This window comes from Periophthalmus magnuspinnatus, chromosome 3 (genome assembly GCF_009829125.3).
Source record: "Periophthalmus magnuspinnatus isolate fPerMag1 chromosome 3, fPerMag1.2.pri, whole genome shotgun sequence".
NCBI classification, from domain to species: domain Eukaryota; kingdom Metazoa; phylum Chordata; class Actinopteri; order Gobiiformes; family Gobiidae; genus Periophthalmus; species Periophthalmus magnuspinnatus.
Genome location: NC_047128.1, coordinates 8,707,243 through 8,851,421, shown reverse-complemented (window position 1 = coordinate 8,851,421; position 144,179 = coordinate 8,707,243). Strand labels below are relative to the sequence as shown.

The window sequence follows — 144,179 nt, the reverse complement described above, 5'->3', positions numbered from 1 at the left end:
CAGTGCTAAAAGTGTCCACAAAAGCATTGTAGTAGTACTCCATGTTGTCATACACAACTTGGATGGTGGTGCAAAGAACAGTAGCAATGCTGGTGGTCAGATCCTTCGGAACAACAGGCAGGATGGTCATCTCCTCAGAGACAGGAAGACGGAACTGGGTCTCCCTGAGCACTTTGATGGCAGCATCCAGAAAAGCTTGGACATTTTTCTGGAACTCAACAATGAAGTTGCGGAAAAAGATGGAGAGCTGGCTGAGCTGGATGTCGTAGTTGATGGCAGCGTTGGAGGCAGCGTTGTAGGCCTCATTGATTCTGGCCACAATAGTGTCTCTCCACTCCAGCACGTTGCTTATCAGTAGGTTGTTATTAGTGAAGCTTTACAGAGAGGACAGGACAGCGGGGGACTTGAACTCAAACAGCATAGCTTTGGGGCCTCCATGTTGTAGGCCACCTGAAGAGTCATCCTATCACTGTCTGGGAGTGGAACGCAGTACCAGGATGTCAACATCAGCATCTGTGTTGTCTTTATTCCAGCTTCGTGACCTTTGCTTTTCTTTGATGTTTTACTGCTAGTTATTTCTTCAAGAGTTGGATATATTCCCACAGCAGGTTCTCTCAGAAGTTCTTCCTTTAAGATCACCCCCTTCTCCTTGTAGTAGTAATCACTTCTTGATTATGCCTTGAATGATGGTCTGGTTTTCTCGAGGCTTCTTTGGATCTGTTTCTTCGTGAAGTGCCTTATTTTTCCAGAACTCTATTAATTGGTTTAATGTGATTTAATTGGGACATTATGATATTTTATTATTTTGTTAAATTACCTTCTCAGCTGCTGTATAACAATTTGGATATTGCTTTGATTGTATTCAAGACGTAGAGTCTATAATTTTTATAGAATAAGTCACTATTTAATAAACAGTTTACTTAGATAGCGTGCGAAATCTATCTAGGAGCCAGCATTGCCTTATTATAGTTCTTAATTGAGATTATTTATTTTATTTGTTTAATTTTTTTTTATTAACAATCTTAACATTTTCTTAATTTTATTTATTCATTATTATTTATTTTATAAATTTAACAAGCTTAGTATTTTCTTAATAACAGTTTTATTTCACATTTATTAAACATTTATCTATATCTTCTAATAACATCTAATGATATCAACTGTTTTCTAAATTCTTATTTATTTAGTCAATTTATTTAGATGAATAACACTTTATAAGAACTACACCCCATCTGGCCACAACAAGATACAGTCACTAATAAATGCCATCCAATTTTATCCTAATTTAATCATTTCAACTGTCTTCTCTATTTTGTGTTTCAACATCCCAACTTGAGCTAGAAGCTGAAACAGGAGGATTTAAGGTCATGACCTTAGCGTTCCCTGTCAAACGCAAACACAACAATATAGCCATGACCAATATGGATCCTAAAGTTTAAAAGATAGCAATAAATGTAGCCAAAGTGTAAATAACACTTCTCTTCTTCTTTTAGATCTTTTAATATTTTTAGTGATATTTGCTAAATTTGACGGAAACTGTTTTTTTCTTATATTTCTGGCTTTTTCAATCATTTCTCTCACCATTTCATTTTTTAGTTTTTTAATTATAGCCTCTAATTTTGTTTCTTGTGTGTATTTTGTTTCAGAAACTGCTCCAATAAGCGTAACTTTTTCCATAAGAGTGCCAATTTTGTTTTTTTTATCAATTGGACGTCAAACAGACTATTTTCACTAGTATTAATTCATGTCATACCGAGGTAAATAGGCTGCAGTTTAGTTAAATCTGTTAAGCCAATTCCATCTATTAATGCTTCTGTGTTACAGGGCTTGTATATAATGCCAATCTGAATTATTGACCCTTGATCAATTTTACAATGGTAAGATAATTCATGTCCATTCTGGGTGTAACTCATTTGGACAGGTTCGTTTCCTTGAGATCTTATCATGTTGATAAAAATTGCTGCTAGCGTTGCATATAGTTTTTTGGGTACCACATTTTTATGTAAACTTGATTAAAAGTTTTTTTTAATTTTTAGTGTAAAGTTTAACCACTAAGTATATTTGATATAAAACTTGCTTTTTTTCTCTCTTCGTGCTAAGTCATAAACACGGAAATGATTAACTTTTTTTCGAATCACACTTTACCCGATCAAAGTCTAAACTTGCTACTTATTATTAATTCCAGTGCTTTTTTTCTCTCTTCGTGCTAAGCCATAAACATGGAAATAATTACTAATTTTATATAGTATAAAATTATAACGTAATTAATTTCACACAATGTCCCAAGAACACATCACATTAATTTAGCATTAAACCAATTGACAGAAACTCTACGAAAAAGGCTTCTGCGTACCAACTTTTTCTGAAACACGTGTTTGTTTTGCGATGTCTTTCTTCGGCGTTCTGCGGAGGAGATGATTCGCCTGTGCCTCCAGGATTCACAGTATCACGTCGGGGGTCACCAAACTGTCAGCTTTTCCCGGAGGCACACTGCAAACCAAGTCCAGTAGGCTCAAGTAGATCCATAAACCAGGTTCTTTATTCTGGCACAGGCATCATTCAAACTGATTCGACACAATCTCCTCATTTTACATCTCCAGAGTGGGCTCTATATACCAGTAGCACATGTCACATTCTCTTAAAAATTAGCTTGGAATATACAGACATGAACATGTTATCTGGGTTCACTGAAGACAAAGTCAGCATGCTGATCTGGTCTTTCTTAAGAAACACACGTCTTGGTACAAAAATGCACATAGCACTTCCACGTCCATGTATGTTCCAAGTACATTATGACATCATCGTGCCACACTGGCACCCACAAAAACATACAGGTCAAAGTATAATGTATCATATATATTAATCTCACAAGTCCCAGCTAAAAGTCCATTACAATAATCCAACCTTGAGGAGATAAAGGCACGGACAAGTTTCTCTGCATCTGGGAGGTTTAAAAGGGGGTGGAGTTTGGAGATTTGGGAGATTCTTTTGTAGATGGTGAAATGATGTCTTACTTACACACAGTATTTTATGTGGTTACTGAAAGTCAACTGTGGATCCAACCAAACCCTCAGGTTAGTGACGGAGGAGGAGAGAGTGATGGTCAGGTGACCATCAAAGGTGAACCGTGATATAAGAAAGGAGCGGATCTGATGGGGGCGCCAACAAGGAGTGCCTCGGTTTTACTACTGTTTAGCTGAAGGAAGCTGTGCAGTGAGTCGTGACAGAGCTTCAGAGGGGCTTGGGGCAGTTCTAATGTACAGCTGCATGTCATCAGCGTAACAGTGGAAGGACAGTCCATGTTTGCTGATGATATGACCAAGGGGTAGTATGTAGATGGTAAAAATGATGGGGCCGAGAACCGACCCCTGTAGAACACCACATGTGACAAGGAGAAGCCTGGACTAACTTCCACCCAACAAAAAATATTCAGTCTGGTCAGAGAGGTAGGACTGGAACCACTGTAATACAGTTCCCAACAATGGTGTTGTGGAGGCGATCCAGGAGAACGGTGTGATCCAAAGTGTCAAACACTGCTGTCACGTCGAGGAGAATGAGCAGATGGGGAACCTGCATCAGCTGTCATCAGTAGGTCATTCGTCACCCTGAGCAGAGCTGTTTCCGTGCTGTGGGCTGAAAGAAAGCCTGACTGGAACCTCTCAAACAAGCTGTTACGTTTGAGATAGTTGGAAGGCTGCTACCTTCTCTAGGGCCTTTGACAGAAAGGTGAACTTTAAGGGAAGATGGGACGTGTCCAGTTTGTAGTGAGAGGTTCATAACCTGCTCAATGATTGAGCTGACCATGGGAATGAGTGATTTGAGCAGAGCTGTTAGAATGGGGTCCAGTAGGCAGGTGGACGATCTCATTCCTCTCAGAGTTTCTTCAATGTGGCTCTTTGAAACCACAGTGAAGTATGGGAGAGATGACAAACTTCCAGACGAGTAGCTGAGGATAGAGGGAGGTTATGAGGAAAGGCCAGGCATTGATGAGCGGAATTGTTGACTTTAGATCTAAAAAAATCAATGAAGCTGTTGCATTGCTCCTCAGTGGCTTCTGTGGAGAAAGACTGTTGTGGTTCCAGGAGATAATTTATGGTAGCAACAAGCTGCGTCGAGTTGCCAATGTTTTATATTGATTTGATTTGAGTAGAACTGACACCGTCCATCCTTCTGGGGCCTATAGTCGGCACTTTGATGGTCTTGAAAGGCAAGCTTGAAAAGTAAGTAAGTCCAGACTTTCTAAAATGGTGTTCCAGCCTTTTTCATTTGCCGTAGTTCCGGTGTGTACCAAGGAGCAGAGCATTCTTGACTTCATGTGTCCCAATAGAGGCATGGAGGTCAAACATACTGCTCAAGGATGCATTGTAGTGTTCTACCAGTTCATCGTCTGTTGTGATGACAGGGCGGGTGATTTTCTGGAGGTCTGCAGCTGGTGGTTACGTCAATGCATTTCTTGTTCCGGAAAGATATTTGACGCCTAAGTCTATTAGCCAGTTGGAACGTGATTGCCATAGAGACCACCTTGTGGTCAGATACACCCAGATCATAGACCTCTAAGCTTTTAATGGGTGCTGAGTCAGTTATGACGAGGTCTAAAGTGTGCCCCCTAGTGTGTGTGGGGGCCTTCACATGCTACTGGAGGCCAAGACTGTCTAGTAGACCCAGAAACTCTATTGCAACATTACAGGATGGATTGTCAACATGGATATTTACATCACCAACCAAAACAGTGTTGGTTGACATACCACCACAATTCCAATGAAGTTGGGCCGCTGTGTAAAACTTAAAAAAATACAGAATACAATGATTTCCAAATCCTATTCAACCTATATTGAACTGAATAAACTACAAAGACATGGTATTTAATGTTCAAACAGATAAACTTTCTTGTTTTTTATGCAAATATTCACTCATTTTCAATTTGATATCTGCAACACATTCCAATAAAGCTGGGACAGGGGCAACAAAAGAATGGGAAAGTTGAGGAATGCTTAAAATACACCTGTTTGGAACACTCCACAGGTGAACAGGTTAATTGGAAACAGGTGAGTGTCATGATTAGGTACAAAGGAGCATCCCGAAGGGCTCAGTCATTCACAAGCAAGGATGGGGTGAGGTTCACCACTTTGTGAACAACCGTGTGAGCAAATAGTCCAGCAGTCTGAGAACAACGTTTTTTGAATTTAGGGATTTTATTATCTACGGTCCATAATATCATCAAAAGAGAATCTGGAGAAATCTCTGCACGTAAGCGGCAAGGCCGAAAACCAACATTGAATGCCCGTGACCTTTGATCCCTCAGGCGGTACTGTATTAAAAACAGACATGAATGTGTAAAGGATATTACCATATGGTGTCAGGAACTCTTCAGGAAACCATTGTCAGTTAACACAGTTTGTTGCTACATCTCCAAGTGCAAGTTAAAACTGAGAAAAAAAAAGATAAACCCATATATCAATAACACCCAGAAACACCACCGGCTTTTCTGAGCCCGAGCTCATGTGAGATGGACTGAGGCAAAGTGAAAAAGTGTGCTGTGGTCTGACGAGTCCACATTTTAAATTGTTTTTGGAAATCATGGACATCATGCCCTCCGAGCCAAAGAGGAAAAGGTCCATCCGAATTGTTAGGATAGGATTGGATAATTTCAGCCCTGGAATTTCCAGTTTCAACTGAAGTAAAAGTAAAAGGAGCTATTAACTTGAAAACTACCACATGACATTATAAGGTGAAACAGAGCATTTTGAGCTTATAGATGTACACAGACTGGTAATAAAGGGTTACTCAAGCATGAATGAAAAAAAAGACAATGCCAGGTATGTTTTTGAGGTAACAATGTTCTACCATGGCTTACAGCTCATAAAAATCAATTTTGTGCAATATAGGATCTAGGAAAATAGCTACACACAAACATAAGAAAAAAATAATCTTTTCACTTTTCACAATCTCATGATGCTTGGATAAAAAAAAAAAAAAAAAAAAAAGACTTATTCCACTGGGAGGTCATTTTAATTGTCAAGTCAAATCTTCTCTGATGAAATGTTTTTTGTTTGAGTAATTTGAACCTAGATAGAAATGGTTGGTCCAGGAAGCAATTAATTACATTGAACCTGAATCTGAGGGAAAGTGCTGGTTGGCACTTCACCCACATAGCTTACCACCACAGAGTGTGGTGTGAATGAGTACTGCACTGTAAAGTGTTTTAGGTCTCTGTTACACAAAGAATTTTCATCTTAAACATTGCTAAACATGCGTAAATCACTTCCCCTCTTCCCCTCTCTCCATCCCTCCACCTTTTCTCAGTTTTGAGCAAAGGAAGCACATGTCATTGAATCAATTCAAAAACAGATCTGTTTAATGTCATAATGTGGAATATCTCCATGGAGGCAAGATGGTAGCTACCTTCCACTACAAAAGTTACATAGTGCACCTTTAAATGTCAGCTTGTTTGTAAGGACAGCATAATAAAAGAAAACAGAAACATACTTTATGTGGTATATATTGTTGACTATGATACTTGAGTACAGTTTACTGATCCATTTGTTATGTAACAGGAAACAGCACATCTTTCACGCAGAGCTTGCCTAGTCAGACCAGGGGTCAAAGGTCAGGCCTTTAAAAGGAAATTACTTCATGTAGACAATAAGAGCGACAGTGTGTTTGACATCCGGCACCACCTCACTCTCTGCACACTCCTTGCTCTTCTCTGCAGCCTTCGCTGTACTAACTGCTCCCAGAGGACTGGCCCATCCGGGCTCACCCAGCTGTTTACACTGGTCGCATGTCCCTGTCTAACCACATCAGTATGACACATTGTAATAGAGTTTTTATAGCCACAGTTTAACTTCTGTGGGGTATTACCAGCTAACACATAACATATTGATGACCATGTTAACTTTTATTGTTTTGAAAATGCTATACTCACCGAAAACAACCTATTTTTCCTTATTTTATTTATTTATAAGTTTTACTTTCATTTTTGGTGCTCTGAGACACCCCTCCTCTCTCATTAAGTCACTCCCCCCTCAGAGCGCTATCACAACACAATCAGTGTTATTCCCACTAATGAAACTGCTGCACATCGCCTTAGGTTTGTCATGGTGTGTACAGTTTTGTATCACGTTTTTGTATTTTTATGAAGAATTGTTGTGTGGGAGCATGGTGGAGTGGGCTTGTGGGTGGAGCATTGGACAGAATGTTATAGGAGGGCTTGAATAGGGCCAGAGAGAATTCGAGAAAATACTCAAATATGCATTCTAAAACTTCTTCAGGCATGTATTTGGTGAGGGCATAGCAGTATAATCTGGTAGAAAAAAAAAATAAATAAAATAAAATTACATTACATAATACCCCCTTTTTAATGATTATACAACTAAATAATATCAGATGGACACTGACCTGTATCTATGGAGCATGTGAAGACTTGTGTTATGATTTTATAATTCTTGAGTGGCTAATAATTTCATCTCTATTCATGTTAGGTGAGTATCTGACCACTGAGATAATCATGTTGCCATTATTACAATGGTTAAAGTTGGGGAATTATGCACTTGTTTTTCTTGAGCTTTCCGTCATGTTATAATGTTGTTCCCTCACCAAAAACATGCCTGGAGAGGTTTTAGATTACCTCAAAAAATTTTTGAGTATTTTAGCGATTCCCCAGGGCCCTATTCAAACCCTCCTTATGGTTAGCTGTAAGATTCTGTGTAAGCCTACATCACCCATGCTCCCTCGTGACAATTCTCCATAAATATACAAAAGCATGATATAAAACTGTTCACAGCAACTTGACAAACCTGATGTGATGTGTAGTAGTTTCATTAGTGGGATGCACGCTAATTGTGTCATGATAGCGCTGTGAAAAGAGGAGTGACTTAGCAGAGCAGAGCAACGGGAGGGGAGGCATCAAAAACAAAAATGAAAACTTATTAAACATGTTAATTATTTTGGGTGAATATAGCATTTTCAAACAAAAAAAACATAACTTCTATATTACCTTCTATAAAGGTAATAGGTAATATAGAAGTAAAATGCCCCCTTTTAAATACCCCACAGAAGTAAAATATCTCTTCTTTAATCACAAATTTTTAACCCATTATTATAGGTTTTACATGGAGCTGGAAGTTCTCAGAAGAAGACAAGTTTTCATTCAATGTAAAAGTATGCAAACGTAATATAGCCCTGTCCTCCCGGTGTATGCGCTCTGGTGAAAGTGCCGTGATACACAGGTGCGGCCCTGTCCTCCCCAGTGTATGAGCTCTGGTATAACTGCCCTGATAGACAGGTGCGGTCCTGTCCTCCCTGTGTATGAGCTCTGGTGACAGAATGGTAGAACGGTGTGGCCCTGTCCTCGCCGTGGCCTTGCAGCCATCTTTCGAGTCATTATGAGAGTGTCACATGATGCTGGGCACAGCCCTGTCACTGTAGAGCCCAGCCAATCAATCCCTGGATCTCTGGATCAATCCTAGTGCAGCTGGCAATCCTCGGCAGTCAATAGCACCTTGTGGCCCAATGTGCGTGCCACTTAATGAAGTTGTTAATTGCTGTGTTAAGCTTTCCCAGGTAGCCTCCCCAGACACTAATTGAGAGTGGCTGGACAATTGGGCTATTGGCAGCACAGCAGCAAATTTAATCACAAATCCAGGTAACGACACAGGCCAGGGCAGGAGCAGAGCAGCACTGACAATATCTGTGCACACACCTCATGCACAAGTACTCTCATTAAAGGACTACGTATGTGTACAGAATACATCACATGAAGCCTATTTATTCAATACTAGCTGCACAGGCTGGATCTAACTGTGGGCTTGCCTGGAACATGCCTTCAACCAGTTTAAATGACAGGTTAGACTACACATTTCACTAAAGCATGTATAACAATATTAGACATGTTACTAAAAATATATTTTTCTTTTTATATATTAAAAAAATGTTTTAGTTCGTGGAGATATGCCATACGTAGAGGTAGAGGTAATGTCACATAGAGGGATTCTAGAGGGAAGTAGCTCTGATTTTTACAACTCAGAGCCACTTCCTGTATTTTTGGACTTTTCCTCTCAACGTTTTTCCACAAACTGCCACTAAACTGGTGCCGTAGTTCAGTTTAGTGGCAGTTTGCAAACTGAAAACTCAGATAAATATTTATCACAGGAAGTATCCACCAAACCAAGTCAGAATAAAAACAAAAAACAAAAAAAAAAGCATGAAACTATTTTCTCGTGTGGACTTTAAGTTACATAATGCATTTTAAGGGTTTTCAGAGTTATTACATGGACTTTACTGTCTAAACTTGGCCACTCATCTGAGAAGTATCTCTTAAAAACCTTTATAGTACCGGCAGGTTTTTCTATCAAGTACACAGTATAAATACTGAGGAGATAATGGAGTTGTGTGTTGATATTCGAGGAGGGCGGCTGCAACTGGGCAAAGCAAATAAAGCAGGAGCACTTTGAATGTAAGAGCTCATTTCAATCAAAAGCCACACAGGAGCTGAGAGGCAGAGTGCAGCCTGTGAAGACGGCCCCATGCTGGGTGCATAGGCCTCTAATCCCACGTTTCCCAGGGTGCATCTCTGTGAGGGCCATTATCCGCTCCGGCTCCCAGCAGGCTCGGCCCTCCACGCTGCTACTGCATCTTTTATGCTTTTATTAGCTGAGTAGTGGGATTTGGGTGTTAACAGTTAAGCAGTTTAATCCCATTATGTTGAGAGCTCAAAGAGAAATCAGATGGAATGTGTCCTCCATTTTAGGAAACACGGCCGGGATCAGCGGGAGGCCACCTTCTCTGCAGAGATAACATGGCTTCATAAATGAGACTATAGGTGTACAGTAAACCATACCACAGACATTATTTCAATGAGCAATGAGTCTTTAATGTTTTTTTTCCTGTTATCTATGGCATACAATTCACAAAAAGGTTGATAATCCAAAAATGTTCATTTTGTCTCCTTCTTCTTCTTTTGTATTTTGAATACAAATAATTGTTTAATATTCTAAAAACATATATAATACAAACAAATCAAAACAAATAATCATCATAAAATTAATGTTACAAGAGAAGAGAGCAGAATAAAAACCTATCAGCCATATGCACAGATAAATAGAACCGTTTTGAGCCTGGATTTAACATTGTCAAAGTAGAGGCCTGTGTCACATCTTCAGGAAGACTGTTCCAGGTTTTAGCTGCAGAAAACTGAAACACTGATTCCCCATGTTTAGTCCTGACTTTGGGCACCAGCACTAAACCAAGTCTAAACCAGGACTAAACAAGGACTAAACCAGGACTAAAGCAAGATTACAGCAGGAAGCGGGTCCCTGAGGTCCTCAGAGTGTGAGATGGTTCATATGGCTCTAACATGTAGGAGATGTACTTTGGTGCTAGGCCATGGAGAGACTTATGCATGGGTAGAGCTGCTTTAAAGAACACATGTGAATTCTTGTGGCTTTAGTGCTTTTGTAAACATGTTTTGGTCATCTTGGGATAAGTATTTGAAATGTTCTAACTTAAAAAACATTTTATAAACCACATGTTTCCAATCAAGTATTTAGGCGTTGGAGCTCTCTCTGCTGTCAGTAACAAGGATGAACAGTGAGAAAGTAAACAAGTGAAGTCCTTAGCCCTGTGAATCCTGTGCTAATAGAGCTATGTGTTTGTTGTGAACACACCCTGACCACAAAACCATCTTCTGATGGTTTAGGAACTTAATAACTGTGTAGGAGAAGTTTACCTGTAACATGACAATCCAGGCAAAATGGGAGCAAAGCATTTTTGAGAGCTCAGAGACTTCGGATTAATGAAACAAGCCTGAATGAAGCAAAATACAAATAGAACTCCTGGTTGGCTTGATGAGGGAACAACAAAATAAAATGATTAAAAGCTCAGAAAAGTCAATTTTGTGTAATAATCACGATTGTCAGTATGTCACGTCCCGTTCACGTTCACAATGCTTCAGTCTCAGATAAATCTCTTTCTAGTGGAGCTTCAGGCTGTTCACCAGTGCAGCCAGTCATTTGAAATCAGTGTTAGCAATCGGAAATTTGAAGTGTGTGTGGACAATGAGAAGCACTCTGCTCTAGGCCCTGTGCTCAGGCTTGCCATTGATTAAAACAGCAAGGTGTGCAATAAAATGCCCGCCGCAGCCTGCTTCCATATGGACCCGGGCACCCTTAGGGCCCACGCACGGTGGGGCTCGGGTTTGTGTGGCTGCCCTGTTCTCCGCTCTCTTCCAGGGTCCCCAGATGGTCAAACCCATTTTGATGCTGTGATGCTGCCCAACACTCTAAAGCCACAAAGGGCCAAGCTGCAATTCAAGCGTTTACTCCAATAATTAACAGCAGCGAGCAGGCTGGGTACAGGCTGGTTACAGGCCAGTTACAATTGGGTGAGTCGACCATAACGGAGCTGTGGTTTAGCTTATAAATCACTATGGAACAGTCCTAACTTTTTATCATTTTGAAAATTGGCTCTTGCCCTCCATCTGAGATGATGACATTATCACATTGTAGAATCAAAAAATGTATATGCATATCATCAAAAAAAAAAAAAAAAAAGTTCTAGGAGTAAAATAAATCGTTTTGTTGGGAAAACAAAAAGAATAGGAAAAAGGAAACATATTTAATATCATTTGGACAAGCACTCTACCAAGTCAGTGGAGAGGTGACCTCACACACCTGGAGTCGTATTTTGTTTCATTCACACATGTTTGAGTAACCCTTTATTATTAGTCTGTCTACATCTCCAAAGTGCAAAATGCTCTGTTCCACCTTGTGATGTCATGAGGCAGTAGTTTTTCAAGTTTCAGCTTTAACTTAGAACTTAGAATCAAAAAGATATTGTCCAACTTTCCTAGTAACGTCTACAGCAGTATTTTATGTATTTTTTGTGAAATAGTTTGTTTTAGAATAGAACACTTTTTAAAATGTCTTTGCTATTCACAGACTGCCACTTACTTCACGTATTTGGACATGATTTAGACTCATTTGTTTGCTGATAATAGTGCTAATTGGTGAATAATAACACATAGACCAACAAGTATATGCCCCATTGTAGATGAGTGTCTATTTAGTCTAACCTTCACCTACTTTTGCGTCAACTTCTAAAATGTATGTATGAGAGTGTAATGAGAGAATATTAGCCCCGAACAGCAAACCCAAAGTGCACAAAGTGAGGACAAAATGAGGACAAAAGGCTGAACGAGGCGCTGACACTCAAGCCATGATGATCTCATAATGAGAGCACACAAAGCTCTTCTATCTAGTGGCCGAACACTTGTAATTACTGCGTGACAGAAAATCAAAGGCTACTTTGTAAGCAGCAGCAAAAATTAACATGTGAGGCCCTCAAGCTGTACGTCCTGATTAGACACATATTGAATCAATGCGGCGCTAACTGTGAAGCATAAATAGTCTCCTCCTGAAGAGGGCGTAATTGTGAGAGGGAGAAATGGCTCTGTATTTCACTGGAGTGGGTCATTAGGAGGGCTTTTGTATGAGCTGGTCTGCTGCAGTTTCAATTTAAAGGGTCTATTTTTGAGGTATGTTATAATGTTGTTTCCTCATCATAAACTTACCTGGAGTTGTGTTTTGCTTCATTAAAACATGTTTAATAAACAAAACCTGCGTATTTATCCTGCGTTCTCTCTCTCACTGAAGACACTCATTTCACCTCAATGAATGGTAACACAGGAAATGCTCCACAGTGTTTTTAAACTCTATACACCTTTTATTAGCATAGGGCTGGGAACAGACTGGCTACAGGCCGGTTTCTATTGGGAGAGTCGGTCATAACAACACTATGGTTTAGCTTATAAATCACTATGGCAACGGTCCTAATTTTTCAACATTTTGAAAACTGGCTCTTACCCCCAATATGAGACTATGACAGTATCATATTTTAAAATCTAAAAAAAAAAATAAAAATACATATCCTTAGTAGAGGAAGCATTATCATAGACAAAAACATAAACTTATGGGAATAAGATGAATACACTAACTGGCCAAAAAAAAAAAAAAAAAACTTGCTACCTGGATTTAACTAAGCAAATAAGTATGAGCCCAGTTGGTCAGGTCTAGGTTCAGCAACAGTATGTGCTCAAAGAATGAGCTCAGCTAACTACCTAAATATGATTAGGTTATTCCATCAATGGAATTTTTCTTCCCTGGTGGGACGGGCATATTCCAAGATGACAATGCCAGGATTCATCGGGCTCAAATTGTGAAAGAGTGGTCCAGGGAGCATGAGACATCATTTTCACACATGGATTGGCCACCACAGAGTCCAGACATTAACCCCATTGAGAATCTTGCTGGAGAAGGCTTTGCGCAGCGGCCAGACTCTACCATCATCAATGCAAGATCTTGGTGAAAAATTTATGCAACACCTGATGGAAATAAATCTTGTGATATTGCAGAAGCTTATCAAAAACAATGCCACAGCGAATGCGTGCCGTAATCAAAGCTAAACGTGATCCAACAAGATATTATTGTGTGAACTTTTTTTTTTTTTTGACCAAGCAGTGTAGTTTTCTTGGGAAAACAAAAAGAATGGGAAAAAGGAAACATATTTAATACCACTGAGACAAGCACCCTCCCAAGTTACAAGTCAGATCTGTGGAGAGGTGATCTGAAATTGAATTATTTGCAGTCCTGGATTTGTTAACTTTGAAGTTACAGATATTGTTTAAGCCTCATTGAAACTGTTTCACTCCTCAGTGCACCAGCAGATTACTCAATGAAACAATAACACACTCCAAGTGTGTTTTTGAGGAGTTAACAGCATTATAACATGGCTAAAAGTTCACTAGTCAATTTTGTGTAATATAAGACCTTGAATTGCATCTTTGGATCAGACACAGCAAATCAGGGCACACTGTTAGATATGTGCCTTTGGTTACCAACAGGAGGCGCTCTGCATTTTAAGTCACAATATTCATCTAAAACTACTTAATAAAAGAAACAAGTCCACTGACTTTGGTGTTGGAAAACTGCAGTGCCCAATGGGAGCTGACGTTGCCATAAAAATCATCACAACAAAGCGCCACATGCTGTTCGTGTCCCGTATGGTAGTTCTACACCACACTAGCAAGCAGCTGACTTTTTTTTTTCTTCATTTGCACCAAAGTGACTACACAACCCTGCCAAATTCTACATGAATCACTGATTAAGAAAATTAAATTGGAAAACAAAATAAGTACAGAGCAATGGGATATGACAATGACAGTGAAACAGTGAGTTGATTGGCAAATGGCATCTTGAAAATAAGAGATTAAAGATTGCTCAAACATGCACGAATCACTTCCAAAACAACTTCAGGTGAGTAAATAGTGAAAAACAGATATAACATGGTTAAAAGCTCAGATTTTTTGGCAGAATATGTCTGATTTAGAGTGCATAATTAAGTACATTTTGTGCTTTCCCCTCAAGAGTATATTGCAAAAGCAAACAAAATGAGACCACTGTGTGCTGTCTGCAGTCAATAAAGTTGCTTTATTTCTCTTCAACCCGAAAGTAAGCACCAAAAGTGGAAATGAATGTATTTGGATATCAATACTGTGCTTAAGTGTTTGTGAGAACTAAAGACAAGTTAGACTGAAATACATACTTTCTCCTTCTGTGGTGTGAAAATCAGGCACCCCAGCTTAAATATAAAATATTTTATTGAAACTCTGCATTGTTCTGCAATGCATGAGATTCTTGTATTAGTTTATCAGTTCATATTTTAGTCTTCTCTCAAATCTTAATGTACATGGAGTTGTTTACAATGTGTGCTCTGAACAGATGTATAGATATATAGACAGATGAAATGTAGAGTTTGGCAGAAGCAACAAGATATTTAAAGTTAAAAGAATTCAGTTATAGGGATGACTGAACTGCAGAACAAATGGTTTCCAGAGTCTTTCCGTGGAGCAGGAAAGAGACAACAGCCTGTCCCCAAAGGTGTTCTCCTATTCAAGGATGGATGGATGTGGGTGCTGGGAGTTATCCATGATGGACAGGGAGCTCTCTTCTCAACTTCTTCAGTTGCAAGACATCCTTCTATCTGAGGCTTCGCCCCCAGCAGACAACAGAGCTGAAGAGGACACTGGAGATGACTGTCTGCTAGAACATCAGCAGGATCTTTGGGTAGATGTTAAAGGATTTCAGCCTCCTGAGAAAATATAGCTCCGTCCCTTTCTGTGAGTGGGTCCATATTCTCAGACCAGTCCAATCTGCGGTCGAGCTGCAGGCCAAAGTACTTATAGGTCTCCACACCTTTCACAGTGCTCCACCTGAAGTCCACCACCATCTACTTGGTCTTGGCAGTGTTTGGTTTAAAGTTTTTAGCCCTGCACTACACCACAAAGTCCTTAATGAGCTGCCTGTACCTGAAGTCCAAACTGTACAGGGTAAACACGGCTGGTCGGGTGAGGAGAGTAAAAAGTGTCCCTTCTCTGTGTCCGGCAGCATCACAGTAGCCTCCAAGGAGTGCAAGGTGAGCTCTGGACACACAACAGGAAAACCTCCTCTAAGCCTCACTCTCACTCTGATCTGGACAGTGTTTTCGGGAGCATTGTTTGCTATATTTGGTGTAAAAAGTCTGTAGGCTCATGCCTGAGGAAAGTGTGAAAGAAAGCCCATGAAATAATGCAATATTATCAGAGTAAAAAAAAAAAATCATTGTATTTGTGATTTATTTACATTTCATTAAAACTGGTATAAAAACTGTTGTCTTATTTTATTCCAAAATTTGTTTATTGAACATTTTAAACACATAGTAATACTAATAACGATACATTAATAACAATAATAATCATTCAATAATCAAGAAATGCAAAAGGAGGAAAAGAGCTCATAGAGATGAAAAGTTACAAAGAGTTATAAAAAAAACAACAACTGTACAGTCTTTACTGTGTCCGTGACCTGGCAGTGATCACATGACCCGGCAGCCCCCTCACAGACAGATAAGAGCAGTGTGGGGCAAACCTGATCCCAAGAAGATTTAGCATCACTGGCTCGTCGGGGGTATCACTAATTAGCCCACATCTGTATTTATCTGCTCCATGTGGAATGAGCTGTGTGTCTGCTGTCCTGAGCTGTGCCAGATTGGACATAGAGTGCTTTACCTCCATGACACTCTGGTACACTCTGGCACACTGTCTGGCACACTGTCTGGCACACTCACTTCTGAGCCTCTGCCCAAATCAATAAAGTAAACATAGATACCCGAGAATTTTTCATATCAGCAAAAGTGTCCTGTGTGAGATCCAATGGACACAGGCTGGAGCCTGGAGCTGGAGCTGCAGGCTGGAGCTGAAGGCTGGAGCTGATCTCACACAGGACACTTTTGCTGATATGAAAAATTCTAGGGTATCTATGTTTACTTTACATATTGTGCTTCTGTCTGCTGTTTAGTTATAATCTAAGACCCCCGTGGATTATAATTTGGACGTTTTAAACCACAATATTCATCTAAAGCGACTTAATAAAAGAAGAAAAACTGCAGTGCCCAATGGGGCAGAAGCCACAGTAAACGTCATCACGACAAAGTGTTGTATCCTGTTGGCCCCTCCTATGGACAGCTGCACATTACGCTAGCAGTAGCAGATTGTTTTTTATTTGTACTAAAATGACAACGTGGTGTTGCCGAATCCTACACATATCATCGATTAAGAAAATTAAATTGGAGAAGAAAGTGCGTACGTCAGTATGACAGTGGGTCGGTGGAGGTGAAAATGTGGGTAGATCAGGAAAATAAGTTCTTGAAAATAAGCAATTAAACATTACCTAAACATGTATGAATCACTCCAAATACAACTTTGAGTGAGTAAATGGTGAGAAACCACCATTTACTCAAGACAACAAAAGACAAAAAAAAAAAAAAATACATTCATAATTTCTTATTATCAATAAGTTAAGCATTATACAAGTGACATATGATAAAAACATCACAGATGTGTGTTTTTTCTAGTGTTAAAAGGGTGATTGTTTTTTATTTATTTATTTATTTATTTATTTATTTATTTATTTGTGAATAGCAGTATTATTATGTGGCGTCCCCTCCCTCCTCACAGACTGGAGCTGCACACTCTTTACATGCTAGTTCACAGACTTCACTGCAGCACCACAGACAGAAGAGGCTGCTGACATCTGTGGACCGCTAAGGGTACTACAAACAGAGTCAGGGACAACCAGAACTGTTAAGTGTTGATTTGGCTTGTCCTGATACATACTATATATACCGACTTATTGTTAAGTACATTATAGCTAGAACAATATGGTGGAACAATATGGGGTGTGTTAAAGTGTTTATTTTTTCTATTTATTTATTTGTTGCAGGTTTTGTCCATATAGAAAAGGGCTTTTTTGGGGATTATCAGGCTCTAGGATCATTAGATCAGGGTAAGTAGTTTCACTATTATCATGTATTGTGATATTTTTCTTTGGTAATATATCACACATCAAAATTTGTTATCACGACAGGCCTAGAGTTCATTCTTTTCAACAATGAAATGTATTTTTACTCAAATGTGATACAGTTTGGAACAAGGTTTGGTGAAATCATTATATTAAGGTTCAAACAAAATTCTCTAATAGCTTTTATAATATTTAGCTATGACAATACCTTTGTGCATACTGTAGACCATGCACTAAGTCACTAAGTACAATAAAAGCTAATATGGATGTGCTTATGTCATGTTTACCATTCAGTCACAATAGTTTTATAGGTGCTTATGAATAAGATAAACACAAGATTTAGCACAATTATGACATATCAATGAGAAGCAAAAACATGTGTTCATACATAAGTGGAATTAACATTTCAATGCAATGTCTATATTAATCTTTTCTGATCTCTGTCATAATGTTGTTTCCTCACCAAAAACATACCTGGAGTTGTGTTTTGCTTTATTCACACACATTTAACACAATAATCATGCATATTCTCTCAGACAAAAAACAGTGTGTTCCACCTTGTGTCCTATGTCATGAATACAGAAATACAGGAGGTGCACCACTGTGTTTTTAAAGGCCCTGGGACCAGCTCGCTGTTTATCGATGCATGCTACTCACGTCAAGATCAAAAATATTACATTTGCAGTGTATAATGCACTAGCAAACCCCAATGCATTACATAAATACACACGAAGCCCTGTATACATGCTCAGATAAAAGAATAAATGCAAAAATATCAATGATAAACAAGAAGTGTCTTGTGTTTACGCTAGCTTTAGCTTTAGAATTACTAAACGTCTTTTTGTGATTCACTGAGATCGGCTTTATGGTTAACAGTATAACTCAGGTCCAATTTCGACTTTATTAAGTTAATATTAGTTATGCTGCTCAGTGTGTCACGGAGCAGAGCTCTGGACCTGGAGACATACCTGGAGCATGGAAACACAATCGGCTCCAAACATCCTAAATATTCACCGCAAGTTTAGAAGTGCTCTCAGAGAACAGAGCAGAGTTAGCAACAATAATCATACTAACCACATACTTTCTAATTCTCTGGACAGTAAAAGGCTTTATAATTAGATGTACACAGAACACAGTGGACTTATTTGACCTTAAAAGCTGCTTATAAAATGTAACTGGAGCAAGATGAGTTTTGTTCATGTACATGGAAAATTCAAATCTGCCCTTATCTATGGAACAGTGTGGAGCACTTTGAGAGGCGAGGGGTTCATTGATTTATGTTTTTTATTGTAGAGGGGCAGCAAAAGACAATTTAATTCTGTCAATTGGACAAAATTGGACTTTTAAGTTCAGCCCTAAGGGGCTTTAACAATTATGCAGAATATGACTCAGTGACAGTTCACATTTAGTGTAGTTCAGCACACTTCAATAATAACAAATAGTACTGTAAACAGCTAGATGTGTTAGTTTCAGTGTAGCTCCTCCAGTCAGACAGATATAAGGCAGTGTCTACCAGTATCCAGTCAGAACTGAAGAAACAGCCAGATGTCATTACTCTAAAACTTTTGTCCTGTTGGCAGAATATTATTTAGTTTTGCTGTAAAACCTCGAGCTCAAACACAGTTCATCATTTTGAACCAAATGAAATTTCTCTCATCTCCGATTAACAGAGTTTAGATTTGTTTTCTGTTTGTTTTTCCTCATGAGCAGACATACATGTTTTGATACAAACAGACCTGCATGTTTTTCATGGGCCCCACAAGTGGCTTGTGGTAGCCAGTGCATATGCTGCTTCTTCCACAAGAGAGCAGACAGATGACTGCAGCAGTGATGGAACTCAGAGATTTGCATAAACTATATTCACACACATTGCACTATTCCACATGTGTACTGTAGGCTGCACCAAAGCGCTCCGTGGACTCTGCACTGTTTAATCGTATGTGCAGTCAAAAGCACTCTCCTCTGCACGCACATTATGGAGTTGTAATTACCAGCAGATGGAGCTTTATTTGCACTTAAGGCGAGTGTGTGCCGGGGAACGCACTGTGAACGCCAATCATTAACAAGTTCAACTCCAGCGTTTTGGGGATTCAGTTGCTAATGCTGTGATGTAAATTTGTTTTAAATTAAGTATACAGCTATATGAGTGTTACCTTTGGGCAGTGGTGAGGGAGGCGACTGAGCTTACTGTAAATGAGGGTGGAGCGGCCTAAGATAGGAGAGAACAGACCAGGTGTTTTTTGTTTATCAATGAGTCATTATTTACACCAAAAAGTCACTCAGGCAAATCTATATTATACTGTCTAATATCCAGTAAAATGCAGTCCAACATAGTCAAAGCAGTTATACTGTCTCTTAGGCAAGGACACAGGTATATTACACAAAATGGTTTCATATGAGCTTTAAGAATGTTCTTACCATCTCAAAAACATACCTGAAATTGTGTTTAGTTTCTGGGTAATCCTTTATCATTAGTCCGTCTACATCTCTAAAGCTCAAAATGCTCTGTTCCAATTTGTGATGTCCAGCAGTGGTAGTGTTCATGTTAATAGCTACCTTTTATCTTTTGTTCTATAGATATTCCAATTCCAGGACTAAAACTGTCCAAATGATAGTGAAGCTTTTGTACTGTAATAATCAGGAGAGTAAAGCATGGGTCCAAATGACATTATAAAATACAAGTGAACAGGTTGGTGGTGTGTTTCCAGCTCCAGCAGATAAATACTGTCATTGTGACCTTGGGCAAGACACTTAAACCACCTCTCTCCCAGTGTCTGGTATGTGAATGTGTAAGTGGTTAAGTGCTCTGAGTGCCTTGAAAGTAGAAAAGCTCTATATAAAATGTAGCAAATGACCATTGAGTGAAGTTGTTTTAGTGTGAACTGATTAGCCCTCTCACTTACACACATGGACAAAATTGTTGGTACCCTTCAGTTAATGAAAGAAAAACACACAATGCTCACAGAAATAACTTGAATCTGACAAAAGCAATAATAAATAAAAATTCTATGAAATTTAACCAATGAAAGTCAGACATTGCTTTTCAACCATGCTTCAACAGAATATTTTTTAAAATAAACTCATGAAACAGGCCTGGACAAAAATGATGGTACCCCTAGAAAAGACTGAAAATAATGTGACCAAAGTGATATGTTAATTAGCATCACAGGTGTCTACAGTCTTGTAATCAGTCAGTAGGCCTATATATAGGGCTACAGGTAGTCATTGTGCTGTTTGGTAACATGGTGTATGCCACACTCAACATAGACCAGAGGAAGCAAAGGAAAGAGTTGTCTCAGGAGATTAGAAAGAAAATTATAGGCAAGCATGTTAAAAGTAAAGGCTATAAGACCATCTCCAAGCTTGATGTTCCTGTGACTATATCAAGAAAAGAATACTGTCCCTACTGTCAAACATGGAGGAGGCTCTGTTAGGTTTTGGGGCTGCTTTGCTGCATCTGGCACAGGGTGTCTTGAATCTGTGCAGGGTACAATGAAATCTCAAGACTATCAAGGGATTCTAGAGAGAAATGTGCTGGCCAGTGTCAGAAAGCTTGGTCTCAGTCGCAGGTCATGGGTCTTGCAACAGGACAATGACCCAAAACACACAGCTAAAAACACCCAAGAATGGCTAAGAGGCAAACATTGGACTAGTCTAAAGTGGTCTTCTATGAGCTTTTTTGGGAGGAGCTGAAATATACCGTCTGGAAAGGCACCCTTCAAACCTGAGCCAACTGGAGCAGTTTGCTCATGAGGAGTGGGCCAAAATACCTGCTGAGAGGTGCAGAAGTCTCATTGGCAGTTACAGGAATGATTTGATTGCAGTGATTTCCTCAAAAGGTTGTGCAACAAAATATTAAGTTAAGGGTACCATTCTTTTTGTCCAGGCCTGTTTCATGAGTATATATATATATATATATATATATATATATATATATATATATATTCTATTGAAGCATGGTTGAAAAGCAATGTCTGACTTTATTTGGTTAAATTTCATAGAATTTTTATTTATTATTATTTTTGTCAGATTTAAGTTATTTCTGTGACCATTGTTTTTTTGTTTTTTTTCTCCATTAACTGACGGGAACAACAATTTTGTCCACATGTGTAAGTCATTGGTGGTAGCTTCTATATGGATCTCATCCAATAAAAAGTATAGCTGATATAGTTTTGTAATTTATTTTTATTTATTCATTTGCAAATAGCTGTTAAAGAAATAAAGTCAGGTACAGCCACCTTTTAAAGCACTACATTATTATTTTTTATTTTTTTTATATGCTTGTTGCACTGACACATAGCGTAATGTCCTTGTTGTGAGTGGGCTTGCATTTCCACAAACTTGACTCTTGTTTGGTGTGGAGGAGGGCTTCTTCCTGCTTGTTTTCATGGAACTGCTGTTCCTTTGGCTATAGACCTTCCACTGTATGACATAAAATTGATCTATCTCCATGAGGAATGTTCCTGAGTACGGTTTTAGCTTTGCATTTCCATGGAATCATGCAAACAATGTGCCAGCTTCAGAAAGTTACATGGTGTTGCTTTAAGTTAGATATCTGATAAACAGAAATGCATTAACCCTGCTCACCTGAGTGTGAGTCCAGCGTGCTGCATGGAACCGTGGCACTGTCCCGTTTGGCAGCAGCGTGAAGAGGGAACAGGCAACAGCTGTTAGAGGCAGACAGGAGCTGGCACTGCACCACTCCCAAACAAGTGCCTGAGAGCTTCATTATGTCCCAGCTGTTAGGAGGCTCTGGCTCTCAGCGAAACAACACAGCTAGCATCATGTCCGCGCACAGCTAACGGGTTAACGTCATGTCCTGGCACACACTTCCTTAGCATCATGTCCTGGCACAGCTAACGGGTTAGCATCATGTCCTGCCACACGTTGCCTTAGCATGATGTCCTGGCACATGCTGTCTTAGCATCATGTCCTGGCACACACTGCCTTAGCATCGTATTCTGGCACACGCTGCCTTAACATCATAACCTGGCACAGCTAATGGGTTGGCATCATGTGCTGACACACACTGCCTAAGCATCATATCCTGACACACACTGCCTTAGCATCAAGTCCCAACACACGTTGCCTTAGCGTCATGTCCTGACACAGCTAACGGTGATCATCATATCCTGACACACTCTGTCTTATCATCATGTCCTGACACACGCTGCCTTAGCATCATGTCCTGACACAGCTAATGCGTTAGCATTATGTCCTGGTAGACACTGCCTTAGCATCACGTACTGGCACATGCTGCCTTAGCATCAAGTCCCAACACACGTTGCCTTAGCATCATGTCTTGACACACGCTGCCTTAGCATAATGTGCTAGCACATGCTGCCTTAGCATCATGTCCTGACACACGCTGCCTTATCATCATGTCCTGACACACGCTGCCTTAGCATCATGTTCTGACACATGCTGCCCTGTCCCGGGCTCCTGCAAACAATACATAACTGCCCCAGGAATCGCTTGTGCTGATGGCAATTGCTCAAATAGCCTACAACAACCAATGCATGCCTTCTATGTATTTTGATTAGGATACCCTCCCTACGCTTGTGTCAAGTGTACAGAACGTCAGTGTGTCAGTGTTTGCTAAGATTTTAGCAAAAACAAAGAAATGGTTTGGTTATTATGTCATTACAGGAGTCCAAAAGATAACTCAATCTGCTCCACTGTTCATGTGCGTTGTAACAGTAAGGCAAATAAAAAAAAATTTGATTTTTTTTTCCCAATTGAAATGATTTTATAATATGACATTATAATAGTTCACAGGATAAACCACAATCATCTGATGAGCAATCTAATGGTGTCTGAATATTGCACCCTACACTCATACGACACTGTCTGACTGTATGGTGGGTGGGTGGGGTCACTACTGTGACTACTACTAGCTGTGGGTGGATGTCACTGACATGTAAAACACTACACAAATAAAATGAATACTTCACCAGGACAGTGTTGTGTTTATAAAAGAGATGTTTGTGTCTCAATGCTAGCACTAATGCAAATTTTGAGGCGCAAACTGAAGTATTCTACAAATAAAAATAATTGGGTTGTCTTTATTTTAATTAATTTGAATTTTAGGTTGTTCATTTTATGTTTTCCGATGCCAATAAAAGTGAGTGTTAGCTTTATGCTGAGCTAGTATGCTGTTGTGCACAGAAGCTAATTACATTCTGTCCACATAGAGCTACACTTGAGCCTGTGAAATCCCCTTCTTGTCTCCATGGAGACAAATTAGAACAAGTTTAATTCCATACTGTGGAACTTTCCATACAAAGCAATAATATCTCCAGCGAGACAATAGCCTAGCTGGCAGACAGGCCCAGTCTATAAGCAGACTAAGCAGATGCTTAGGGCCCCGAGGCCACCAGAGGGCCCCCAAGAGCCCATACAGTTATGTTGAAAATGATGATTGGCAAGTTTTTTTCTGAAAAATAAATAGCGCTCGGGTGTTTATACTAGTCTAAATATCCAACTAAAACGATTTGATGTGTTTTATTTCCAGTAGCTAAATATGTCCTGCCTACATTTTTCAGTCAGGCACTGGTGTGAATAACTATGTGTTTACACGGGTGTGAAGGACCCCTTTACCCGTAGTGCGCTCTGGGTAAGCTGAGGCAGCAGAGGTACATTTAAATGGGTGTTTTACAAACTAAAAGACTAAGTTGGTGAAGTTAAGTTTATCAAAAGTATGGAACAATGTATGAAAATCTCCAAAGGAAGATTGTTTAGGAGAAAGAGGGACTTCTCATAGCAGATTCGAAATCATTAATCGACCTGCAGATAAAACAGTGAAACTAGACGTGCATAATTGTGCAAACAGGACATACATCAGAGCCTCAGAGGACAGAGGTTGAGTCACTTTATTACTTATTAATTATTATTTATTTGCTGTTTTTTGTTTGTGGCTGATTCTTTGTGATCTAAACTGTGATTGATGCGAGTGTAGGCTAAAGCAGGTCACTGCTCCTGTTGTCAGATTAATAACATTGATTATGGCAGAAACCTCTGTTACATTTGCTGGACGAAAGAACCACCTGTGAACGACTCCTGACTGTACTGGGAATGCTCATATAAGGATGCATTGATACCACTTTTTGCAAAACGAGTACAAGTTTTGCATACTCGCCAATACTGAGTAAAAATACTGTTTCCAGACAGTATTTTTACTCAGTATTTGATTATATATAGTGGTAAATCTAATTACTTTCATAGGATTTTTATAATATAACCTTCTTTTTCATCTTGGAATTATACCTAACTACAATGATTTCAGTAGATAATGATTTCAGTATTCCAATATAATTTAGATAAGCACCTGGCAGACTGCGCTCTGCACTAACGTGCTAACTGTTAACGAGCCACTGTTAGCATAACAGGGACCGTTGTGTTACTTTTACCAGGGCCACATTTTCATCAATATAAGCATGCCATACCTCTTTTAAAAGCTCGCAGATGTCAATTATAATAAGTTATCTTGCATGCACAAGCAAATAATTGCCAGTGCCACTTAGCAATGTTATCATGCTACTATTGTAAACACAAGCACTGTGCTGATATCCTCTGTGATCTCTACAACCTTTAGAGTTCTGTTCCTCAGTATCGAGTATGAAATTTTAGTATTGTGACAACTACTTTCTTGACAAAGTTATTAAAGGTTATGAAACAGAAAGATTATCAATACAGTATAATTACAATGTTGTTTCAGCATGCTACTGACCAATCATTGTATTATGTTGTTGTTTTTTATGTATGATTTGTATGTAGTTTAATTTAGCCATAACTTTGGAAACAAGCGTCTGAATTTGAGCTGTGTTTGTAAAGGAATGTTTTATGTTCTACAGAACACACCACGCAATTTTCTGCAGCATTTCCTTGTCAATAAGTGTCACTTCCTCTTCATAGATTCACACACACACACGCATGTGGCTTTTCAACAATTCACTGTTGAATTTCTGATAATAATAGAGAAGAGTGCATGAAGCAGAACCGAACAAACCCGCGGAGGATTGGAGAAAGCGCAATGTCCACGCAGTGCCTGAGCAGAGGGAGGAAGTAAAGTGCTGGAGAAAAAGGCAGACATATTTACTGACATCCATGGTCTGTCAGCACTCTGATTAATGGAGCCTGCGTCCCTGCCTGGTGAGGGGCTGTTGTTGGGCTGGAGAGAGAGTCCACGCACTGACCCAAAACTAATAGCATTTGACTTGTACAAGCTGTCCAAGCTGGTGCGCTCCCCACCTCTGCAGCAGTCTGAGGGTGCAACGGCAGCAGGAAAACTTCAGAGAGTTCTACGTGTGTGCACAAGCCTTTCTACATATACTCAGGTAGTCCTCTGGTGCTTAATGGTGAACGGCTGTGTTTAAATTAATGTTAAAACCTACTTTTTGAATAATACTCTTTCTGGTGAGATTGTGCTAAAATAAAACTCAGATTAAAGTCTAACTTGAGTAACAGAGCTTCAGAGCAGTGCCTACAGCAGGTTTCACTTCCCCCCAAGCGAATGTTGATGACATTAGTAACAATATTAATTGTGTTTCTTTTTGAATCTGCATAGACTGAAGTCACATAATCCCAGTTTATATCATCATACTGCATTCATGTCCTGTTTAGAAAAAGTGTCCATGTCCATCTCACTCAGTCTGCCCCCTGTACCCCAGTCTGATCTGTGACAGCTCCTTTCAGCAGCTACAGGAGATGTGTATTTGAGGCAAAGACAGAGGTGTAGTGGGTTGAGCATGTGACCAATAACAATAAGCTTATCAGTTCTAACCTCACTGGAATGCATACTGTTGTTGAATCCCTCTAGTAGTACTGTTGCTGGTTGTGACCATAAACTGTGTATATAAATGTACATAGCTGACTGCCGCGGTCCAAATAGGAACAAATAGGAAATGTACACTTTCTATTGAAAAAAAGTTGCCCTTCTCTCTGTAACTGCTCAGGCTTGTCTTTTTGGTCCTAAAATGTTCATTTTAACCCACTATACATGATCTTGGTGTTTTAAATTTTGCTATTTTGTCAATGAACATTCATAAGAGACCAATCAGCTGCCTTCTTTCCCGAGGTTGCTTCCGTTACCACTAGGAACAGGTTTGATTGATAGCTATCGCACTCCGTAGCTAACTAGTCATTCCCTGCCAAACCAGCGGTGGTATAACTGCTCGCTTCATTTGGCCAGAGCCGAAAGTTATGGCTGACGTCACACTCACACACACACTTTATGACCTATACAGTGTATGGTCCTTTCTGTATGCGACAGAAAGGGCATACAGAATTAAAGGTGCATTACATAACTTTCTAATGGTAAGCCATAATACGGGCCCTAAGCCTTTACGGGGCCCTAAGCTGAATTTGTCCTCTGGGGCCCTTACCACTTTAGTGCCACATATTCATATTTGAAAGCATTAAGACATTATCACAACTAGTTCTTAAAAGACTGAACAGTATGAAAACATGTAAGGAAGGGGGTTCTGCCAAAGACTTTTTTTTTAATTCTGGTGCATTTTAATGTGTTCCAGTTGACTAATGTGGGCTTACTTTTATCAATTCTTTGTGTGATAAAATGCAGTTTGGATAGAGTGGCAAAATGATATACTTAACCCTTTAAGGACTGAGCACATTATAGACAAGTATAGGCTGTCTAGACTAGACCATCCTTTTTAGCCATGAAAATCATGTTGAAGGAAGCATCAGCATGTAACGCATTTTTTTTCACACAACTACTTGTATTTTACGTATCCTTCCGTATTTTTCCTTTGACTCATCAAATAACTGACTGGGAAAATCCCCGCGGCACCTGCGCTCTGATTCGTCATCTTCCAGGGACAATGTAAGCAGATTACAGTAATGACAGTAACATTTTTAAAGAGCCCCATGCCTCTGTTTTGAGATGCCATACAAATTTACATGATAACACAATTGGTTGCAGAGTTATGGTAATGGAAAGTCCACAACCACGCTCTATTGGTGACGACAGCATCTGTCACAATAGTAGGTTAAGCAAGGCTACACTTACTTCAAAATCATATCATTCAAGAAGTACAAAGTAGTGATCCAAGTTAAGAGTTGTATAAGAGAAACAGCCTGGACATAACATCAGATTTATAATCATCACATCATTTGGAAGGACTGAACATTAAATAAGAGAGCATTTTAGGATCACATTATTTTTATGTTTATTGTCAGGATTTGGATGCTGTGATTTTGCGTAAATGCGCATATAAATGAGTAGGGATGCACAAATACCAATACCAGTATCAGGTGCCAGTACTCGTACTCATCAATGGGCTGCCGATACCACTGTAACTGTGCTGCCTCTTGTTAAGGTGACAATAAAGATGCACATTAACTGTTCTGCACATTAAGCACAGCTGTAATCATATGTGACTGTGCATGTATTGTAACTTATTATCATTGACAAACAATTTAGCAACTGAATGGAGCAGGTTTAGAGATTTTAAAAGAGGTATAGCATGCCTATATTGGTGAAAGTGTGGCCCTGGTAAAAGTAACACAACAGTCACTGTTATGCTAACAGTGGCTCGTTACCAGTTTGCACGTTAGCATAGAGCACAGTCTGCAAAGAGGAAGAGGTCAATATTAAAGCCAGGTGCTTGTCTAAATAAATTAGATTGGAATTATACCTAACTACAATGATTTCAGTAGATAAGATAAGAATTCTAAGATAAAAAGTAGGCTATATTAGAAAAATCTTATGAAAGTACTTAGATTTATCACTATAATCAAACACCGATATTGACTAAAAATACTATCTGGAAACAGTATTTTTACTCAGTATCGGCAAGTACTCAAAATGAAGTACTTGTACTTGTACAAAAAGTGGTATCAGTGCATCTTAATATGAGCATTCACAGCACATTCAGGACTCGTTCACAGGTCGTTCTTTCATCCAGCAGATGTAACAGAGGTTTCTGCCATAATCAACGTTGTTAATCTGACAACAGGAGCAGTAACCTGCTTTAGCCTACAGTTGCATCATTGACAGCTTAAATCATAAAGGATCAGCCGCAACCAAAAAACAGCAATTGTAACAAACAGACTCACCAGCTGTCCTCTGCCGCTCTGATGTATGTCCTGTCTGCACAATTATGCACATCCAGTTTCACTGTTTTATCTGCAGGTCCAATGATGTAAAGTGGTGACATATTTCAAGTCCGCTGAGTAGTCCCTCTTTCTCCTAAACAATCTTCCTTTGGGGCCTTTCGTGCATTGTTCCGTACCTTAGATAAACTAACTTTTAGTCTTAGTTTTAGTTTGTAAAACACCCATTCAAATGCACTTCAATTCAATTCATTTTATTTTTGTAACACCCAAAATCACAACAACAGTTGTCTCGAAGGGCGTTCATGTTTTGGTTGATGGGGGAAACGGGAGTATCCGGAGGAAACCCATCCAGACACGGGGAGAAACATGCAAAACTCCACACAGAAAGGCCTGGGCGACCCGGGGATCAAACCAAACCTTCTTGCTGTGAGGCATGAGTGTTGCCACTCAGCCACCGTGCTGCCTACACACAAAACAAACAGGAAAATCAAACAACAGGAAAAATCAGACAAAACAAGAAAAATCGGCCGGGCGAGGAGGAGGGAGGGGGCGGAGGAGGGCCAGGCGAGGAGGACGAAGACCAGGCGAGGAGGAGGAAGACCAGGCGAGGAGGAGGAGAGCTGGGCGAGGAGGATGAGAGCCAGACGAGGAGGAGGGGGAGGCGGGTGGAGGAGGGCCAGGCGGGGAGGAGGAGAGGGTCCAGGTGTCATCGGGGCATCTGAAAGAGTTACACTCCACCAGGGGGGAGTGGGACAGGGGACAACATGTGAATAGCATTGCTGATGAGAAAATAGGAGGAGGCAGAGGATAGTGCTCAGGTTGCCATACTTCCCCCAGCTAGTTATCTCCTACTGCAGCCTATCTTATCCCGGGTTTTAATGTCACTCCCTAACTCCCTCACTAAGTAACCTGGTCATAAGCTATACCGAAGAGGAAGGTTTTAAGCCTGGTCTTAAATACAGAGACTGTGGGGGCCTGTTTAACATCAGCAGGGAGTTGATTCCATAGCACAGGAGCTTGGTAACTGAATGCTCTCCCTCCCACTGTACTTTTGGACACTCTAGGAACCACTAATAGTCTTGCATTCTGAGAGCGGAGTGCTCTGTTTGGCTGGTACGGGACAATAGCATCTTGCAGATGGGATGGGGCCATACCGTTTAGGGTTTTGTATGTCAGGAGGTGGACTTTGATTTTGATTCTAAGCTCGACAGGAAGCCAGTGCAGATATTTTAGTACAGGACCGATGTGGTCTCTTCTTTTAGTTCCTGTTAGGACTCTGGCCACTGCATTTTGGACCAACTGGAGGCTCGTTATAGTACTTTTGGGGCAGGCGGCGAGAAGAGAATTACAGTAATCAAGTCTGGAAGTAACAAACGCATGGATGAGTTTTTCAGCATCGTTTTTAGGTAAAATATTTCTAATTTTAGTTATATTTTGCAGGTGAAAGTATGCGGTTTTACAAGCTAGGTTTATATGGGCTGTGAATGAGAGATTTTGATCAAATAGGACTCCAAGATTTTTTACAGTAGGGCTAGAAGCTATACTCACATTGTCGAGTGAGATTATCTGGTCCGACAGAGAATCTCTTTGATCTTTGGGACCAACGACAATGACCTCTGTTTTTTCAGGATTTAAGAGCAGGTAATTCAAGGTCATCCAGGTTTTGATGTCCTTCACACAGGCACTGAGTTTATCTATTTGATCAGTCTGATTTGGTTTCATTGATAAGTACAGCTGAGTGTCATCAGCATAGCAGTGAAAATTAATGCCATGTTTTCTGATAATGTTACCCAATGGCAACATATACAGAGTAAATAGGATTGGACCAAGCACAGATCCTTGTGGAACACCACAGGCTACTTTAGATCAGGGAGAGGTGCTCTGGTTTATACTAACAAACTGGTACCTATCTGATAGATAGGATTTAAACCATTTGAGGGCGGTCCCTCTGATTCCAATGTCACATTCTAACCTCTGCAGTAGAATGTTGTGATCAATGGTGTCAAACGCTGCACTGAGGTCCAGTAGGACCAGGACTGAAGCCAGCCCGTTATCAGCAGCTAGTAGTAAGTCATTTGTTACTTTAAGCAGTGCAGTCTCTGTGCTGTGGTGAGCTCTGAATCCAGATTGAAATTTTTCAAATATATTATTGTCCTGCAGGTGGCAGCAGAGCTGTTTCACCACTACTCGTTCTAGAATTTTTGAGAGGAATGGAAGATTAGAGATAGGTCTATAGTTGGCTAGTTCATCAGGATTTAGGTTAGATTTTTTCAAAAGGTTTAATCACAGCATACTTAAAGGACTGAGGAACGTAGCCATTTTCTAACGACGTATTTATTATGTTATGGATGGAATCTATTATTAGGGGGAGGGCTTCTTTGAGGAGTCTGATTGGAATAGGGTCGAGCATACATACATACACTTCTACTGCTTCAGCTCATCTAGAGTGCACCGCAGGGGAAAGGGTCCTTCACACCGGTGTAAATACATAGTTATCCACACCAATGCCTGACTCAAAAATGTAGGCAGCACATATTTAGCTACTAAACACCCGAGCACCATTTCGTTTTCAGAAAAAACCTTGCCAATCATTATTTTCAACATAAATGTATGGGCTCTTGGGGGCCTTCTCGTGGCCTTGGCACCCTAAGCAGCTGCTTAGTCTGCTTATAGGCTGGGCTGGCCCTGCTGAAGAATAGACTCAATACTCCATATCGGTTACAATACCACGATGATTGTAAAAAACACTTTTTCATTCGGGAATAGAGTGTGATTTTCACATTAAATGGTAGTACTTTCTTGTTATCATGTGACTTATACCTGTGTAATCCCTCAGTCATCGAGGTAGGTTGCACAGTGGTCTTTGGTCCATATACTAGTCTATGTGTATTATACTTTTTCTGATACAGCTCAAGATCTTCCTAAAGCTATTCAGGAAAGCTTCTGTCCTGTGAATGTGACTTATGTAGTATCAATTCCTGTGAAAAATGGGTTCTGAAATTGAATCTAATTTCAATATGAGTTTTAATATCTATTAGTATCAGATTTTTTATGCTTTTGTCAACCTGTTTACAGAACAGTTTTCGTGGTTAGCCCAAAATTGCAGTAACTAAGCAGTAGCTCAGTTGGTAAAACGGCGGTTCAATCTCTGCTCTCTCTAGTGCGTACTGTTGTTGTGCCCTTGGGCAAGACACTTAACCCACCTTGTTGCCACGTACACTGGTGTGTGAATGTGTGTATGAATGGGTGGGTGATTTCCTGATGTAAAGCACCTTGAGAGCCCTGTGGAAGTAGAAAATATAAATGTGACTATTACATATATGATTGGCCTAAAATGGAACAGTGCACAAAGGTAAGCATGAGAATGACAGTCATAAGGCTCCAAACTGGAAAAGACAAACATTATGAAACCAGTGACAGACCACTGGGATGACTGCCACTGTTTCCCATCGTAAAAATTGACTATTTTATTTAGTAAGAATAACTTTACTTCAATTCAAGCAAGAGTACTTGTGGAAAGTACATTCAAGTAAGAGTGCTTAAGAGTACCTGGATGTGATATCTGATTTGGCCTATTATTTAAGGACTATATATATCACTATATATACAGTGAGGCAAATAAGTATTTGAACACCCTGTGATTTTGCAAGTTTTCCCACTTAGAAATCATGGAGAGGTCTGAAATTTTCGTCTTAGGTGCATGTCCACTGTGAGAGACATAATCTAAAAAAAAAAAAAAAAATCACATTTTTTGTATGTTACTGCTGCAAATATATATTTGAACACCTGTCTATCAGCTAGAAATCTGACCCTCAAAGACCTGTTAGTCCACCTTTAAAAAGTCCACCTCCACTCCACTTATTATCCTAAATTAGAAGCACCTGTTAGCTGCATAAAGACACCTGTCCACCCCATACAATCAGTAAGACTCCAACTACGAACATGGCACAGACCAAAGAACTGTCAAAATGCACAGAAACAAAATTGTAGCCCTCCACAAGGCTGGAAAGGGCTACGGGGCAATTGCCAAGCTGCTTGGTGAAAAAAGATCCACTCTTGGAGCAATTATTTGAAAATGGAAGAAGCTAAACATGACTGTCAATCTCCCTTGGACTGGGATTTGTGGGATTAATGTTTCATGTAACATGATATTATTATACTTGATATATTATACTTTGACCTGTATGTTTTTGTGGGTGCCAGTGTGGCACGATTATGTCATAATGTACTTGGAACATGCATAGACGTGGAAGTGTTATGCTATGTGCATTTTGTACCAAGACGTGCAAGACATGTGTTTCTTAAGAAAGACCAGATCAGCATGCTGACTTTGTCTTCAGTGAACCCAGATAACATGTACATGTCTGTATATTCCAAGCTAATTATTAAGAGAATGTGACGTGTGCTACTGGCATATAGAGCCCACTCTGGACATATAAAATTTGGAGATTGTGTAGAATCAGTTCGAATGATGCCTGTGCCGAAATAAAGAACCTGGTTTATGGATCTACTTGAGCCTATCCATCCATCCATCAATTTTCTTCCGCTTATCCGGGGCCGGGTCGTGGGGGCAGCAGTCTAAACAGGGACTCCCAGACTTCCCTCACCCTGGACACGTCCTTCAGCTCCTCCGGTGGGACCCCAAGGCGTTCCCAGGCCAGCTGAGAGACATAGTCCCTCCAGCGTGTCCTGGGTCCACCTCCTCCCGGTGGGACATGCCCAGAACACCTCCCTAGGGAGGCGTCCAGGAGGCATCCTAAGCAGATGCCCGAGCCACCTCAACTGGTTCCTCTTGACGTGTAGGAGCAGCGGCTCTACTCCGAGCTCCTCCCGTGTGACCGAGCTCCTCACCCTATCCCTAAGGGTGCGCCCGGCCACTCTGCGGAGGAAACCCATTTCGGCCGCTTGTATCCGCGACCTTGTCCTTTCGGTCATTACCAAGAGCTCATGACCATAGGTGAGGGTAGGAACGTAGATTGACTGGTAAATCGAGAGCTTTACCTTTGGGCTCAGCTCCTTCTTCACCACAATGGACCGATACAGCGACCGCATCACTGCAGATGCTGCACCGATCTGCCTGTCAATCTGACGCTCCATCCTTCCCTCACTCGTGAACAAGACCCCGAGATACTTGAACTCCTCCACTTGAGGCAGAGACTCACCACGCACCCGGAGAGGGCAAACCACCTTTTTCCGGTCGAGAACCATGGCCTCGGATTTGGAGGAGCTGATTCTCATCCCAGCCGCTTCACACTCGGCTGCAAACTGCCCCAGTGCCTGCTGCAAGTCCTGGCTCGAAGAAGCCATCAGGACAACATCATCTGCAAACAGCTGAGATGAAATCCTGTGGTTCCCAAACCAGACCCCCTCCGGCCCCTGGCTGCGCCTAGAAATTCTGTCCATAAATATAATGAACAGAACCGGTGACAAAGGGCAGCTCTGGCGGAGTCCAACATGCACCGGGAACAGGTCTGACTTACTGCCGGCAATGTGAACACAGCTCCTGCTCCTGTCATACAGGGAGCGGACAGCCCTTAGCAAAGAGCCCCGGACCCCATACACCCAGAGCACCCCCCAAAGGACACCACGAGGGACACGGTCGAATGCCTTCTCCAGATCCACAAAACACATGTGGACTGGTTGGGCAAACTCCCATGAACCCTCAAGGACCCGATGGAGAGTATAGAGCTGGTCCAGTGTTCCGCGACCAGGACAAAAACCACACTGCTCCTCCTGAATCCGAGGTTCGACTATCGGTCGGATTCTCCTCTCCAGTACCCTGGAATAGACCTTACCGGGAAGGCTGAGGAGTGTGATTCCCCTGTAATTGGAACACACCCTCCGGTCCCCCTTCTTATACAGAGGGACCACCACCCCGGTCTGCCATTCCACAGGTACTGTCCCCGATTGCCACGCGATGTTGCAGAGACGTGTCAGCCAAGACAGTCCCACAACATCCAGAGACTTGAGGTACTCAGGACGGATCTCATCCACCCCCGGAGCCTTGCCACCGAGGAGCTTGCCAACCACCTCAGTGACTTCAGCCAGGGTGATGGACGAGTCCGCCTCCGGGTCCCCAGTTTCTGCTTCCTCCTCGGAAGACGTGACAGTGGGATTGAGGAGATCCTCAAAGTATTCTTTCCACCACCCGACAACATCCCCAGTCGAGGTCAGCAGCTCTCCACCTGCACTGTAAACAGTGTTGGTGAAGCACTGCTTCCCCTTCCTGAGGCGTCGGACGGTTTGCCAGAATCTCTTTGAGGACGTCCGAGAGTCCTCCTCCATGGCCTCCCCGAACTCCTCCCAACCCCGAGTTTTTGCCTCTGTGACTGTCCGAGCCGCGGCACGCTTGGCCCGCCTGTACTCATCAGCTGCTTCAGGAGTCCCACGAGCCAACAAGGCTCAATAGGACTCCTTCAGCTTGACGGCACCCCTTACTTCTGGTGTCCACCACCGGGTTCGGGGATTGCCATCGCAACAAGCACTGCAGACCTTACGACCACAACTACGAGCAGCCGCATCGACAATAGAGGTGGAGAACATGGCCCACTCGGAGTCCATGTCTTCAACCTCCCCCGGGATCAGGGAGAAGCTCTCCCGGAGGTGGGAGTTGAAGACCCCTCTGACAGAGGGCTTCGCCAGATGTTCCCAGCAGACCCTCACGATGCGCTTGGGCCTGCCAGGTCTGTCCGGCTTCCTCCTCTGCCAGCGGATCCAACTCACCACCAGGTGGTGATCAGTTGACAGCTCAGCCCCTCTCTTCACCCGAGTGTCCAAGACACGCAGTCGGAGATCAGATGATACGACAACAAAGCCCAGATCTCTCAGCACCCGCCCCTCATAGCTCCTCTCGCAGGTGGTGGGTCCACGGGAGGACGGCCCCACGTCGTTCCTTCGGGCTAGGCCCGGCCGGGCCCCGTGGGGAAAGGCCCGGCCACCGGGCGCTCGCTGCCGAGCATCCACCCCAGGCCTGGCTCCAGGGTGGGGCCCCGGTAACGCCAGTCCGGGCGACGTAACTGGCCTTGTTGTAATACTCTTCATGGGGGCTTCTGAACTGCTCTTAGTCAGACCCGTCTCCAAGGACCTGTTTGCCATGGGTGACCCTACAGGGGCATGAAGCCCCCGACAACATAGCTCCCAAGATCATTCGGGTGCTCAAACCCCTCCACCATGTTAAGGTGGCGGTTCGGGGAGGGGTACTTGAGCCTACTGGATTTTTATTTGCGGTGTGCCTCTGGGAAAAGCTGACAGTCTGGTGACCCCGACGTGATACTGTGAATGCTGGAGGCACAGGCGAATCATCTCCTCCGCAGAACGCCGAAGAAAAGAAAAGAAAAGTCGGTAAAACAGAAGCCTTTTTTCTTAGAATTTCTGTCAATTGGTTTAATGCTAAATTAATGTGATGTTCTTGGGACATTGTGTGAAATTAATTATGTTATAATTTTATACTATATAAAATTAGTAATTATTTCCGTGTTTATGGCTTAGCACGAAGAGAGAAAAAAAGCAATGAAAATAATAAGGTAATCAGGTAAAGTGTGATTAGAAACAAAGTTAATCATTTCCGTGTTTATGACTTAGCACGAAGAGAGAAAAAAAGCAAGTTTTATAAAAAATACACTTAGGTGTTAAACTTTACACTAAAAATAAAACAAAACTTTTAATCAAGTTTACATAAAAATGTGGTACCCAAAAAACTATATGTAATGCTAGCAGCAATTTTTATCAACATGATAAGATCTCAAGGAAACAAACCTGTCCAAATGAGTTACACCCAAAATGGACATGAATTATCTTGCCATTGTAAAATTGATCAAGGGTCAATAATTCAGATTGGCATTATATACAAGCCCTGTAACACAGAAGCATTAATAGATGGAATTGGCTTAACAGATTTAACTAAACCGCAACTTATTTACCTCGGTATGACATGAATTAATACTAGTGAAAATAGTCTGTTTGACGTCCAATTGATAAAAAACCAAAATTGGCACTCTTATGGAAAAAGTTATGCTTACTATTGGAGCAGTTTCCGAAACACAATACACACAAGAAACAAAATTAGGATAAAATTGGATGGCATTTATTAGTGACTGTATCTTGTTGTGGCCAGATGGGGTATAGTGCTTATAAATTGTTATTCATATAAATAAATTAGAATTTAGAAAACAGTTGATATCATTAGATGTTATTAGAAGATATAGATAATTGCTTAATAAATGTCAAATAAAACTGTTATTAAGAAAATATTAAGATTGTTAAAAAAAAAAAAAGTAAACAAATAAAATAAATAATCTCAATTAAGAACTATAATAAGGCAATGCTGGCTCCTAGATAGATTTCGCATGCTATCTAAGTAAACTGTTTATTAAATAGTGACTCATTCTATAAAAAATCATAGACTTGACGACTTGAATACAATCAAAGCAATATCCAAATTGTTATACAGCAGCTGAGAAGGTAATTTAACAAAATAATAAAATATCACAGTGTCCCAATTTTATCACATTAAACCAATTAACAGAGGTTCTGGGATAACAAGGCACTTCAAGAAGAAGCAATTCCAAAGAAGGCTTGAGAAAACCAGTTCATCATTCAAGACATAATCAAGAAATGATTACTACTACAAGGAGAAGGGGGTGATCTTAAAGGAAGAACTTCTGAGAGAACCTGCTGAGGGAATATATCCAACTCTTGAAGAAATAACTAGCAGTAAAACATCAAAGAAAAGCAAAGCTGGAATAAAGACAACACAGATGCTGATGTTGACATCCTGGTACTGCGTTCCACTCCCAAAGACAGTGATAGGATGACTCTTCAGGTGGCCTACAACATGGAGGCCCCAAAACTATGCTATTTGAGTTCAAGTCCTCCGCTGTCCTGTCCTCTCTGTAAAGCTTCACTGATAACAACCTACTGATAAGCAATGTGCTAGAGTGGAGAGACACTATTATGTCCAGAATCAATGAGGCCTACAATGCTGCCATCAACTACGACGTCCAGCTCAGCCAGCTCTCCATCTTTTTCCGCAACTTCATTGTTGAGTTCCAGAAAAATGTCCAAGCTTTCCTGGATGCTGCCATCAAAGTGCTCAGGGAGACCCAGTTCCGTCTTCCTGTCTCTGAGGTGATGACCTCCCTGCCTGTTGTTCTGAAGGATCTGACCACCAGCGTTGCTAAAATTCTTCACACCACCATCCAAGTTGTCTATGACAGCATGGAGTACTACTACAATGCTTTTGTGGACACCTTTAGCACCGTGGAGCTTGCAACATACTATTTGATGATATGATGTTATGTGAAGTGCTAGATTGTATGCGAGATGTGCCCACTATAGATCATGCCTTAAATGTACAAATTGTCTGTAAGGACACATGTCTGACCAAAAATAATGTTTACGATGATAAAGTTATAGAGATCGCCAGAGTTATAACCAGCACCAATGGACAATATAATAAAAAGAAAGATACTTTTGAAATTATGCTTCTTATCAAGCAAACCTTAAACATTGTAGAGGGTGTAAATCAATTACTCAATGATGTAATCCTTTAATATTATCTATTAAAAATCCAACATTTTATGACTCTGGAATATTCTGTAGGTTTCCAGTGTTCAGAAATAGTTTCTGTACCATCCAATAGAAAATAAAGTTAAATTTTGAAGGCTACATGTAAACAACACTTTTGAAACCTATAAACCTGCTCCAGAAAATGATTTAATCAAACCAATAAAAATTGAAACAAATTGAAACAAACAAAATTAAAACATGAAATGAATGAAAACACTTGGCTAAAATGGGTACAGTATACTGCTCATACCTTAACTACAGAAGATTGCATTGTATGTTCTGCAGCTAGACTACAATTAAATACTACATCAATACAATATTCTAATGAAAAAGACTTGATCTGTATACTTACCAGTAGTAGCTTTAAAAGATGTACCATCTTGGACTATGGGAATGGCTACTTGTTTCCTTAAAGATGCAGTTATACATATAGACACAAGAAGTAATGATAAAAATGAAATAGAAAGTTTTACTAATGATTTCTGTTATTAGAGTTTATCTTCTGATAATTATGAAGAATTTGCTTTTAACTGAACACACTACCACTCGTGCAGATATTTGGTGGTTGCAATGTGCAAATTTACATTTGTATGCCATTCTATCAAAAACATGGTCAGGTGTTTGTACAATAATTATGTTAATTATTCTATTCACTATAAGGTATAGCAAATTCACTAAATTTAAAACAAATTAAATTGTCCCACAGAGTTAACTCAAGAAATAATCATGCATTTAAGAGGTCATTGTCTTATCAATCTAAACCCAAACCCAAAGGATTGCCCTAGATATGTTCCTCGCAAAAAAAATCATCAATATGTATCAAGTTTGAAGCAGAATGCTGTACTTATATACTAAATAATACCTCCCCTGATGGGAGTATTACTAAGGCTCTGAACCACCTTAAGTCTTTGTCCATGGAATTTGCTAAAAATTCTGGCGCATTTGAAAACACTTGGACAAATTGGCTCTACAAAATGTTTGTTATCTTAGTCATAATTGGATGTTGCATCATGCCATGTCTTAGATTGCTGGTAGAGATCGAAGACATGTGCAGGGCCACTGCCCTAATGAAGAAGCTCCCTCATCACAAATTTCGTTTTTCTCCGTAAGGTCTCAAATCTCATGTCCCGAACCAATTGACTAAGTTTGGTCAAAACTATGTAGATTGATCATTTGTTTTAAAAGATATAAAATCCAAATTCTGAGTCCCAATAAGTGCTCCTTGTTTCTTATTTGCTGTCCGAGAGTCATGTGTTAATTTATGTGTTATATTAGCCTAAGGGCTGGGATGTGTTATAATGCAGTGATTAAAGCTAAAGCTAATATTTTACTCATTAGGGGAACTTTAAGTTGAATGCATTATTATGTGTAAGTAGTGTTTTGTTTTTAATTTAGGTTTTGTGATCACATGTGAGATGTGATCAAAAGGGGGAATTGTGGGATTAATGTTTCATGTAACATGATATTATTATACTTGATATATTATACTTTGACCTGTATGTTTTTATGGGTGCCAGTGTGGCACGATTATGTCATAATGTACTTGGAACATACATGGACGTGGAAGTGTTATGCTATATGCATTTTGTACCAAGACGTGTGTTTCTTAAGAAAGACCAGATCAGCATGCTGACTTTGTCTTCAGTGAACCCAAATAACATGTACATGTCTGTATATTCCAAGCTAATTTTTAAGAGAATGTGACATGTGCTACTGGTATATAGAGCCCACTCTGGACATGTAAAATTAGGAGATTGTGTCGAATCAGTTTGAATGATGCCTGTGCCAGAATAAAGAACCTGGTTTATGGATCTACTTGAGCCTACTGGATTTTTATTTGCGGTGTGCCTCCGGGAAAAGCTGACAGGCTCCATGCAAGATCTTACCTCGTGGGGTCTCAATGATCCTAAGAAAGGTGAGGAATCAACCCAGAACTACACGGGAGGAGCTGGTCAATGACCTGAAAAGAGCTGGGACCACCGTTTTCAAGGTTACTGTTAGTAATACGCTAACACGTCATGGTTTAAAATCATGCATGACACGGAAGGTTCCCCTGCTTAAACCAGCACATTTCCAGGCCCGTCATAAGTTTGCCAATGACCTTTTGTATGATCCAGAGGAGTCATGGGACAAAGTCATGTGGTCAGATGAGACCAAAATAGAACCTTTTGGTCTTAATTCCACTTGCCGTGTTTGGAGGAAGAAGAATGATGAGTACCATCCAAAGAACACCATCCCCACTGAGAAGCATGGGGGTGGAAACATCATGCTTTGGGGGTGTTTTTCTGCACATGGGACAGGACAACTGCACTGTATTAAGGAGAGGATGACCGGTGCCGTGTATTGTGAGATTTTGGGGAACAACCTCCTTCCCTCAGTTAGAGCATTGAAGATGGGTCGTGGCTGGGTCTTCCAACATGACAATGACCCGAAGCACACAGCCAGGATAACCAAGGAGCGGCTCTGTAAGAAGCATATCAAGGTTCTGGAGTGGCCTAGCCAGTTTCCAGACCTAAACCCAATAGAAAATCTTTGGAGGGAGCTCAAACTTCATGCTTCTCAGTGACAGCCCAGAAACCTGACTGATCTAGAGAAGATCTATGTGGAGGAGTGGGCCAAAATCCCTCCTGTAGTGTGTGCAAACCTGGTGAAAAACTACAGAAAACGTTTGACCTCTGAAATTGCAAACAAAGGCTACTGTTTTTAACATTGATTTTCTCAGGTGTTCAAATACTTATTTGCAGCAGTAACATACAAATAAATTATTTTTAAAAATCATCCAATGTGATTTCCAGATTTTTTTTAAAATTAAGTCTCTCACAGTGGACATGCACCTAAGATGAAAATTTCAGACCCCTCTATGACTTCTAAGTGCAAGAACTTGCAAAATCACAGGGTGTTCAAATACTTATTTGCCTCACTATATACATGTGGGTGAGTGCCTCCTTGATGCAGGTGCTTTGAGTGCCTTGAAGGTTGAAAATCGTTGTATAAAAATGAGACCATTTACCAAACTTTAGTTCTGTTACACTGTTAAATGTATGACTCAAGTAGGACGGTTATGTCTGAAAACTATACTGAGAAAGACAATTTTATTAAAGTGATAGTATGTAACTTTCTGGAGGTGTGTGAGTGTGCGACCACATGGGACTAGAACATGCCAATGAACCACTATGGAACCTTTCTGGAAGACTGAGGGATTACACAGATATAAGGCCACATGGTAATATAAAAGAAAGTACTGCCATTTAATGTTAAAAATCAAACTGTATCATCTAAATAGTGTTTTTATTATGATTGTGGTATCACTGTGGTACCGGAATCTGTATTGAGTATCGAGTCTATTCCTTAGTAGTGAAATCGAGTTTGAAATGTTAGTATCGTGACAACACACTCTCCGTGTGCTTGTGCTGGGGGGTAAGACACTGGCAGACTGGGCACTGGTCCAGGCTCCGGCAGCAGGAGGAGAGCTTGTGCCCATCAGGTGGGCAGCTGTAGTGCACCCACCCAAAGCCGTGAGCAGTCTGCTTCACCCGCTGCTGATGCGGCTTTATCGGGGCTTGACACCAGAGATGATGCCCACCGCTGACAGCTCTCTCTCCCTGCCCATTTGGAGATGTAAACAGGGGCACACAGACAAGACAGAACACAAGCTCAGAGACACCTTTGTAAACATGGATCTATTTTCTTCTGCCTGACTTTTCTTCATGTGACAGTGCTCATCTGTCCTACTCTGAGCTCACACCTCTCTCTGCTGTCAGCGGTTAAGACTCTATCTCACTGGGGCTGTCATTGCACAGGACCTTTTGCGGTATTATTGTCACAGTGGTTAAAGGTCCACTATTACACAAAACTGAGCTTTTTAGTTGCAATACTGTTACCTCCTCAAAAACATACCTGGAGTTGTCTTTTGTTTCATTCACATGTTTGAGTAATAGTCTGTCTACTGTTGAGGAATTTAGCCTTTTCCTCTCGTGTTTGTTAGTTTCTGCTAAGACACCAAATAACTTGAAACAGAGATAAAGTTCAGAAAGGAACTTACTCAATCACCCAGTAAAGAGCAATACTTGGACACGGAGTCTGTGCAACAGACATTCCCAGGCAGAGACTAAATGTTTACGCCCATACAATGAGTTTTTATATATGCATACTATAGTGGGAGGCAACCATGGTTTAGACTTAGTGCCTCTTTGTTGGTGCACAGGCCAGGCAGGCCTCTTGGCACGTTGCACAGTCTTATCAGGCTGTGACGAGCATCCTTGTTGTCTCTTGCTCCGACTTTGACACAGTGAGTACATGCCTATCAATAAGTCATTGCCCTGCTTAGTTATTTGATTAGATTTATAGATAGATGTAGAATATGTTGTACATGTCCTGAACATATATCTGCGTCACACAGCTGTAATCAAGTCCCCGTCTTCTCATGAGCACTGGTACAATAATGAACTAAAGCAATACAATAATAAACTATGGCAATGGTTATGCAGAATAGCTAAGCACAGTTATTTTTCCTAACAATTCCCTCCTTTGACACTTTTTTAGGTGTCAACCAAAGCTGTAATGAAGGACAATGATTAGACATGTATGAATTTTGCAAATAATAGGAAAACTCTTACCTCACCCAGTGAAGACCACAGCACCAAACCCTTTTTTCCACCATTACCGCAGTTGCCCTCTACATTTCACTAAACCCTGCCAAACCTTCCTGGCCATCCCCTGTCCTGTTGGGCTTGGAACTGAAGAAGGGCTCGTCTTCCTCCTCTGAGTTAGAATCAAAATATTCGTACTGTCCCTCCTTTGACCTGCACAAACACAAGACTCTTACCACAACCTAACTCTCCTTTCTTGTCAGAGTCCTCTAGCGCTGCTCCCAAAGCCTTTAGTGGAACCAGGGGCGCCATACCAGCAGGACGTCCTACAGCTCTCTCTATCATGTTCTCCATGAGTCTGCATAAACATGGAATACATCAACATCCAACAAAAGTTGGTACACTTAACACAATAAAGGCAGAGAACATCAATCCAGTCCGCCAACCGAACTTGCAGTGCAGCCATGTAAATCAGGATGTATCTGATAAATTTTCAATCATTTCATGCATCTACACTGTAAGTGGAATGTGCCCAAAAAAGGACCCGTATTAGTAATAACATGGAACCATTTATGACAGTATGAGTGACTGATATGCTTATGCACGTACTTCTTGTCTCTATGCCTCTCTATGCCTGCACTTGGTCATGACTACGTAAGATTACCAAACACATATCAAATGGCATAATACAGGTCTGCCCTAGAAAGCACACAAATTCAAGACTCAGGGAATGCCTTATCCTAAATGGGGAGTTCTTTGTTCTGCTGGTGAGCCATTTAATTTCTGAGTTGGTTTACCTGCCCTGTGGTGTTAGTGGTGTGGATTCCATCTTGGTGGTAAGTAGTGTTGTGATTAGAATTTGGTTCTATAAGGAGAGAGAATGCTAGTGCATATATAATAAATCAAAGGATACATGAAAATATGATTAGCACAATCAACCAGTGACTCTTAGGGAGTCCATAAGTCATTTTAGAGAGCTCATTAGTCATGACTGCCCCTAACTAGTCCTGTGCTATGTCCAGTGAAAAGTTGTCAAGTCTGTTCTGAGTATTCAATCTCTGCGGTTTTGGGGGAAATTGGGGTCAGATTGGTTTGTTTAGACTTAGAAATAGTCACCAAATCTGCTCTAGTTTCGCTTAAGGTGTGAGATGGTGGCCTTACAGGTACACAGTGAGTGCGATGATACCAGTTATCTCCCATGTTCTTTACATGCAATACTAATGGGGAGCTCACTGTTACCTGGTATAGTCCTACCCACCAGGGTTGTATCCACTTTGTTTTGTGAACTTTAACCCTCACCCAGTCACCACAACAAACAGCTTCAATCAGTGGTGCACTGGCGTCTCCTCCATGTTGTGGACATGCCTGGACAGAGCTTTAACAAGAGAGGTTAGTTTATGTAAATATTCATTTTGCTCAATCTACATAATGTCAAGTGCTGGAAGATAACTTGCATCTCGTGGTGGACCAGGCATTGGCTTCCCTGTTAACAGCTCAAGTGGGGTCAGATGAGTTTGTTAATTCCATGTGTTTCTTATCTGACATCAGTGCAAGAGGCAATGCTTCAACCCACGTTAGCTTGGTCTCTGCACAAATTTTGCCTATTTTCCTTTTCAGTGTTTGATTAGCTCTTTCAACTAACCCTTGGGAGGCGGGGTGATAAGTTGACCCAGACTTGTGTGTGATGCCTAGCGCAGCTACCATTTCCCCTACATGCCTGTTACTGAAATGTCTCCCGTTGTCAGACTGGATGATCCTAGGTAATCCATATCTGGGGATTAACTTAACTTTTCAGCCATTTGACAACATTTGCTGTTGACTCATTCTTTGTTGGAATTGCTTCTATCCACTAGGTGAATCTATCTACCATTACTAACATGTACCAAAACCCTCCAACCCTCAAGTCTTGTCCCATGTCTGTGTAATCTATTGTGATGTCTTTGGATGGTGCTTCTGGAACTGGAAATTTTTCGAGTGGCAGTTTGCACGTTGGCTTGGGATTGTGTGCCTGACATGTGTCACACTCCTGGATAAAACTGTCCACCATTGCCACCAAGTTTGGGTGCCACCATAGGTTGGGTATGTTCTTCAATGCGGTCTTCTTGCTCTCATGTGCTGGGCCATGAGCTTGTTTCAATAAGAATGAACAGAGTCCTGCTGGGGCTACTAGTCTTCCATCATGCGATCTCCACAGTCCATCGTGCATATGAGCTCTTTTCTTAACCCATTCATTCTGCTCATAGACTCCAACTTTCTTTTGCATGTCCTTAATGTCTTGTTCTGTTACTTCTGGTAGTGGCTCTGATGGTTTGCTACTCATTTGAAGCATAATTCCTTTGGCCAGATATCCTCCTGCTATTTTTGCTGCCTCATCTGCTTCCTTGTTTCCCCTTGCTTCGTGTCCACTTTCTGATGACCTCTGGTCTTAACCACAGTGACCTCTTTTGGCAGCATTAGAGCTTTAAGTAGGTCTTTTAATTGAGTTTCATGCCTTACTGTTTGGTTTGCACATGTCTTAAAATCTCTTCTGAGCCACTGTGGTCCCTCTAAATGCACCGCTCCATGAGCGTAGGCAGAATCAGTAAAAATGTTAACTCTCTTGTCTTTGGCTACTTTCAGTGCTTGAGTTAATAATTTTAATAGTTAATAATTTCCACCAATTGGGCTGGGAATTAATGAACTTTCTTCAACATGAAATCCACCATGTGGATCCGCTCGGACTACTGCATACAATTCTACATTTCCTTCTGGGCCACGATAGCCACAGCCATCAGTGAACAGGACCAGGTCCAGCTTTGGTAGTGATGTTGTTTGTAGCCCTTCTCTCACCTTGAATTCTTGCGCTGCCACTGTTTCACAATCGTGGGGCTGGCCAGCACTTGTGTCCATTCTTGAGGCTAGATTAATGGTCTTGGTAGAATAAGTGACGTGTGATTCTTGTTAGTGTGAATGTGAATGACGCTGAATTGATGAATGCCACTACTCCATGACAGGTATTGATTCTCAACGGGTGGCACATTACAATGTGAGCAGTTTTTTTCAATCGCCTTGGCTAGTGCTGCCATGTACCGTGCACATCCTCCTTGTCCTAGTTCCACTGGGTCAAGTTTGGAGCTATAATACATTAATACTCTTCGCTCACCCTTCTTCTTCTGAAAGAGCACTGCATTGGCAAGTCCTGCTTTTCGGAGACATCCAGATGAAACGGAAGGTTGTAGTCAGGCACTGCTAATGTCGCCGCTATGGCCAGTGCATGCTTGGTGGCCACAAATGCATCTTCCCCCTCCTGTGTCCAGTAGAGAGGGGCCTTCAAGTTTCTATTCCCTACAGTGTTGAGCATATCTCTGAGGGGCTGGGTAAGGGAGGCATAGCCTGGGACATGATTCTGCTGTAACCAGTCAGGCCAAGGAACGTGAGCATCTCTTAGACTGTCACTGGTTTTCCGTGTTGTAGAATGGCTTGACTCTGTGTGTCTGTAAGTCCTGTGCCTTGGGGCGAAAAAGTTCGTCCAAGGAAAATGACACATCTTCTGCAGATCTGGAGTTTCTCCTTTTGTACTTTGTAGCCCGCCTGAGCAAGTCTGTTGAGGATGTGAGTAGTAGTTTCAAGACAGGAAACTGGATCTGGTGCAGCCAGCAGAAGGTTGTCTACATATTCAATAAACAAACACCCAACAGGTAGCTCCAGGGAGGAAAGATCCTTTTTTAGTGCCGAGTTGAAATACCAAGGTGAGTGTTTCCACCCTTGTGGCATTCTGGTGTATGAGTACTGGTGACCCTTATAAGTAAATGCAAAATATTTGTAGGAGTGTGGATTTAAGGCAGGCAGAAGAAAGCATTGGCCAGATCGATGACTGTGAAATACTTGTGAGTAGGTTGCAAGTTTTGTAGAGAGGTGAAAGGGTCTGGTACACTGATATCCTCTGGGGCTGTTATGTCATTAATTGCACGGAAATCTTGTACCATGCGCCACGTGCCACCTTTAGCTTTTGCAACTGGAAAAAGAGGGGTGTTATATTGGGAGCAAAATTCCGTCAAGACCCCAGCACGAAGAAGTCCATAGATTGTCTTTGCAATGCCATCTTCTTGTTCTGGGTGGAGCCTGTATTGGGGTGTCCATACTGATACTGTTTTTAGTGGCCACCCCAATACAGGCTGTGATTGTGTGATGAGTCACGCATCCAACATCGTAGGGATTCCTTGTCCATAGCTGAGGGAGCACTTGTGCTAAAGCTTCTTTGGCTTCCGGATGATCTGCTCTGTCTGGATCAGGGGTCGGCAACCTTTAACACGCAAAGAGCCATTTGGACCCAGTTTCCACGGAAAATAAAACACTGGGAGCTGCAAATATTTTTTGACATCTAAAATTAAGATAACACTGTATATATTGTTTTGTTATGGCTTTTTTTTTTTTTTTTTTTTACCTTTAAGCTTAGTGTGAACAACTATAGTGTGCTTATGACAGGGCTCCCCTACCTTTTTTGCACAATGGACCGGAATAATGTAGGTTTTATTTTCACAGACCAGCCTTCTACGTGTGGCAGATAAATATGGCAAAAATAAGTTAAGTGCATAAAAAATACAACTCACCATACCTCTGCATCAGTGGGAGCCCTGCACTTGTTTCTTTGCATGAGATGGTCCCATCGAGGAGTGATGAGAGACTGACACCCGCTGTCATAGTTCTACCTGTTTGCTTGTTTTTTTTCCTCAATCCGGCTCCATTTTTCAGCCTATTCCGGCCCTTCTTTTGTTACCTCCCTGGTTTCCCAGCAGCTGCCTCTCATTGTGCTAATCAGCTCAGGGTAGCCTATATATACTGCTTCTGTTCAGTTAGTTCTTGCTAGATTGTTGACTAGACAAGAGCAACTTTCAAGCTCTTCTGATATACTCTGTTGTTTGCATTTCTGCAATTCTGTACCTGCATTTATATCTGTTGGAGTTACCTGTTCCTGAGTTTATTGGTCCAGCCTGTTTCCCCATTTGCATCCCCAGTGTGGAAGAGCTTTTTGTTGACATTAAATAAGACTTTATTCCTCAGTTGTTTAGTCCCTGATTTAGCATATTCTGAATTACCTGCTTAAAGGACACTTTCTGTTGTAGTTTGAGATATTGACGGTTCACTTCGTGTTGCATTTGAGTCCAGTTTACCGCTGTGACACCTGCAGTGTGATTGTGTCTAGTCTGCTCCAAAGTTTCTTTCAAAAAACTCTAAATCTTATCTTTTTATCCCAGGTGCTTAGTCTCCATGTGCCGAAGCAGTTTTGAAGGTTTCATTGCCTCGTTCGCTTTTCCTCTGCATATTACGCAGAGCGGACTCTGCGCGTGAGACTCACCTGTAGCGACAAACCCATATTTTAAGTTGGACTCCTGATATTGTCTGTTAAATTTAGCTTTCTTTTGCTCGGAGTTCGTAGTCTCTTCTGGCTCCTCAGTTGGCCTTTTCCTCTTTGCAAAAAAGCTCTCTTTGTTTTGGCTCATTTTCACTCTTGTGGCTCTACTTTTGGGCGACGTGTCTGATGTGTTATACGTGATACGTCATCGCGGAGGACAAGAGCAGATCTATCACAGATATAATAAACTTGCCACTACATCATATAGATTTCTGTGGCGATTTCCTCTCAATATTTTCATTATATATCTACAGACAAGTTTATTAGTGTGTCATGAGGGACAGGCGAAAGTTACGTTGGGGAAGATCCTCCTGCTCCTGACCCCTCTGCGCACAGCGTCTGAAAATCAGGGCTGTGTCTTTACACAAGCTGTGTCTGTGAGGCATGAATGGTGTTGTTTTTAACATTGTTCCGCGAGTGTGACGCTTATTTTGAGCAATGAAAAATAAGACAATATAATTTTATTTTAATATTTCAAGATCACAATAATCTTCCAATTTAAACAACAATAAAAAAGAACTAACACAAATAAAATACACTTCAATTAAATATTTAAAATTTATTTTCCCAAGCCATGCAAAGCCGCAGTATAAGGATGAAAGAGCCTCTGGAGCCGCAGGTTGCCGACCCCGGTCTGGATGATAAATGCGATTGAGTTGTTGTTTCTCGTAGATGCACTGATTTGGTTGACATGCCTTTGTGATTTTCCACATTTCGTGTTCGTCGTTGTAGAACACTTCTGGAATGTTGGTTGGCTTCCACTGTAATGTATCTGCCATTTCGAGCATAGGGCCAAGAGAGGCTACGCCTTGCGGTCCCACATACATTGGGCCATAAATAAGTTTTCCTTACAGATGTTCCATCTCTTCTTGCCATGCTTCTTCATAATTTTCCTCTGGAGTGTACAGGAAGTTGAGCATGCAGTGTAGCAGGTCATTCGGAGCTTGCAATGGTAAAAGTGTTTGATGCCAGGGTCTCCATTGCTGGTACATCAATGCACAGGTTGGTGTTGCTTTTCCCCACTGTAGAAGGCGTACCCAGAATACTGTTTTTTCTTACGTATCTTGTTTCACGTCTGGTGCCATGTACATGACCTGATGTAGAGGGTGTTTGGTGGTCAAATATCCCTTCAGTTGGGCTTGCGTCAAAATTTGAGTTCCTCTAGGGGTAAAGATAAGACTCATGCCGAGCTTTTCCAGCAGGTCTCTGCCCAATAAGTTGACAGGGCAATTTGGAGCATAGAGGAAACAGTTTCAGAATAACATTGTCATGCTGCACGTCCAATGGTTCCGTGTAGGTTCTGGTTGTCCCGAACAGCCAACGATGGTAAGAGAATGAGAAGAAAGTGGATGACTTTCATTTAGGCAAAACACTGTTGCACCAGAGTCAGCCATCAAGCAATGTTTTTGTCCTTCAATCAAGCAGGTCACCATTAGTTCTAACAGTAGTGATGTTAATTGACCTGCAGGGCTTCTTGGGCCCTGTCAGTAGATGTTATCTTCATTGTTGTCATAGTGGGACCATTGTGGCATGGTGTTGACTGGCCATTGGGGTGGTTGTGCACTAGGTGGTCCTATCTGGGGTTTTGCTTGCTGGAGTGGACCGTTCCGTGGTGGGCCCTGCCACTGCTGTGGCATCTGGGGGGTTGTTCGTCATATGGGCAGTTTCTCACACAATGGTCATCTCCTCCATAGCCAAAACAGGAGTTGGCTCTCAGTGTACGACCTCTTCCACGACCTCATCCTCCTCATCCCCATCCTTGATATGCCCCAGCTCCTTGTTGAGTTATTTGGACAATGATTTGTGGTAGAAATTGAATTGGAGCGGCTGGATTCTGTTGCGTTGCTGGTGGGACTTTCTGTAATGCTGAGTAAAGCTTAAGTAAAGTCAGAGAGAAAGGGGCTGAGTCCAGGATTTCTTCAGCCTTGCGCTTACTCACACTTCTGGAGAGAACAACACCCAAGTCTGCTTTGCAGAATTTTTTTTCTCCAGCTGTTGTTTGCCTTCCTTTCAATCAGTGGAAGATACTTTGTTAGGTCTGTTAGGTCTCTCCATCCCCATAGTGAATATACTGCTTCTCCTCCAGTTGTTAGACTTAGAGGCATTTGCGTCATGAATGCTTTGGATGTTCTCATTCTGTGCTCGTGTACTGCTGGCTTTTTTTCCCCACAATTATTCCTGTATCGGAGAGCCAACTCTTGGTAAGAGCAGATAAGGTAGAATGGAAATTTTTTTGTTTGAGCAACTTTTTAATCTGGAGAGGTAGTGATGCACCAGCAGCTGGAGGAATCAGAGAAGATGTTTGCGGTGTTCCTGTTAAGATGATTTTGTTGATGTTCTTTCAATTGTCTATTACTGTGAGAACTATTGGTCATACTTGTCCCTCTTGAGATGACTGAATTTTCTTCTAGAGCCTGGATTACTTGAGTTTGTTTCTTGATAGCCATTGAGATGGTCGCTGGTTTCTGCTTGTCATTTTACTGTAGATCTGCAGTTCCTCAAGATCAGGAAAAGTTCTCAAGTCCAGTAGGCCACCCTTGATTTTCAGTGTTGGTGCGTGTATCACTGGCTGACCACTGGGTGGTGTTGTGGCTGTGGTGAGGAAAGGATTGGTGGCCACATGTGATAAAAGTGAAGTCTGAAGACCCAGTGGTTCTTGGGTGGGATAAGGTGGTGTAGATGCTGGGGTGGGAGAAGCCTTTGTGGAGTTTGGCGGATGTTGTTCTGGAGGTGGCAGTGGGAAGGTCTTTGGTGTGGTTACAGTAAATATTCCACTGGACTTCTTCATAGACGATAGCATGTCCTTGATCCAGGTAACAATGGTACTTGCTGCAAGAGCTTCCTCTTCAGCTTTCTTCACTTAACCTCTTGAGAACCTTGGTTTGAATTTAGCCTCTCATTTTGATCTTGCCGTTTCATGTGTGCTTTTCGTAGAATGACTTAATTTCTCTCAAGTCTGCATTAGTTGGCAGAGGACTGAGTTAACCTGTGTCTATCCATCCTGCAATTTGCCATGCTTTCCAAAAAACAAGAAAGTTGTTTCAGTGATGTTTTTTCAGAATTTCCCTTTCCTGCTCTATCTTTAATCTTTCCTCAAGGCAGGTGAAGAGTTGGCCCAGGTTGGCAGGGGTTGCAGTAGTTAGCACAGAGTTGGATTTCCTTGGCTTGACCATAAGCACAGTGCGTGGTGTATGTTTGGTGTAGTGGTCTACTTCTATTATTGACTAGATTGCATGTTCTTGGAATAAATTATTGGCTTACTTGTGTATGCTGTCTTGCACTGATGAGATTGTTACTAGACAACAGGAAGCAGACATGTTAGGTTCAATTGTATTATTTTTTTTTATTTTATATATATATAATATTTTGTGAATGAAATTATGCTTTTATTTTTATCATTAATGAATTGTGTGTTTATATTGTGTTACAGACTAACCAGGTGTGATTGAGAAACTATAAGTCTGTTTAAACAAGTTGTAAAGTAATCAAGTCCTAAAGTGTTTGAACTGAGTGAATAATTGAAAAAGGTCAACAGATGAGTAACCTAAGATAACAGAAAGGCTGCGTGAATGTGGGGAGGGGTCTGGGATGTTGCTCTACTGACAGATAAGGAAATTGTTGGAATGTCAAACTGTTAATAAAAAGGCTGGTCTGAGAAGGAACGATGGAGAAGGCAGAGCAGACTTCATGGAAGCAAGTCCTTGCAGTTTCTTCTGTGCTCCTTCCCTCTGATCCTCTCTGGTCAGAGTAAATAAGTCTAAACCTGTTTTGAGTCTTTATTGGTAAAACAGCGTGTCGAGAAGAGAGTTGTCTTGACATTAAAATTGGTCCTTCGAGCCAGATGTCAACATACCTGTGTTCCTGAGGACGGGTCGTCGTGAACTGAAGACTGTACAGCCCGCGGTCCGGGACCGTGGAAAGAAAGACCGCCGTAGTGAATTCTACGTCGGCCAGTTGACTGTGATCTGCCCTTTGGACCAGATTGACGACATCCAACAAACTACCACGACTAAAACAGGAGTAAGTAGTCTGGGGACTATGACTTAAAGAAAGAAAAGGCCTAAAATTTAAAAAGAGTCAGGGACTCTACAACTAATCTGGGATTAGTGTTTGGTCAGGGATCAAATTAAAAGGTTAACCTGAGTCTGGGACTCAAATGACCGTATGAGTGTGATTGTATGAATGAAAAAGCCACTTGATTTAAGATTCATGGTAATTGGGACTGGAAACCTAACGGTGTTAACATAAGGTCTCATATTCCCGTTGAATTCAAGAATTACAGTGGATTTTTATTAAAGCAATAGTGAGAATAAACTGGTGGTTTAAAACGTCTCGGTATCCTTGTGAGTAATCCCAAAGATCCGTTACGGCTCAGAGAAGTACTCCACTTAAGTGAATTCTCAATTGTTGTAGTGACTGTGACACTGACAGGACTAATATCATAATGGGGTCATCTCACCCAAAACTAGAACATGAAGGAGATTGTAGATATATGGAAAAGAAACATAGAGGGTCTATAATCTATATTAAAAGATGGGTAATGAAACATGGGTTTAGTGGAAAACTCATAGTGAAAGATTGTGAAGTACTAAATAAGAAAATACTTTTACACAATAAAACCAAGAAAAAGCTTAAAGCCAAACATGAAGAAGAACAAATTTTGGTAGGGATATGGTTAACAGAGGCTAAAATAAGACATGATCAGATTAAGAAAAAGAGAGAAAAAGATATATCTGAAGGGACAGTTGCTTATGTGAGAGAAGAAGATAATATAACTGTAGGAGGTCGTAGGAGAAACCAAGGAATTCAAATGTTACAGCAACAACAGCCAAAACCACAACAACAAGGGGACAGATTAGTTATAGTCCAAAACCCACTTGCAAATCCTGCAGCCCCACCTCAGAATAAAAATATATTAGTTAACCCTCCCAAATATACTTTAATAACAGCTTCTCCACAACCAATAAAAAATCTTTATCCACATGAAGATATAGCTAGAGCTATGACTCCTCCATTTGAAACTACACCCATAGCAGACAGAACCCGATCTAAAACGTCAGGTTGGTACAATTGGAATAAAAATATGGATGGATCTTCGTTGCAATTTTCTCCCACTCGGAGATCTGCCGGACAAAATTTAGACATAGTAGCGGAACCTGAGGCTGATGGTTACCAACAGGTTCAATTATTTCCAATGATTGAAGTCCCAAATCCAGCATTTGATCCTGCAAACGCTGTGGCAGGAAACAACAGGCCAACAATGCATGTCTATAGAACTTAGACAAAAGAAGACATTTTAAAAGCTGTAGATGGTGTTCCAGGCCATAAAGAAAGACTGGATGAATTTTGTGAACAAATGAAAAGGCTAGTACAATTATATCATCTGAATGTTCTTGAAGTTGAAAATATGTTCAGATGCAAAATGGGAGTTGACTATGGTAGAGTAAGACAACACTTTAACCCTATGAATAATGACAACCCACCTAGGCCATTAGCGGCTGATACTGCAGATCTAGCACAGAGATTAGATAATCTGCTTGAACAGATAAGAGAGACATTCAAAAGTCCACCAAATTATAGTAAGATATCAACAATTAAACAAAAAGACAATGAAGATGTGTATGAGTTTAGAGAAAGGTTTGAAGCTGTGTTCAGGAAGTACAGCGGGTTGAAAGATGATACAAATGAAAACAGAACAATATTTAATCAACAGTTGAAACAAGCCCTGTTGCAGGCATTTACACCTGAAGTTAAATGGTGGTTAGAAAAGAATTATGTTTCCCTTCCAACCTGTGAACTCCCTGACTTCATGACACATGCAGAGAACGTAGCACAAAATAAAAAGAAGTACAGAGAGAAAGTTGAAGCAAAGGATACATTGGACATGTTTGTGCAGGCCATAGAAGGAACTTATCAGGCTGAAGTAAGAGGCAGAGGTCGAGGTAGATTTAGAGGAAGAGGTCTAGGGAGAGCAAGAGGTCGAGGAAGAGGTAGAGGCAGGCCAGGATTAGATAAGAATGACAGATGTTACTATTGTGAAGAAGGTCATTGGGCAAGGGATTGTCCATATAAAATTGATGATGAAAGGGATGATAAATTAAAAAGGTGACAGCCAGTTAAAAGAAGGGGATTAGATAAACACTATGAACCAACTACTCCATCACCCCCTGATAAATCAAAATTATTACTAGTAAAACAAGCTCAAAATATCCAGTCTGTAGATGATGATCCAGAGGAACTAATGTGTGATGAATTCTGACTGAGGTTTTCCTCAGTGAGAAACCTGAAATCATTTTATTGGTAAATAATAAACCTACTTTATTCTTATGTGATTCAGGCGCATGTAGAACAGTTCTAAAAGATGTAGATGATTTGGTTGAATCAACAAATATAATCTGTGTGAGATCAGCAAATGGGGATACTAAAAAACTATATCTAAGTAAACCTGTAAACATTTACAATCCAGAAACTGAGGACGAAGTGACAGTTTCAATGGTAATGTCTCCAGAATGCCCATACAATTTGTTAGGAAGAGATATAATGACCAAAATGAAATTGGCAATTTTCCCAAATCAACAAGGAGGTATGGAAGCATGTAAATGTTTAGATGTAGACATTCATGTTACCGAAGGCATAGGAGCTCCATTTTATAATTGAGTACTGGAGTTTCCACAAAAAGATCCATCTCAAACTTCCAAATACATTATGCAAAAAGCTCGAGACAGAGTTTCACCAGGTGCACAATTCCAAAGAATAAATAATCTGCATGTAACACTTAGATTTAAATCAAACCCTGGTCCTGATATAAAATATGAAAAACTAGTACATAAATTGGGACCACAAAGAGTATATTTATCCTATCTTTACTGGAAAAATAAAAGTAGTTTTTTGTTCAGTAACAGTGACACAGGAAGCCCTTAGATTAATGGGTTGGGATCAGAATCCCCATGTGTCCACTTCAAAAGATCCAAAAAGTGATTGGAAAATAAACAATGCTTATGAGGCAGATGTGAAAAAAATTACAGACTGGAAAGTTGATGGAGATGCAGGTGATCAAATTAGCCCATCAGCTGGTTGGAGAAGAATACCATTGAATTGTGTGGTAAATTGTACACCAGTAACTAAAATGACTGATTATAGAGGGACATGACAAGTCCTATTGACAGAGGAGGAAGAAAATGCTTTGCATAATATTTCTGACAACCTCTGGGCAAAACATGCAACAGATGTAGGAAGAATGAAAGAGGCAAATCCAGTAGTCATCAAAAGAAAAACTGACTACTACCCACAACAGAGACAATATCCATTAAACCCTGATGCAATTGAAGGAATCAAACCAGTAATAGTGGAATTACTGAAGGCAGGAATAATAAGGAGATGTTCAGACTCACCATGCAACACACCAATCTTCCCAGTGAAGAAGGATCCACCCTCCACAGGATGGAGGATGGTGCAAGATCTCAGGGCAGTAAATGAAGCAGTAGTTGCTAGAGCACCAAATGTTCCATACCCACACACATTATTAAATCAGTTAGATCCAGAAGCAAAATATTTTTCAGTTATTGACCTTAGCAATGCTTTTTGGTCAATTCCAGTACATGAGGATAGCCAATTCTGGTTTGCATTTACTTTTGAAGGTCAAAGATATACCTTCACCAGAATGACACAAGGATATTGTGAGTCACTATCAATATTTTCAGAAGCAATAAAAAAATTGCTTAGCTGAGTTTGATCCTCCAAATAAAAGCCAAATAATTTCTTATGTAGATGATTTGCTTGTTGCATCTACCTCACAACAAAATTGTAAGGAAGACACCCTAGCATTACTCAAATATTTAGCTCAAACAGGAAATAAAGTGAGTAAAAATTAATTGCAGTTGTGGAAACAGGAAATTAAATATTTAGGTCATACTTTGACTGCAAGACGGATGGTCCATACAGAAAGAAAAGCAGCCATTTTAGCTGCACCAAAATCTAAAACTAAGAAGCAGATGATGTCATTTTTGGGATTATGTAATTATTGCAGACAATGGATCCCACATTATGCAGAAATAGTGAGACCATTACAGGATGCCATATTTTCACAGCCTATGGCACCTCATGACTGTCACATGGACAGAAAAAACAATTGCAGCTTTTTGTGAAATAAAAAAAGGAAATGGTTTAGAATAGTCTGGTAGAGCCAATACTGCTGAATCAACTATTTATCCAAACAGTAGATGCAAGAAATGGCTTTATGACATCGGTCTTGTTACAACCATGGGGAAGTAAAATGAGACCTGTGGCTTTCTATTCATCACAATTGGATCCAGTAGCTAGAGCCACTCCAGTCTGCGTGCAAGCAGTTCTTGCAGCTGCACTGGCAATCCAAGCATCAGCAGATGTTGTATTGTTCCACCAACTTACTGTGAAAGTTCCACATTTGCATTGACAGTAGCAAAAGCTTTATGTATCTATGCTCTTGCTGCAAACAAATATGACATTTTTGTCTCCAGCAAGACATTTGTCATGTATGACATTACTTTTATCACAGCCACATATTACAATTGAAAGATGTAATATGTTAAACCCATCAACTTTAGTGCCTATTGCAATAGATGGAACTCCACATGATTGTACAATAGAAACACAACAAAATCTAAAACCAAGACCAGATGTACAAGACACACCACTAAAAGAAGGTCATGCTATTTTTGTTGATGGCTCAGCAGGAAAAGATAAATATGGAAAGAATCATGTAGCTTATGCAATAACAACAGTAGACGAAGTTTTAGAGACAGGAAAATTACCGTCTAACATGTCTGCTCAAGCAGCTGAAATTGTTGCATTAACAAAAGCATGTCAACTGTATAAAGGAAAATGTGTAACAATATATACTGATAGTCAATATGCATTTGCAGCATCGCACATTTTTTGTGCTCACTGGAAACGGGGAGGAAATAAATCCTCCACAGGGAAAGAAGGAAAGCATAAAGTCTTACTTCAGGAACTATTGCAATCCATACAATTGCCAAAACAAATTGCAATATGTAAGTGTGAAGCCCACACTAATCAAACAGACCCAATTTCTTTAGGAAATGCATTAGCAGGCAAACATGCAAAACAGACAGCTAGTCTGCTCCTTCAAACAGAAACAACTGATGATTTCCTTATACAAATGCAACAACAAGCAAAGGAATCAGAAAAACAACTATGGAAAAAACATGGTGCAATAGTACAAAATGGACTGTATATTAGCACAGACAATAAACCAATTCTACCAAGATCAATGTTTAAATTGGCAGCAATATTGAGTCATGGGCCAAGCCATGTCTCAACAGGAGGGATGTGTAGCATTATAAATCAATACTATACTACTTATGGATTCTCAAATTACTCAAAAAAAATTTTGTTTGCAATGTGATATTTGCATAAGACACAATTCTTAAGGAAATTTGAGACCAAAGAGAGGAAAATTTCCAGAACCAGAATATCCATTCCAGATTATACATATGGATTTCATTCATCTCAGTAAAGCTAGAAATTTAGAATATTGTCTAGTAATTATTGATGCCTATTCCAAATGGGTAGAACTATTCCCTTGTCACTCTCCAGATGCATTGACAGTAGCAAAAGCTTTATGTAAAAGAATAATACCTACATTTGGTATTCCACAAGTACTGAGGAGTGATAATGGTACACATTTTGTAAATGAAGTCATTGATAAAGTAGGACAAAATCTGAAAATTGACTTAAAACTACATTGTAGTTACCACCCTCATAGTGCAGGACTAGTAGAGAGGACAAATGGGACTATAGAAAAACTATGGCAGAAACAGGAAGACCATGGCCTGACTGTGTAGATTTAGTACAACTAAGTATGCACATCACGCCTAATCAAACTAAATCACTTACACCATTTGAGATACTATTTGGACGACCATATATGATACCAGACTTAACACCCAACCTAAGACATTCTCCAGACGACGTAAAAGACTTGTCTGACTACATGATGAGAACTTTGATGACAAGAGAATGCTTAGAACCGAATACTGTTCCCTCCGATGTTTTGTCTCCTCAGGACTCAAGTTCGAGTCGGAGACTGGGTGTTTGTCAAAGTGATCAAACGAAAGTGCTGGTCTGACGCACGCTGTGAGGGTCCGTACAAAGTGCTGCTAACAACACCTACAGCTGTGAAGATAGCTGAAAGGACTACATGGATTGAAAGAGCAGAGCCAGCTGAAAGGTGAAATTTGACTGTAAAGGGGACTGTTCTCATCTAAGACTGAGAAGATGGAAGAACTGAAGAACTCTCCACGAACTGAGAAAAGGACTTTCACAGCACTAGGACTCATCCTGGGTATTGTATTGATTACATTTTTTGTTTTATGGACAATTCAACTGCAGAAAGAAAAAATTGTAGAAGTACATGTGGACAGAAGATGGGTGACTCTACAAGAACATGGAAAAATTAATAATGATAGCATTACTCACATCTATCAAACAAACTTATGGTACAGATATGCAAAAATGATGGCTGCCACCCAAAATAAAACCGGTTATGTTTGTTCCTTCATACCAGTATCGTCATCACATCCAGTATTAGATATAATACCACTGGATTATGTTGAAAATGACTGTGCAGCTGAGTATAGTTCTAAGGGACATGCAAGGTTAAAGAATGTAACCGACCAAGACGGCAATGTTGTTAGAGCAAGTTGTGCGACTTTGTTTAAATTTACAAAGCTGAATGTTCGTTCCCCAGTAACTCCGCATGCTTATGTAAAATTAGGAACGAGGTTCCCAATATGTTATACTAACAATTGCTCTGTGGAATTGGGCCGCATACCCAAGGAAATGGGTGAACAGGTTCATGTGCCAACAGAAATTTGCCCATATGCGGACTGCATGTATACGGACAAGGCTTTTGTACCTCGAAATAATGGTACATATGTAATTGATAGACTATACTAGTTGTGTGACAGTGCAGTTTATTTACAGTTACCCGTTAACTGGAATGGGGTATGTGCTCCTATTCGACTGACCGACCACACTTTTATTATCTCTAAAAGTGAGGTGTTGTCTCCACGGAAGAGGAGAGCCCTGATAGAAATGAAGCCACACGATCCAGTATGGGGTTCAGACGTATCTGAAGATCATAAGCATTGGAGCACTGGCCAGAAAGTAGTCCTAGCACTATTCCCTTGGGTAGGAGTAGCTAAGAATATGTTGAGGCTGGAAACTGTTGAATATTGTTTGGGAATATTCATGAATGCCAGCATCAAAGCATGGAAGGGGAGCAATGATGAATTATCACAGATGCGTTTAATGGTTTTGCAGAACAGGCTTGTGCTTGACTTACTTACTGCGGCTCAGGGAGGTGTTTGTGTACTCTTGAATGATACTTGTTGTACATATATACCTGATCACACCTCTGATGGTCACAGTGTAGCTGAAGCCTTAGAGCAAATGAAACAAACACGTGATGCACAGGAAAAGGATAACACATATCAAAATTGGGATTTATTCTCATGGTTGTCCTTAGGAAACTGGTGGCAAATTATATTGAAATTTTTAACTCCATTTATTTTTATTTTATTATCTTTTTGTATCTTTTCTATGTGTATTATTCCATGTATTCGAAGCCTCATTCACAAAGCTGTTAATGGAGCAGTGCAGAATGTAATGCTTAGTGATGAATTCTGTATTCTACTCCAGAAGGAAGATCAACTGTGAATCATTTTATAACATCAAGCTAATGAAGTTATCACAGAAAACTGAATTCAGAGATGTGATGATAGATATAATATAGATAGATAGATATAAAATTTGGTGTTTATTAATGATAAACAGGAGGGAAATGTGAATGAAATGATGCTTTTATTTTTATCATTAATGAATTGTGTGTTTATATTGTGTTACAGACTAACCAGGTGTGATTGAGAAACTATAAGTCTGTTTAAACAAGTTGTAAAGTAATCAAGTCCTAAAGTGTTTGAACTGAGTGAATAATTGAAAAAGGTCAACAGATGAGTAACCTAAGATAACAGAAAGACTGCGTGAATGTGGGGAGGGGTCTGGGATGTTGTTCTACTGACAGATAAGGAAATTGTTGGAATGTCAAACTGTTAATAAAAAGGCTGGTCTGAGAAGGAACGATGGAGAAGGCAGAGCAGACTTCATGGAAGCAAGTCCTTGCAGTTTCTTCTGTGCTCCTTCCCTCTGATCCTCTCTGGTCAGAGTAAATAAGTCTAAACCTGTTTTGAGTCTTTATTGGTAAAACAGCGCGTCGAGAAGAGAGTTTTCTTCATATATATATATATATATATATATATATCTTCTAAGCGTACCATACGCTACGCTAGGCGTACCAAACACCTTTAATATTAAGTGTACCAAACACTATTTAAGCGTACCAAACGCGGGTGAACAACATGCCACTTTTAGCCTACCACAGACATTGAGAATTGTATTGAATTGTATTCTATCCCAATCAGAAGCCCTGGATGACCCGGGAGGTCCAGCGGCTGCTTAGGGATAGGAACAGCATAGCTCGAGCAAACCTAAAGAGAGGCATCAGAGAGGCCAAGTCAGACTACAGGAAGAGGATTGAAGACCATCTAGACAGTAATAACAGCAGGCTGGTGTGGCGGGGTGTCCAGGACCTCACCAATTTTAAGACCAATCAGGGAGCGGCTGATGGTGACGCCACACTAGCACAGGAGCTTAACATCTTCCTTGCATGTTTTGAAGTGGAGCCACCAGAGACAGCCAGGCAACGACCCCCGGCACACAGTATCCCAACTCTCACTTTTGAGGGGAGTGAGATCAGGCGAACGCTGAAGTCCATCAACCCGAGGAAGGCTGCTGGACCTGACTGTATCCCTGGGCGGGTACTGAAAGAGTGCGCGGATCAGCTGGCTGGAATTTTTACCAAGATTTTCAACCTGTCCCTGGCCCTGGCCCTGTCCACTGTACCTTCGTGTCTGAAATCTTCCACCATAGTCCCCATCCCAAAGAAACCCCACATCTCCAGCTTGAGTGACTATCGACCCGTTGCACTTACACCAGTGGTGATGAAGTGTTTTGAAAAACTTGTACGGGGCCACATAACATCACTTCTGCCACCAAGTTTTGACCCCCACCAGTTTGCTTTCAGGGAAAATAGATCCACTGAGGATGCTGTGGCCATAGCCCTCCATGCCGCACTGTCCCACCTGGAGCAGGGGGGGAGCTACGCCCGAATGCTCTTTGTGGATTTCAGCTCGACATTCAACACCATCCTTCCCTATAAACTGGTGGAGAAACTGGAGCTTTTGGGGTTTCCGCATTTCATCTGCATGTGGATTAACAGCTTCCTGTCAGACTATTTTGCCAGAGGGTCAAAATAGGCCAACACACATCCAGGGCCCTTAGTCTCAGCACCGGCACCCCACAGGGCTGTGTGCTGAGCCCTCTACTCTATACCCTATATACGCATGACTGTGTCCCTGCCCATGACAGTAACACCATTGTTAAGTATGCGGACAACACCACACTGGTGGGACTCATCACTGAGGGGGATGAATCAGCGTACAGGGACGAGGTGCAGCGGCTGTTGGGGTGGTGTAAGGAGAATAAGGTGTTAAGGAGAATGCTCCTTAACACCAACAAAAGAGCTGATCATAGACTATAGGAGGAAGAAAACTGACTTTTCCCCACTCTCCATCAATGGGGAATTGGGAGGAGAGGATCACTGATTTCAGGTTCCTGGGAGTCCAGATCGAGGAAGGTTTGACCTGGAGCAAAAACACCTCTGAGCTGCTGAAGAAGGCCCAGCAGAGACTTTTTCCTCAGGGTGCTGAGGAAAAATATCATCACACAGAGACTTCTGCTGTCCTACTACCGCTGCTGTATAGAGAGTATCTTGACCTATTGCATCGGCGTGTGGTATACGAGCTGCACGGCGGCTCAGAGGAAAGCTGTCCAGAGGGTCATAAACGCAGCTCAGAAGATCATTGGCTGCCCTCTCAGGACACTGGCCGACTTTCACATTTCCCACTGTCTCAAAAAGGGCCAACACATCCTTGGGGACACCTCACACCCCGGGCACTCTCTCTTGGAACTGTTACCGTCGGGTCGGAGATACAGATCGATCAGAGCAAGGACAAATAGGTTGAAGGACAATTTTTATCCTACCATTATAATCCATCCATCCATCCATTTTCTCCTGCTTATCCGGGGCCGGGTCGCGGGGGCAGCAGTCTAAGCAGGGACTCCCAAACTTCCCTCACCCCGGACACGTCCCTCCAGCATGTCCTGGGTCTTCCCCGGGGCCTCCTCCTGGTGGGACATGCCCAGAACACCTCCCTAGGGAGGCGTCCAGGAGGCATCCTGAGCAGATGCCCGAGCCACCTCAATTGGTTCCTCTCAACGTGTAGGAGCAGCGGCTCTACTCCGAGCTCCTCCCGAGTGACCGAGCTCCTCACCCTATCCCTAAGGGTGCGCCCAGCCACTCTGCGGAGGAAACCCATTTCGGCCGCTTGTATCCGCGACCTTGTCCTTTCGGTCATTACCCAGAGCTCATGACCATAGGTGAGGGTAGGAACGTAGATTGACCGGTAAATCGAGAGCTTTGCCTTTGGGCTCAGCTCCTTCTTTACCACAAGGGACCAATACAGCGACCGCATCACTGCCGATGCTGCACCATTATAACCACACTTAATAAACATACCTGCACTTACTAAATATATGTATATATTTATTATTTGTATGAGATTGTGTAATAGGTGGGATGTATGTATGATGTATGTGTGAGGGGGTCTGTTTTTTCCTAGCACCTTAAGCTGCTCGACACTTTTTTTTTTATTTCGTTGTACATGTGGCATGTTGCAATGACAAGATATATACAATATACACAGGCACTGTGTACCAAACACACTAAACAACACCTTTAATACTAAGTTGTTGTTTTTTCTAAATGTATCTGGAACGTGCACAAATATTACTCTAAATTTGTCCCATAACTTTTACTCCTTGACTTTACCTTCTCCCACTCACATAAATTTGGTAACGGAAAAAGGAAAAAGAACATACATACATAGGATGGTAATTTTGAACTTCATAAGTATATTCTTGATTCATCCTTCGATCCAAGGGGAACATTCAACTTAAATATGGCTTTTACTGATTACAATGGATGTAATGTCCCTTATATTTATGTTATAATTTGGTATTGTGGTTATCCAATCTAGATACAGATACAGAATGAGCTCCAAAATTAGCCTCTTTGGTACTGTTACATTGTAGTAGTACCACTTTTGAAACACTAAGTGTCCAGGCTACATACAGTTCCTTTTCAATGTCTAATGTGCAGATGTTTGAGGTCTCTGCTTACCTTTTTACTTTAGCGTGGTGAGTGTGGAGAAGGGTCCAGCCTCAAAGAGAACCAGGGGCTCCGGTGGCAAAGTCTAGTCCCAGGCCATGCTGTGGCCTGATGCCAATGGTCCAGTAGAAATCACGTCAGGGTCACCAAATTGTTGAGGAATTTAGCCTTTTCCTCTCGTATTCGTTAGTTTCTGCTAAGACAAAGAATAACCTTAAACCAGAGATAAAGTTCAGAAAGGAATTTACTCAATCACCCAGTAAAGAGCAATACTTGGACACGGAGTCTGTGCAACTGACATTCCCAGGCAGGGACTAAATGTTTACGCATATACAATGAATTTTCATACGCATACTATAGTGGGAAGCCACCATGGTTTAGACTTAGCGCCTCTTCGTTGGTGCACAGGCCAGGCAGACCTCTTGGCACATTGCACAGTCTTATCAGGCTGTGACGAGCATCCTTGTTGTCTATTGCTCCGATTGCTGACACATATTTTGTTGGTTTAACCAGGGTGACAAGTCATGAGTCAGTACATGCCTATCAATAAGTCATTGCCCTGTTATACATGTCCTGAACATATATCTGCGTCACACAGCTGTAATCAAGTCCTCGTCTTCTCATGAGCACTGGTACAACTATAATGAACTATAGCAATAAACTATGGCAATGGCTATGCAGAATAGCTAAGCACAGTTATTTTTCCTAACACTACATCTCTAAAGCTCAAAATGCTCTGTTCCACCTTGTGACGTCAAGTAGTGTGGTTTTCAAGTTTTGTTCAGTAGAGTTTGGTGATAAAATTATGCAAATGGTTCTATTGAAGGTATATGGAGTTTAAAAGTACAGTTGAGCACTCCCTGTATTACCACATGACATCACAAGGTAGAACAGAGAGTTTTCCATTTGAGAAAAGAAATATGCAGGATTTGTGTTAAACATGTGTGAATGAAACAAAACTAAACTCCTGATAAGATTTTGATAAGGAAACAACATTAGAACATCGGTCAGAAAATAGCAAAATATGGGCTGTTTAATATATATTAGCCATAGGCTGTAAATAAAAATGGACATAGCTAACTCTGCGTCTCAGCCCTGGTACTGTCTTGGTTTTTCCCTGCACTCACGTTCCTGGATCCTGGCCCGCACCTGGCTTCCTGCTCACCATCAGATCAACCCTCAGTTTTGTATCTTGTCTAAATCTGTACAATAAACACTGTAAATATTCCCCGAGTCTGCACTCTTTGGTCCGCCACACCCACCGTTATGACAGAACGACCTCGCCAACCAATGACCAAGCAGACTCGGGGTTCATCGGACAACACGACCTGCCCACCCTGCTTACCTGTTTGTCTCCTGTTCATGGGCCTGTTCCCCGCTTGCTGTCCTGTCCCAACCGGTCCACTCCCAACCTGTCCTCCCCTCGCCTGGACCGTTGTAGCTCCGCTGGACACCGTTTCCCATCCAGGGACCTCCTCGTGTCATCTGCCCCTCGCCTGGACCGCTGTGGCTCCGCTGGACACTGTTTCCTGTCCAGGGAACTCCTCGTGTCATCTGCCCCTCGCCTGGACCGTTGTAGCTCCGCTGGACACCGTTTTCCGTCCAGGGACCTCCTCGTGTCATTTGCCCCTCTTCTGGACCGTTGCAGCTCCGCTGGACACTGTTCTCCGTCCAGGGACCTCCTCATGTTCTCTGCCCCCTCGGTGGGACCCTCGCAGCTCCGCTGGACAAAGCTTTCCGTCCAGGGACCTCGTTGTGTCGTCCGCCCTTTGCCCGGACCGTTGTTGCCCCACTGGACAGTCCCCCTTCTTCCCCAAATTCAACCGGCCCGCACCAGTGATATTTTGCCCTCCGTCCGGCTCCCCTCCTCCCACCCTTATCGGTCCGTTGGGCCACCAGGAGGTGGCCCTTAGGAGGGGTACTGTCATGATGTGTGTATTTCTGTTCCTGTTTTGTCTCCCTGTGTGCTCTTCCCCCTCCCTCACCTGCCTGAACATGGAGCTGGGCGGAGCTCTCTGCTCCTCCCACGCACACCTGCCTTCCATTAGCGCAATCACCACCACCTGCTGGAGTGGATAAGAGGGACTTGCACCAGACACTCAGGGCGAGGTCGTTGTCGTGTCTGTGTTGCTCTGTGTTGCTCTGTGTTGCTCTGTGTTGCTCTGTGTTGCTCTGTGTTGCTCTGTGTTGCTCTGTGTTGCTCTGTGTTGCTCTGTGTTGCTCTGTGTTGCTCTGTGTTGCTCTGTGTTGCTCTGTGTTGCTCTGTGTTGCTCTGTGTTGCTCTGTGTTGCTCTGTGTTGCTCTGTGTTGCTCTGTGTTGCTCTGTGTTGCTCTGTGTTGCTTCACCCTGTTCCGTACTGGATTATCTGCGTTTGGTGCCGGATCCTATGTGTGCCTTCAGCCCTGCTTCGACCCTGCTTCGACCCTGCTTTGACCCTGCTTTGACCCTGCTCCGACCCTGCTTCTACCCTGCTTCTCAGCCCTGGTACTGTCTTGGTTTTTCCCTGCACTCACGTTCCTGGATCCTGGCCCGCACCTGGCTTCCTGCTCACCATCAGATCAACCCTCAGTTTTGTATCTTGTCTCAATCTGTACAATAAACACTGTAAATATTCCCCGAGTCTGCACTCTTTGGTCCGCCACACCCATGAGGGTGGTAAGACAGGTATGGAGGGGCCAGGTTGTGGAGAGCTTTGTATGTGAGGAGTATGATTTTGTAGTGTATGCGGTGCATTATGGGGAGCCAGTGGAGCTGTTGCAGGACAGGTGTGATGTGGTGATGGGAGGGTGTGTGTGTGATAATGCGGGCAGCTGAGTTTTGGACCAGTTGGAGTTTATGGAGTGATTTTTGTGGGAGTCCGAACAGAAGAGAATTGCAATAGTCTATACGGGAAGTGACCAGGCTATGGATGAGGATGGCGGTGGGGTGAGTGAGGGACGGAGGCGGTGGACACATACTATATAGCTCTTGATCACAGAATGACTATGCAGACCTCTGAAACTAGGGAGGGGCCAAAATTAGAGAAGCGCCCCAAGAGGGCAACCGGTCCTCTCGGGGGGTATTAGGCAAAACCAACTTTTTTTTTTAGGTTTCTACTATTTTATAATGTTCCTTGCATGTTTGAGTAATTTAGCAATCTCTCCCAGGTCCTATTCAAACCCTCCTCACGGTTAGCCATTAGATTCTGTGCAATGCTCCACCCACAAGCCTATGTCACTAATCGTCCCACACAGCAATTCTGCATAAATATACAAACCATGATACAAAACTGTACATAGCAACTTGACAAACCTGATATGATATGCAGTAGTTTCATCAGTGGGATGTACACACTGATTGTGTTGTGATAGCGCTCTGAAGGGGGAGTGACTTAACGCGGGGAGCAAAGGGAGGCAAAACAAAAGTGAAACTCAACTTAATACCTTGTTTATGGTGAATATAGTATTTTCAAAATGTTCAAAAGGTAACATGGTGATCTAAATATGTTATGGTTTAGCAGTTAATACCCCACAGATACTAATATGGATATAAGTAAAATACCCTCTTTTTAAACTTGGTTTTAGCTCCTCCTTTGACTCATGGCTAGTATCGATATTTGACCACTAGCACAGTTTTAAAACCGTTTTTTCAGACACAAAAGTGGAACAGGATAGACCATCCCTGCATGACCAAACGCAAATGCAAACTTGTAAGAAAGAGCCACGTGTCACCATGAAAATATGGTGACACATGTTTGTACTTTCTTTCAAGTATGCAGTTGCAACAAGTTTGTTTAGAATGTGGAATCTGAAGTGTAGCAGACCTAGGCCCAGTGAGGGCAGAGCTGTGGTGCTCCGGCAGAAGTGCGACCTCTACTGGTGCGCCACTTACAGTTTTGTTCAATTGCCTTGGCTCATTTTCTGAAACTTTTTTGTAAATTTGGCAAATTGCACAATTTGCAAAACTATTCCTGTAAGCCCCAAAACAATGTAGACTGTCTGAAAAGGTAAACTTTGTGAACAAAACGTCAAACACTCTTCAAACAGTTCACTTTATGGTTCAAATATGAACACAGTCATCAGATTTATAAACTTATCGAACTATCATCTAGACACTCACTGGCTGAAGAATGCTCTTTTATATGTGTAGTGTAGTCTCAGTGGGCCACGTCCCCTAAACATGTGCAATATTAAAATATTACATTACAATATTACGAAAAAGTATAGTTTACAAATCTGTGTTGTTATCAGTTTGTATTTGAAATCTGTAGGGCCAGTCCTAGCCTTTAGGGGGCCCTAAGCTGAATTTGTCATTCTGGCCCTCGTCACTTAAGTGTCACGTAGTCAAATTTGACAAAATTAACCACAACCAATTGTATAAAGACTGAAAATTGTAGAGGCTCACAACAGCAATAGCCACAGGTATAACAGTAGAAAAAAAGGTAAGTAATGGAGGTCTGCTAGAGAATTTTTTTTTCTTGGTTTTTGTTGCATTCCAGCTGACTAAAGTGGGCTTACATTTATCAATTCTTTACATCATAAAATGCAGAACTGGATAGAGTAGCCAAAACATGTACAAGGTTACACTCACTTAAAAATTATATTACTCAAGAAGTACCACGTAGTGAGTTAGGAGACATAAATTTGCATATAAAATTAGCAGAGATTTCACTTAATTGCGCATATAAATGAGTAGGAATGCACAGATACAGATGCCAGTACTCTTACTCATTAATGGGCTGCCGTAATCATAATCGTAATCAAAGCTGTAAACATATGTGACAGTAGTAGTTCACAGAAGATATCAGCGCAGCGCTTGTGTTTACGATAGTCACATGCTAACATTTTAACTTCCTGTAATCAAGAAACACATATAGCGGCTGAATAGAGGGAGTTCAGAGCTTTTAAAAGGTATAGCATATGTGGCCGCGGTAAAGTAAGACAACACTCACTGTTATGCTAATGGTGGCTCGTTAGCAGTTAGCGCAGCTGCAAAGACAAAGTGATAAATATTAAAGCCAGCTTAAAGCTTATCTAAATAAATTATATTTGAATTATATTTGACTAACTAGCTTTAGCTACACTCACATCATCTGATGGTTTAGACCACAAACAGTTCTGTCTGTCTTTCTTTCATTTATTTGTCAGGGATAATTTACAAATACATTAATCTTACAAAAGAAAAGATGATTTGTACCAGATTTAGCTACTGCTACTTTCCATCTGCAGTCCCTGGGCAGGACACATTAAAAATACACATTTCCGTAGAATGACATTATAAGACTTACAGTTCATCATTTAAGATTGGCAGTAAAATAGAATAAATGTCCCAATGTTCAATATATTTCCTACAGTCCATACAAATATTTAAAAAATGTTATGTGCAAGTTTTTACAGTGAAAACAGAATGATACAAATGAATTAGAATGGATGATTAAGATCCAGAGACAACTTCAAACTGAAGCAGATTACTCTGTCTGATTGTTTGAAAAGAAAACACCTGAGCAAAGGCCCAGAATCTTTTTGGAACTGTGTGATTTTACAGAGGATGGAGTGGAGTCCCTGAATCAAAAACCTGTTTCACACAGGTTTTATGACAGCAGTCATTTACTCTGTGGATTCTAGTGGTACTGTGTGTCTATATTGTGCCTTCATACTGTGCCTATGGACTTTGTTAAGACTGTGCAGTATTAAAGTAGACAGATTATAGTATGTGCAGAGAGGGTGTGCTGTAATCAGGTACACAGACTACAGTACGTGCAGAGAGAGGGTCCAATGTTCGGGTGCACAGACTATAATACATGCAGAGAGAGTGTGCAGTATTCCGGTACACAAAATACAGTACATGTAGAGAGAGTGTGCAGTATTTTGGTACACAGACCATATTATAATGTACGTATAATGACTTTCCTGGTAGAGGGTCTGTCACCTGCACTTCTTCATAGGATGTAATTGCTGTGTCTGGAATTTATTTATTTACAGCATTATCGCATTAAACGTATCTATCTCTATCTCTGAGGTGAGGGAAGTCTGGGAGTCCCTGCTTAGACTGCTGCCCCCGCGACCCGGCCCCGGATAAGCGGAAGAAAATGGATGGATGGATGGATGGATCTCTATCTCTATATTCTAGTCAGAATGCTGGTGTACAACCCACCTTTGTCTGACACTGAGAAACCCTGAAGGTGAAACAAAATATCCAGCAGGGGTCAGTATTGAGCTACTAATGCTTGACCTACAGGCTTCCAACATGACACATTTTACAGTCATAATATAAGCAATCTAAAGGTATACTCATGATATTGATATGGTTCGTTTTCTTACTACTACTACTACTACTACTACTACTACTACTACTACTACTGCTACTACTAGGCTACTTCCAGAAGTGGATAGTACTTGGTTACATTTACTTGGGTAACTTTTTTATTACTGCTGCTGCTGCATTTACTAAAATAACTTTACACTTTTCAGAGTACTTTTCTTGCAGCATACGTCTACTCCTACTTGAGTAATATTTTTTATTGAACAGTACTCTTACTCAAGTAAAAGTTGTGGTTATTTTTCCCATTGTGAGCAAGTCTACAAGTGACTTGAGCTTTATGTTGACAGCATGAAATTTGTGCTTCTTGCAGCGCCCATATTATTTAGTTTGTCTCATTTTTGTGTCTGTTTGAAGGACAAAACATGAAATAATGCACAAAAGCTGGTATTTTCAAAGTACATTCACTTCAAATTAGATCTTACGTCCTTACAGTTACTCTTTAAGTTACTCTTTGTGTGCTAGTTTTCCAAAATACTTTTTTTTACTCTTGAGTACTTTCTTGGGCCACTACTTTGTACTCCTACTTAAGTAATATTGTTTTGAAGTAGTGTTACTTTTACTTGAGTGTCATTTTTGGTTACTCCAAGAACCTCTGCCAGTAAGTGGCAATGCTGCTCTCTCTCTTTGGTTGACAGGCCCATAGCAGACAGACCTGCAGCAGCAGGCGTAGCAGGCATAGCAGAAGAAGCTAGCAGATGTAACAGTGGTAGCAGGAGTAGCAAAAGTAGCAGGCTTAGCAGACAGCCTGGTGACACTCTGACAGCTATAATTGCTGTGTCTGTCTGTTCAGACGAAACCTGAGCCGCGTATTTGTTCAATGATAAATCTGTCTCCCAGCTGCGCACAATGAACCAGGAAGCGTGGGCAGACTGCACAGCCAGGAAACAGGGACTAGGGACCAAGAACCATGGACCAGGGCCCATGGACCAGGGCTCAGGAACCAAGGACCAGGAACCAAGGACCAGGAACCAAGGACCAGGGATCAGGGATGAGATGCATAAGGTTGTATACAAGATTGTTGATTTTCTAACTTTCTGTTGGTTAAATTAATTTTCACATCCAGCGCTAAGAGGCAACTGCTGTTGTGATATTGGCTTTACAAAAATTAATTCAATTTAATTATATACTTCTATAGTTAGAAATCGAAATGACCTCTTGTTTTTTTTCTACCATAACTAACAAGATATGATATAAACAACTACTACTACGAGCTACACTGCCTTTAAATGCACCACTGATCAGAATAATAAGTTAAGCACATGATTGCCACAAGATATATATTTATTTATGAACCCACCATAACAAACAAAAAAAAGCACAAAACACATTTTTCAAAAGGTGGCAAAATGTAAGAATATTATTTATACAAATGTCTATTTCAGAAAAGAGAAGCACAAATGACAACTACGGCAAGTGGACATGGACAAAACAAGAGCTATAAAGAGAAAAATGTGCATGGACATGGACATGTTCCCTACAGGGTGAGTACAGGGCACTGGCTCCTCAGAGCAGTGGTCTCAGAGGGGTAGATGCTACTCTTTCTGAAACAGACACTAGTTTTCAGCATTGTAGAACCAGCTGTGAGTGTACACTGTAAAAATAGCACCACTGGGCTAATACTAATATGAGGCTGCTGTCACTAGGCACACTGTAAAAACATGCTCATGTGATGCACCTGCAGAGAAGGAGGAACCAGGTAACCTCCACAATGGCTAATCCCCTTGTGTCAAATGCACTGGTGCTACAGCCATCTGTCATATCAAAGTCACATTATAAACGTATGTACACAAACAAGCATGCGTCAGCCTCTGGAGCCAAATATATTTACATTTGGTACAATTATGTCATAATTCCCTTTGTAAAAAGCTGTGCTTAGTTTAACTGCCACATTCAGGCAGATACAAAAATACAACTTCAAATTCTCCATGAATGCAGCACTGTTCAGTCAACAACATCCACCAAAGGACAAGTCCAGCACACAGAACATGCACCAAAGGATAGGTCCAGCACACAGGACTACATCCGCCAAAGGATAAGTCCAGCACACAGAACGTCCACCAAAGGGTAAGTCCATTACACAGGTGTACATCCACCAAAGGACGAGTCCAGCACACAGAGCATCCACCAAAGGATAAGTCCAGGGCAGGAGTACATCCACCAAAGGATAAGTCCAACATACAGGACTACATCCACCAAAGGATAGGTCCAGCACACAGGACTACATTCACTAAACGATACGTCCAGCACACAGAACATACACCAAAGGATAAGTCCAGCACAAAGGACTACATCCACCAAAGGAGACCCTGGGTCTCACGTTTGAGGAACTGTATGTGTCCATGTTGGTGTTGAATTAAAGGGATCTGAGAAAGGTGTATTTATCTAATAATGATCTGAGAATACTGATGCTATACTGGCAGGCATTCTGACAGGGACCAAAACTGAGGTCACCTGTCTGACAGGGACCAAAGCTAAGCTCACCTGTCTGACAGGAGCTCTGTTGTACTGTGACATAGCCTGTGCTGGAGTCAGTCAGGAGATGATACTGGTTTTAAATGACTATGGCATTATCATTCATAATCTAATGTAGACTGATCCAGTTTAAGATATCAGGGTTACCTGAACACAACAGGGTTACCTGAACACAATAGGATTACCATAACATCAAAAATGTGACTAAAATGTAGCTGTACATAGAATGAGCCAGTACTAGTGGTCTGCTGGTGCAAGTCAGGACACACAGCGTGACTGTGACATGACTGATGTCCAGACTCTTTGAATGCCCTAGACAGTTTAGTGAAATGAATACAACATAAAGCTGACTTGATGTACAAAAGGCAAAAGCAAATGCAGAGTCCTATGTGGCAGTAGCAGAGTATGAGTTCTGTCCGAGCACAGAGGAGACAGAGGGGACAGATGAGACGTCTGCTGGTGAGAGGACAGTTTGTCCAAGAGTCAAAGTGCTGAGGACACAGCACAAGGTTGGCTCAAGTGTATGTGGAGGGACACCAGGCTCCCTAGGACACACTGGAGCACCGAATACTGGGGGATCCCATCTGAGTGAGCACTTTGTCCAGCCACTGCAGAGGCCCGTTCAGGTGCAGCTCGATCCAGCAGGGGGTGCTAGTCACTGTCTGCCGCCTGGGGACCAAACACATACAAAATACATTAAAATAGGAACTGTGTACATAATCATTACTAATATTTGCTTCAGACAAAAAATGTTTTCTTGCTGTTTTTAAACATAATATTAGTAATATAATAATAGTGTGAATCTTTACCAGGGCTTGAGGCATGACAGCATTTTTTGCTCATAGGCCATTGTCGCTAGTCGCATTTAGTGTTTCAGTGTATCATTTTTTAAGTGACCCTAAACTCTTAAACTCCACCTAGAAACAGTGTGATTGAGCCGCTTGCGGCTCTTTCATCCTCTGGCTCTGCGTGGCTTGGGAAAATAAATTTTAAGTATTTAATTGAAGTGTATTTTATTTGTGGTTTTTTTTTATTGTAGTTTAAATTGGAAGATTATTGTGATCTTGAAATATTAAAATAAAATTATATTTTTCTTATCTTTCGTTGCTCAAAATCACGGAACAATATTAAAAACAACACTGCTCACGCCTCACAGACGACAGCAGTCCTGCGTAAAGACACAGCCCTGATTTTCAGACACTATGCAGAGGGATCTTCTTCGACGTAACGCCCGTCCCTCATGATGCGCTAATAAGCTTGTCCATAGATATATCATGAAAATCCTGATAGGAAATCGCCACAGAAATCTATTTGATGTAGTGGCAAGTTTATTATCTGCTCTTGTCTCCGCGATGACGTATCACGTATAACACATCAGACACGTCGCCCAAAAGTAGAGCCACAAGCGAGTGAAAATGAGCAAAAACAAAAGTCTGGAGAGCTTTTTAACAAAGGGGAAAAGCCCAGCTGAGGAGCCAGAAGAGGAGACTACGACCTCCAAGAAAAAGAAAGCTAAATTTAACAGACAATACCAGGAGTCCAACTTAAAATATGGGTTTGTCGCTACAGGTGAGTCTCACGCGCAGAGTCCGCTCTGCGTAATAAGCGGGAAAAGCAAATGAGGCAATGAAACCTTCAAAACTACTTTGGCACATGGACTCTAAGCACCCTGGATTATACAAGAAAGAAACTGTGGCACAGACTAGACATAATCACACTGCGGGTGTCATTGTCTCTCATCACTCCTCGATGGGACCACCTCATCGCAAAGAAACAAGTGCAGGGCTCCCACTGATGCAACGGTATAGTGAGTTGTATTTTTTATGCACTTAACGTACTTTTGCCATATTTATCTGCCACGTGTAGAAGGCCGGTCCGTGAAAATAAAACCTACATTATTCCGTTACATTATTATTATTATTATATACAGTGTTATCTTCATTTTAGATGTCAAAAAGTATTTGTGGCTCCCAGTGTTTTATTTTCTGTGGAAAATGGGTCCAAATGGCTCTTTGCGTGTTAAAGGTTGCCGACCCCTGGTCCCTGGTGTTTGTAATTAGAAACACCTTCCTGTAATTAGGGCAGTTCTGTGCGATGTCACCAATTACTTAAAACTGCAGTGGCCACAGCACAAACGTACATTTTTTTTTTTTTTTACCATAATTTGATCGTCAATTCCAAGGCTGAAATTATCCTAATGATTCTAGAAAAGGTGTATGGAGATAAAAAAAAACAGAGCAGCACTTTTGGTATTAGCACATGACATCACACGAGTGTTTTCCATTTGAGAGAAGAACTACTGCCTAAATATGCAGGATTTGTGTGTTAAAAATGTGTGAATGAAACTAAACATAACTCCAGGTACGTTTGTGACAAGGAAAGAACATTATAACATAACAACAGAGTCATATTAAGGTCCTTTAAGCCAGAATTCCCAGGCAAACCTTATTTTTCCACAGTTCCTAGAAGTCTAACACATCTGTCTAGTTTCCAGTGCACACCGGAGGATGCATAGAGAGGGAAAGTGTGGGGGAGGGTCCTTGACAGTAACTCTAATCCTCTTAAGTATTTCCACATGTGCTTCTGACCATGCTATGGGCACACTACCCACCCTGGCCTGTGTCACTGCCAGTTCTCTCCTCTTTACTATCAGTGAGTCAGAGCCACAGAGTAAACGAGCCGACGACACTGTTTAAGGAAAGTTTGTTTAGAAATAGTCCAGAGGTTGGCTGATAAACACACACCATATATACAGTTTAGTAGTGAAAAGTGGATTTAGTGTTTAGTGTTATAAATTCTGCTGGATTATTACTTTTTTAATTGCAAGCACGAATAAATAAAAATAAATAAATAAAAAAAAGGCGTAGAGAGTAGGGAGAGTGTGGGCAGGCCTAAGAGGCAGAGGCTGAGAGGGAGACTGTGGATGGAACTAAAGGGGCGGGATTTGAGGTGAGAGGGAGAGTTGGTGGGTATAAAGGGGCGGCACCTAAGAGGAATGAGATTGTGGGCATGGCAAAAGGGGCAGGACCAGTGAGAGTTGAGGGAAGGACAAGCGCGGGCGGGGTTGCGTGCTCTGAGTCACTCTCTGTTTCTGTCTGTGTTTACATAAGCAGGGATGGCTTAAAATGTGAACTTCACAAATGGTTGCACTTCTGACACCGTCTCGTTTTCCTTCTTTATTTAGGTCGTATAAAGTGTATTGCAGAGAACTGAATGTCCCTGTGTCTCCACATTATTCTATATAAAACCTGCTATCCCTGTAGTTTACACATCGAAAATACATGTGGTTTGTGTAGTGTTTTAGCAGCATATGGCAAATTCAGAGGTTGTTTGGGATATAGGAGGCTGCAGAACAATTTTAGTTGTTCTAAACTCAGGACACTGGAAAAATACCATACTTTTATCTCAGCTATGAATCTACCCCTATTCCTGCCTCAGTACAGATATTCTATAAGCAGCTCTTGAGGTCAAAATAGTCAGCTGTGTACTGTCTGCATCTAATTAATATAATAATAATAATACATTTTATTTGTTAGGCGCCTTTCAAGGCTCTCAAGGTTGCCGTACATACATACATACACAATACAAATTGAACAATGTAAAATATGTTTCTTATAGTCCGAGAATCAGGAAGTGCATGGTTAGCATGCAAGTTGTTGGCTTTACTGTGACGGCAAAACTCTGCTATGATCTCTTGTGAACGTTCTGAAAAGCCCTTATAAACTCATCGTGGTGAATAATTAAGATGCCTTGAATGCATGAGGTAAGTGAGGAATAACTCTGAACCACTGCAAACTGTTTAAAATGAACAATAAGGTACAGCGTCTTTAATGTTGTGGTTAAGTGAACATTTCCATTACAGGTTTTCTCAATGCTGACATTAAACTGGTAAGAAATCTCTTTTATGGTTCAAGGAAGGAACAAAATAATAAAGTCCAGATTAACTATATAACTCAATTTTGTGATTTAATTTGTGTCTTGTAACTAAATCAATTGAAAATGCTTCCGATCAAATCAAAATTGCTATGTGAATGTGCTCATTTAATAACTTGCTGAAATGATTGTATTAATATACTGACAAGCAAAAAAACAAATTCAATTGTGTAACTGGACAAACGTTTTAGAGTGAAGATGTTTGGCTGCTCATCCTAGTGGCTTCTTGAATTCTGGTCCAATTGCTGGTGGACACTGCCTTATATCTTATATCTGAAGGGAGGAGCTAAATACAATGAAACTAACAGACTTGTTTACAGTTTCTGTTTGTTGGCTAGGTCTAATGAGCTACACTAAGTGTGAACTGTAATATTTGCATAATTGTTCAGGCCCCTAATGGCTGCTCTCACATCTATTAGAGTAGTGGCTAAACAAAACACAGTATGTCTCTAATGAGGAAACAAGGTTAGAACAGATTTAAAAAAAAAGTGAAATAATTTAAATACGTTAAATAATTCATAAAACCTTTTACATATTTTGCCGTTGAGCTATCTGACCTGTACTCAGCTCCCCAGCCCTTGACGAAGCTCATGCGGATGGTGCACATTCGGGTGAGCTGGTACACAGCCTCAAAGCCCTGGTTGACCGACTGAGCCAACAATGCTGCAAACTCCTGGTTATTAAAGATCTTCAGGTTGCAGCCTGGAGGAAGCAAAGAAAAGGTCTAGTAAAACACACAAGGACAGTCAACTACAGAAGCAGTGTATACGTACAGTAATGTGAGTGCAAATGATGGTACTGGATATGTATTTGTGCAGAGCAGCTGCACCTTAAAGGGCCTATGTTACTGATTTGTGTGGTAATACAGGAAGTGCTCCACTTTGTTTAAAACTTCATACACCTTCACTCGAATCATTTGGATAATTTCAACTCTGGAATTGCAAATCTCTACTGAGCTAAAGGTAAAAGGAGCTATTAACTTCAAAACTGAAATGAAGGGGTCTTCATAACATCACAAGGTGGAACAGAGCATTTTGAGCTTTGGAGATGTAGACAGACTAATACTAAAGGGTTATTCAAACATGTGAATGAAACAAACAACTCCAGGTGTGTTTTTGATGAGATAACATTCTACCATGGCTTAAAACAAAAAATTCAATGTTGCGTAATATAGGACCTATAAACAAACTGGAGTGTGGTGATTTAAGGTGGCATGCAGGATTTTTCATAGGCATAACCTGTCTGCACCAGATATAGTGAGGCAAATAAGTACTTGAACACCCTGTGATTTTACAAATTCTCCCACTTAGAAATCATGGAGGGGTCTGAAATTTTCATCTTAGGTGCATGTCCACTGTGAGAGACATAATCTAAAAATAAAATCTGGAAATCACATTGGATGATTTTTAAAATAATTTATTTGTATGTTACTGCTGCAAATAAGTGAACATATTTGAACACTTGAGAAAATCAATGTTAATATTTGGTACAGTAGCCTTTGTTTGCAATTACAGAGGTCAAACGTTTCCTGTAGTTTTTCACCACGTTTTCACACACTACAGGAGGGATTTTGGCCCACTCCTCCACACAGATCTTCTCTAGATCAGTCAGGTTTCTGGGCTGTCGCTGAGAAACGGAGTTTGAGCTCCCTCCAAAGATTTTCTATTGGGTTTAGGTCTGGAGACTGGCTAGGCCACTCCAGAACCTTGATATGCTTATATATGTTATCCTGGCTGTGTGCTTCGGATCATTGTCATGTTGGAAGACCCAGCCACGACCCATCTTCAATGCTCTAACTGAGAGAAGGAGGTCGTTCCCCAAAATCTCGCAATACATGGCCCCGATCATGCTCTCCTTAACAGTGCAGTCGTCCTGTCCCATGGGTCAGAATTCTAGCTTATAGACAGGTGTTGAAATACTTATTTGCAGCAGTAACATACAAATAAATTATTTTCAAAATTCATACAATGTGATTTCCAGATTTTTTTAATTATGTATCTCACAGTGGACATGCACCTAAGATGAAAATTTCAGACCTCTCCATGATTTCTAAGTGGGAGAACTTGCTAAAATCACAGGGTGTTCAAATACTTAGTTGCCTCACTGTATGAGGTAAACATGTTCAAATGTTGATTGTACTGATAATAATTGAAAAGTGCATTAAATCTGTTACAAAAACATACGTGATGTAAACTTGGTTTGTTAGATTTTGCCTTTTCAGTCACCAATCAGAATGGGCTCCTCTCTTAGAGAACCCTTTTGGATTTATAGGGAACTGATTTTAGTCATAGGATCTGGCAACCCTAAGATGACAGGTAATGGCATCCCAGGTTCAGTTATGGCTGTATTGAATTGGTGTTTCTATGCTAATGAATGTATGTATGTTACAGTTATGATAAGTCAAACAAACAAACAAACTCATCTCAAAGAAACGGGGTAATGAATGTTTTGAAATAAACTGCATTTGTGGGTATTTACAATTAAAAAATTATCAACTTAATCGAGCAATATGAAGCAATTAATTACAATACAATATATATTTGGTACATAAGCACCACCTTAATGTCGTCAGCTGTTCAGTGCCACTGACCTCTCTAATTGCCATGTGGTTGAGATCTGGGCACTCACCTGGGGGTATTTTGCAGACCGTGGCTGGGTGCCATCCGTAGCGCTGGTTGCAGTTTGGGCTTTGAACAAAAATGGCACTGTCACTGAGGCACTCTGCGAACACTTCTCCGCCGATGTAGTAGAGTCTGACCCCTCGGCCTGCACACAGCACAGAATACAGCACAGGACAGGACACATAAATTAACTGTCAGAAAGCATGTAACACACACAAACCCATCAAATAGTCATCATAATATTAACAACACATGGGATTCATAAAAACATACAAAGCACTTTACAGAGTTACTTATTCACTCCAAACTACTACAATTGTAGCCACACCTGCCATGGGGTAAACTGTCCCTCCGAATACCACCAACACTCACAGACCTTGCTCATAATAGGCAAGATGGGGAAGTGTATTGCATGGGGACACAGCAATAGAGCCACTGCTGCGCCACTGTGGCATGTGGTATTCCCAGCATTCTACTATCTATATACTAACCAGGCCTGGCCTTGCTTTGCAGTTGAGATCTGACGATATCAGGCTTTGACAAGCAGATATGGCCACTGACAATGCTAATGTACAAGTTAATGACAGTTAATATGCAAAATGTGGCATGATAAGGTTTTAAAATATAAATATAAGCTAAACAAGGAAAGGAGTGGCAAGAAATACCCAAGCTGAAAATCCACAAATGCTGAACCCTCTTTGTTGGATATTGGTTTCACAAATTTGCATACATTTTGTGCTTGTTGTGCTTGTTGTGCCCGTGTTGTTGTGCTTGTTGTGCCCGTGTATTTGATTATCATCACTATGTTTTAATACTGCAATACTTAATCTTAATCTTGAAGTAAAGTCTACACTTGGGTGTAGTGGATACCCATACCGATGTGCCTGCGAGTGAGCTCCACAGCAGCGTTGCGGTTGACATTGGAAAGCAGCCCCAGACAAAAGCGCTCTGAGTTGGAGGGGTCAGTGAAGCCGTCCACAGTGAGGGACGGCTGGGATGCGTGGAAGGTCTCGCCCACGCGCTGGTTCAGCTCATAGTATGAGATGGAGCACCAGAAGGCAGGCTCACAGTACGTCACCGGCTGGAGGTCTGGAACACACATAGTTTGACTCATACAACAACTGCACAACATGTAGAAATTATTAGGGAAAGGGATTTTTTTTGTCATTACCCATATCCGATAGTTTGCATGCTGCTGTGTTGACTCATTACACTCTTCAAAAACACAGAGGAAGCATAAAAAAATAATGGTATCATATATCGGCTAATACCAATATTGACAAATCAATACCATCTGATACAGATATTGGAACCAATATGACCCATCCCCAAAAATTAGGATGAAATATGATTTTTTTTTTAAGTGTAACAATTTCATAGCAAGATGCTTCATGTTTAATTTTGTGACCCATCAACAAATATCCACTTTTGAGATGCACTTTTGCTATAGAGCTGGCGTTGTCACATCTCCACTGTCAGCATTCTATTACATGTTAATCTAATAATAGTAAGATGTACTACTAGCACTGGACTTAGCCTTCACTCAAATGTATTCTGACACTACAGAGACTTATGTAATTCACCAGCAGTACTCCAGCATTTAAAGGATTTGATCGAATGTTAACTCATTTAATTTACTTTATTTTGAGCAGATTCTTGAATACAAGAAGTCAGCATACATGTATTCAGTACACTTAATGCACATTTCATATTTTTTCTTATTTACACATGGTGCCCGTCCATTGATGAAAGAAAAACTCAATGGTCACAGAAATAACTTGAATCTGACAAAAGTAATAATGAATACAAATTCTCGGACTTTTTTTTTTTTTAAGTAATTCTGTTGAAGCATGGTTGAAAAGCAAACTCATGAAACAGGCCTTGACAAAAATAATGGTACCCCTAGAAAAGACTGAAAATAATGTGACCAAAGGGACATGTTAATCCAAGGTGTGTCCACTAATTAGCATCACAGGTGTCTACAATCTTGTAATCAGTCAGTGGGGATATATATAGGGCTACAGGTAGTCCCTGTGCTGTTTGGTGGACCAGAGGAAGCAAAGGAAAGAGTTGTCTCAGGAGATTAGACAATTATGGACAAGCATAGCAAAAGACTAAGTTCAAATCGGTCAAATGGACAAATCATTGTAGGAGTGAAGACGTTTCGTTGCTCACCCAAGCCGCTTCTTCAGTTCTGGTCAGAATGCTGGTGGCCACTGCCTTATATCTCTGGGGAGGGGCTAACCACCATTGAAACTATAAACAGCTCTTGTTTCTAGTTTCAGCTGAGACTACGCTATTCAGCCCTTAACAACCCTGCTATTGTTCTCATTGTTCTCTGTCTGATGATGGAGTTATAGCACTGCAGTGGATGGTGTGAATCCAACTGCAGGTATTGGTCAGTGTGTGGGCTTCCTGAAGACTTCTACCCGGAGTTGCCAATCCTCTCCTAATGTTACTGCACAATCTAAGAAGGACAGTTTGTTCTCCTTGGCCTCTTCCCGTGTGAACTTGATGTTAGGATCCACAGCATTAATATGTGCAGTAAAAGGCTCCAGATCCTGAATTTTGATTTTAGTCCAGTTGTCATCCCCATATCGATACCAGTATGTGAGTGGAGTGCCTGGAAATGAGGCCAAAGCCTCCTGTTTGAATTGTTCCATGTATAAGTTAGCCTCATGTTTCTTTTCTTTCACCAGTAGTTTATGACAAATCTGTTTCTTATTGATTGCATAACTGTTGCTTATTTCTTCCAGTAACCATGACAACATTGTTTAAAGAGGGGGTATTTTACATCTACATGGTATTAACTGCTAACACATAACATATTTAGATCATCATGTTACCTTTAAATGTTTTGAAAATGCTATATTCGCCAAAAATAAATTAACATGTTTTATAATTCTCACTTGCTTTTGACACTCTTGAGCCCCGGCTCCCTTTGCTCTCTGTGCTAAATCACTCTTCCCTCAGAGCGCTATCACAATCAGCATGCATCCCACTAATCAAACTATGTGTACAGTTTTGGATCATGTTTATGTATATTTATGGAGAATTGTCATTTGGGAGCATGGGTGACATAGGATTGTGGGCTGAGCACCGGACAGAATAGTACTGCTAACCGTAAAGAGGGCTCGAATAGGGCCTGGCAGATATCGTTAAAACAAACAGGCATGGATGACATATAAAACCACTTCAGGCATGTTTTTGATGAAGGGACAACATTATAACAAGGTAGAATCCAGGTCAACAATAGTGAGTTTAAAGTCTCATTAGAGGGAATGATTTATCTAAATGTGAATCAATACCCTGGAACCCATAACCTGGATCACAACCTTGACCCAATAACGTATAGGTGCATCCCTGATAGATTCCTTATTGCTAATGTACAGCATGTGGTTTAGATTACAAAATATAGTCAACCAATACTATGAAAAGCCTTAGAATGGGAGCAGTGAAAATACTTCCACAGAAAATGGTCCAAACACACACGATTCCCAGAAACAGCCAACCAAATGTGGAAACTCAAATGACAGGCTCCACAGACCAGTTTCAGGAATCTGCCTCATTGGGCTCATTTTCCCTCCCTCTCGATGATCCCACTCTGGACTCTGAAGCTTGGCTGGGGCAGTTAAATAATACTGTGTATTTTTTTCCTATCAGGGGAGGCTGCATTTGGCTGCTCCCTGCAGCTTTCTGCCCTGACACAGTAAACAGAGGATATCTGCATATATCTCTGTTATTGCTGGATCAGCTCCTTCAGCTACAATCCGATGTGTTTATATATTTATCTAGTGTCATGTGTGTTCACATGCACTGTCCCAAATAAATAAATGGACTTATCTCCAAAAGTGTGAGTATTTTCTATGTAGGTCAATCAGTATTGTCCTGAAATGCCACCGCAAACATTATATATATATATATATATATATATATATATATATATATATATATATATATATATATATATATATATATATATATACACACACCCTCCTCACTACCTTAACGTGGTGGAGCATGATCCTGCAAATGATTCTGGGAGCTATGTTGTCAGGGTCACCCATAGCAAACAGGTATTGGGGGAAGGGTCAGACTAAGAGATTCAAAAGCCTTTCATGATGAGTAGAAGAGCAAGTTATGTTGCCTGGACTGGCTTTACCGGGGGCCCACCCTGGAGCCAGGCCTGGGGCCTGGCCTTTTCCTATGGGGCCCAGCCGGGCTAAGCCCAAATGAGCGATGTGGACCCACCACCTGCGGATCCCTGAGGAGCCAGTGCAGAGAGATCTGGGCGGCAGTCGAAGACGGGGGCCTCGACAACCAGATCTCCAGACATGGAAAGTCACCTTACTGGGGTGAGGGCCTGAGCTTGTGTGGGAGGTTGAGCGTTACCAGCTAGATATAGTTGGCCTCACCTCCACGCACAGCTTGGGCTCTGGAAAACATCTCACTGAGAGGGGTTGGACTCTCCATTTTTCTGCCATTGCCCTTAGGAAGAGGCGGTGAGCTTGTGTCGGCTTGCTTATTTCCCCACAGCTCAGCCGCCACGTGTTGGAGTTCACCCCAGTGAACAAGAGCGTTGCGTCCTTCCCGTCAGAGACAGGTCTCTCACTATTGTGCCGGCCTATGGGCCAAACAGCAGTGCACAGTACCTGGGAGCGGTACTAGACAGTGCACAGACCGGGGACTCTGTGCTTCAACGCCCACATGGGAAATGACAGTGACATCTGGAGGAGGGTGATCGGGAAGAATGGGCTCCCTGAACCCGAGCTGACCTCCAGTGATGTTCTGTTATTGGACTTCTGTGCTAGCCACAGTTTGTTCATTACAAACACCTTGTTCGAGCAAGGGTGTCCACCAGTGCATGTGGCACCAGGACACCCTAGGCCGGAGGTCAATGATCGTCTTATGCAGCCGGAGGTCAGATAACATGACAGCAGTCTTCGACACTCAGGTGAAGAAGGGGGCAGAGCTGTCAACCGATCATCACCTAGTGGTAAGTTGGATGCACTGGCGGAGGAGGAAGCTGGACAGACCTGGCAAGCTCCAGCGTACTGTGAGTGTCTGTTGAGAACATCTAGCGGAGCCCTCTGTCAGAGGGGCTTTCAACTCACACCTCTGGAAGACTTTCTTCCAGATTCCGGGGAAGGCTGGGGACAGATTCCGAGTGGGCCATGTCCGCCTCTATCTCCATTTCGTCGATGCGGCCGCTCGTAGCTGTGGTCATAAGGTCTGCGGTGCTTGTCGCAGTGGCAACCCCCGAATCCGGTGGTGAACACCGGAAGTAAGGGATGCCGTCAGGCTGAAGAAGGAGTCCTATCAAGCCTATTGTTGGCTTGTGAGATTAATCTGTGAGGCTGGGTCAAGCATACTGTGGCTCGTGCGGTCGCACAGGCAAAAACTCTGGATACACAGGAGTTGGCGGAGGCCATGGAGGAGGTCTATCAATCGGCCTCAAAGAGACTCTGGCAAACCGTCCAACCCCTCAGGAGGGGGCTTCACCAACACCGTTTACAGTACAAGCATGGAGCTGCAGACCTCAACTAGGGATGTTGTCAGATGGTGGAAGGAATACTTTCAGGATGTCCTCAATCCCACCGTCACATCTTCCAAGGAGGAAGCAGAGACTGGGGACCTGGAGGTGGACTCATCAATCACCCTGACTGAAGTCACTGAGGTTGTTGGCAATCTCCTAGGTGAGAAGGCTCTGGGGGTGGACAAGATCTGTTCCGAGTACCTTGAATCTCTGGATATTGTGTCTTGGCTGATATGCCTCTGCAGCATCACAGGGCGGTCGGGGACAGTACAGCTGGACTGGCAGGCCAGGGTGGTGATCCCTCAGTTGAAGATGGGGGACCCGAGGGTATGTTCCAATTACAGGGGAATCCCACTCCTCAACCTTCCCGGTAAGGTCTATTCCAGGGTACTGAAGAGGAAAATCCAACCGGTAGTCGAACCTCAGATTCAGGAGGAACAGTGTGGTTTTCGTCGCCAACATTGGAACAGCTCCTTCAAATCCAAGGTCATGGTTCTCGACCGAGAAAAGGTGGTTTGCCCTCTCTGGGTATGTGGTATGTGAGTCTTTGCCTCAAGTGTAGGAGTTCAAGTATCTTGGGGTCTTGTTGGTGAGGGAAGGATGGAGCGTGAGATTGACAGCTGGATCGGTGCATAGTGATGCGGTTGCTGTATCGGACTGTTGTGGTGAAAGAGGAGGTTAGTCGAAAGGCAAAGCTCTCGATTTACCAGTCTACCAATCTACATTCCTACCCTCACCTACGGTCATGAGCTTTGGGTAATGACTGAAAGGACAAGATCATAGATACAAGCGGCCAAATTGAGTTATCTCCGCAGGGTGGCTGGGAGTTCCCTTAGAGACAGGGTGAGGAGCTCTGTCACACGGGAGAACACAGTAGAGCCGCTGCTCCTCCACGTCGAGTGGAGCCAGATGAGGTGGCTCGGGCATCTGTTCAGGATGCCTCCTGGATGCCTCCCTCGGGAGGTGTTCCAGGCAAGTCCCACTGGAAAGAGGCCCCGGGGAAGACCCAGGGCCTCTTTCCAGTGGCCCTGGGTCATGTTTCTTGGCTGGCCTGGAAATGCCTCGGGGTCCCACCAGAGATGCTGGAGGATGTGTCTGCGGTGAGGGAAGTATATATACAAAGGTTTTGCTTCTTGGCCATCTCCAAGTTATAGTGTTGTTTCCAGTGTTGTGATTTATTTTAAGGAAAGAAATGTCTATTTTCAGTCTCTAAACCCAGCGTGTCAGTACTGAAAAAGCTGCATCACTGGATTTTACTCTACCTCATTGTTGTGGTTATTTACAAACACATTATTATTAATCATGGCTTAAGTTTAATTTATGACATGATTTGGACAGACAGTTCCTCTGAGCAAGTGACACTAGGTTGGGTGCCTGACCTAGGTTGCTGTGAGGGTTAAGGTACAGACCTAGGTTGCTGTGAGTGGGTGACACAGGGTTAGGTGATAGGTTGGGGGAGCTGGTGTCCATGCTGTGGGTCATCTGATGGTCACTGGTCTCCCCATCCTCGCTCAGGTATCCGGGTGGCGGTGTTTCTGAAACCAAGTGCACAAATAATTAGACATCTCAAAACACAGCAATATAAACAAAAAGATGTGTTTTTTCTTGTGTCACTATGAGGGCAAAGTGTGCTGGTTCAAATATCATATAATAGGCAATTGTAGGCTTAAGCCTGTAAAATACTGCAGGATTTTTCAGTCTTTAAGGATTTTTAAATGTGCGACAAAAAGTACAGACCAGTGGAGAGCTGAATGAGATTTTAAATCTTGGAGCGAAGAGACTGCACACTACAAGCTGTTTCCTGTCTACAGTAAAACGACTTGCTTTGAGACACTGAAGTGTTCAAAATATCAGAGCATTGCATTTCCAGTTTAGACACAAGTCAAAACTGTGTTATCATTTATGAAATGTGGTACAATAGTTCAGGTAAATATTTTTAATACATACAAGGTAGCACTGTGTGGATGACACACGTGAGGATCTACTCTTTTTACCTTAAAAGAATGCTTAAAACTGCATAAATAGCACTGTTTTGTGAACTGGGTGTCATGTGTATGGGTGAGAATACAAGAGGTGAGTAATAAAGTCACTCTGTCTGCACCGGTGCTCCATTTTATTGGCTGTTGCTGTTGTGATGTTTTGTGGCTGCAATATGACAGAGAAGCTCAGAGTTACATTGACACCACACATGAGAAGCACAGAGGATTCAAAATTGCACACGAGGAGCTAAAGTTACGCCACACCTCTATGAAGCTGGGGAGAAGCAAATCGCAACCTAAATCGGAGTATAAATCTATTGATATTACATGTTATATGGACATTACTGTTTGAAACATTGCCAATGTCATTGTAAAGCCTTTCAGCAGTGTTGACTCACAGGCCCGCTGCAGGTGTAGGATTAGCCCACATTTAAATCAGGACTGACAAGGAGCATGTAAAACAATGACTCAATGCATAGTATTATATAATCACACATATACCAAACGTGTCCTCTACATTTGACCTATATTTCAATGTCACTGGGTCAATCTGTTCAGTACAACACCCATAGACCCCTGTCTAACTCATGAGGGAGAGTCATGGTCAGGAGTGCTAAGCTGGAAAAGATCTGCCAGTCAGATATTGGTGGAACTGACAGGTTGGACTACACATTTTAATAAAACACACTACACTTTTGGATAGAATTCTCCCTACTGTGATTTCATCCATATGTTTTAGAATTCACTACCTCCTGTAATTTTAAACATATTTTTCAAGTTTTCTTCCCAAATTGCTTCTAGATTTATGTAATACTATAATTTATATTCACAATAGATTTTATCTCAACAAATTAAATAGAAATTAAAGAATCATCAAAATCTGTCATATGTACTTTAATCATGTATATTGTTACTAAAACGATCAACAAAAAAATACAATTGGGACAAACTTATATTCTTATGTTTGAACATTTCTGTTGGATTTCCAACGATCTTACTAATGACTGTTATTGAGAGATACCTTCAAAATATCAAGACAATGCATTTTAGCAATGTCACTCCCCCATATGTGTTTTTTGTCCTTTGATGATGAGAAATCAGAATAAAAATCACACAGAATAAAGCCACATAGGGCATGAATACTTAACCCACGAGCTTGTGGCTATGAGGCAAAAGTGCTAACCAGGTTTACATAATTTTGCAAACAGCAGATTATAAACCTAAGCCCTTCAGTGGTGGAAGCAGGTAGTAGACATATTGGGCACAGTTGGGAAGACACAGCCCTGGTACCTGGGATGTAGTTACTCTGTGGCTCAATGCCAGCTGGGAAGTTGGTATTTTCGGGGATGGAGTGGCTGTAGTCATCCAGCGGAGGGAACTCACTGGGGATCTCTGTGTGCCTGGGCACCAGCACCGGGGGCAGCACTGCACAAACACACAAGTATATAGTAGTTATATTTTAAGGACAAAATCTTATCACATCCAGTTGATTCATAATATGGTCCCTTTCCTAGAAAGTAAATAGCATGTTAACATAATAAAAAATGCTGCTAGGAAAGTATCACGCTGCGTTCAATCCACGGCACCGAAATCATACTAAACGGTTGCATTATGGGTATGTTTATGGGATTACCTGGGGTGTCGACATGCTAGTAGAAGGGTTTATGGGTATGTTTATGAGTGTACCTGGGATCTTGACATGCTGGTACTCAGGGACCAGGTGGTGCTCAAGCACCTGTCCCTTTGACTTGCCCTCATAGTAAACACATTTAAGTTAAATATTTGCCCTATGAAGAGAGCAGATGTGTAAAAGTTGTTTTAAACATTCAACAACAAAAGAATGTTGTTTTCGCTCCCCACTCTCTTGTCAGTTTGTTTGACTCTCGCAGCCTAAGATTCCACGTGTGTCTTCACCTTAACAGCACCAAATCAATGTAGGAATAGTATAGAGTCCATAAAGAGATTCCACTAGTGGTGGCCTAAACATGCTCAGAAAAGTGAATTTATTTTATTTTCATAAATATGTAAACAAAAATATTCTCTTTACAGTATGTCATATTATATCCACTTAGTTGAGTGGCTTCCAGTGTTGTTTATTGTGGTAGAGTTTTTATTCAATTATATTTCAGCTAGCTTGTGTTGTCAGGCAAATGAATTTTGCCTGAGGCCTTCAGAATAAACAGAGCGGCGGACTGGACATTTACACTTCCTGTGATTGGATAAGCACTTAATAAGCTAGAGTCTCAAAGGCAGCAATTTGCAGAATGTCGAACTAAACCCGGAGATTCAACAGCTATTGCTGTATTTCTAACCCATAAAAAAGTTGAAGGAGAAGAAGAGATTAATCTGGCTACAGATATACTTTCCACACCATTTTCAAGATGGGCCTTTCACGAAAAGCTGGGTATTGTGAGAAGAGGTTGGTCAGCCCCTGTGATAGCTAACCTGTACCAGAATGGAAAAGGGTTGGTCCATAATTTCCAGATGAGGGTTGTTTTACCAAGGCAACAACAAAACATTAAAGCATGGCTGGGCACTTACAAGCTACGGTGCGTTTAAAAACATTCGGAGACACTCGAGAAAACCGGCAGCTCAGCGAGCAGGCAGAGAGATGGAGCTTCACAGTGAAAAAGTGAAAACTTTATGCACTGGCCTGTTTAACTGTTACTATTCCTGTGTCCACTGCATCTGTCGAGCGGGAATTCTCAGCTTTAAAGCATTTCAAAACTTGCTACCGACCGGACAGAAGCGGCTTTCAGCATTAGCCTCCATATCCAATGAAAAGGATTGCTGATGGAACTGAAACATACAGATAAACTGTACAACAGAGTCACTGAAGTGTTCTTAAGAAAAGAAAGGAGGATGGATTTTACTTTCAAATAAGAAAAGATGCTGTGGAGAATGTCTGTGTTGGCGAGTACAAGCATTTTATTTTTAATGTCTTCTTACCATTTTATTTCGTTAGTATTAAATCAATGCTAACAAAATAAAATGACAAAAATACAAAAAATTACCAAATAAATCTGATCATCTGCAATTTATAATGTTAATGACATGGCGCATTGAAGTCACCTCAGTTAAAACTGCAAAAATCGTAAATATCGTTCAATCTCAGCTGCGCCACATTTTTAGTTATTTGCTGTTGTGTAGCTTATTCTCAAAAAATGCAAATGATCTGTTTACTTTATTTTGTTATTATCTGGGTGTCTTATGAAATATGTATAATAAACAGTGACATTGCGCAATTTATTGGACAGACTTGTTTAAGCTCACATAGTGTCATTTTGGTGCCATTTTTTTTTGGGCTAAGCTTTTAACCTATTTGTATTTTTGAACAATCACAATGTTATATTATATATATAATAATATGTCTGTAGATTCAATAGCATGAGTATATTGCATTAACGCATGGCGCATTTCTTATAAAAGATCAGTTAAATTATCATAGAAACAACATAACACTTAAGTATAGGTGTGTGAACAAAAGTTTTAGACTGTGATTGTTCTAGGAGTGTTTTGTCTACAGCCCAGCAGCCCAGCTGCTGCTCAGACAGTAGCTATTCATTTTATGGGTGCGTTATGGCTGTGTGTGTATGGGTCATGATACTGGTAGTGGTAGGGGTAGGTGTGTATAGGCCTGTACCTGGGGTCTCGACACGCTGGTAGTGGTAGGGGTTGACGCACACCTCATCCTTCTTGGTGTGGAAGGCGTACTCACACAGCTCGATGGCGCGGAGCTCGTGGTGGGACTGCAGGTCGGGCCAGCGCCACAGCCGGCAGTAGATGACATGAGGAAGGCCTTTTCTGTGGGACACCTGCAGACGTCCGTCCAGAGACCTGAAACAGCACACAGGGGCATGTCAACTTCACTGTAGGGCCACAAATCTAATCACTCCAAATCTCCATTTGACTGGACGCAATTAGTACCATAAATTACCACATAGGGGTGCTCCGATCAGACACTGATGCTGAAAAATTTGCTGGGTCGGATATCTGCTTCCAAATATCAGTTCAGCTGATATCCTAGTGGGACATGTAAATTAATGTAATAAGACTAGTTACTGATCATAGTTGGCCCAAAAAGTCACAAAGAACAAAGTAGTTCCAAAGTTACTTGAGTGGTAAATAACAAATTTGGATTAGTTCTCTCTTATTTTAGTTTGTTTTTAGGAAATTTTTCAGTCTCTTCACTGATCATTGATATTGGCAGATACTTAAAACTATACTATTGGAATTGATTGCACAATGTATGAATAACACTGTTAAGAGACCCATCAGTATTTTTTACAATAGCTTAACTTAATTTTAAGTTTAAGAATCAGAAAATACAGTATCACAGCTAAATATCAACATCTAAACAGACCTCATGTCACAACTGAATCAAAATCACAACTGCATTGGTCACAATAATGATGCCCCATTTTAGTCAACTAATCGATCGGCAGCACAATAGTTTCTTTAGCCGAATACAACCCTAGACTAAAGACTGCCTTTTTGAATATTTTATTCATGGTAAGGAGTGTGATTACTACAGCATAATTAAAAGTATAATGAGAGCCCTATGGAACTGATGGTGGAGAGTCCAAAGCCTTCTTTTCTCCATGGAGATCAATCAATTCAGAATTAATCAAAATGTATTTTGAAGCACATTAAAAGCCAAAGCACTGAGCAATACAGGTAGCATTTATAATGGAATCAAACATACAAATAAGCAAAACAAGCAATAATTATAACAAGGTGCCAAGGTGAGATGATGACAGAATGGAATCAAACTTGGCAATCTGAATGGAGACTAGCAGGCCACTCCTCCAAATCATTTTTGATAAATAAAAATGGTGGAATTGAAGAAATGAAACGCATACTGCAGAACATGCTGTGGATCTTTCCAGTCAAAAAAATGACATTTTCATGAACCAAATTTCGACCAGAAAAAATTCCACAGTGCAACCTTTAAGACGAATCCAATATTGTCACATTTTACTATTATTCATTTGATATTGCCCTTGTAATAGATGTATTACTAGGGTTGTTCCGATATTGATGTTGGTCCGATGCTGCACATTTTCTGGTATTGGTATCAGAGAGTACTCATACCAAATCACTTTGTATTTCCAGAATGAGGACCCATAGATGCGAGCACAGCCGCTATTGCTGAAGGTTAAATGCAGACTAAGGAGGCTCTGCAGACACTTGAAAGATGCCAATAATGACAGAAAATTTGTGTTACCTCTTCAATATCTTCAAGCAACCTTTGGTGTGTATGCTGAACTGAGATGAGCTGGTAAAATAACTACAGAGAGTGCAGCCCGACAACAGCGCCAACACAGACCGTATTTTGAGGACCATACGTTGCTCTGGAGTAAAAGCTGCACCAGCGAAAAAATGTGTAATAATGAAGATAATAAAAAATTTGCACCTTTATGGTCTTATACATGAAGGAAATTAAATAAAATATTAAATGTATAAAAGAAAACGAGTGAAGTAAATTTTCTTACAGGTATTACAAACACAACAGCGTCATCTAGTGGTCAAACAAGTGAAATGTAACATGTATAACCAACCACACATACGTAAACACATACATGAAGCATAGACTGTGAACAGACACTTGTCTGGTATGGTAACGTAAGATATAAACAGTTAATCATAACTAAAGCAATAAAAAAACAAGCTAAAAATTTTACTCTTGATCTCACTCCAAAGTATTAAATGCATTAAAGTATCTCACTCCAAAGTACTAAATGCATCACTGGGCACTGGGCGAGTGCCCAGTTGTCACTGTGACAATAACAAAGATGTGAAATTATATATTTTAATAATTTCACATATCCCCAAACCGCCACCTTAACGTGGTGGAGGGGTTTGAGCACTCGAATGATCTTGGGAGCTATGTTGTCAGGGGCTTCATGCCCCTGGTAGGGTCACCCATGGCAAACAGGTCCTGGGAGACGGGTCTGACTAAGAGCGGTTCAGAAGCTCCCATGAAGACAGAAACAACAAGGCAAGCTACGTCGCCAGGACTGGCGTTCCCGGGGCCCCACCCTGGAGCCAGGCCTGGGGTGGGTGCTCGGCAGCGAGTGCCTGGTGGCCGGGCCTTTCCCCATGGGGCCCGGCCGGGCCCAGCCCGAAGAAACGATGTGGGGCCGTCCTTCCGTGGACCCACCACCTGCGGGAGGAGCCATGAGGGGCGGGTGCAGAGAGATCTGGGCGGCAGTCGAAGGCGGGGACCTTGACGACCGGATCTCCGGACATGGAGACTAGCTCTGGGGACATGGAATGTCACCTCGCTGGGGGGGAAGGAGCCTGAGCTTTTGCGGGAGGTTGAGCGTTACCGGCTAGATATAGTCGGCCTCACCTCCACGCACAGCTTGGGCTCTGGAACCATAACTCCTTGAGAGGGGTTGGACTCTCCATTTCTGTGGCGTTGCCCGCGGGGAGCGGCAGCGAGCTGGTGTGGGCTTGCTCATTGCCCCACAGCTCAGCCTTGTGTTGGAGTTCACCCCGGTGAACGAGAGGGTCACGTCCCTGCGCCTTCGGGTCAGGGACAGGTCTCTCACTGTTGTGTCGGCCTACGGGTCAAACAGCAGTGCGGAGTACCCGGCCTTCTTGGAGTCCCTGGGAGGGGTACTAGATAGTGCACCAACCGGGGACGGGGAATGACAGTGACACTTGGAGGGGCGTGATTGGGAGGAATGGCCTCCCCGTTCTGAACCCGAATGGTGTTTTGTTATTGGACTTCTGTGCTAGTCACAGTTTGTCCATAACAAACACCATGTTCGAGCACAAGGGTGTCCATCGGTGCACGTGGCACCAGGACACTCGCAGGTCGATGATCGACTTTGTTGTCGTGTCATCTGATCTCCGACCGCGTGTCTTGGACACTCAGGTGAAGAGAGGGGCTGAGCTGTCAACTGATCCCCACCTGGTGGTGAGTTGGATCCGCTGGCAGAGGAGGAAGCCAGACAGACCTGGCAGGCTCAAGCGCATCGTGAGGGTCTGCTGGGAATGTCTGGCTGAGCCCTCTGTTAGAGGGGTCTTCAACTCACACCTCCGGGAGAGCTTCCCCCTGATCCCAGGGGAGGCTGGGGACATGAACTCTGAGTGGGCCATGGGCTGTCTTGGCTGACACGTCTCTGCAACATCGCGTGGCGGTCGGGGACGGTGCCTGTGGAATGGCAGACCGGGGTGGTGGTCCCTCTGTATAAGAAGGGGGACCGGAGGGTGTGTTCCAATTACAGGGGAATCACACTCCTCAGCCTTCCCGGTAAGGTCTATTCCAGGGTACTGGAGAGGAGAATCCGACCGATAGTCGAACCTCGGATTCAGGAGGAGCAGTGTGGTTTTCGTCCTGGTCGCGGAACACCAGCTAAATACTCTCCATCGGGTCCTCGAGGGTTCATGGGAGTTTGCCCAACCAGTCCACATGTGTTTTGTGGATCTGGAGAAGGCATTCGACCGTGTCCCTCGTGGTGTCCTTTGGGGGGTGCTCTGGGAGTATGGGGTCCGGGGCTCTTTGCTAAGGGCTGTCCGGTCCCTGTATGACCGGAGCAGGAGCTGTGTTCGCATTGCCGGCAGTAAGTCAGACCTGTTCCCGGTGCATGTTGGACTCCGCCAGGGCTGCCCTTTGTCACCGGTTCTGTTCATTATATTTATGGACAGAATTTCTAGGCGCAGCCAGGGGCCGGAGGGGGTCTGGTTTGGGAACCACAGGATTTCATCTCTGCTGTTTGCAGATAATGTTGTCCTGATGGCTTCTTCGAGCCAGGACCTGCAGCAGGCATGGGGCGGTTTGCGGCCGAGTGTGAAGTGGCTGGGATGAGAATCAGCTCCTCCAAATCCGAGGCCATGGTTCTCGACCGGAAAAAGGTGGTTTGCCCTCTCCAGGTGGGTGATGAGTCTCTGCCTCAAGTGGAGGAGTTCAAGTATCTCGGGGTCTTGTTCACGAGTGGGGAAAGGATGGAGCGTGAGATTGACAGGCGGATCGGTGCAGCGTCTGCAGTGATGCGGTCGCTGTATTGGCCAGTTGTGGTAAAGAAGGAGCTGAGTCCAAAGGCAACGCTCTCAATTTACCGGTCAATCTACGTTCCTACCCTCACCTATGGTCATGAGCTCTGGGTAATGACCGAAAAGATAAGGTCGTGGATACAAGCGGCTGAAATGGGCTTCCTCCGTAGGGTGGCCGGGCGCACCCTTAGGGATAGGGTGAGGAGCTTGGTCACACGGGAGGAGCTCGGAGTACAGCTGCTGCTCCTACACGTCGAGAGGAACCAGTTGAGGTGGCTCGAGCATCTGATAACAATAATAATTAAAACTGCAAGCAGTGATAAAGGCCCTCGCCACCCCTTGCGACCGCGGGGTACATGCCACAGTGAAGATCCTGCCTTTTGTTCCCGCTTACATCACCCCTCCCCCCAAAATCAGCGACTAAGTAATACTACTCCATTCATTCCAAAGAGAGCATTTATGACATTGTCACACCCGCACGGTTGGAAATAGAGGTATGTCTTTATTGGCTTTTTTGTTCCGTATGATGTGAGGAATATGTGTACCAAATTTCAATGGTCTATGACAAAGTAATAATTTTTCATCCCAGTTAACCACAGCCCATGTATTTCAATGAGAAATGTCAGACGTTGCCATGGCAACACCTTTCAAAATAGAGGTATGGTGTCATTGACTTTTTTGTTCAGTATAGGAATAGGGATGTTCATGCCAAATTTCAAATGTTTGTGACAAAGTATTTTTTTTACATGTCATTTAAAATTTTCAAGGGGGCACTGTGGAGCAATGTAATATTTGATATGTGTAAATTGCATATCTATGCACTCAGATCACGATTTTGAACAAAATGTATATTAATGCCGGAAAATAGGAAACTGCATGTTTGAGCTACAGGCCATTTAAAACTTCAAAAAACGTCTTTTTTCTTTGAAGGCTGGCCACACCCACATTTTTATAACTTAAAAAAATTTAGGAGAGTAGCCTATAATCCCACATGTGTCTAATTTATTTTGACCAATTCGCAAGTTTCTTGAATGAATATCCAATGCGCAAAAAATTCAAATGTGTGAGGTAAAATTTTGAAAAAATGGGGTTCCGCCCACAATGGCCGACTTCCTGTAGGGTTTAGGGTGGGGTCATAATATAATTTTTTACTTGTCTTGACATGTTCTATGTTTGTACCAAATTTCATTTGTCTACAATGAAAAAGATCTCTCATTGCCGCAATGTATTTCAAATTTTGAGGTGGCGCTATTGAGTCATTTTGTTACGTAAATTTTTTTGCACATCAAAATACAACATTTCTTGCCAATCTTGAATTTTAGGCCATAGTTTGATGAGTGTAGAGCATCTATTTAGTCTACAACAAAGTCCAGAACTCTGAACCCCATTCATTTCAATGACACATTTATTATGTTACCACGGTAACATAGTTGCAAATAGAGGTATGTTGTCATTGGCTTTTTTGTTCAGTTTGCCAAGCCAAATGTCCATGTCGAATTTCAAATGTTTACGTCAAAGTAATTTTTTTGGTCCAATTCAAAAGTTCAAGGGGGCGCTGTGGAGCAATATAATGTCTGACCTATGCAAATTGTATATGTATGTGTTCAGATCCACATTTTGAAAAAAATGTATATTAATGCCGGGAATTAGCAAACTGCATGTGTGAGTTATGTGCACTTTAAAACTTCAAAATATTGCTTTTTTCTTTGCAGGCTTGCCACACCCACATTTTATGATATAGAAAAATCCAAGACAGTTCCCTATAATCCCACATGGGTCTAGTTCATTTTTACCAATTTGCAAGATTCTTGAATGAAAATCCAAGGCGCAAAAAATCCAAATGTGAGAGGTAAAATTTTGAAAAAATCGGGTTCCGCCCACAATGGCCGACTTCCTGTAGGGTTTAGGGTGGGGTCATAATATAATTTTTTACTTGTCTTGACATGTTCTATGTTTGTACCAAATTTCATTTGCCTACGATAAAAAAGATCTCTCATTGCCGCAATGTATTTCAAATTTTGAGGTGGCGGTATTGAGTCATTTTGATACGTTAATTTTTTTGAACATCAAAATACAAACTTTTTTGCCAATCTTGAATTTTAGGCCATAATTTGGTGAGTGTAGAGCATCTATTTAGTCTACAACAAAGTCCAGTACTCTGAACCCCATTCATTTCAATGACACATTTATTATGTTACCACGGTAACATAGTTGAAAATAGAGATATGTTCTCATTGTCTTTTTTGATCCGTATGATGAGAGGAATATGTATACCAAATTTCAATGGTCTATGACAAAGTAATAATTTTTCATCCCAGTTATCCAAAACCCATGTATTTCAATGAGAAATGTCAGACGTTGCCATGGCAACACCTTTGAAAATAGAGGTATGGTGTCATTGACTTTTTTGTTCAGTATAGCAATAGGGATGTCCATGCTAAATTTCAAATGTTTATGTCAAAGTAATTTTTTTGGTCCAATTCAAAAGTTCAAGGGGGCGCTGTGGAGCAATTTATTGTCTGACCTGTGTAAATTGTATATCTATGTGTTCAGATCAACAGTTTGAATAAAAAAGTATATTCATGCCGGAACGTAGGACACTAACTGTGTGAGTTACATGCAATTTAAAACTGTACAAAATGGCTTTTTTCTTTGCAGGCTGACCACACCCACATTTTATAACTTAGGAAATTCCAAAAGAGTTGCTTATAATCCCACATGGGTGTAGTTCATTTTGACCAATTTCCATGTTTCTCGAATGAAAATTCGAGGCGTAAAAAATTTAAATGTGAGAGGTAAAATTTTGGGAAAATGGGGTTCTGCCCACATTGGCCGACTTTCTGTAGGGTTTAGGGTGGGGTCATAATATAATTTTTTACTTGTCTTGACATGTTCTATGTTTGTACCAAATTTCATTTGTCTACGATGAAAAAGGTCTCTCATTGCCGCAATGTATTTCAAATTTTGAGGTGGCGGTATTGAGTCATTTTGATACGTTAATTTTTTTGAACATCAAAATAAAAACTTTTTTGCTAATCTTGAATTTTAGGCCATAGTTTGATGAGTGTAGAGCATCTATTTAGTCTACAAGAAAGTCCAGTACTCTGAACCCCATTCATTTCAAAGACACATTTATTATGTTACCACGGTAACATAGTTGAAAATAGAGGTATGTTCTCATTGGCTTTTTTTTATCCGTATGATGAGAGGAATATGTGTTCCAAATTTCAATGGTCTACAACAAAGTAAGAATTTTTCATCCCAGGTATCCCAAACCCATGTATTTCAATGAGAAATGTCAGACGTTGCCATGGCAACACCTTTGAAAATAGAGGTATGGTGTCATTGACTTTTTTTGTTCAGTATAGCAATAGGGATGTCCATGCCAAATTTCAAATGTTTATGTCAAAGTAATTTTTTTGGTCCAATTCAAAAGTTCAAGGGGGCGCTGTGGAGAAATTTATTGTCTGACCTGTGTAAATTGTATATCTATGTGTTCAGATCAACAGTTTGAATAAAAAAGTATATTCATGCCGGAACGTAGGACACTAACTGTTTGAGTTACATGCAATTTAAAACTGTACAAAATGGCTTTTTTCTTTGCAGGCTGGCCACACCCACATTTTATAACTTAGAAAATTCCAAAAGACTTGCTTATAATCCCACGTGGGTGTAGTTCATTTTGACCAATTTTCATGTTTCTCGAATGAAAATTTGAGGCGTAAAAAATTCAAAGGTGAGAGGTGAAATTTTTGAAAAATGGGGTTCTGCCCACAATGGCCGACTTCCTGTAGGGTTTAGGGTGGGGTCATAATATAATTTTTTACTTGTCTTGACATGTTCTATGTTTGTACTAAATTTCATTTGTCTACGATGAAAAAGGTCTCTCATTGCCGTAATGTATTTCAAATTTTGAGGTGGCGCTATTGAGTCATTTTGATACGTGAAATTTTTTTCCACATGAAAATACAACTTGTTTTGCCAAACTTGAATTTTAGGCCATAGTTTGATGAGTGTAGAGCATCTATTTAGTCTACAACAAAGTCCAGTACTCTGAACCCCATTCATTTCAATGACACATTTATTATGTTACCACGGTAACATAGTTGAAAATAGAGGTATGTTCTCATTGGCTTTTTTGATCCATATGATGAGAGGAATATGTGTACCAAATTTCAATGGTCTATGACAAAGTAATAATTTTTCATCCCAGTTATCCAAAAACCCATGTATTTCAATGAGAAATGTCAGACGTTGCCATGGCAACACCTTTGAAAATAGAGGTATGGTGTCATTGACTTTTTTGTTCAGTATAGCAATAGGGATGTCCATGCCAAATTTCAAATGTTTGTGACAAAGTAATATTTTTTGTGTACCATTTAAAATTCCAAGGGAGCGCTGTGGAGCAATGTAATATTTGACATATGTGAATTGCATGTCTATGCACTCAGAATGAAAATTTTGAACAAAACGTATATTAATGCCGGGAATTAGGACACTGCATGTTTGAGTTACGGGCCATTTAAAACTTCAAAAAACATATTTTTTCTTTGCAGGCTGGCCACACCCACATTTTATGATTTAGGAAAATACAAGAGAGTTCCCTATAATCCCACATGGGTCTAGTTTATTTTTACCAATTTGTAAGTTTCTTGAAAGAAAATCCAAGGCACGAAAAATTCAAATGTGACAGGTAAAATTTTGGAAAATTGGAGTTCTGCCCACAATGGCCGACTTCCTGTAGGGTTTAGGGTGGGGTCATAATATAATTTTTTACTTGTCTTGACATGTTCTATGTTTGTACCAAATTTCATTTGTCTACGATGAAAAAAGTCTCTCATTGCCGTAAGGTATTTCAAATTTTGAGGTGGCGCTATTGTGTCATTTTGATACGGTAATTTTTTTGAACATCAAAATACACATTTTTTTTGCCAATCTTGATTTTTAGGCCATAGTTTGATGAGTGTAGAGCATCTATTTAGTCTACAACAAAGTCCAGTACTCTGAACCCCATTCATTTCAATGACACATTTATTATGTTACCACGGTGACATAGTTGCAGACAGAGGTATGTTCTCATTGGCTTTTTTGTTCAGTTTGCCAAGCCAAATGTCCATGCCCAATTTCAGATGTTTACGTCAAAGTAATTTTTTTGGTCCAATTCAAAAGTTCAAGGGGGTGCTGTGGAGCAGAAAAAAATCTGACATATGTAAATTGTATATCATTTTGTGTAGATCAAGATTTTAAACAAAATGTATATTAATGCCGGGAAATAGGACACTGCATGTGTGAGTTATGCACATTTTAACACTTCAAATTATTGATTTTTTTTTTGCAGGCTGGCCACACCCACATTTTATGATGTAGAAAAATCAAAGACAGTTCCCTATAATCCCACATGGGTCTAGTTCATTTTGACCAATTTGCATGTTTCTTGAATGAAAATCCAAGGCGCAAAAAATCCAAATGTGAGAGGTAAAATTTTGAAAAATGGGGTTCCGCCCATAATGGCCGACTTCCTGTAGGGTTTAGGGTGGGGTCATAATATAATTTTTTACTTGTCTTGACATGTTCTATGTTTGTACCAAATTTCAAAATAATACATTTTTCACCAACCTTGAATTTTGGGTCGAATAAAATTGACTTTTCGTTAACGTTCAGGGGGTCAAAAGTGACTTCAATCCGGCCAACAAAATAATAAAGAATAATAAAGAATAAAAATAATAATAATAATGGAAACGCATTTTCCACCCATTATTTTTCTCCTAAACCATAACAGCTACAGTCATGTGACTTTCTCGCATTGTGCCCCATCACAAATAAGGCCCCTGTGATTTTTTTCACACGTCCACGTCAAAGCATTTGTCTTCTACGAATTTTTGAAAATGAAATTTGAAGAGGGCGCTAGAGAGCCATTTTGTGAGGGAGTGCCTTGATTTGCATACCATTGCGTTCAGCTCACAAATGTACATAAACGCTGTATTAGCATTTTCCCAACAAAAAATGTGTGAAAGAGAAATATTTTTTTGAAATATTCCAAAATTAGCGTTTTTGTTGAAAAATCACCCTGACCACACCCGAAGTCATAATCAAAATATAATTGATCATCTTTAATCACACATGGGTTTAGTGGGATTTGGCCAAATTTGACGTGTTTCTGATGAAAACTGTGCGAGAAAATGTCCTGAATGCGAGGGTGTGCACTTTTGTCATTCCCGGGTTTGATCCAATATGGCCGACTTCCTGTACATTTTAGGGCGGGGCCATAATATCATTTTTGTCATGTCCCGACATGTACTATTTTTTGCTGTGAGTTTCAGATTTTTACGTTGACTTTTTTCTGAGTCGGGCTCCCATTGGCCCCATGAAAATCAAAGTTTGAGGGGGCGCTGTGGAGCAATATGAAGTCTGACCTGTGTAAATTGTATATCTATGTGTTCAGATCAACATTTTGAATGAAAAAGTATATTCATGCCGGGACGTAGGACACTAACTGTGTGAGTTACATGCAATTAAAAACTTTTAAAAATGGCTTTTTTCTTTGCAGGCTGGCCACACCCACATTTTATTACTTAGAAAATTCGAAAAGAGTTGCTTATAATCCCACATGGGTCTAGTTCATTTTGACCAATTTGCTAATTTTTTGAATGAAAATCTGAGGCGCAAAAAATCCAAATGTGAGAGGTAAAATTTTGAAAAAATGGGGTTCCGCCCACAATGGCCGACTTCCTGTAGGGTTTAGGGTGGGGTCATAATATAATTTTTTACTTGTCTTGACATGTCCTATGTTTGTACCAAATTTAATTTGTCTACGATGAAAAAGGTCTCTCATTGCCGTAATGTATTTCAAATTTTGAGGTGGCGCTATTGACTCAATTTGAAACATTAATTTTTTTGAATATCAAAATAATAAATTTTTCACCAACCTTGAATTTTGGGTCCAATAAAATTGACTTTTCGTTAACGTTCAGGGGGTCAAAAGTGGATTCAAAGTCGCGACCAAAATAAGAATAATAATGGAAACGCATTTTCCACCCATTATTTTTCTCCTAAACCATAACAGCTACAGTCATGTGACTTTCTCACATTGTGCCCCATCACAAATAAGGTCCCTGTGAATTTTTTCACACGTCCACGACAAATCGATTGTCTTCTATGAATTTTTGAAAATGACATTTGAAGAGGGCACTAGAGAGTCATTTTGTGAGAGAGTGCCTTGATTTGCATATCATTGCGTTCAGCTCACAAATGTGCATAAACACTGTATTAGCGTTTTCCCAACAAAAAATGTGTGAAAGAGAAATATTTTTTTGAAATATTCCAAAATTAGCGTTTTTGTTGAAAAATCACCCTGACCACACCCGAAGTCATAATCAAAATATAATTGATCATCTTTAATCACACATGGGTTTAGTGGGATTTGGCCAAATTTGACGTGTTTCTGATGAAAACTGTGCGAGAAAATGTCCTGAATGCGAGGGTGTGCACTTTTGTCATTCCCGGGTTTGATCCAATATGGCCGACTTCCTGTACATTTTAGGGCGGGGCCATAATATCATTTTTGTCATGTCCCGACATGTACTATTTTTTGCTGTGAGTTTCAGATTTTTACGTTGACTTTTTTCTGAGTCGGGCTCCCATTGGCCCCATGAAAATCAAAGTTTGAGGTGGCGCTACCGAGTCGTCTTTCGTTATTTTTTCTCAGGGTCTTTTGTTCCAATTAGAGCTTGTCGAGTTCTAATTTTTGACACCACTCACTGCCATGTCGGGGCGTGTTTACTACTTGATTTTTGCCATTTTCCGGGTTTCGGACGCGGTTTTAATGAGTCCCTCGCCGGGACGGAGTCCCAGGCTCGGGCCTAATTAAAACTGCAAGCAGTGATAAAGGCCCTCGCCACTCCTTGCGACCGCGGGGTACATGCCACCGCGGAGATCCTGCGTTTCGTTCCCTCTTACATCGCTCCTCTCCCCAAAATCAGCAACTGAGTAATACTACTCCATTTATTCCAATGGGAGCATTTATCACATTGTCACGCCTGCACGGTTGGAAATAGAGGTATGTCTTCATTGGCTTTTGTGTTCAGTTTGACAAGCCAAATGTCCATGCTTAATTTTAGATGTTTATGTCAAAGTAATTTTTTTGGTCCAATTCAAAATTTCAAGGGAGCGCTGTGGAGCAATATCATGTCTGACCGATGTAAATTGTATATGTATGTGTTCAGATCCACATTTTGAAAAAAATGTATATTAATGCCAGGAAATAGGACACTGCATGTGTGAGTTACGCGCAATTTATAAGTTCAAAATATTGCTTTTTTTATTCCAGGCTGGCCACACCCACATTTTATAAATTAAAAAAATTAGGAAGAATAGTCTCTAATCCCACATGGGTCTAGTTCATTTTGACCAATTTGCAAGTTTGTTGAATGAAAATCCAAGGTGCAAAAAATCCAAATGTGAGAGGTAAAGTTTTGGAAAAATGGGGTTTCGCCCACAATGGCCGTCTTCCTGTAGGGTTTAGAGTGGGGTCATAATATAATTTTTTACTTGTCTTGACATGTTCTATGTTTGTACCAAATTTCATTTGTCTACGATGAAAAAAGTCTCTCATTGACATAATGCATTTTGATTTTTGAGGTGGCGCTATTGAGTCATTTTGATATGTAAATTTTTTTCCACATGGAAATACAACTTGTTTTGCCAATCTTGAATTTTAGGCCATAGTTTGATGAGTGTAGAGCATCTATTTAGTCTACAACAAAGTGCAGTACTCTGAACCCCATTCATTTCAATGACACATTTATTATATTACCACGGCAACATAGTTGAAAATAGAGGTATGTTCTCATTGGCTTTTTTGTTCAGTTTGCGAAGCCAAATGTCCATGTCGAATTTCAAATGTTTACGTCAAAGTAATTTTTTTGGTACAATTCAAAAGTTCAAGGGGGCGCTGTGGAGCAATTTATTGTCTGACCTGTGTAAATTGTATATCTATGTGTTCAGATCATCAGTTTGAATAAAAAAGTATATTCATGCTGGAACGTAGGACACTAACTGTGTGAGTTACATGCAATTTAAAACTTTACAAAATGTTTTTTTTCTTTGCAGGCTCGCCACACCCACATTTTATAACTTAGAAAATTCCAAAAGAGTTGCTTATAATCCCACATAAGTGTAGTTCATTTTGACCAATTTTCATGTTTCTCGAATGAAAATCCACGGCGCAAAAAATCCAAATGTGAGAGGTAAAATTTTGAAAAAATGGGGTTCCGCCGACAATGGCCGACTTCCTGTAGGGTTTAGGGTGGGGTCATAATATAATTTTTTACTTGTCTTGACATCTTCTATGTTTATACCAAATTTCATTAGTCTACGATGAAAAAGGTCTCTCATTGCCGTAATGTATTTCAAATTTTGAGGTGGCGCTATTGAGTCATTTTTAAACATTAATTTTTTTAAAGATCAAATAAAAAAAAATTTCACCAACCTTGAATTTTGGGTCCAATAAAATTGACTTTTCCTTAACGTTCAGGGGGTCAAAAGTGGATTCAAATTCGCGACCAAAATAACAAGAAGAATAATAATGGAAACGCATTTTCCACCTATTATTTTTCTCCTAAACCATAACAGCTACAGTCATGTGACTTTCTCACATTGTACCCCATCACAAATAAGGCCCCTGTGAATTTTTTCACACGTCCACGAAAAATCGATTGTCTTCTACGAATTTTTGAAAATGAAATTTGAAGAGGGCGCTAGAGAGCCATTTTGTGAGAGAGTGCCTTGATTTGCATATCATTGCGTTCAGCTCACAAATGTGCATAAACGCTGTATTAGCGTTTTCCCAAGAAAAAAATGTGTGAAAGATAAATATTTTATTGAAATATTGCAAAAATTGCGATTTTGTTGAAAATTCACCCTGACCACACCCAAAGTCATAATCAAAATGTAATTGTTAATCTTTAATCACACATGGGTTTAGAGGGATTTGACCAAATTTGACGTGTTTCTGATGAAAACTGCGAGAAAATGTCCTGAATGCGAGGGTGTGCACTTTTGTCGTTCCCGGGTTTGATCCAATATGGCCGGCGTCCTGTACATTTTAGGGCGGGGCCATAATATCATTTTTGTCATGTCCCGACATGTACTATTTTTTTATGTGAGTTTCGGATTTTTACGTCGACTTTTTTCCGAGTCGGGCTCCCATTGGCCCCATGAAAATCAAAGTTTGAGGTGGCGCTACCGAGTCGTCTTTCGTTATTTTTTCTCGGGGTCTTTTGTGACAATTAGAGCTCGTCGAGTTCTAATTTTTGACACCACTCACTGCCATGTCGGGGCGTGTTTACTACTTGATTTTTGCCATTTTCCACGCTCCGGACACGGTTTTAATGAGTCCCTCGCCGGGACGGAGTCCCAGGCTCGGGCCTAATAATGCCTTACACTTGTAATGCACTTTACAGGCTTGTCAAAGCGCTACACTATAGTCATTATTCATTCATTTCCACACTTGGTGATGGTAAGCTACTATTGTAGCTACAGCTGCCCTGGGGAGACTGACTGAAGCGAGGCTGCCAATCTGCGCCATCGGCCCCTCCGACCACCACCTATCATTCACGCACACACCACTTTCATACTAGGCAATGTGGGTGAAGTGTCTTGCCTAAGGACACAACGACAGAACTTGGTCCGAGCGGGACTCAATCCTCCGACCTTCGGGTTGGGGGACCAACACTCTAACCACTGAGCCACTGTCGCCCCTGCTTAGGATGCCTCCTGGACGCCTCCCTAGGGAGGTGTTCTGGGCATGTCCCACCGGGAGGAGGCCCCGGGGAAGACCCAGGACACGCTGGAGGGACTATGTCTCTCGGCTGGCCTGGAAACGCCTTGGGGTCCCACCGGAGGAGCTTGAGGACGTGTCTGGGGTAGGGGGAAGTCTGGGAGTCCCTGCTTAGACTGCTGCCCCCGCGACCCGGCCCCAGATAAGCAGAAGAAAATGGATGGATGGATGGCTGCAGAAACATCTGGTGTGACATTTGTTGACGTAAAGAGGTCTATACGCTCATTAATCATTTTAACAAATTCCTTGTCATTGAGCAATAGTGGGTTCAGTCGCTAAGGAGAGCGAAACAGGGAGTTGCCGGGTAAAGAGATGTCCAGAGTAACAGGTGCGTGGTCCGATATCACTATTGAGGTGTACTCACAGGATTTCACTGTAGACAGCAGGCTATTGTCCACCAGGAAAAAGTCTATTCGTGAGAATGTGCCATGCACTGGGGAAAAAAAGGAGAACTGTTGGGAACTTGGGTGGAGATATCGCCAAACATCCGAAATTCCATACTGCTGCATAAATAATTGTATTACTTTGGAAGATTTAGACATGGGATATGGTTTACTTGAGGAACAGTCCAGCTCTGGATTGAGACAACAGTTAAAATCGCCTCCAATGATAAGTTGGCTGTTTTTCAAGTCAGGAAGTGAAAAAAACATTTTCTTAAAAAAGTCCTCACAGTCATAATTTGGTCCATATACATTTACTAGAGCAAGGTTGTTTCCACAAATTTTGCCTTAAATTATAACGTAGCGTCCATTGGGATCTGATATCACCTCAGTCACTGAAAGTGGAACAGCTTTATGAACAAGGATAGCAACACCCCGTGCTTTACTGTTGAAGGAGGAGTGGTATAATTGCCCCACCCACCCAAACCGGAGCTTAAGGTGATCTGCCATTTTCAAATGTGTTTCTTGCAAAAAAGCAATTTTTGTGTTTAACTGTTTTAAGTGGTTAATTACTTTCTTTCGTTTTACTGGAGAGTTCAACCTCTTCACATTCCAACTAACCAGTCTTAGTGCACCGCTTGGTGCCGAAGAGATGTTAGCACTTAACATACCCCATTATTAAGTGGCACAGGCTTATATTATGATTCAGTGATTGAAATTGATACATATCCTGTAGCACACATCTGGCAAAGTGAGTAGCACAAAGACAACAAAGATAAGACAAAAATACAAATAAAAAACGAGGTAAATAAAAAAATGTTGCTACTAAAGGTAACAACCAAGCCCCTGATAAATCAATCAGCATATTGTAAAACTTCCTCATTCCTAACTCTCTGCAACCGCATTAGTAAACAGCAGAACCATTGCATATAATAATGCCAGTAAAAGTATAAACACTATAATTTTCAACCCCCTCCAACCTCGGGTATCCCGCAACCCAGAACAGCTCGTGTCTACAGCATATTTAATGTTCAGTACACACGGACCAGACAGCGAGCTCAAGTCTCCTCCCTGTCCGTGAGAATGAGCAGGTGAACGTACAACCCACGTTAAGAACGTAAATTGAGACAATGTCACTGAGTCATAAAAAAATAACAACTATATGTTAACACAAGAATAGAGTGATTACCACATTTGTTTAGGAGTCGCTGTCTAAGTCCTGAACAAACTTGTCCGCCGCTGCTGCAGATGAGAGCCACTTGTTCTCCCCGCTCGGCAACACGATGCGCAGTCTGGCCGGGAACAGCAGCGCCGGGTGGTATCCTCGCTTGTACAGTTCAGCCATAGCAGTGCGGTACTCGTTGCGCAGCTTCAGAACCTCCGTCTAATCTTCGTAAAAACGGATTGAGTGTTCCTTATAAAATAGGGTTTTTCTCCCGCGGGACTCACGGATGATCAGGTCTTTCACATGGAATCAGTGGAGACGGAGGATCACAGGACGCGGTTTGGCTCCCGCTGCAGGTTTAGCACCAGATGTCTGATGAGCACGGTCAATCTCCGATGGAGTAGGGAGCACACTGTCACCAAATACCTCTGTCAGAAGTTGAGAGAAGAAAGCGGTTGGGCGGGGACCCTCTATGTTCTCAGGTAAGCCAACAATGCGAATATTTTGACATCTACTGCGTCCCTCCAGATCCGCCACCTTCTCCCTAAGCGAGTGGTTGTCTTGTTGCAAAGTACGGCACTTATCCTCCACATAAGTTAGGCGTTGTTCGAACGAATTTGCATTCTCCTCCAGTGATCTGATACGGTCCCCATGGTCCTTAATGGAAGCCTCAACACCGTCCAGTTTTGAGGCAAGAGACTGGAACGAGGCCTTGAAATCTGAAGAGAGAGCCTCTCTATGTCCTTCCAAGAGCGTTGTAATGTCCTGTAGCTTTAAGCTAGCGCTAGCTGTGCTAGCCGCATCTTTTTCGGCTTGTTTTCCCTTGGACTTTGACATGATGACCGTGGGAGACGATTCAGAGTGGCAACGAAAAAAGTTAGGAATCAACAGGCGCAGGGATAGGAGGGAATTGCGAAGTTCAAATGATGCAAATAATAAAACTAACGCGGCAGCATGCGAGCGTGCATCTATTACTCTCGCTCCATAACCCGGAAGTCATCAGATAGGATTTTAAAAAATAGTATTGGAAGAACACTATAACTAATGACTTGTGAAATCATTTACTACAATATTCCAGACAGACAGCTCAAACTGTGGGACATATGTCTTTTCTATGTGTCTATAGTTTGAGATCAGAGGCGGCACTAAATCCCTGCATATGAACCAATGACAGTGCCCGCTGCCCAAATGCATCTAGGTCACATAGGAGTCAAAGCCCTGAGGGCTGCTCCATCTGGGACAATCATTGTACACACCATAACAAGCTATGTCGTTGCCTGTACACGAGGCTCTTGTTTACTGTATGGGGAAAGGAGTAAAAGGGAGGATGGTGCAGCTCTATTTCACATATCAGAGTCTTCAGTGCTGGACTTAAATGAGGAAGAGCATGCCTCACTGCTCTGCGACAGTAAGCACAGACTCTGCTAATGTGTTTTAGATTCAGGATAATTAGGCTGATATCAGACAATGGTAATGATCAGATTTTTTAGTGCTTTTCCACCTTCAAGGCTTGCTTTACATCAAGGAATCACTCAACCATTCACATAAACATTCATTAACATGCAGACACTAGTTTATGACCGCACCGCTAACCTGTGGGTCAGTGGGTTTGACCACTGTACTGAACATCAGCTGATCCAAGAACGAAGTCTTGTCATAAACTAATTTGTTCCTAGCGTTCATAAACACAGCACTAGCATGAACGATGCTTTTGGCCACTTACACAGCTTTCGAACAGCTTTTTTCAGACAAATAAGTGGAACATGATGGACCACCCTCACACTCTCTCACACACTCTCATCCCAAAGCACCATATAGTGATTAACATTGCTCTTTTATACAAGTTTGCAATAAATACATGTTTTCTATTTGGATGAAGACAGCGTGTTTGGTTTGTTTTTTGTCACACGGTTCTGATTTTATTCTGGGTGGAAAACAATAATGAATTGCATGGGAAAAAATATTGGGTACTTCAGCTTTAAAGAGGGGGTATGCACACTGTGGGATATTAACTGCTAACACATACCATATTTAGATCACCATGTTACCTTTTATTGTTTTGAAAATGCTATATTTGCCCAAAACATGTTTCATTTAAAAGTTTCACTTTTGTGTTTGATCCTCTGAGTCTCCCCGCCCTTTGCTCTCCACCTACACAGTGCCATCACAACACAGTCGGCATGCATCACACCGGGTTTGCGGAGTTGTAGTTTATTGTTTTGTATCATATTTTGTATATTCATGGAGAATTGTCATGAGGGAGCATGGGTGATATAGGCTTGTAGACTGAGCTTTGCATAGGGTCATAATGCTAGGTAAGGAAATTTGTCCTCTGCATTTGACCCATCCTTCACCTCATGTTTTTGATGCGAAAATTTTGATTTTGAACATGATAGAAAGCTCCAAAAAGTCGATTTGGCATAATACCCTCTCTATAAAGTGAAATAAACATCAAACAGACAGCAGTAGAGATGCAAAGCGTGTGATGAAACTAGCCCCCGCTCACAGTCTTTGTAAACAGTCCAGGCTGACTCACCCTGCCCCACCCCAGCCTCCACAGAAGATGTTCTGCTCGGGGCGTAATGGCACTTCCTGTCAGCTAATGTGTGCTTCCTGTGTGTGCTGATTTTATGTGAGATGCTGGAACTTTTGATCTTAACAGAAGGCCGGAAACTCAATATGTAAAGGAACTGAGCCAAAAGCATCAGATTAAAACATGACTCACGGGGTTGCTCAAACTGCTGATGACACGTGGCAAATATTGAGACTTCCCCTTTTTACATGAAATCAAATGGTGCTGTTTACTAATAGTGCTGAGGATGTGAAAACTATAGTGTATCTGAGAAAGTCTAATCTAGTCCTTAGTGCTCTCACAATGCTAAAATTTCAAACTTGATACTAAGGACTAGACTCAATACTCCTTAACAATTCCGATAATATGACGATAATGAAAAACACTCTTTATTTAGACAATAGAATGTGATTTTCACCATTAAATGATAGTACTTTGTTTTATATTACCATGTGGCCTTATATCTGTGTAATCCCTCAGTTGTCTAGATAGTATCTTTTATAGTATCAATACCTGCTCAAATGAGAATCTAGTTTAGAGAATTCTAGTTTTACTATCGATTAGTATGTGATTTTTGCTCCTTTTGACAACCTTGCCAATCACACATTAAAAGCAAAATAAATCAGTGGGTTATATAAGTGAATGTGGTGTGGATGAACAGCACTAACATGCAATAAATGATAAGATTTGACCTTTTTATGACAAATGCAAGACAGGTTGGATTCTGTGTGTTGTTTTAATGAGAATTTGGTCTCACAAAGTCACTGTTCATCCAGTGTGTTACCCTTATACTGACAACAAGAGGTTGACAACAAACCTCTATAACTATTTCTATGCTAATACCACAACTATTTGATGCTATGGTGAAATACAATACTGAAATACATACAATAGTTTCTCCTTGTAGCAATCGCTCCCGGGCCCTATACAACCCCTCCTTACGGTTAGCTGTAAGATTCAATGCAATGCTCTGCCCACAAGCCTACGTCCACCATGATCTCACATGACAATTCTCCATAAATATACAAAAACATAATACAAAACTATACACTACAACTTCACAAACCTGACGTGATGTGTAGTAGTTTGTTGTTTTTTTTTAGCAAAATGCATGCTGATTGTAATGTGATGCACTCTGTGGAATTTTCAAAACTATAAAAGGTAACATGCTGATCTAAATGTGTGATGTGTTAGCAGTTAGCAGAGGTGCGTGGAACATCAGAGAAAACTGAACTCTGCTTCTGTGACCCGACATTTGAACACTTATCCTGCCACTGAAGCATTTCAAAATAAGTGATTTATTGTAATGACTGATAGAAGAGGCTGTAAAGAACATGAAACCCACACAAAAGAGGTAGCTTTATTCTCATATCACTTTGGAGGTTCTGAGTGTGTGACGTCTCAGCACTGTGGTCTGCGAGTGCAGGTGTGGAAGGGGCACAAGGAATATTTGGATGTGTTTAGTTTTGGCCACGGTGTAGCCACACGCACAAGGAGCTCTGAGGTTTGGGAGAGGAGAGGTGGACACGGAGCCATGGCTGTGGGTTAGCTGCAGAGGGTCAGACATGTGGTTCAGGTGCAGAGCGTCGAGCATGTGGGTCTGCTGTAGAAGGTCAAACGTGTGGGTCAGTGGCAGAGGTTCAGACGTGTGGGTCGTCTGCAGAGGATCAGTGTGTGCGTCAGCTCTAGATGGTCAATCGTGTAGGTCAGCTGCAAAGGGTCAGATGTGTGGGTCAGCTGTAGAGGATTGGACGTGTGGGTCAGCTCTAAAGGGTCCAACCTGTAAGTCAAGTGTAGAAGGTTAGACGTGTGGGTCAGCTGTAAAGGGTTAAACGTGTGGGCCAGCACTAGAGGATCAGACGTGTGGGTCAGCTGTAGAGGGTCAGCTGTAGAGGTTCGAACATGAGGGTCAGCTCTAGAGGGTCAGACATGTGGGTCAGCTGTAGAGGGTCAAATGTGTGGGTCAGCACTACAGGGTCAGACGTGTGGGTCAGCTGTAGCAGCGTTTGTCAGTTGTAGAGGGTCAACTGTAGAGAGTCAAATGTGTGGGTCAGTTATAGAGGGTCAGACGTGTAGGTCAGCTATAGAGCGTCACATGTGTGGGTCAGCGGTAGAGGTGTGGATCAGCTGTAGAGCGTCAAACTTGTGGGTCAGCTTTAGAGGGTCAGACGTGTGTCCAGTGATCCTCATCCACGTGCACTTTATAAATTAGGCTTTATAAATGAGCCCCTCCACTGTGACCAAAGGAATTTCTCCTTGAGCATGAATAAGAGTCAGTGTGATAGTGGTGTAATATTTCCCCTCCATTCCCTTCAATGGTGCAGACAGACGAACCTTAGTTTGTATCGTGTGCTAAGGGTATTTTACATCTACATCTCAAATTGTATTCTAATGTGGGTGGATATCACATAATCATATGCACTAAAACAGAACATGGCATGGCTGTAAAATTAATCGTATTCAGATCAAAATGCCAATTTCAATCAATGCAATTAGCAAATAACAAATGCTTGATTTTTTGAAGAGGTAATATACAAAAATCTACTTTTTGACCTTCTTCTTCTGCATGTTACAACACTGTTCCCTCATCAAAAACATACCTGAAGAGGTTTTAGATGTCATCAATACACGATCTCCCCCAGGCCCTATTCAAACTCTCCTTATGGTTAGCTGTACAAGTAGGAGTAGAAGCAAAGGCAGGGGGGAGTCAGACCAAAATCCAAAAGTGCAACTTATAAAACACATTGTATAACTTGTACTTTAACAAAGCTGTTTTGTAGTTACTTTAAATGATCAATAACAGCTACAAAACACATTTCGATTATATTTATTGGTGCGTCCCTAATAAAAATACTAATACATATATACATACATGTGTACATACATATATACATATACTGTGATACATGTGTAATGTTCCTGGTTCCTGATGTGCACATCCCTGCACAACTGATGACAGAATATTTTCTCACATTTTATGGTCAAACAGAAGAGAATGGAAAACAGATTTGGTTTGGTCATGCATGTCCCTTCTTCTGGCCCAAGGAAAAATGCATGGATGCCCAGGACAGTGAGAGAACAAGGGAGAGAGGAGGGGGAGAGACAAAAAGAAAGAGAGAGAGAGGGAGTGGGTGGGTAAGAGAGAAAGGAAGAGAGTGGAGGGGGTAAGAGAGGAAGACAGGGAGGAGGTGTATGAGAGAAAGAGAGGAGGGGAAAGAAGAGAGAGGAGGAGGAAGAAAGAAAGAGAGAGAAGGGGGAAAGAGAGAGAAAGGAGGGAGAAAGAAAGAGAGAGGAAGGCGAAAGAGAGAGAGGACAATAAGAGGAGAGAAAGAGAAGACAAAGAGGAGAGGGACAGAAGGCAGAGAGAGAGAGGAGGGAGGGAGAAGGAGGTGAGACACATGGGCCCTAGGACAGAGCCAGTCCAAACTCAGTGTCCCAGTGTCTACAATCCATCCCATAATGTGTGCAGTGAGGAGGGAAAGGTGAGGGGAGAGAAAATACAGAGAGAGGGCAGAAAGGAGAGAGAGAAAGAAAGAAAGACAAGAGACAGGACAATCAGTAGAGAGAGAGAGGAGGGCAGGGGGTATAAGAGAGAGGGCACAGAGAGAGAAAGAAGAGAGGGAGAAAAAGAGAGAAGAGAGGAGAGAGAGAAGAGGGCTTTACTGTAAAGCTCGAGTCACCAGCCCTCAGAGCAGTCACTTCAAATCAATGTGTTTCTGTAGAGCCCAAAATCACAACAGACAGATACAGGGTAGGGCTGGGACACTCCACTGTGGATCACAATCACAATCTATGGAAACAGTTAGCTAGAACACTCAAAATCCAGATACTGACTGACACTAAAACGAGTATCAAAACAAGGTATACATTTGAAACAGTACTGATACTGAAAAATCATATGCAGGACAAAACTGGACCCATCTTGAATTGTAAGTCTTAACTATAATTGCTCACATAAAGATGAGCATATAAAGATACTGAAGAAAGTGACAGTGAGTGAGATCCTAGTACCATAAAAAACATGATTTAGGTCATATAATACATTCAGCAAACAAAGAAATAAATAAATGAGTTTTTATGGAGCAGATTTATGACAGATACTCGCCAGAATGTGAGAAACTGACTGTAAAATTTACTCACGCCTCAACCTGCTCCAGAGTCACAGCGCACAGCGTACATAGTACATAATACATAATTCACGGCACATGACTAGACCTGTGATGATCTTGAATTTGTCATGTAAAAATAACTGCGATTATTGATTATGTCTATATTATATCTGAGAGATAAATCAAGGCTAGTTACGTCGCCCGGACCGGCGTTACCGGGGCCCCACCCTGAAGCCAGGCCAGGGGTGGGTGCTCGACAGCGAGCGCCTGGTGGCCGGGCTTTTCCCCACAGGGCCCGGCCGGGCCCAGCCTGAAAGAGTGACGTGGGGCCGTCCTCACGTGGAACCACCACCCGCAAGAGGATCCGTAAGGGGCTGGTGCTTAGACTGCTGCCCCCGTGACCTGGCCCCGGATAAGCGGAAGAAAATGGATGGATGGATTATATATGATGATTTTATGATAATTATTAAAGTTGAAAATGTTCTGGATATGAAGAACTCTCCTTTTCATATTATGACTATATTATGACCATATTTAACCAACTGTTATAGTATAGTACTTTGTTATAAGTGAAACAACAGTGATCTAGAAGAGATCATCAGGGAGAAGTTGTTTTTTTTTTTCTGCCAATGTGATTGTGCTCTGTGACCCGAAACAGGGCTGAGTCTGACCAGTGAGGCCTGTGCCTCCCTCTCTCTCTTTCACATGCTCACACACACATGTGCGTTCATATGCAGTTTGGGGAAGCAACATTGACTGTGACCTGGAGCCACAGCGACACATAACAAAGGCAAGGCTGCATATTCACTAGTGTTGTCATGATACTAAAATGTACTAAACTACTTTAATAGTGAACTCAACACTGACTCTGATACCACAATAATAATAAAAATCTGTCTTTTTTTAGAATGTCAATTTTAGGGCTGCACTGATCTGATCAGCACTCACACTGAAAAATGTAAAGTACAAAGTTTATACAAAGGTGTTCTGCAGTTGTTTGAGGAACAAATAAATGCTACTAATTTGGAGCAATTTTCTCTTATTTTAATAAATGCTGTTTTCAGTCTCTGCACTGGTATCCGTTAATACCGGATATTGGCTGATAGTTGAAGCTATATTATTGAAATTGGTATCAGAACGGAAAAGGCTGGATCAGTGCACCCCTAGTAATTTTTAACATTAAATGGTGGTACTTTATTTTATATTACCATGTGGCCTTATACCTTTGTAATCCTTCAGTGGTCCAGGTAGGTTCCATAGTGGTCCATGGGCATATACTAGTCTATGTGGTCTTATACTTGTTCTGATACAGTTCAAGATCGTTCTAAAGTTATTCAGGAAAGGTTAATTTCTGTACTGTGAATGGGACTTTTAGTATTGATACCTGCTCAAATGAGTATCTAATAACGATACTAGTTTTAGTATCGATAGCATTCTTATTTTCCCATATGGCCTAGCCCTAGTATTGTAAGGAAGGTAGGTCCTCATGATGTGAGTGCTTGTGCAGGTTTTAGCCCCCACAGTGTTACACACCATCCCACACACTACATATTTCTCAATGGCACTCGTGGAGTGAGGAGTAGTGTATGCCCTGAATGTGTTTGTCATTAACTGTATTTACATACAGAGCTTTGTGATATTGTCATGATCCCTGCCAGTCCTGCCCTTTTTTGCAATTTCTCTCCTCCCTGTGTCTGAGCCTGGAGCTGGGCGGAGATTTTGGGCTCCTCCCGTGCACACCTGGACCTAATCTGCAATCATAAGGACCTGACACTCGCTAGATCGTCCGCGTATCTTTGCGGTACACTTTCCTTGGCTCAGTTCATGTTTTTTTCACTTTTTGACTCCTGCTGAATTGGATACTTTTGCTCCTCACTAGATCCCACCCCCTTGACCTGCTCAGCTCTTCAGTCTCCGACCCTGCTCACCTCCGCTTACCCCGCTCTCTGGATCTGCTCCACTCTTCAGTCTCCGATCCTGCTCTCCTCTGCCGGTACTGTTCCTCTCGTCTCAGACTCTACTACTCCCGCTCTACCCCTGGACCACGGCACATACTCCCCTCTCAACTCACCAATCGATCTACAGTCATATTGTACTTTGTAAATCTGTAAATAAACACTGTTTAACCTTCCCCCAAGTTCTGTCTCTTTGGTCCCTCCTGTCAGTCGTTACGACAGATGCACAGCTGGACGAAGCCCTCTGGGTATGTCCCTTTTCTATCATTATAAACAGAGGGCATATCCACTGTCCTAACAGTACAACTACACAGTCAGCAGCAAAGTCAGAATAGAATTTGAAAATTTGAGATTATATAACATTAAAAGACCCTTGCACATGCACAAAAATACAGTCCTGTTTCTATTAGAGCTTCAAGGATAATCACGGTTTAAATATTGAAAGATTACAATATTTGTGCAATAAAAGCATTCCAAAAGTATCAAAAATCTGATGCTAATTGATACTAGTATCAAAACTAGATTCTCATTTGAGCAGGTATTGATGCTAAAAAAAATCCCATCAGAACAAGTATAAGACCACCTAGACTAGTATACGCCCATGGATCACTATGTCACCTACCTGGACGACTGAGGGTTTACACAGATATAAGGCCACATGGTAATGTAATATGATTTAATGTTGAAAATCACATTCTATTCTCTTAATTCTCTGTTTTTTTATAATCATCACGGTATTGGAATTGGTATTAATTTTTCCTTAGTATCAAAATTGACTTCCAAATTTTAGTTTTGTGATTATTATGCCATCCCTGTAGTTAAGACTACTACAAACATGTTCTGAAATGGAATTAATTCTCATCTTGGTTAAGCAGATAGTATTTGAGTTTTCTGTCAAAATATAATACGCCAATGTTTTTCCAAATGTAAATTTAAATAATACAAAAATATATACACAACTGACTAGTATTTTAACCAGTGAAGAATAACTGCAAAACAGGTGGAGGAGGTGGTTCATGTTTTTATTACTGTGACAACCTAGAACTTCATCCAAAAAAACAAAAAAACTTGTCTGAATTCTGCTATTTTCAAACAAGTCAGTGTCAGCAACTTTGTAATTTGACACATCCATCCCATTGTTAATAGAAATCCCACCAGTGAGTGGGCGCTTGTGGCTATGACAGTAAATGATAATGCATGTGCCATCAGTGTATGCAGGCTGAGCTTGGAGAGAGGGAGGAGGAGGGAGAGAAGAGCGGGAGTAGGACAAAGAGGAGGGGGGGAAGGGAGAGAAGAGAGGGAGGAGGACAAGGAGGAGGGAGAAAAGAGAGGGAGAAGGAGTGGGGGACAAGAGAAGAAGGAGGAGGAGGGAGAAAAGAGAGGGAGGAGGACGAGAAGGAAGGAGAGAAGAGGATGAGGATGAGAAGGCGGGAGAAAAGAAAGGGAGTAGGATGAGTAGGACGAGGGGGAGAAGAGATGGTGGAGGGCAACGGGAAAAAGAGAAGGAGGAGGGAGCAAAACACACTCAGACATCTCCATTTGAGTTTAGACCTTTGACTTTTGAAGTGTCTCCACAGACCACCTCCTCGACAGCTCCTCAAAACTCCATTCAAGTTTTTACTCTATTCTGGACTTGGATTGCCCAAAGTATCGAATATCAGATACTAAAACTGGTATTGGATCAGTAACCAAAACTGGTATTGAAACTAGATACTCATTTGAAAAGGTATCAATATCAATTTAGAATGATCTTGAGGTATCAATTTAGAATGATCTTGAGCTGTATCAGAACAAGTATAAGACACAGATTAGTATACACCACTAATCACTATGGAACCTACCTAGACCATTGAGGGATTACACAGATATAAGGCCACATGGGAATATAAAGGAAGATACTACCATTTAATGTTGAAATCACATTCTATTGACTCAAGAAAGAGTGTTTTAAATGTCATTGTGGTATCAGAAATGGTACTGAGTATCAAGTGTATTCCTTGGTATCAAAATCAACTTGTGACAACACTATTCTGGACACTACAAGTTTGGCTCCAGTGTAAACAACAAGTGCATACGAGGAGTACCAGTCTGTGGTGAAGAAGCGCAAGGGGGGGGTGAGTCCGGGTGAGAGAGTAGGAGTAGGATAGAAGGTGGAGGGGGTAGGATAATAGGGCCACAGTGGGACAAAAGGCCGGAGCAGACTGTCTCAGTAGCTCAGAGGGGCTCAGGGTGTTTGTGACCCCCCCACTCAGTCTGTCCCGCTTCGTCCGGCTGGGAGGAGGGGGGGAAGGGAACTACAATGATGTAGAGAGCTGTGGTTATTCAATAGTACATTGACAAGCAGTAGTGCTACACGGTATCTGAGCACAAACACATCACACTGGAGCTGCTCAGATATGGAAACAGCACAATTATTTTAACCATAGTTGACACATGAACAATTCCCTGGTTGCCATGGCCACTCTTGTGGCTTTATGTGCCCTTACTCTTTGTGCATTATTTTATTTTGTCCTTCCAGTTACAAGTTTTAACTATAACCTAACTCGGATGCTACAGTTGTTGTTTCAGTTACTCAGTTCCCTTTTTTTACTTTTACTTGAGTAATTTCTTGAACCCCTACTTCTACTTAAGTCATATTATTTTGAAGTAACATTGCTCGATTTATGATTTTGGCTACTCTACCACCGCTGCCTGGTCACTATTCACGTAAAACTCCCATTATTTAATTACTATGTTTGCAGTCATCTACATACTGTACTATGAACCTAAGGTTCTTATATATGTCATAGACTAGTCTCCCAGCTCTGATAGGTTGTAATAGGTTCTTGTTTCACAGCTCTTGTATATGTCATAGACTTTTGTCTCTTAGGTCTTGGCGTCTGTGGACATTCTTCAAGTGAGCGGCTCTCACATGGAACACATCAAGTAAGGCCTCCTCCCAAGCTCTGGAAAAGTCATCACACTGCTCTCTCCTCTCCCTCTCTCTCCTCCCACTCTCTGCTACCTCACTCTCTCCTCCCCCTTTCTCTCCTCTCTTTCCAGGCCGGTCTGCACACGGAGCACAAATCAGAGTAGACTTCTCCATTGTTACCGTGGAGACTCACGGCAGCCCCAGACTCAAAGCCGTCTAGACCCACCAAACTAAACTCCACCAGGGAGAGAAGAGAGAGGAGCGAAAGCAGGGAGTGGTAGGAGAGGAGGGGGCAGAGTAGAGGAGGAAGATAGTGAGAGCAAGAAGAGGGTGGAGAGGGAGGAGAGGAGGTAGAGAGGAGCTAAACTACAATGGCCAGAGCAGTACCACTCACTGCACAGGAACAACACTGTCACATGTTCCAGACGGAGAAGCAGAAGTACATAAAATGTCGATTTACTGTCGGGTTTACTGTGCTGCTGACTCCTGTCAGTGAACCAGATCTGACTGATGACACAGCCACGCAGGTCAAAGTCCAACAGCAAAACAAGCAAACAAAACAAGCAAACACGCAAATGTCCCAGACTGGCCCCTGTCCTTACACCCAAATGAAGGCAGAAGGTGCATTATGGGGCGGGGAGGTAGGTGAGGGGGCGGGACAGGTGGGGGAATGAGACTGGTGAGGGGGGCATCCAAGCAGGTGAAGGGGTGAGACAGGTGAGTGGGTGAGGATGGTTATCCAGGCAGGTGAGGGGGAGGAACAGGTGAGGGGGTGAAACAGGTAAGGAGTAAGTACTGTCTTAACAGAAGTCTAAAGTTTTTGTTGCCTAAAAACACAATTTGTCATGGCGCCAAGCACATTCCTATTACAAAGAGTATTGAAAGTATTGAAAGTCAGATATTAATCGATACCAAAGCTAGTGTTGAAAGCAGATGTTAATTTGAGTAAGTAACAATACTGAACAAAATTGACCTTCCCTGAAAAGTTTCATCTTGAGTTTTATCCGAACTAGTGTAAGACCACATGGTATGATACACAAACACTATAGAAAAAAATAAAAACTAAATGTAAGGAAAAAAATTGGAAGCTCACATTTTTTTTCCCTCCTCTTTTTAAATGTTCCACTCTTTCTCTTATGGCGTCATTCGGCTATCTTTACGTTGGAGCACATACACAGAAATCGAAGTCACAGTAACTAAAAGTGAGAGGTGAAAATGTGAAAGCGAAGCGCACATGTGTCTGATCACGCGCTGTTTACCCTCCAGCATCCTCTCTCTTTCTGCCTGTGTAAAGTGACAACACTAAGAGTAATGGTCAGATTAACGAGGAATGCATTTGATTATGTTTAGTGTTGGGGTACTGGGGTTAATTTAAAGTCAGCTTTGTTTATGTTCAGTTCAATTATGTTCATTGTTTATGTGCTGGTCCTATAGCCAACCCTGCACTATGAGTGTGTTGTGACAGTAGCAGAAGAGAACGGCCTTTCTTTAACAACACCGAACAACGGATCAAAAGAAGCAGACAGAACAGTATTCAGGGTGCTCCAAAACGGCAAGAGATACTAAAGAAAAGTTCAAGAGTTGGGTTTTAAAATGACACATAGTCTGGCTGCAGTTCTAGACCTCGTTCTAACTCAAGAGGTTAGAACTACATCCTTTCAAGTCAAAACTTTTCATACAAATGGGCCGATATGGATTTTTTTGTTTTTATTTATGTATTTATTTATTTTGTCAATCCTGATATTTGGTCTGATGCTGTGGCCAATACCAATGCTTCCTTTTTAAAGGTCCTATATTACACAAAATTGACTCTTATGTGCTCATGTTATAATGTTGTTCCCTCCTCAAAAACATACCTGGAGTTGTGTTTTGTATCATTCACCCATGTTTGAGTTACCCTTTATTATTAGTCTTTTTAAACAGCTAACTCACTTTATGTTCAGTAGAGATTGGCATTTCCAGGGCTGGAATCATCCAAATAATTCTATTGAAGGTGAAATATCAAAATATTTGTTACATGTTTGTGTAATCATACAGCCCTACAACACGCTATTCTACGTATTGACTCATGAGTCTGTCCAAAAATTGCACACAAATAATGGGGCAGTGCCAAAAAGTATTGGTATTGATGAATCAGTATTGATATCAGTTGTTACCAGTACTGCACCTGATATATTAACCTCCCTACTTTTTAATGTGCAGTTTCACAGAGTCACAGGTTCCAGGTACAGCTAAGTCTGCAACAATAGACCTAGCAAACAGAAGTACAGATCTGTTTTTATGAACAAGATCACCTGTGGTCTGTGTACAAGTGGCCACAACAATGACACTATTGATGCCTCAGCTTTACACCTAATGACTTTGCATGGTGACTCACGGGTCTACTACCACATTCCTGTCTGTGTCTGCCCTTTGAAGACAACTGAGCCCCGCACCAAGCCCTGCCACCAAGCCCCACCACTAGACCCACCTTGAAGATGGGGTATTATGCAAAATGTTTCTACCATTTTTATGTTATCCATGCATGTTTGAGTCCTCTAGCGATCTCTCCCGGGCCCTAGACAAACCCTTCTTACAGTTAAATGGTAAATGGTCACATTTTTCTATAGCGCCTTTTCCACCTTCAAGGTGCTCAAAACCCACAAGCCAATATCATGATACAATACACTACAACTACGGATGGGACGATATATGATTATATCACTAATGACGATGAATAAAGTCCGCAATTAATCGTTCGTGGCACTTTTTTAATAATCGTGATCATTGCAAAAGATTATAAACGCCTTTATGGCAGCAGACAGCCCCATGACAATTAGCTTCTGTGCTTCTTCTGAATTGGGGATCTTCACCACCGTCAGGCACCATCATGGCTAGTGGGCAGGCAGCAGGGACGGGACGATATTAAAATTTAGACTCATGATTATTGTGACCAAAATAATCATGATTAATGATATTATCACGATAAGTATTAACCTGTTAGCGTTCCCCTACTTTACAACTCTACAGCAAGGTACATGTACTTCTGCATCAGCCACACAAACAATCTACACATGAAATGAAAGATACGGCGCTCGTCTGTCCGAATATGCAAACCATTTCCATCTGCAATCACTACAGTGCTGACAGGAAAGCCATTTTTACAGAAAAGCAAAACATTTGGATTTGGACTTCACTTACTTTTGACGGCTCTGGTTCTGTCAAACATCAACATATTCCCACAAAGTTGGTCTCAATCGTTCCGTATAGGTCCAGAGAAATTAATCAGTCAAGAAATTATGTTCACAAAATAAATTACATCCTCCATGTCACAATTTGCTGCAGGAAAGTATTCCAACCGTGAAATCTGCTCTGTCACTTTTTTGCATTTCTTTTGTTGATTTCAGGCATAATAAACTTCTGACAGCACCAGCTTTCTTCCTCAGTGTTAATCATCAATTCAATCAATTAATTACATTACAGACATTTAGTGACGTTTTCCGCTTACAGCTAGTGAGTAGCAGAACACGACAATGTATGGAATGCCATGGTTTTCTATAAACAGACGGAGCTTGACAAGTGCTAAACGATGGCTGTGTCCCAACTCATCAAATGCACAATTTGAAGTACTGTTCATAGTACCCAATTGAAAATGTGTACTCCTCAATAAAGCCGCCAACTTGTCGAAATGAGACAGCCCTAGTCCCACTGGAAGTGACGCAAATACCCTTCGACAAACACTGCGAACGGTGCATTTAAGGGCACTGTGGCAAATTGGGACACAGCTGAAGGCGAGTGGATGCAGAAATCTACATTCTACGCACTGTTGTTTTGCGTTTAAAACATGACGAAATGGACAAAACAAAGGAAGTATGCACACGAGGGCACTGTGCATGTTTGAATAAGTTATGCTAGAGGCATCTCAGACCCGGAGTAGAGGACCTTATTTTTTGATGGATTGGATGTTCTTCATCGGTAAGCATGGTTTAATATATTTTGTGTAATCGTTAGTATTGCTTCTGTGCACATAATGCGCATTCAAACCATATGCTCTGGCACATTTGTGTTTAGCTGTATGAATTAGACTTCATTTGTCTATCGTTTGAAAGTTGTTGTTTTATTCTGCAGTTTGCATTATTGTATGTAAAAATATAAGATATGCACACATTAGCATCTCATCTGTGCGCATGGGTGAGGTGCACTCAGGCATGTTTCTGTGGAGAGTTATGGATCAGACTTTGTTTATTGTTGATATCTGGCAGAATATAGTTCAGACAGCGATAACTGTGCTGCAGTTAACAAGAAGCTAACGTGTCATTGCTATGAAAGAGGCCCCCCCGGTGGGCACACACCACAACTAACATCTAAACATTGTATTGAAACTGCAAAAATGAGACAGTCTGGTGCCGTAAAGGCGATTATAATCGTGCGCGATGATCACGATTATTAAAAATTGACACGAACGATAAATTTTTTTCGCGATTAGCGATATTATAGTTTATGACCCATCCCTAGCAGGCAGTGGATCTGGATCCCAATGACGGCGCACATTTATATTTTCCAGTCAAGATGGTGAAGACTGATGTGTGGAATTATTATGGATTTGAAAAACAAGACCAACAAGATAAGCCACCAATCTGCAGAGCTTGCCCAAAAAAGTTGCTGCTCCGAGCGCAAACACGGGCAACCTACACGGACATCGCCGAGACAACCATCCTTAGTAGTTTGTGTTAGTTTGGATTTGTATGAATAATGTTACATCTTTGTGTCGACTTTGCTATCATTAGGTTAGCGCTAGCTAAACAGCATTTTGCACAGCTGATTGCACAGCTTGTTCGCAGTGGCGCATGGTTTTACAACAACCATGAATTAATTGGAATACCTATAACCTCCTAGCACCTGCCATCCACATATGTGGACAACACATTTTGGGTTGTCTAGGCCACAATACAAATTTTTCTCTACAAGGTCCTTGTGTCCACGTATGAGGACATTATACTGCCTTGGTTTAATAATTATTGTGATATTATTGTTAATTGTGATTATTTGTGTCACAATAATTGTGAGTCTAAATTTCTATATCGTCTCATCCTTAACTACAACTTGACAAATCTGATGCACGCTAACTGTATTGTAGTTGAGCTCTGAAGGCATTTTATTTTTTATATCAATACCTGCTCAAATGAGTCTAGTTTCGATACTAGTTTTAGTATCGATTATCGAGTATCTTGATTTCGATACTTTTGACAGCCCTATTAGCAATTAATACCTCATAGAAGTGCAATATCCCTTCTTTAAGAGCCACCCCCAGACCCCCCTCCACACCCACATCAAAATTGAACTTTGAATGAACAAAATTAGCAAATCATAAAGGTCGCATTTTTGAAGTACCATAATTTCTTTCACAAACAATAAAATCTCTTATTTTCCGTAAAAACTGCTAACCCTGTAGTTTAGATCTGTACAAATATGTTCTGAAATGTGATTCCTTGTATCAGTTCAGATTTCAGTCTTTTTGTCAATTCTTTGGACATGTTTAAAATGTGAACTTTGAACAGCTCCCCACAATCACTATGCTTGTCAGCAAAAATGCAATTAGATATTTTTTTCCCCAAATTGCTGAGTTGTCCTCCAGCCCGTGGTGCTGTGGTTCTGTTGGAGCAGACACACACAAAGGCTGGCTTGTTGTCAAATGGTTAGTAGTTCTGTCTCACCCCTCCGCCAAAGCAAACACGCGCCCACGCCCTCCTGCTGCTCCAGGCTGCCTCAGCATTCCACTGAGACTGAGTAATGCACTGCAACACCACCGCACCCCGGGGATCCTCTTCATGTAAACTAGTGATACTGAACAGTCACTCACGACCATGGGATTATGTGAGGAAGGAGGAACACTAATAGTCAAAGAAATCTCATGTGTACTTAAACACAGGTTTCTGCTTAAATTCCAGTTTTAAAAGTTGACACCTGTAGCACATGCAATATGTGAAAAAGAAAGTTTGAATCACAGACTGTATAAAGAAGTGGACTAAGTGACTGTGACATCACCCACAGCATTTGGTTCTAGTCAAATGAAGCAAAATGATGAGGCTCGCTGCAGCAGTTACAGAGAGGGGGGTGACAATGTTTTAATGGGCTACTTAAGTCTTCATGTTTAATGTACATTTATCAAACCAACTGTTGTGTTGTAAGGTTACTTTAATGTCTCTGTAGGAAAATTTGTTCTCTACATTTGACCCATCCTTCAATGCTACTGGGGAACCTCATCAAGCGCAGTGAGCACCGGAGCACAACGCCTGGGGGCCCATCTCCTATTGTGTTTTAGGTTGATGGGGGAAATAGACAACTAGTCAAAAGTTTGGACAGTTTGGCAGCATGCTAATCTATAAACTTGTGTGTAGCTGGTTTGAATGTCATTCGAGCACTGCTGTTGTGTCCCTGGGAAGGACATTTCACATCCAGCCCTGCCCAAAACATCTTCAAAAGAATCAGGAGCAGCCAAAATGGAGGACAGGATATGTACTGTATATCACCATGATATATTAATCTTCTGCTTGACAGATCTCAATGCTTGACATGTCAAATCAACAGCCACACAGATGAAATGAACCCTCCATGCCTGAGGGGGACAGTCTGTGCCAGCTCCTTGCCAACCCATGCCACCCCCCTCTCCAGCATAGTAACCCGATCATGAATTACCTCTTTCTGTCATGCCAATGAAGACTAATGTGGCCGCATACATCCCAGCCAAACCACAGGACTTGTTTACCTCTGAACACTGCGCTGTTTGCACTCACAGGCACTCTCTCTCTCCCCTGTCTGAGGAGGTCACCGGAGCAGACATACAGTAAACTCCTATACTGCACACTTCCAACAAAAGTGTCTCGAATGACTCAGTATAGCACCGACACGAGAGCCATCTGGGGGCATGGAAACCTGCCTGGACCAGACACCTGCTCTGGGGACCAGGTGGGACCAGACAAGGGATGGGTGAAACAGGAGAGACAATAAAAGTGTGTGTTCAGTGTAGTAGTGTGTCCATGTAGCGCACTGAGTTGTGCATGTAAAAGGTCTAAGGTTGCAGGTTAATGAATTACGTTCTGTTTCACCTTATGATGTCATGTGGTAATACAGGAAATACTCCATTGTGTTTTAAAACTCCATACACCTTCACTACAATCATTTGGGTGACTTCAACCCTGAAATTGCTAATCTCTGCTGAATTAAAGGCAAAAGGTAGCTGTTAACTTGAAAACTACCACTTCATGACATCACAAGGTGGAAGAGAGCATTTTGAGCTTTGGATATGTAGACACACTAATAATAAAGGGTTACACAAACATGTTTGAGTGACCCAAAACACAACTCCAGGAAGGTTTTTGAGGAGGTAACAACTAGGGATGGGACGATATAAAATTTTAGACTCACGATTATCGTGGCCAAAATAATCGCGATTAACGATATTATCGCAATAATTATTAACCTGTTAACGTTCCAACGGCCCGGGCCTACTTTACAATTTTACAGCAATGTACATACACTTCTGCGTCACCCACACAAACAATCTACACATCAAATGAAAGCTGCGGCGCTCGTCTTTCTGGATATGCAAACCATTTTCACCTGGAATCACCAGAGTGCTGACAGGAAAGACGTTTTTATAGAAAAGTCACAAGTGTGAATCTGGACTTCACTTACCATTGAGCGATCTGGTTCTGTCAAACATCAACATATTCACACAAAGTTGGTCTCATTTGTTCCGTAAAGGTCCAGAGAATATATTCCAGTCAAGAAATTATGTCCACAAAATAAGATCCTCCATGTCCAATCTGCTGCAGGAAAGTACTCCAAATATGAAATCTGCTCCGTCACTTCTTTGCATTTCTTTTGTCGATTTCAGGCATAATAAACTTCTCACAGCGCCAACTTTGTTCCCCAGTGCTAAACACACATGTTAGCTTGTGATTGACACCAGTGTTGGCTAATAAGGTGGGGGTTGTGGGTTACTGAAGCCGCAGACAGCGAATCAGTGCTACAGATGACTGAAAGTTTACGCCCCACTCTTCCCCTTGTAGAATCAACCAATTACATCACACACATTTAGTGACGTTTTCCCCTTACAGCCAATGAGCAGTGGGACAGGATGATGTATCACATGGCATGGTTTTCCGTAAACAGATGTACCCGGAAGAAAATGTGTACTCCTCAATGCCATGCTGCCGAAATGGACCGGTCCTTGTAGCGCTGGAAGTGACGCAAGTGCCCGTCGACGAACACTTAATTTTTTTAATTAAGGCACTTTGGTGAATTGGGAAACGACTGGATGCAGAAATGTGTGCATAATGGCACATTTTACGCATTGTTGTTTTGCGTTTTAAACATGATGAAACGGACAAAACAAAGGGAGGACGTGATCAAGGACACTGTGGATGTTTGTACAAGTTAAACTAGAGGCATCTCTGACCTGGAGCGGTTCATGGCAAAGATTAAAGATCCCACAGTGGACTCAGGAGTAAAGGACCTTATTTTTTGATGGATTGGATGCTGTTCGCCCTTCGAGACAACTGTTGTTGTGATTTTGGGCGTTACAAAAATAAATGAATTGAATTGAATTGAATTGTTCTCGATCGGTAAGCGTGGTTTATTCTGCTATTGACTTAATTGTACGTAAAATATACCGTGTATAATCGTTCGCTTTGCTTCTGTGCACATAGTGCGCATTCGGACCATGCGCTCTGGCACATTTGTGTCTTGTTTCAGCTGTGTGAATTAGACTTAATTTGTCTATTGTTTAAAAGGTGTTGTTTTATTCTGCAGTTTGCATTATTGTAGGTAAAAATATAAGATGTGCACACATTAGCATCTCATCTGTGCGCACGGGTGAGGCGCGCGCTGGTACTTTCCTGTGGAGAGTTACGGATCAGACTTTGTTTATTGTTGATATCTGACAGAATATAGTTCAGACATAGATAAGCACAGAAGCTACAAGTGTCATTGCTATGTCAGAGTGGGCAAACACCACAAACTAACATCTAAACGTTGTATTGGAACTGGAAACATGAGGCAGTGTGGTGCCGTAAAGGCGATTATAATCGTGCGCGATGATCGCGATTATAATCGTGCGCGATGATCGCGATTATTAAAAAATGCCACGAACGATTAATTGCGGACCTTATTTATCGCGATTAACGATATTATCGTTTATCGTCCCATCCCTAGTAACAACATTATAACATGGCTTAAAGCAATACCTACTCCAGATTGGACGACTACTTCTTGCCTTTTCACCTCCTCTCATCATCAGCCTCATGTACAATTGGACCGATCCTAACCTCTGCTCACTCACCTGTATACCTTTCTCTTATAATATCAAAACAGATCTCAAAATACATTTTGGAAATTGAACTCTTAGTTAATTAGCTTTCCACAAGCTTGTGACAATATTAGGAAATGGATCCAACAATACACGAAAGAAAATGTTAACACATTCGTGAGCCCTGCCACAATATGGGATGTAACGAAAGCTGTCATTAGAGGTCATTTAATTTCCTATACATAAGCAAGAAAAAAAGAAGCAAACAAGCAAGCAGAGAAGCTGCAGAAAAAAACTACAAGCTGCAGAACAAAATCACAAACAATCACTATCACCAGAAAATATGAAAAAACTAAGTGAAACTAAACTCAACCAACTACAAACAGAACAAATTAAGAAGATGCTACTCTTTACAAAGACACTACGAATCTGGAAATAAACCAACCAGACTGAATATGAAAATGTTACCTCCCACTCAGAGTATTTATGTTGTGTATAACATTCTGTGCACCTGACATGATGCTAAAAACATCACTTTCAACATCCACATCAATGCTAGCCCCACTATCCCCAAATCCTGACCTCCCAAGCTCAATAGGAAAAACGTCACTGGTAAATTGGAGTAAACTTGGACTAATGCAGTTTCATCAATTCTTTAAAATAATACTTTTTAAAACTTTTTGGAATTAAAAGAAGAATTTGGATTACTAAAACAAGATTTTTATAAATTCATATAAATACATCACTGGATCTCTTTGTTGATTAACCAAAAACATTTGGAAATGGAGGCTTCAGAATTAGAGAATATCCTAATAAATTTGAAATTCATGAAGGGGGTTTTCCAAAGTCTTTAAAGTCCTAGCTAAACAAGAGGAGACATCTTTCACTTCTCTAAGCCATACATGGCAAAAAGACTTGGGTGTTGAATTTAAAGACGAGCAGTGGAGTAATATTACAAATAGTATCTTTTAAAAAATGTCAAGCAATAGAATATTAGAACAAAATTATACATTTGGCATAGAGTGTACCTGACCCCACTCAGGATGAGTAAAATGTATTCTAACTTCGTCTCATAAATGCTACTGATGTAAATCTCACATAGGATCCTATTTTGATATGTTTTGGGAATGTAGCCAACTAAGAGAGCTCTGGAGTTTAATGCGTGACTTTACTGCCAAACTCACCAAAAGGTCCCTTAAGATATCCTATAAGAAGCCTTTTTGGCATTGAATATGATGTAGAAATGAATCCATTATTCCAGCAACAATTGGGTATTATTTATCAAAAAATGCATTTTATTTAATTGGAATAAAGATAATCCTCCAACATTTGGCATGTTTAAGCAACGGCTACAAGATATTTCTCGTTTAGAGTATCAAACTTATGCATTAAGACATAGGACGGACCTATATAACGATTTATGGGGATGCCTTATTGATCTCCGACATTTCAAACAGGGAAGTAGGTCAAACTTCAGACCAGAAATCAAAGTAATAATAAGGTAAAAATTGTGAAGATCACAAAGATTATTATTATAATAAGTATGACAGAGATATAATACTATATAAACTAGAATAATTTATTACAATGAAAACTACTCTAACAGAAGTTTATTATGAAAGTAAAGTGCATAAATAATTTCTGATCTGGAGCGTGGCCTATCATCAAATATTCATAGTCTATCTATTTTGGTTTATTTTACTACGGTTATTTTTCATATTGTGTATTGGTTTGTAGTTCCTTGTATGGGTGTGTGTGTGTGTGCGTGTGCAGGATGTATGCATGTATAAGAATGTGTTAATTCTAATGTATTTGTGTATGTAACAATTGTGTTCTGTTCCTGTGCTTGTCTGGTGTCCATCTATAGGGGAGGGGGGATGGTGGGAGGGGTTGTGATATGTTAAAATATACTAAAAAACAAACAAACAAAAAAAAAAAACATGGCCTAAAGCTCACAAGCGTACATTTTTTCTAATATAGGAGACTGAGAGGTACTATCCTTTTCTGTTCCGATAATGATGCTGATACTTTGGCTTTAACTATCTGCCAATACCCCATACTGGGGCAAGGACTGAAAATATTATTAATTTCCTTTAAACTCAAACAGCATAAGGTAAAAAAAACAAAATCCAAATGTGTTTTTTGACTACAGAACAGCTTTGTAAAAATACAAATTTAATATTATGAGATATTTTGGACCAATATTGGTCAGTAAATCTTATTACTTTTATTTATAGATCAAAATGAGATAACAACTGAACCGATATCTTGGAAGCCGAAATCAAATTCCAGTACCACTACCATATCGATGCATCCTTAATAAAAATCCTCAGGTACTGATACTTCAAACCAGGTAGTATTTATGTACAGACAGCGTATCTGGGAAAAAAATGTATGGCTACTCAGTACTATTAACTATGAACAATGATTATGGTATGAAATTCTTCACCTTCATTTTACTTCATTTTAACATACACATGCAACAAGATTCAAAGTACAATCAGAGAGTGCATTATCCACAGCTAACAGAAATGAAAACATTTAATTACATAGCCCAAAGCATTTGTCAATACACTGATGTACAAATATAACACATTTCATTGTTAAAGTAAAAGTAGCTTTAATGTGTTTATTTGTGTAGATCTGCTAAAACTATGGTTATATGTATTAGCAAGTGTACCTGTAAAGAATTAATGCTAAAGCTAAATTACTAGAGGAACCCGAACTTCTCTTAGCCCCTCATTTGCACTGATAGAGAAAGCAAATTTCTGTGTTGTGCCAGCCCCACAGTGCCAGTTCAGTCTTTGTTAGCTTACATCGTCAGAGGTATAATACTCCCTACAACAGAAGCACAGCCAGTCTGGACTGTACTAGACTGGAATGGACAACACTATCACATTGTACTGAGGGTTCATGTCTCCAGGTGCTGAGTCCTGTACTGATGTAAATAAACTTCTCGTGCGTTACAACTCCGGCATCAGGTCTCTTCTTACAACTCTCAGACCACTAGTGCTGTCACAAAAATTTCAATTAAAATTTCAAATTAATTAATTAATTTCAATCTAGATTTCGATGCTACAGAATAGACTTGATTCTCAATACCGATCCCAATACCATGATGAATGTGAATGATGTAAATGTGATTTTCAACATTAAATAATAGTACATTCTTTTGTATTACCATGCAGTCCTCCAGGTAAGTTCCATAGCGGTTCATGGGCATATACTAGTCTGTGTGGTCTCAAGAAAATTCTAAAGCTACTCAGGAAACGTTCATTTTTGTCTGGTTGATGTGACATTTTTAGTGTTGATACTTGCTCAAATGAGTATAAATGAGTTTTGATGCTACTTTTAATATTGATTAGTATTTGATTTTTGATACTTTAGACAACCCTAATGTAGACCTTTACATGAGTGATCTGATTATTTGAATGTGGTTGTTTAGCGCTCTTGGAGTTGTTTGTGCATGTTAACATAGCGAGCAGCCCAGTGCAAAGGTGTGGTGTTAACAGTGCTAACCACAGCTTCTGCAAATGGGGACCACGGGCAGCAGAGACGCACTTCCCTTTTCCTGATAAATATCATTTTCGACTTTAGACAGCACAGCTCTGACAAACAGGAAGCAGCGAGTGCAGGGCCTCTCCTCATGGCAGAATGTCATGTCAATATTTGGATTGTTTGTCACATGAGCAGAGCAGAGATGCAGTGCAGGCACTGAAGGCTTCTGCAATCAGTCATTATCAATGTTATCATATAGATTTTAGAAGGATTATTATAAAAAAAAAAAAAAAAAGTTTGAATGTCATGTAAAATTACAAAGCTTAAAGGTCCTGTTTTACACAACATTGACTGACTTTAAGCCATGTTACAATTAGGGCCGCAAACTGGGTGAATTTTATAATAATCTATTTCCATTATAGTTGATATTAACACTCAAGTGTCAACGTGGCACAAAAAGTGTGAAAAATAATGCAAATATGGTTTTACATATGTTTATATATTATTATTTCCCAGTAAATAAAAAATGATGTAACAGTAAATGGACTCTAAACTAGAGAATCACACAAGAGTAGGATCATCACACTGGGCATTAAAGAATGAGTTGGGTTCTATCATAGCAGGCCTATAAAAAAAGAGACAGTAACCATTTACTACTACTAATAATGGCTTACTGCCCTGGGGCAGACTGACGGAAGCGAGGCTGCCAATCTGCACCATCAGCCTCTCCGACCACCTATCATTCGAGCACACACCACTTTCATACTAGGCGAATGTGGGTGAAGTGTCTTGCCTAAACAACAGAACTTGGTCCGAGCGGGACTTGGTCCGAGCGGGACTCGATCCTCCGACCTTCGGGTTGGGGGACCAACACTCTAACCACTGAGCCACTGTCGCCCTAGTACTAGTGTACTATCCTGTTTGAACTGTATGAAAGTGTAATAAAAATGCACTGTCCAGACTTTACATTGAGATCATTGCGAACATATACGTTTTTGGTAAACTAGGCTAATCCTGTCTGTCTACATCTACAAAGCTCAAAATGCTCTGTTCTACCTTGTGCTGTCATGTTGTGGTTAACAACACCTATCTGGTATACACCATCTGGACCTAGAAGATGGTTTAAATGACATGTAAACCACAAATCAAACTTTTTACTTCTAAATTGTTTTGTAAACAATTGAGAAGTAAAATATAAAGTTTTGGGTTCACCGATTTGTTTTAATAGCAGGCCAAAGTGGTATGTATATTTTCCATGCGTTCATGTGCAGTTTTGTGTGTATATGTAATATGAGCCACAGCTTATGTTATATTTGATGTGTTTGCTAGTTCTACGGTGTGAACTGTAATGAAGATGTAAGACCACAGTAAACATCAGTGAAAAGAACTCTCGAGTCTCTCTCTCTCTTTGTGGACAAGCCGGCATATGTTACGTTAGCATATCGTATCTGACTAACTGTTTATATTTTACGTAAACATACTAGACACATATTCAGTTTGTTGTGTTACGTTAAGAGTGCTGATTTGCTGTTCAGCCTGTAGTTCTCAATTTTATTGTTATTATTTTAACTTGCCTTTAAAGATAAAATTTCTGTTCTAAATTTCCCCCAAAAATGGGACTTATAGTCCAGTGCAACTTATATATGTTTTTTTCTTCATTATTACTAATTTTTATACTTATAGTCGTATAGTCCGGAAAATACGGTATAAAAAAAAAAAAAAAAAGCTAATTTATAAAATGTATAAGTATAAAATTGCCAAACTGTATAACATTCCAGGTATTTACATACTGATGAAGCAGAAAAGTTATGTAGTGCGCCTTTATGTTTTTATGGTGTCAGTAATCATGAGAGAGCAGGATATTTTATCTCACTATAATTGTAACAGTTACAGCTGCCCTTAAGACAGTTGTGCCGTTCCCACAGTAACCACAACCCAACCTTCTTTGCCACATGTTGGGTGTTTAGGCATGCAATATCTGGGTTGGCTTAGTCTTTCAAAGGCTTGTTATTTATTTATTCATGTATTTATATATTTATTTATCTATCTATCTGCCACACACACACAAACACACATGCACACACATACACAGGAGCCAATACAACACTGAGATGCCCGCTCTTGTGTAATCTTTGTTTTTACACTAATTTGAGAAACAAGGAAATTCTGGCTGTGCGGTACTGATAATGACAGATAGAAACATACAAACCCAATTCCAATGAAGTTGGGACGCTGTGTAAAACTTAAAAAAAATACAGACTACAATGATTTGCAAATCCTTTATTCAGTTTTCAATATTGAACTGAATAAACTACAAAGACACGACATTTAATGTTCAAACTGATAAACATATGCACTTTATGCAAATATTCACACTGCACGTGACATTAAAGGTCACATGCATTCAATGTAGGTTTTCGGCCTTGCCGCTTACATGCAGAGATTTCTCCAGATTCTCTGAATCTTTTGAAGATATTATGGACCATAGATGATGAATTCTAAATTCCTTGCAATTGTACATTGAGAAATATTGTTCTTAGACTGTTGGACTATTTGCTCACGCAGTTGTTCACAAAGTAGTGAACCTCGCACCATCCTTGCTTGTGAGTGACAGCTCTTCGGGGATGCTCCTTTTATACCCAATCATGACACTCACCTGTTCACTTGTGGAATATTCCAAAAAGGTGTATTTTAAGCATTCCTTAGCTTTCTTATTCTTTTGTTGCTCCTGTCCCAGCTTTATTGGAATGTGTTGCAAGCAGAGTAAATATTTGCATAAAAACGATAAAGTTTATCAGTTTGACATTAAATATCATATCTTTGGTTGAAAGGGATTTGCAGATCATTGTATTCGGGTTTTTGTTTTTTTTGGGTTTTTTTACACAGCGTCCCACCTTCACTGGAATTGGGGTTTTATTTCCCACTTCAAATCAAATCTTTGATATTTTGATTGAAAGGGTCCATCTTCTACAAATGTGCTTTTTTAAACTTTGATAAAGTTATGTTTGTCACTGTTGTCTACCTTATTTACTCTGTCGAAAGCTAAATCAATACAATACTCAATGCTCAATACAAATTTCAGTACCATAATACTTTAAACCTCTTTTTATACAACAGAATGACATTTTTAAGCCTTTTTTTTTTATTTACTTTTTGGAAGTTTCTACCATGTTATAACATTGTTTCCTCATTAAAAACATGCCTGAATGTCATGAGATCTTAGATGTCATCCATGCATGTTTGAGTATGTTAGCAAACTCTCCCGGGTCCTATTACGGTTAGCTGTAAGATTCTATGCGATGCTCCAGCCACAAGCCTACGTCACCAATGGTCCCACACGACAGTCCTCCATACATATACAAAAACATGATACAAGACTGTACACAGCAACTTGACAAACCTGATGCAATGTGCAGTTATTTATTAATGGGATTGTGTTGTGATAGCGATCTGAAGGGGAATGATTTAACACGAGGAAGGAAATTATGTTGTTTTGGGTGAACTTAATAATAAAAGGTAACATGGTGATCTAAATATGCTATGTGTTAGCAGTTAATATCCCATAGCAGTAAAATATCCCCTATTTAATATTAGCATGTAGTCTTATCTGATATAGATCAAGACCATTCTAAAACACTTCAGAAAATGTCCAACTTATTTCTTCTATAGTTTGACGATTAGGATACTTCACTTACTGTGTAGTTTCAATACTAGTTTTAGTATTGTACTTCAAGGTAATTTAAACAGCTTTAAAAGTTGTATATTTGTACCAAAATAACACTGATTTCATTACACAGACGCACTGAAAAGTGCACCGTCTATCACCATCTCACACTGACTTCAGTAAAAATAGGACCAGTAACAATGTATGACTATGCATTTTACTGAGGCCAGCTTAACACACTTTAAATAGACCGTTGAACCTATCAGTTGTAGACAATAGTAAAAAGACAGTATATACTTAGTGCTTGCATTGGTGCTATCAAAGCCTCTTGTAGGTAACGTGTCACAGTGTGGAGTTGTACACGGTATGACTGATAGTACTCGTAATTGTTGTTGATTATCTAGTTGCAGTGAGCGTGATTCATCCATCCATGCAGGAGTAGACTGCATTACTCACACTTGCTGTAATCTAGGTGAAGCGTTTTACGGTTAATACATGTGTAGGTGATTTCATAGTGTATGTGTGGTTATAAGGACCACATGAGAGGTGAGTGGGCCCTTTGAGCTGTGACTTTAGCCTGGTAATAAGAGCCACCGGGACTTTAGCCGTGACTTAAGCCTGGTAGTGAGAGCCAGGGGGACTTTAGCCTGATAGTAAGAGCCGCGTGGACTTTAGCTGTAACTTTAGCTTGGTAGTAGCAGCCACAGCGACTTTAGCTGTGACTTTAGCCTGGTAGAAAGAGCCACATTAACTTTAGCCATGACTTAAGCCTGGTATTAAGAGCCACGGGGACTTTAGCTGTGATTTTAGCCTGGTAGTAAGAGGCCCGAGGACTTTAGCTGTGATTTTAGCCTGGTAGTAAGAGCTATATGGACTTTTAGGTGACTTTAGCCTGGTAGTAGGAGCCACATGGAATTTAGCTGTGACTTTAGCATCGTAGTAAGAGCCACAGGGACTTTAGCTATGACTTCAGCCCGGTAGTAAGAGCCATGGACACGTCACCCACCCACATCAATTTTCCATAAATATACAAAAGTATGACACAAAACAATTCACTACAACTTTACAAACCTGATGCAATGAGTAGTAGTTTCATTAGCAGGATGTGCACTGATAGTGTTGTGTTAACACTGTGAAGGGGGACTGAGCAAAGGTAGAGGAAACTCAGAGCATCAAAAATAAAAGTGAAACTTCTAAAACACATTAATACATAATTTTGTGCAAATATAGCATTTTCAAAATAATAACAACATGTTGATCTAAATATGTTATGTGTTAGCAGTTAATGCCCCATAGAAGTAAAATACATTTCGTAAATTATTATATTAAAAAAAGTCTGTTTTTAGTCTTTATCTTCACAAATTGGTGCCTATGTTTCTATGTCAGTTTGATTTAGTCTCTCCTTTGTTAGGTTGTGTTTTTTTAAATATAAAACTAAACTGTCACATGTGTTGTTTTTCTCACCCCTGTAGCTCCAGCAGCCTGCCATGCTAAAGCCCCTCCCTTACAAACATGCCTGAGTCATGAGCAGCAGAGCAGTGGGAGTTTGTCTAAGCATGATATCGCCACTTTAAAAAGAAAAAGTGGGAGGGGCCAGGCAGGACCGCCACAATTGCTTCGTGATGAGTGACAAGGGCTTGGAAACTGTGCAGGAGGTTTATTCTGGGAGCAAAAACACCAAAGGGTCATTGTGAGAGTGGTGCCGATAGCCTGCAACACTGTGACTAAAGCAGGGCTGGGGATGCGGGCCATATGTGAAAATAAACAAGGAACTGTCCACTCACACGCTATGCTAGCATCCCTGTGCTCACTGCAACACAGCTTCATTATGTCCACACTACACTTAAAGCAAACCTATTCTGGAAAATAGAATTTTCAGAACTTTTATCCATATTATAGTTGTTTCCATTCACCATTCGCCCACTTAAAATTGTATTTCGAGTGATTTGTCCATGTTTGAGCTATCTTTAATCGCTACACCGGTACCTACTGCTCTGTACTGACTTCATTCTCCAATTTTATTTCCTTAATCAGTGATATGCGTAAGATTGGCAGCATGGCATAGTCATTTTGGTTTCACATGAAAAGAAATCTGCTGCTCATTGTGTGATGTGCAGCTATCCATAGGAGGAGATGTACCCTGGATCATTATAACATGATCCACGGGTCATAGATTATAACTATAGAGCAGACATACCATACAAACTACATAGCTATATAGCAAACTATACAGCATAATATAGGCCCTTTAAAGGTGCACTATGTCACTTTTCTGCCACCTGATTGTCTCTATGGAGATGTTATTACTTTGCCTGATCTTTCCCCACAGATCTGACTTGTAACTTGGTCAGGTGGCATTAGGTGCTTGTCTCCATGCAGATAGAAGCTATACTGTGAGACATTCTAGGCAGAGCAATAACATCTCCATGGACACAAGCAGGTGGTCAACCAGAAATGTTGCATAGTGCACTTTTAATTCAACTTATCTCATCATGTGGAGGTCTGTGAAGGACAGAACAAATAGACTATCTGGAAGTTTTCGGTTCAAGGATACAGCCAAGCATAAGTCTGAATCTACAAGAGCAATGAAGACCATGTCAAGAAAAAGAAAATGGCGTTCAGTGAGTTGTTTTGGAAAATTACTTAAGTAATAGCATTGGGGTTTTCAGGCAAAGGTATTGGGTCGTAATGCAAACTTCCCCAAAGTCCTGAGCAGTGAGATCAGGATTGTCTCATCACATCACAGCCAATGGCAGTCCAACCTCTGCTTAAAACAAATTAGATTGTGTAAACTGCTGAGGTCCTTCAAATTTATTCTCCAGGAATCTCTTGAATGCCACTGTATAGAACTTTTAACCAAAAAATGCAAAAAATAGATTTTTTTTGTGTTCGTTGCACTTTGTTGTTCCTTTGCTATCATCTTCTACAGTACCGCAGAAAACTCATCTACTTTTAAGGTCAATGTTCCAAAATATGTTTTTAACTTGGTATTTCCTTGGAATCATGCAGGTGACGTTCCATGTCTAGAAAGTTACATACTGTGCCTTTAAATCTTAAAGTGTTGTGTGTTAATGTGTTTTTAACTTTGTCTTGTACAGTGTCCTTGAGTGTCCTGAAAGGCGCTTTCAAGTAAAATGTATTATTATTATTATTATTATTATTATTATTATTATTATTATTATTATTATTATTATTAAAGAACTCTTTTCACTGACACATCTGTATACAGAACAGCTAGTTCCTGCACTATTGTCACTACAGGACTGTGACTTAACGCTAGCAGCATTTAGCCTGGCTCTGCTGCTATTGCTAGGCCTGGACAGGATGGGTTTACAGACAAATATACAACTGCTCTTGCTCTCACAGTGAAAGGGAGAGATGCACAGAGAGATGCACAGAGAAGCAGAGAGAGGGGGGGCACGAAAGAAGACGGGGAGAAACATGCAAACTCCGCACAAACTCGGGAATTGAACCAATAACTTACTTGCACAGAGGGAGTGAGAGAGAGAACTAGAAAGAGGCAGAGAGGAAGAGGCGAGAGACGGAGAGAAAGAGGGAGATGTGAGAATGTGCAGGAGGTCACCACATAATCCATCTCCTCCATGACAGAGCGGACCTCTTACACCTCAGCATGTTCGGGCAGCCGCTCCTGTCTGTACTGGGGAAACTGAGCCACATACAGACATTATAAATACAAACTCACTTATATTACCTGCAAATACACAGAGCTGGCTTTTAATACAGTCAAATACAAGCCATGTTTGGATTCCAATAAAATAGTTCAAAGTACTCATATCTGAGACCTTGGTAGGCCTGTCCATAGTTCTGAAAAAAATTTGGCCTACAAATGCCGACATACACACATGCACATCTGATCATATCCATCGTGACAGCTGTAGGGAGTTAAGTACTAACCAACTGCACAAACGCTGGTGCTTCTATTTTCAGTGGGAAGTGTGCAGGACAATAAGCCACTATGGTCTTAAGGGAGACTGGCAATCAAATTTATCAGCCAATTCAAAATCGACAACAAAATGGAATAAAAAATTATGGAATCAAAATGTGACGTTCTTTGCCTTGGCTCCTCACCTGATATTGGATTATCAGAGTTATGAATGAGACAGGACCAAACTTTGTGGATGTATGGAGGCCCGCAGTGGCTCTATGGAGAGCATTAAGAGAAACGCAGCCCTCCAGAGACCGGGGGCTCCTTGCTTTTCCCTCTCTCCTCTGCTCATCTCTCTTCTGCTTTCTTCCTCTCCTCTGCTACTTGGCCCTTCTCCTCTGCCACTCTTCTCTGTTCTGGGTAAGAGGAGGCCTGGGTCGTGACAAACATGATTTTACTTTCTGGAGGGCTTAGCTCCGCTGTCCGCCAGGCCTGTGTACGCGGTAATATGCCACTTGTGGCAATCAAGAATGTGGGAGTGCCCGGCAGCAGCGGCAGAAGTGGTCTCTCCAATTGCCACACTCCGGGACTTGAGTCTGTTACACTCATACTTCAGTACAGGGACTTTACCGGCCTGTAAGTAAAGCTACTAATACACCTGACACAGCGCTGACCAAACCTGTCCCATTCTCCTAAGGGCCACTGCACGGGTTTACCATGTCAACAGTGAAGGTTACGGAGTATTATGTAAGCGCTTTTAGGCAGATATAAACACACAGGACCCCCGGGGTGCCGTGGACAGGAGGGACAAACTTCACTATGACAGCTCATTGTGACCGGAGTCACAGTCATCAGAAAAGCGTAAAGCAAAAAGAGTAAAGCGGTGTGTGTGACAAATGCCTGCACAGCTCCAAGCCACGGCTCGCCTACGCACTACGCACCGCACTGACACAGCGCACAGACAAAGCGCCCCAGATTAAGGCCAACTTATATAACTTGGTCTCCATTTGAGTTTTTGCGAAGCATGTGCACTGCACCATGCGAAATATGCGCGCTCTGACAAATAAACACGCTTTGTTTAGATGGATTGTAAACGGCACTACCTGTTCCAGTCAACGAGTTCACCCAAAGTAAAGACAACACCACAGGCATGTCAGCAACTCCGACACTGGAGCGAGGCTAGCTCCTCCAGACCCGTGTTAGTTCCACTAACAGCCACTCTGTCACGTACACTACAGCAGGGAGCCCGCTGGAATCACAGCAGCGTGCACACAACGCAAACGCGACACAAGCTGCGGAAAACTGACAGTTCGGAGTCCACGGCCGATGCCTCGCAGCGCACGGGGCATGAGGCAGCAGAGTGTGCACTCACTATAAACATGTCGTTAAGAGTAACTAATACGCTCTATGCAAAGCTGTACCGGCCACTGTCCGGCCAGCGCCACGGCCAGCAGCAGCTAGCCGCGCGCGCTTACCTCGGGATAGTGATGCATTTTGTGTTGATATTTTGGGTGGTGATGGCTCGCTCCAGTTCATCCAGCTGACCCGTCTTCTTCAGTTTCTTCACGAGACTTTTCACCGCCTTTTCACACCACTTCTCCTCCTGGCCGTTCTGCTCTCCCTTCTTCCAGCCCAGCAGTCTTTTGACAATGGGGGGAGTGAAAGGCAGGATTGACATCTTGAGTTCTGCTAAATCCGTCCGATGCCACAAAGTTGGACAGTTAGTTCCGAGCACGTGCAAAAAAGTCCCAGTGGCCTGGTTCCGTATAGACACACAGCGGACAAATAAAATATGCTTTAGTACTCCGTAAAGTGGCGCAGACTCATCCCGAAGTTAAACCCCAACTTGAGTGCACTGTCTGTGCAGTGCGCCACGGCCTGGGGAGCGGAGGACGCAGTATCGCTCCGCGAGAAAACCTAGATCCGTCTGCAGTATCAAAGCCAGATTTTAATAAACAATATCTCGCCCAAGTTACACCAGTTACAAATGTCTCCAGACAATATATATGGTACACGCTAATGTGATTTAATCCCCGTTTCCTCTGTAAACCATAGACCTATATGTTGTCCCAAAGTTGCACTGAGTCTTCCGCCGCCGAGTCCGCCAAGTGAAGTCTGCCAGAAGTCTGCAGCAAATGCAAATTGAGGGTCTGCCGCTGAGAGTCCTTTGAGTGGAGACGGGCAGGACCTGTGAAAGGCCGGGGCCAGGCGCAGCAGCTGCCCAAACATCCCTTCCACCCCGTCCACCTCCCACACCTGCTCCCTTCACCCGGCTCCAAGTGCTGCTGCGCTCATAAACTGGACTTGCTGTGATTACGCATGACCCCATGATGCTCCGAACACACATTGTGCAATGGTAAATACCGTATATGCACGCTGAGTCAACCTAGTATTTTTTCACTGCACCAACATCTATTTTTAATTAAATAAATACATTCATATTATTATCATCTTGTTCGCCTACTTTTGGTTTGCCCGATCGTGTGTGAATGTGTTACTCCGTTATGGTTATTCTGTCTCAGGGACGTAATTCACTCAATTTGATGAAAGTGTAGACCAACTATCAGCATATCTAAATGTAACATGTTTATTAAGGTTGCATAGGCCTAATACTCCACTGTCAAAACTGAGTACATTAATAGTAAGTTAATAGTTATAATGCATTTGTACTAGCACATTCAAACAATATGTGTTTTTATGACTTTGATTTTATTTTTAAATCTCTTATTTGTAAGCCTAATATTTGTAGATCTACTTATTCTCAAGTAAAAGTGGGCATAGCTGCCAAGAAACGCAATACTTTTCCTCTGAGTCCACTTGGAAACATGGAGTCAGTGTGTGTTATGTCTCTCACATAAATCTCCAGTCTGCTCGGCTCTGATATTGATGTGCATATCTACGTGTCCATAAAACATGCAGAGAGCTGTCACATGAACACTGCTGGAGGACACACTTGTACACAGATGTGTCCAGGCCTGCTCTGCTCTGACAATCACACTTGCTCACTCACAAGCATAATAGCCCCATTCATATCCCTCCTGTTTGTTCCGTCTGCTCCTGTCTGCTTCGCTCTGCTCCCGTCTGCTTCTCTCTGCTCCTGTTTGCTCCTGTCTGGTCATATCTGCTCCTCTCTGCTCCTGCCTGCTTCTCTCTGCTCCTGTTTGCTTCTCTTTGTTCCTGTCTGCTCCTATCTACTTCTCTCTGCTCCTCTGTGTTCCTGTCTGCTCCTATCTGCTTCTCTCTGCTCCTGTCTGCTCCTCTCTGTTCCTGTCTGCTCCTGCCTGCTCCTGTTTGCTCCTGTCTGGTCCTATCTGCTCCTCTCTGCTCCTCTCTGCTCCTGTTTGCTTCTCTCTGTTCCTGTCTGCTCCTCTCTGTTCCTGTCTGCTCCTATCTGCTTCTCTCTGCTCCTGTCTGTTCCTAGATCAAATGAAATTTTATTAAATGGGGAGTAACTGTAAAAATCATATTGTTAAACACAACAAAACTAGTGAAATTCTACCAAAACCACTGAAAACATGGCTTTGATGGCCTTGTCTTTTACAGAATGTATGGTATGAATGTGTAACATGGCTGCCTTTATTATAATTTTTTTTTATCTATTATGATACATATTTGATATTTATTTAATTCTAAAAGAAAATCATTGCACATACATTGTGGCATATGTAAAGAATACACAGAATAAATTGCAAATGTTCAAATGTTGCAAATTGTTGCAGTGGTTCAATCTGAATGCAGAGCGGAGCATACCACATACTGTTGTTGTGCCCTTAGGCAAGAGCTGGCGTTGGTGTGAGAAGAGTAGCATAGACCTGAGAGCTGCTTTTCCCGCGTGCACACTGTCGCTTCCATGGTTGTATCCTCGCTGTAGCCTGGCTAAAACCCCACTGACATGTGGAGCATTCTGAGTGGAATAGCTCCTGTGGAATGTTTAGGAAGAGGAGGGACTTTAGTTCAGGAAAAACTAACTCCCTCAAAACAATAACATTATGAAAGATTCTTAGCTAAAATAATGTGTATCATCACACCTACTGTTTCTAATATTTCTATTGCTTGCTACATTGTTTGCTAGTATTGATGAAATGTCTGGAACACATGAGCCAGGAGGTGTATAAGATGCATTTTTATGAGTTTGATTTTAAAACTTTATGACAGTCCAGTTTGCATCACAAAGTTAGTTAATGTATTTTCATTGAAAAAGTGTGCACATCTACGTTTACTCATTTTGCTAATTTGTGGGTTAAAAACCCCTTTGCATTCCGGGTCATTTTGGTGAAATTGCCTTTGTTCTGACCTCTCCAAATTAAAATAATCACCATTATTGAACCCTCAGTAGTAACTGCACTAGTTTGGGGTCTTTATAAAGGTAACACCCTATAATTTTGCCCACAGGTGTGTCTGCTGAGCATTTATACACTTTGGAACACACATAAAAAAAATGTGTTCTCATCCTCGCCAAAAAAATTTTGTGAAAATGAAGGTGTAGAAAACTGCAGTAAGTAGCTGGGGCCAAAAATACACTATATCTCAACTGACAAGATTGTTGACCACTTACATTTCAAATTTGAGGTCAATACCTATAACAATGAGAGTTTTACAATCATTTTATCATGAGTAAGTCCAGGCCTCTCCAAACCTATACGAATGAAGACATTTGGAGAACGTTTGGAAAAAGTGCAATAACTTTTGAATGTTTCAACCCACAGACATCAGTGAGGGCTCTACTGAAAACTCACACTGAGAGGAATCTGTATCTGCACACCCAGCTGCTCTATTACTGTACATTTATATATCATATCAAAACACAATATAAAATGTATATTTGTATATAAAATACAGTCAAAACAAGTGGTATGGGTCAAAATAAATATATATTTACAAACCACACGCTAAGTGGTTAAGTTGTCGGCGCTCAAGTGACGGAAACGTAACCGAGAGAATCCGGTCATTTTTCAAAATAAAAGATTTTTCAAAATAAAATATTGTTCAGACTCAGATAATAAATACAATTAATTATTTCTTGGACGGCCGGTGGCCCGGTACCAATTGATCCACGGACCGGTACCGGTCCATGGACCGATGGTTGGGGACCACTGCTCTAAGAGAAGGCAGCGGTATGATCAGGATTGTGCCATCACATCACACAGTTGGTGCAGTGATAAACCTGCAGAGAGTTTCAAATATTCATGTCAGATATATGGACCAGCAGTGACCCAGCAGTTTTATGGGGTATTTCATTTACTTTTTTGTAGTTTTATTGAATGCAGCAGTGTTTAGGTTTTGTAATGAGGTTGAGAGTATGTGCACAATTTTTTGTCACATTTGTGTTTGTATCCTATGCTCAGAGATTTGTAGTACTTAGTAACATCTACTTAGTTACATTTACTTTTTAAAGACATTTCACTTTTCTACTTTTCTAGCAGCATACTTTTACTCCTTCTTGAGTAATATTTTTATTGAAGTAACAGTACTCTTACCTGAGTAAAAGCTTTGGTTCTTCTTCCCACTGTGAGTAAGTCTAAAGTGACTTAAACTTCATGTTGACAATATGAAATTATTTGAACTTTTGTGTTTCTTGCAGCTCATTCAGATATGATTCAGTTTGTCTCATTGTTGTGTCTATCCTTTGAAAATACCAAATTTTGTGTGTTGTTGTGTTTTGGATTTCAAATTCCATAAACTTCAAATTATAAATCAGATGTCTTGA

The 144,179-nt window shown here is 41.2% G+C and overlaps 1 protein-coding gene across 1 annotated transcript; it reads right to left on the bottom strand.

Moving 5' to 3' along the window:
* Nucleotides 1-71,818: 71,818 nt before the first annotated feature.
* Nucleotides 71,819-140,738, bottom strand: smad3a (SMAD family member 3a). The gene is made up of 8 exons (XM_033989663.2): nucleotides 139,948-140,738; nucleotides 89,846-90,039; nucleotides 87,493-87,627; nucleotides 85,633-85,758; nucleotides 79,564-79,776; nucleotides 78,695-78,832; nucleotides 76,624-76,768; nucleotides 71,819-72,802 (listed from the first exon to the last, which is right to left on the bottom strand). Exons 1-8 carry the CDS (start codon nucleotides 140,148-140,150, stop codon nucleotides 72,679-72,681), a joined length of 1,278 nt encoding a protein of 425 aa, XP_033845554.1. The 5' UTR covers nucleotides 140,151-140,738; the 3' UTR covers nucleotides 71,819-72,678.
* Between the last annotated feature and the right edge of the window lie 3,441 nt (nucleotides 140,739-144,179).

What these genes read in the sequence shown, in the direction of transcription:
- smad3a (XM_033989663.2), bottom strand. Translation starts at nt 140,150, where the DNA reads ATGTCAATCCTGCCTTTCACTCCCCCCATTGTCAAAAGACTGCTGGGC. An exon ending in GCTCACTCGCAGGCACATCG is followed by an intron (nt 78,833 to 79,563) that starts GTATGGGTATCC and finishes TGCTGTGTGCAG; the next exon opens with GCCGAGGGGTCAGACTCTAC. An exon ending in GGCTGGGGAGCTGAGTACAG is followed by an intron (nt 72,803 to 76,623) that starts GTCAGATAGCTC and finishes TTTGGTCCCCAG; the next exon opens with GCGGCAGACAGTGACTAGCA.